The sequence below is a fragment of the Erpetoichthys calabaricus genome, chromosome 2 (assembly GCF_900747795.2).
Source record: "Erpetoichthys calabaricus chromosome 2, fErpCal1.3, whole genome shotgun sequence".
NCBI lineage: Eukaryota > Metazoa > Chordata > Cladistia > Polypteriformes > Polypteridae > Erpetoichthys > Erpetoichthys calabaricus.
Window position 1 is genome coordinate 25,887,310 of NC_041395.2, and position 144,179 is coordinate 26,031,488.

The 144,179-nt window shown below is 41.4% G+C and overlaps 2 long non-coding RNA genes across 2 annotated transcripts; one reads left to right on the top strand and one right to left on the bottom strand.

Annotated features, from left to right (window-relative positions):
- Window positions 1–48,849: 48,849 nt before the first annotated feature.
- Window positions 48,850–90,845, top strand: LOC127526814 (uncharacterized). The gene is made up of 3 exons (XR_007934252.1): window positions 48,850–48,939; window positions 48,974–49,184; window positions 90,666–90,845. It is a non-coding gene; the product is annotated as an uncharacterized LOC127526814 (long non-coding RNA).
- Window positions 90,260–114,276, bottom strand: LOC114645700 (uncharacterized). The gene is made up of 3 exons (XR_003715171.2): window positions 114,109–114,276; window positions 106,589–106,784; window positions 90,260–90,407 (listed from the first exon to the last, which is right to left on the bottom strand). It is a non-coding gene; the product is annotated as an uncharacterized LOC114645700 (long non-coding RNA).
- Window positions 114,277–144,179: the final 29,903 nt, after the last annotated feature.

A 144,179-nucleotide genomic window follows, 5' to 3' on the forward strand; every position in this document is an offset into this window, starting at 1 on the left:
GATTGGGGGCAAGGCAAAAACCTATGAAATCTAAACACAAGGGTTCAAATCTTATTTTAACATCGGGACCCTGAGGTGAAATTACAGCTTAACTTCAGGGCACAGTTCCATGAACATTAAGATTAGGGTTTGAAATGGGGTCAAGGCCTATAAAATTAAAAAATAAGAGGGTTTCAAATCTTAACATCAGGGCCCCGAGGTGAGATTACAGTTTAACTTCAGGGCCCAGTTCTACAAATATTAAGATTAAGGGTAGGGGTTGAGGGCAGGACCTATTAAATTCTAAAAAAGGGAGATCAAATTTTAACATGGGAATTGATTAAGTGTATCAAGCTGAATTTTTTTGACTAACTGGTGAATCGCCAAGCAGAAGATACCAGTGGAAATTTTAGGACTGAAGCCAGGAAGCACTTCTTTACTCAAAGAGTTGTGGGAATCTGGAACAAACTACTGAGACACGTACTGGAAGCAGAAATCATGACAATGTTTATAACGTTATCTGGAAGAGATATTGGGACAGCTTAGCTATTAGCTAAACAACTGAGTCTGGAGGAATGAATGGTCTTCTCACATTTTCTGAATTTCTTATGCTCTTATATTCTTATCTATAGTTCCACCTTACAGCTAGTTGACTCCTACTTTAGGCCAGGTATCTAAAGCTATTTATACGTCAGCTGTCTATTTGCAGGGTGGCACGGCGGTGCTGTGTTCTTAGCGCTGCTGCCACGCAGTAAGGAGACCTGAGTTCGCTTCTCGGGTCCTCCCTGTGTGGAGTTTGCATGTTCTCCCCGTGTCTGCGTGGGTTTCCTCCCACAGTCCAAAAACATGCAGTTTAGGTGCATTGATGACCCTAAATTGTCCCTAGTGTGTGCTTGGTGTGTGTGTGCCCTGCCCGGGGATTTGTTCCTGCCTTATGCCCTGTGTTGGCTGGGATTGGCTCCCGTGACCCTGTGTTAGGATATAGCGAGTTGGATAACGACTGACTGAAATTTTAACATCAGGGCCCTGAGGTGAGATTACAGCTTAACCTCAGGGTTAGGGTTACCCTAATTTTATTAAAAAACAAATAACATTCCATACAAGCAAGTTTAACAAAACTAGGCTCGAAACAAATCAATCACAAATGTAACCACTGTGAAAATACTATCATTTCATATTGTTATATTTTCTCCATTCTACCTCTACCACAAATCATTTTTTCTTGTCTACACAATGCTTAAAAGTCTTTTTCCTCTTCTTCTGTCGACTACTCCCATCTAGGGGTTGCCACAGCGGATCATCCGTCTCCATCTATCCCTGTCTTTTAAAAGCTTAAAGTCACCATTTTTAAATGTTTAAGTCTTCACAGCACTCCCCGTGACAAATAAAGATACCTTTCAGTACTGAAGGCAGAGCTCAGAAGTCACCCTCATCTTAACATGCCGCCTATTGACCCTGAAGGAATTCTTGAAGGCAGTTGCAAGTGGCCTGTTGTTTTTGGGTATTTGTTGTCACTAAAAGAACTCGAGCTCCTTTACAAGGTCAAACTGTTTGAAAAGGCCTGGCTTTCTGAATACACTGGCACAGCCTGCAGCTCCTTTGTTTTCCAGAGTCTCCAACTGATAACCTTTGTTTACAAGATCTTCAGTGTAGGTCCTAATCGTTAGTTTTAATCCTTTAAAATCTGATTGACCCTCACCACCACCCCCCTAGTCTATTGTGCTTTATCCTGCTTTGTAAGAAATCAAACATGGGAAAGTAGGCCAGTACTTGTTCTTCCATGGTGTTCTACACCAAACAAATTAAGGATGATTGGGAGAGGGGAGTGAAGGCCACGGCTTATCTAGTGAGGGTTCAGCAGTCAGAAACTCTAAGAAAATGTTGATAACAAGGCACTGGCCAAATAATCACCAATGGATTATTTGAGCACAAGTGTGTGTAAACTTTAAAAATAGCATGTGTGTTAGCCATGCTGATACCGTGAGGGATTCTGTACTCTTTATGAGAATAAATGGAATTAAAAATGAAAAAACACCTTATGCAGGTGCCTACTGTATAACCTCCTTGGAAGTTTTCACATTTTATAATAATAATTCATTACATTTATATAGCGCTTTTCTCAGTACTCAAAGCGCTATCCACACAGGGAGGAACCAGGAAGCGAACCCACAATCTTCCACAGTCTCCTTATTGTTAAACGACAATGAATCAAGGTGGGCTTAATATTTATTTATTGATTTTTTTATACTGATCCAAAGGGAAAAAAACTCTTTAATGGAAAAGTGATTAAACAAATATCTAAAATATTTATAAATTTTAAAATACAAAATAAATCAAGTCAATATTTAGTAGACGGCAGCCATGACTGCCTTGAGTCTGTGTGCTCAGGTCTCCCTCAATATCAGCTTTGTACATCTCCATGCTTCCATTCAACCTCTTAATCATAGCAGAGGAGTGTAACGTTATGTTCAAAATACAATAAAGTATATCTCAAACTCTACAGCCAGTAATATAAACAGTATTACAACAATCAAAACTCCACAATAAAGAGAAAGAAATGCTATAATCGATATCAATATCATCAAAACATATAACCAGACACTAATATCAGAACTGCACCTCAACAAAATCCAGGGCCCTCCATAATGTTGGGGACAGAGAGACATGTAACCTTGATGTACCCCTCTGCTACACAGTTTCAAATTACAAATCAAACAATTCAGACATTGTGATTACAGTGCACATGGCAGGCTTTCATTTAAGGGCATTCGTTGACTTAACCAGCAAGCAAAAACATGATTGTAAATTGCATAAAGAGGAGAGAACACATATATTTTTTTTCTTTAATATGTATCATCCCAATGCAATTTGTCTTGTCAGCCTTCATTTTAGATACTACTTTAGAGTATGTATACTCTAGTAAGCAGAAAGAGAAATGATGAATGGGGTTATATAATAGACAGATATGAAAAGCACTATATAACAGATAGATAGATAGATAGATAGATAGATAGATAGATAGATAGATAGATAGATAGATAGATAGATAGATAGATAGATAGATAGATAGATAGATAGATAGATAGATAGATAGATAGATAGATGTGTAGGCACTATATAATAGATAGATAGATAGATAGATAGATAGATAGATAGATAGATAGATAGATAGATAGATAGATAGATAGATAGATAGATAGATAGATAGATAATTTTTTAATTTTTAAAATGACCTTTATTTTAAACAGTAACAAAAACATTAACAAAACAATATACACATTCAATTAACATAAAAAACCAAGCGTCATAATAAACAAGAGAGCCATACATCCGACCCCAACTACTCCCCCTTTACACTCCTCCTACTCTGCACATTAATAATAACTTTAACAGTTAATAATTCATTATAACACAAAGGCCACCTTTACTCCCCCTTTACACTCCTCCTACTCCGCACATTAATAATAACTTCAACAGTTAATAATTCATTATGACACAAAGACCACCTGTACTCCCCTTTACACTCCTCCTACTCCGCACAATAATAACTACATGATGTTGATGCCCACCATTACTGTCTTGTTATTCCCAGTTGAACACCAGTTCACCCCCCTCCACAGCACACAGTACCTGTCGTGTCCCCCACATGTCGCTAAACATTTCTAAATTGTTTGTTAGTTTATGATACATGAAATCAAGTTTCAGTCTACTTTTAATTAAAATTTTAAAGAGCAGCAGAGCGTCAGTCCCCATGAGGTTCTTCTCTTTGTTTCTCCTTGTTTTTAAAATTGCTAACTTGACTTGTCCTAAGAGGAAATTTCCAATAACACATTTATTCTTATTGTTTTGGTAATAATTAATACCAAAGACAAAGCAAATAGTAGAGAACTTAAAACCAAATCCACCAAGAAGAGAGTCCAAGAACCTGAACAACGGCTTCAGCCGTTCACAGTGAATAAACAGATGAAAAATGGTTTCTCTCACAGTACAGAACGGACACTGGTCAGTCTCTGAAACATTAATTGTAAACAGAAACGAGTTTGTGGCTAAGGCCGAGTGTGTTATCCTCCACTGCAGATCTCCAAGTCTTTTCTGCAATGGCAGTTTATAATAAGCTCTCCATGAAGGTGAGATGTTCTCAGAGACCTGCAGTTCCTTCCTCCATAGTGTGTCTGGTAACTCCTTCATTAGATTATAAAATGTCACTTTGACACACAGTTTATATAGTTCTTTTTTGGTAAACAGTTCAAAGTCTTTCTCAACTAGAGTACCAAAACGGAGAAGGTGCCCAGGCCTGTCAGTGTGATCAGAAACATTTGGCCTTACGATAATGGCAGGCGATGCCATCTCTATCTCTAGTGTGTCTTCACCTTTGAAATATTCGGCACACACAGAACTCGCTCCTGACCTCCTCAGTGCTGTTTTTACCTGGCTGAGAAAAAGTTCAACCAGGCGTATTGATCTGATGCCCAGGACTGTCGCTAGGTGGGCTGGGGTGTGCCAGCACCTCATATCTGTGTTAATCAGGTCAATTATTTTTAAAAGTCTATTGTTCAACAGAATAGATACAAAAAATTCTGAAAGCAATAATGGGCATTCTATCAGAGGATTCCACACTAAAGGTTCTTCCATGAACCAATAAGTACTCTCCAGATTTAGCTTGGTCCTCCTGAGTTTTCCGTGCCAGATTTGAAGTGCGGAATGATAAAATTTTTGCAACTCAGACCGAACAAAAACTGCATTGTTTAAGAAGAAAAAATGTTCAGCAAAATTGAAGCCTCTTACTCTATGAAATAAAGCAAAGGCCAGCTGTCTCCACGGCAGGTGCTCGGGTCCGTATAAGAGCCGATGTAACATTTGGAGTCGAAATGCCTCCATCTTGCTTAACAAGTCAATAAGTCCCTGACCGCCTTCTTCCACAGGTAGATACAGGACACTACGCTTCACCCAATGTATACCATCCCAAAAGAACTCTAAAATAATGCTCTGGATGGTCTTGATGATAGATAATGGGGGGTCAACACACTGCAACTTATGCCAGAACATGGAGGCTATTAAATTATTAATAATGAGGACCCTGCCACGACAGGAGATCTCCTTATGAAGGTATTTCCATTTGTTCAGCCTGGCTTGAACTTTTTCTACCCAGTCTGCCCAGTTTTCTTCAGCGAAACCTCCCTTTCCCAAAAACACCCCCAGGTATCTGAAGACTCTTCTATTCCACTGAAGACCACCAGGCAGGTCTGGCGGGTCCCCATTCCTCCAGTTGCCAATCGAAAAAGCATTGCTTTTGTCTCAATTAATCTTTGCAGACGACAGTTGCTCAAATTTATCCAGGCAATATTTCAGTGCCGTGATGTCTCCAGGATGACAGATAAACACTGACAAATCATCTGCATACGCGACCACCTTAAGGTTTAAGTTCGGGCACTGAGGGATGTTCAGACCTTGAAGGTGGATGCGAAGCTGCTGCAGTAGTGGCTCGATGGACAGCGAGAAGAGCATACCGGACAGAGAGCAGCCCTGACGTATCCCTCTGGTTACTTGGAGAGGGGCTGTTAATGCTCCATTCAATTTCACGACACTAAAGACGTTATGATATAAAAGTCCAATGTGTCTAATGAACGAAGGTCCAAAGCCAAAAGCCTTCAGAACTGCTAAGAGATACTTGTGGTCCACCCTGTCAAATGCTTTCTCTTGATCCAGCGATAAAAGTCCAGCGTCAAAACCAAAGAGTCTGGCCGCATCAATCACGTCTCGAACCAAGAAGATGTTGTCCAGAATACACCTGTTGGGTACATAGTATGTCTGCTCTGGGTTCACGATACTCGCCATGACTCTTCTTAACCGATTAGCCAGGGCTTTGGAGAAGATTTTATAATCCGCACATAGCAGGCTGACTGGACGCCAGTTCTTTAACTCTGTGAGGTCTCCTTTTTTTGGGAGTAGTGTGATCACCGCTCTGCGACAGGTGAGGGGCATTTCACCCACTCGCAGACTTTCACTGAAAACCTCTGCCAGATCAGCGCCAAGGTGAGAACAAAAGGCTTTAAAAAATTCAACAGGCAACCCATCGATACCTGGGGATTTACCAATGTTCAGTTCATTCAAGGCTGTAGTCAAGTCCTCCAGAGAAATCGTAGTTTCCAAGAAGTCCTTCTCTCTATCTGGAACCTGAGGCAAGTCTTGGAGAAAAATAGACGTCTCTAAAGGAACCTCTGCAATGTCCGCAGAAAACAGTCGCTGATAAAACTGATGCGCCCAGGCTCGAAGGGCTTCAGGCTCCAGCAGTTCCTGACCTTTGTCATTCTTTAAACAGTTAATAATCCTACTTTGGCCAATGGTTTTTTCCAAACTAAAAAAGAATTGTGTGGAAGCGTCCATCTGGGTGAGCGACTGCATTCTCGAGCGGACGAGTGCGCCGTTGACTTTCTTGTCCATGAGGTCTAACAATAATTTTTCTTAGTTTTCAGGGACTCAAAGGTGTGGCCGTCAAAGTTAGAACATAAACCTGAATGAAGGTCTTCAATTTCCTTCTCCAGCTCCAAAATGGCCGCATTCACATCTCTGGTGGTCTGCTCTGTGTATTGTTGGCACAATACGCGTATCTCAGTTTTAGTACAATCCCACCATTGCCTCAGTGAGCTGAAATTCTTCTTTTTGCATCTCCATTGAGTCCAGAAATACACGAAACAGTTGATAAAGTGGGGGTCTTTCAGTAGATTACTATTAAAGTGCCAGTAGGACTTGACAGAATGTTTAGAGAGAAAAGAAATTTGAAGGAAAACTAGAGAGTGGTCAGATAAGGCAGTTGGAAGAATGGAGCAGTTAGTAATAAGATTCCTATGATTTTTTTGGATGTAAAATCTGTCAAGTCTGGCCATAGAAAGCAGCCCTGCTGAGCACTTCACCCACGTATATTGTCGGACCCCCGGATGAAAATCTCTACAAATATCAATGAGATTATTTTTGGTGACCACAGAACCCAGTGCTATGACGGACCCCGGATGAGGTTCTAGCCCATTCCTGTCCAACTGTGCATTATCTGTGCAATTAAAATCACCCCACACAAACACCAGCTCATCATCCTCACACGTCTTCAGCACATCATTTAATACAGAGAAGCAGTGAGTTCTCTCAGTCCCTGAGTTTGGGGCGTACACATTAATAAACACCCACTTCTTGTCCCCCATAAGTGCTTCTACCTTCAGCAGCCTCCCCTGGATTAACTCCGAACAAACCGCCCTGTCTGGTACAAAACTTTTTGAAAACAGGATTGCGACACCTGCACTGATATTGGAGCCATGACTTAAATGTGCCACCCCCTGCCACTCTCTGTGCCAGTCAGATTGATTTGCCACGTCAGTGTGTGTTTCCTGAAGGAAGGTCACGTTCATCTTCTTTTGCGCTAAGTGCTCAAATAGCGCCGTTCGTTTCACCAAATCTCTGCAGCCGTTTATATTTAAAGAGAACAGGGAATAGACAGGCATTATACAGGAGAGTAAAGTAGCAGTCAACAACACTGAGTTAACCCAAAAAACGGGGAATTGCATTAAAACTGCCATCATGATTGCTCTTCAAGGGAACGTTTCACTTTACTGATAATATTTTTTAAGCGGACTCTCTCTTTGGAGGTCAGTCCTAGTTCAGCAGCCCGACGACGCACTTGTTTCGCTGAGCTCAGAAATTGGTGAAGATCAGGAAAGTGTTCAACAATTCTGACCCCTCGCTTCCCTTCTAAAAATTCTAAAAACTGCAAAATATTTTCTGTGCTGTAGGCCTCGCTTAAGCTCGAGTGAGATGACAGATCCACCCTGATTGACGGGTCTGATTCATTGCCGTCCTCCCCTCCATCTCCTGTCACTGTGCTGTCAGTCTGCTGCAGAGCACTAGCGGCGGCCTCTACACCTTCATTTTTCGTGCTCTTCTTAGCACGTCCACCACTGGTTGTTTGCTCTTTTCTCTTTATGGTTACCGGCTTAACCACACTGTGTTCACCGTCACCGTCTTCACAGAGCATTTCTCCATCGGCCCCCGTCACTTGTGTTTCTTCAGCAGGCAATGATTGCACAGTCAGCTCGCTCTTCTCCGCCCCCCCTTGAGAAGGCGCAGCGCTTGGGTCCGTCTCTGCAGTGGCAACACTCTCAGTGGGTGTCTTCTGTAAAAGCGCTGCAGAGTCATCTGTATAACATTCGACCTCTGGTACAACCGTAGACACCACCTCCTCCTCTTCATGGCCGACTTCAGCATTCTTATTCCCACTACTTTCACTAATTTGCCCGTCATCGGCCGCTGCGCCCGTAACTATTTCAGTCCTCGGGTAGTTTTCCATCGCAGGCTCTCTGCTTGACACTTCCGGCTCCCTTGCTTCATGTCCCGGGCCTACAGTGATACTTTGTATGGTAGTTATCTCACCCTGATCTTCAGCCACTTCATCAGAATCGTAACTTTGATCTTCCATTTCTGAATCACTAAACACCGACTCATTCTCTTCATTGTCCGAAGTGTTATTACGTGGCTCTCTGTGCTCGCCAGACGGCCCCGGCTTATCCGGGTTGACGGTTATCTCTCCTCGCTTGCACAGACTCGCTTTGTGCCCAGTCTGACCACACTTAAAACATTTCATTAGTTCTGTAGTGATAAAAACTATATACTCATAACCCTCTACTTTAAATTTCAAGGCCACATCAAGCTCCTCACGCGAATTATTTAGCAGCATGTACACCTGTCTCCTAAAAGACACGACGTGCTTCAAATCAGGAGAACGGCAGCCAAGCGGAATCATAACTAAGTCAGATAGGACTTCACCATATCGACGAAGTTCATTTAATAAAGCTTCATTTTTCAAAAATGGTGGAACATTTGAAATAATAACCCTTTTAGCAGGAGTCGATAAAGGCAGCACTGGGACTAGTGAGCCGTTTATTACCAGGCCCTCCTGCACCAGAGTATGCACCATTGCTTCATCGTTTAAAAAGATCACAACCGTTTTATTCATGCGAGAGGCAGACTTTACATTTTTACTACCCACTCTTTTCGCCACCTCAACAACACACGCCTCAACAGAGACCATTGGGTCCACAACCACCTTAATTCCGTGTTTTCGGGAAAGGTGTTCAAAATGTCGCGGGTTAAGCCCTGGAGGCTTTGCTCGGGACGCGGCCATGGCGGCAAGCCGCAGCCGCGTCCGACTAGTACAACACTCACTAACAATAAACAATAGACTTTTAAATAAATGGCAAATCAGTAAAAAAATCTGTATATATTAAATTGATAGTAAAAAAAAGATAGAAAAAGAAAAACGAGAAAATACTCACAGAGACCCGCCAAGAAAGAAACCGCCAACAACCACGCCCACCCCAGACCAGAGTAATCGACAGACAGAGGTTCAACAGATAGATAGATAGATAGATAGATAGATATGAAATATGAAAGACGCTATATAATAGATAGATAGATTTTGCTGAGCAGAACTCGGCCTTCTGTCGAGATGACGCCATCTTTCCACATTATGATTGTTTTTGACCAGTTTCCTTTCCTCTGGTCTGGCTTTGAGGTTGTATGGTTTCCTGTTGTTTTGTTATTTTATTCTAAAGATTTGGTGGTCTACCACTGTGCACTGACTGTCTTTCTGTCGACCGCAGATGTGAATTCCCTCTTTCTCCATAGATGTTGATTTCTTGCTTTAACCAACGAAGACTCAGCAGACAAAGCTTTATATTTCCAACTTTCTTTTTTCATTTTTCAGCCTGATTATTGCCTTCTATTTTTCTTTCTGCAGATGTTTGTTGCTACGGCCCTCCCCTGTCTTATACATAATATAGAAGAGTATGCACTTCAGCATAATGTATTATTTAACTGTTGCTGGTCAGCACGTTAAACAGGACATGCTGCTCAAATGATTTCATTTTTGGCAAGCACTGAATGAGTCTGCCATTACTGTCAAATGTTCCTGTAATATGAGTAATATGGTCAGTTTCCAGAACACTCTAAGTGCCCTTTTAAGAAGTATCTCCATTGGAATGTTTTCCTTTTACATTACTGAAATAAAATTTATATTTTATTAGATAAACTCTTGAGTATGAAGGAAGATCTTTGTTCCCAGCTACGGTAACTTTGGCTTCCTTATATTTTGAACTTCAATAACTTATTTTGCCTAAATTTAATATTTCAAACAAATGTCCTATTTTTCATTGCCTGGCCTTACAGTCAGATGTCAATTCATATATGTCATTAAATGCTATGTACAGTATATAATGTATATGTTTGGTGACATTTGGTGCTCATATTAGAAAAATTCCTAGCAGTGCTAGAGAAAGTGCAGATGAGAGTGCTTAGGCTGAGAGGTATGAGCCATGAGGAGCGATTGGGCCTTATCACTTTAAGGAAATGGAAATTAAGAGGAGTACATGACTCAAGATTTTTTTAAATTATGAATGGAATTAGTACAGTAGGACAAGACTGTCACTTCAAACTCATCAAGAACACGGGGTGGAGTTGTCAAGGGAAGATTTTACACAAAGGTTACCTTTTATTGGCTAACTAAAAAGATTACAATATCTTTCGAGGCAACTCAGGCCCCTTCTTCAGAAAAGACATTCATAATGACTAACACGGTACAACATACAACACTCTAGTACTACACACAAATGTTAGAAAGTTTCTCTTCAAGTAAAGAACCAAAGACACATGGAGTAAATTACTAAGTAGTGTGGTGGGCACTGGGACTTTAGGAAACTTCAGAACTCAACCTCATGTTAGTGAGGGCAAAACTTACCAAAAAGAGATGGCAACTGAAGCTCCAAGAAGTCTTAATAGAAAAGGGACCCGAGCTATCCAGTCAAGTGATGCCTGGAGTATATAAACATCCATCCATTTCCCAACCCGCTGAATCTGAACACAGGGTCACGGGGGTCTGCTGGAGCCAATCCCAGCCAACACAGGGCACAATCCCAGGCAGGGTGCCAACCCACCGCAGGATATACACAAACACACCCACACACCAAACATACACTAGGGCCAATTTAGAATCGCCAATCCACCTAACCAGCATGTCTTTGGACTGTGGGAGGAAATCAGAGCACCCGAAGGAAACCCACACAGACACGGGGAGAACATGCAAACTCCACGCAGGGAGGGCCCGGGAAGCAAACCCAGGTCCCCAAACTGCGAGGCACCAGCACTACCTACTGCGACACCGTGCCCCCCGAGTTTATAAACAAGTTAGACAAATGTACGCTTCGTGTAACATTCAAGTGTGTTCGGAGACTAACTTAATGGAGATAAAAGTTGCAGCATTTCGTGTTTTTTATTTAATTCATCCAAGATTCAGTTCAGTATTTTTGCTTATTAGTTTTGTAGCAATGAGTTCTATTCAAAAGTAACAGTGATGATAGAATGCAATTCCATGTGTTAGAAGACACGATTAGATATACGCTTTTTAACAGTACTTTACAAAGGAGTTAAAAACGAAGCACAAAGAGGCTTGTGGTGGCTCAGTGGCTTTCATACACAGCAGACAGCAATTCAAGTGACGTGAAAATGACATCGGCTGATGTGTGTTAGTGGAGGAGGATCAGGGACTAACTGTTGTTCAATTTTCTTCAACATAACATTTTTGAAAGTGTACCCAATAGAGTCGGATCCAATAAATAGCAAATAAAAAATGTCCATTAAAGAAAATGACCAGTGCTAGTATAAAATCGATGTCACTATTACCCTATGAAAGGAGAACAGGAGTGTCACTAAGTTCGCCATCTAGCTAGTAATATTAATAAAAACATGGTAATTCATTACAATTTTATGCATTAAATAAGTAGGAGTTTTCGAAATGAATAGATTTATTGTATAACAGGAATACGAAAGGTGACAGTAATCTAAAGTTTTCAATTCTTTGGGTCTGGATAAACCGTAGGGCATGTTCAGTCTGTTGTGTGTTACGCCGCTCAGTAATCAGCACCTATTAAATGGTTAGCCTGCCTTGTTCTTGTTGCAAGTATTAGCAGGCAGCATGGTCTTCTGCCCACGGATCAACTACAGTTCCATTTCTAGGCGCTACTGTAGGATTTGAAGGAATTGGGGTCTTACATACAGTGCATCCGGAAAGTATTCACAGCGCATCATTTTTTCCACGAAGAAGGCACACAAGGAGGAGGAGATCATTCAACCAAGGTCTGTGTGTGTGGGGTTTTTTTTTTTGTTTGATTAATTTGTTATTTGGCTTGAGGTGAAACTCAAATGAAGGGGCTAGTGCTGTTTTATTTGTTGGCCACTACACATTCGAGATACGTTTAGGGCTCCCAACGGAATGACTAATTACTCTGAATGGTATAGGTGCTAAGGGTGAGCTCACCAGTAGTCTCGGGAGGATGATACAGTGCATCCGGAAAGTATTCACAGCACATCACTTTTTCCACATTTTGTTATGTTACAGCCTTATTTCAAAATAGATTAAATTCATTTTTTTCCTCAGAATTCCACACACAACACCCCATAATGACAGCGTGAAAAAAGTTTACTTGAGATTTTTGCAAATTTATTAAAAATAAAAAAATTGAGAAAGCACATGTACATAAGTATTCACAGCCTTTGCCATGAAGCTCAAAATTGAGCTCAGGTGTATCCTGATTCCCCTGATCATCCTTGAGATGTTTCTGCAGCTTCATTGGAGTCCACCTGTGGTAAATTCAGTTGATTGGACATGATTTGGAAAGGCACATACCTGTCTATATAAGGTCCCACAGTTGACAGTTTATGTCAGAGCACAAACCAAGCATGAAGTTAAAGGAATTGTCTGTAGACCTCCGAGACAGGATTGTCTCGAGGCACAAATCTGGGGAAGGTTACAGAAAAATTTCTGCTGCTTTGAAGGTCCCAATGAGCACAGTGGCCTCCATCATCCGTAAGTGGAAGAAGTTCGAAACCACCAGGACTCTTCCTAGAGCTGGCCGGCCATCTAAACTGAGTGATCGGGAGAGAAGGGCCTTAGTCAGAGAGGTGACCAAGAACCTGATGGTCACTCTGTCAGAGCTCCAGAGGTCCTCTATGGAGAGAGGAGAACCTTCCAGAAGGACAATCATCTCTGTAGCAATCCACCAATCAGGCCTGTATGGTAGAGTGGCCAGACGGAAGCCACTCCTTAGTAAAAGGCACATGGTAGCCCGCCTGGAGTTTGCCAAAAGGCACCTGAAGGACTCTCAGACCATGAGAAAGAAAATTATCTGGTCTGATGAGACAAAGATTGAACTCTTTGGTGTGAATGTCTGGCGTCACGTTTGGAGTAAACCTGGCACCATCCCTACAGTGAAGCATGGTGGTGGCAGCATCATGCTGTGGGGATTTTCTTCAGCGGCAGGAACTGGGAGACTAGTCAGGATAAAGGGAAAGATGACTGCAGCAATGTACAGAGACATCCTGGATGAAAACCTGCTCCAGAGCACTCTTGACCTCAGACTGGGGCGACGGTTCATCTTTCAGCAGGACAACGACCCTAAGCACACAGCCAAGATATCAAAGGAGTGGCTTCAGGACAACTCTGTGAATGTCCTTGAGTGGTCCAGCCAGAGCCCAGACTTGAATCCGATTGAACATATCTGGAGAGATCTTAAAATGGCTGTGCACCGACGCTTCCCATCCAACCTGATGGAGCTTGAGAGGTGCTGCAAAGAGAAATGGGCAAAACTGGCCAAGGATAGGTGTGCCAAGCTTGTGGCATCATATTCAACAAGACTTGAGGCTGGAATTGCTGCCAAAGGTGCATCGACAAAGTACTGAGCAAAGGCTGTGAATACTTATGTACATGGGATTTCTCAGTTTTTTTATTTTTAATAAATTTGCAAAAACCTCAAGTAAACTTTTTTCACGTTGTCATTATGGGGTGTTGCGTGTAGAATTCTGAGGAAAAAATTAATTTAATCCATTTTGGAATAAGGCTGTAACATAACAAAATGTGGAAAAAGTGATACGCTGTGAATACTTTCCGGATGCACTGTATGTCATTGATTATTGCTCTCTGTTACACTGAAGGGATCAAAAAGGGATAATTCCATGCTGGACCAGGGGGTGGCAGAGTGCACTGATCTGCAGACCAACCATGGGAAATTTTGCCTGGACTCGATGACGTCACTTTCCGGCCCTGATGACATCACTTCAGCTTCCACAGCCCAGGAGACATTACTTCCGGTTCCTGCCAGAATGACGTCATTTCCCCTGCCCGACTTTAAAACCACCATGTTTGTCTGACTGAACTCTTCTGTTTTTGGACCTTTTCATTGTGAACCAAAGCGCCTGTTTCAAATATGTGGGCGGCTGCCCTCAAACATTTTCCCATGTTGCTTGAATCATTTCACAACATGAAAAAACTATGAAGAGTGGGGTTTCACGCAACTCGTACTTTTTGTTAAAGGGAAGAGCTGAGCTCCGTCCTCCGTAGAATTTTACGCGACTGCTATGTGTATCTTAAATAAAACATTTAATGTACCATTGATCATTGGCTATGTTGCATGTGATGGGCGAGAAGATCAGGGGCTTGCTGTTAATTTTTTATGCATGTCTGGGACTGAAAGGTCAGCGGCTGGGTACCAGAGATCAGAGGCTTACCCCCCCACCTCCAGACCCCCCTGTCCATTTTTAAACCTGTCCTTTGTTTATATCAGTTAGGGCAGCTTCACCTTTTTGTGTTATTACTTAGTTCAAACTCCGCTTAGTTGCAGGTTGATAACATTTGTTCTTTACAATAATAATATTAATTCAATCAATTCAGTCGAATATACGCTTACATAAATGCTTTCCTCTTCCTTTTATTCCTAGAGAAGTGACTCTTTGTTTGTACTCTGTAAGTTAACTTACAGAGCCAGCAGGAGAAGGTGCCGCCATGTGAGCTGTTTGCCCGTCTGCTCTGCCCACCATTTGACTCACTTGCACTGAGCATCTGAGCAGCTGCCCGACGAGTAAAAGAGGGAAATCTACAAAGAAACCATTCTCAAGGGAAAACTGAAGCAGTAAACTCATTCCTAGTTGAAGTCGCGCCGAACGTTTCTCCATTTTAATATGGACATGGACTTTCTAGAATTCATGCTTCACACATTATATGCAAGCGCACTTTTAAAGGGAAAGGCCAGTTTGCATACAGCTTCCATAAAAAAAGTAAGGAATTCCGACTGGGAAAGACCCCAATTGTTCCTTATAATTAATTACATTTACATACCGCTTTTCTAACATGTGCGAGTAGGAGGAAGCTGAGTGGACCAAGTGGAGGTAATTACCCGCCAGGCCAGTGGGTGGCAGGGTGCACTTAACCTTACTTCTGTTATCTCTGCAGGCCAGATACGGGAAAACCTACCAGACGCACCATCAATGACGTCACTTCCAGTTCCTGCGCCAAGGAACAGCGTCACTTCTGGTTCCGGCACCATGGACGACGTCACTTCCAGTTTTGGCCTTTAAAGCCCCCATCATTTCACTATCCAGACAGTTCAGTTCAGAAGTCAAACAATGCACATGGGTGCTTCAAAAAAAACCCCATTGCAGCCCAGGGACAATATATAGGTGGCTGCCCCAAACCTTTTTTGTGTGTGTCGAGGCTGTTCATTTCACAATAGACAGTGGGGAACCACTTCAACCACCACCAATGTGCACAGTCCATCTGGATGATGCGGCGGCAGACATTCTTGCACCAATCCGCTCAGCACATATTTGCTATTAGGTGGTGAAGGGTGAAAGAGATAGCCAGCCAACTAGGGACAGGGGATGATTAGGGGGCGAGAATGGACAAGGCTACAGTGGGTAGTTTAGCCATGGCATTGGGAAACCCCCTACTAATTTTGAGAGATGCCCAGGGATCTTTTGTGACCATGGAGAGTCAGGATCTCGATTTTATATCTCATCTGAAAGACGAGCACAGCACAGTGGGGCATTTAGATGATCTCCCAATCAAGTACTGGCCTGGCCCAAGCTGGCTTAGCTTCAGGTGCAGGTGGCATGGCTGCAGTCTACAAAAGAGGGACTTTACACTGCTACAGGGATGGCAACTTCAAAAACCCAGTATGAAGGAAGTATTGGAACAGATAGAGAGACAGAGGTTAGGAGTACGCTGATACACCACATGACAAACCAACTCAGGATCCCAGATCAGGACCCGAGTGCAGCCATGCAATGGGTGACCCCTCAGCACCACAATAGTTCAGTGCCAATTCTACCACCAAACCCCAAGTTTTTCCCTGCAGGTTGGAGGCCCTACATGCAGGGATGGATACAGATTAACGTTATACCCAGGACGGACCAATTGCAGCTTGAGGGTCTTGCTCAAGGGCCCAACAGAGCAGAGTCCCTTTTAGCATTTATGGGATTTGAACTGGCAACCTTCCAATTGCCAGTGCAGATCTCTAGTCTATGAACCACCACACCGCCCGCAATACTTGGATAACTATTTGTATTTTTGTTTTACTCCATTATAAAGAACCTTGGGTAAAATATTGTCTTATGGCTGGAGTTCGCAGCATTATTATAGTGTCTTGGATTTGCTAAGAAGCTAAAACTGGTTCAGTTGACAAAATCCCCTGTAGCCCGACTTCAGCTCTTAGCAGATCTGCAATTTTCCCAATAACATAAACACAACCCACTTGTTTTCTCACGTTTGCCATACGGTGGAACACATCCATTTAAACTCTTAGCAAGTGTCCTAATGTAAAGGGTTGCCAACTCTGAAAGGGAGACAGTTCATGGAAGACAAGAGAATGAGGAAGAGGAGGAGAAAGGGGTGACAGACCTTTTATAATCAGATTAGCTATGCTATCCAGATCTATATACAGTAATTAATGTAGACCTCTGTGTCCAATGCACATGTCTCTGTTATATGCTGTTTGGTATGGGATTTGTAATAGCAGTCTTAATGTTTGTGATGTGCCATCTATTGGAATGAAAAATGCAATGCATTTTATTGCTTAAGATGTTTGTGATGCATCATCTTTTGGAGTGACAGAGACACAACAACCAGACGAACATACAGACAGACACAGAGACAGACACGCAGACACTTATCCTTTTATTACAGTTTTTCTCCATTGCTAACACATGTTGAGTGAAAGAATTAACCGAGTAAGCTGTTGCTCCTGCTAACATTTCAGAACCATATACAGTGCCCTCCATGATGTCTGGGACAAAGACACATTTTTCCTGAATTTACTCCTCTGCGCCACAGTTTAAAATAACAAATCAAACCATTCAGATGTGACTAAAGTGCAAATTGAAGACTTTTATTTAAGGCAGGAGTGTCCAACTGCGGTCCTGGTGGGCTGCAGTGGCTGCAGGTTTTCATTCTAATCCTTTTCCTAATCAGTGACCAGTTTTCAACTGCTAATTAACTCCTTTTCCCTTCATTTTGATAGCCCTGTTTTTAAGGATCCAGTCCTCTGAATTGATTCGTTTCTTCATTAAATGGCAGCCAAACAGAAATGAGGCGTAAAACGAGCCAACAGATGACCAGCTAAATTGGAGCGTCAAACTCCAGCCAATTTCATTCCAACCAGTTTCTTAATGAGAAGCCGATTGTTGCTGCTCTCATTCTGCCACAGCAGACTGTTGATTTTCTGTTTTTTTCTAAGACCACCATCAGATGGTCTGGTGACCTGAGCAGAACGACATGACTGAGACCTTCACCTTTCTTTATTTTCAGGGTAGCTGGTCATGTGGTGGCTTGTTTTGTGTCTCATTATTGTTTGGCTACTCATTAAGGTAAAAGAAACAACTAAGGGGTCTGAGTCACGTCAGTTAGAACTAAGGCAAAACAAATTAATCAGCAGCAAAAATGGCTCACTAATTAAGAAGTTGGTTAGAATGAAAACTTGCAGCCACTGCGGCCCACCAGGACCGGAGTTGGACACCCCTGATTTAAGGGGATTTGCATACATTTCCGTCACACTGTGTACAATTGACAACACTTTTTCTGCTATGGATAGAATGTCCCCAACCATATACTTAGTGGCAGTATCCTGTCTGGCAAGCCCCAGTGTAGACATCTGCAGGGCAGCATGAGAGTTGTGGTCCCAAGGGCCTGCTCTGTCGGGTACTGTGAGGGCCGCCAGGGGGAGCTCTTACAAGGACCATGGTGGTCCTACCTGACCTGGAACTGTTTTCCTGGGGCAATAAATTAAGTATCAGAAGTACTCCCTGGTCTGGAGTGAGAAGAGAGCCCTCCACTCAACTCAGGATGTGAAGGAGAACATGCAGGTGGAGGAAAAGAAAAGAACGAGAAAGGAGAGAGAGACTTGTGCTGTATTGCTGAAGGTACTGTTTAAATTGAAAGCACTTTAACTGGGACCTTTGTGGTGCAATTGTGTCTGGGGGTTTGGGGTGCTGGTATGACCCCTAGAGGCCACAGTATGCATGATTTGTCTTTGTTTTGTTTTTTTTTTTACATAGTGTGAGAAAATGTATTTTTCTTCCACTAAAAGTTTATTTATGGTGACCCTTTGCAAAACAAAACTCCTTTGTACATAAATGGCATGACGTATCTTTTCTTGTGGCTCTCATTATTTTCTGTAACAAATTTGTATCTGATACTAAAGTTTTCTTTTTTGGTACAGAATGTGTTTTATGTGCTCATTGTGGCTTACATTTTTGCTGTGTGAATGTGTGATTTTGACTGGAATGTTTCCTTTTGGCTGCAGTGTGTTTTCAATGTAAGGAGGGATTTCCTCGTGATTTTGGAAACATGTCTTTTTTCTTTTTGGGCTTTGGGTAATTTTGTTTTGTTTGTAAATTGTAAAGTATTGCAGAAAATGTGTGTTAGGAATTGGGAAAAACTGTAATGTGGATAAAATACACATTCTAGATAGTACACACTATTCTGATCAATTGGATGACCATCACAGAGGCTGGAAGGCATGTCCGGCCAAATGAGAACCGCTACACGGTGACAGCTATCGTCTGCACTTTCAGACAGGAAAACAGGCCAATTGCTGTACAGTTGATTCCGCTTAATTGGGCCACCGGTTAATTGGGGCAGCCACTTATTTGGGCCAAATCTCAAGGAATGAAAACCAAAAGAATAAACTAATACATAATTTAAACGCTGGGACAACATTCCGCTTAATTGTGGACGGTTGTGGCGAGCGCCCTCTTCTACGCGGTGGTGTGCTGGGGAGGCAGCATTAAGAAGAAAGACGCCTCACGCCTGGACAAACTGGTGAGGAAGGCAGGCTCTATTGTTGGCATGGAGCTGGACAGTTTGACATCTGTGGCAGAGCGAAGGGCACTCAGCAGGCTCCTGTCAATCATGGAGAATCCACTGCATCTACTAAATAGTATCATCTCCAGACAGAGGAGCAGCTTCAGCGACAGACTGAGGAGATCGTTCCTCCCACAAACTATGAGACTCTTGAATTCCACCCGGGGGGGTAAACATATCTATCTATCTATCTATCTATCTATCTATCTATCTATCTATCTATCTATCTATCTATCTATCTATCTATCTATCTATCTATCTATCTATCTATCTATCTATCTATCTATCTATCTATCTATCTATCTATCTATCTATCTATCTATCTATCATGTAGTACCTTTCACTCTATTATATAGTGTCTTTCACATCTATCTATCTATCTATCTATCTATCTATCTATCTATCTATCTATCTATCTATCTATCTATCTATCTATCTATCTATCTATCTATCTATCTATCTATCTATCTATCTATCTATCTATCTATCTATCTATCATGTAGTACCTTTCACTCTATTATATAGTGTCTTTCACATCTATCTATCTATCTATCTATCTATCTATCTATCTATCTATCTATCTATCTATCTATCTATCTATCTATCTATCTATCTATCTATCTATCTATCTATCTATCTATCTATCTATCTATCTATCTATCTATCATGTAGTACCTTTCACTCTATTATATAGTGCCTTTCACATCTATCTATCTATCTATCTATCTATCTATCTATCTATCTATCTATCTATCTATCTATCTATCTATCTATCTATCTATCTATCTATCTATCTATCTATCTATCTATCTATCTATCATATAGTACCTTTCACTCTATTATATAGTGCCTTTCACATCTATCTATCTATCTATCTATCTATCTATCTATCTATCTATCTATCTATCTATCTATCTATCTATCTATCTATCTATCTATCTATCTATCTATCTATCTATCTTAATTGGGACAGTAGCAGACGCGTGCTGCAAGTCAGTCATCTATCGTCGCCCGTCAAAGAAGCACTAGTACGTTTAGATAGTACAATCTTAGAGTGAAGTAGCACATGTCTGCTTAATAGTCTACCGTCACCACTACCAAACCGTATTCAGTTACCCCTACACCACCTCGCGTGTACATATAACGTATAAGTAAACTTTTTTTTTGTCAATTTTATTTATAAAATTATAAACCTTGTCAAGATGCCAAGAAAGTATTTTACACTTACGAGTAAAATTGCTTTGCTGGATAAAATTAAAAGCCAGCCATTTAATACAAGCCATCGTAAGCTCGCTGAGATAACTGGTGTACTAAAATATTCCATAGTACGTCACTTACAACTAGAAAATCAACTGTGTGAGGAATGGGCATTACAGAAAAGACGAACTGCAAAGGACAAAGAACAAACTTACAAAAACAAAAGACAGACTACACTTGATGCATTTTTGCAGCATTAAATTGTATGCACATACCTAATTATTTTACTTTAGAATTTATTATTATTTTTTCTTCACAGCTTATATTATTTTCTTATAATTTATATTTGGGTTCAATAATTTTATTAAAATATTGAAAGAAAATTATTTATTGTTTAATTTTATGTGGAATTCGCTTAATTGGGGCAGCTGCTTAATTGGGACAAGATGTCCTAGTTCTAATGTGTCCCAATTAAGAGGAATCGACTGTACTTGTGTATTTTGCATCTCTAGTGCTGATTTTCAGATGACTTTTCCATCATAGGCTGCATTAATAATGGAGATGAGTCAGAGAACAGGAATGCTGTGGAGAACTTTGTCTTGTGGAGCAGGGAGAACCACCTGCAGCTCAACATCAGCAACACAAAAGAGGAGGTGGTGCACTTCTAGGGTACCAAGGAGCCCCTCTGAGACCAGTCATCATTCAGAGGAGGATGTGAATGTGGTGCAAGTACCTGAGGATCCACATAAACAACAAAATGGACTGGTCTGACAACACAGTGGCACTGAACGAGAAGGGCCATAGCAGACTGGACTTGCTAAGCAGACTCAGGTATTTGGATGTGTGCAGCAAGCTGCTGGAAATGTTCTACCAGTCCATAGTAGGCAGTGTGGTGTTCTACACTGCAGTCTCTTGGGAAAGCAACCTGAGCTCAAAAGAAACACAAACTTATCAAGGAAGTCTGCACCATCACTGGGCCAACCCTGGACCATCAGGAAGCTGTTGTGAAAAAGAGGATGGTGGCAAAATTGGATACCATTATGAAGAAAATCCCCTCCATCCCCTCCAGTAAGTGCTCTCTTTGGAGTACTTTAAGCCATTCCACCATATTGTGCAAAGAAGCAACTCTGGGAGTTTTTTCTGTGTGCTGCTATCAGGTACTTCAATGCTTTCACGTGATGAAATCGTTGAGCACGGATTGTCCATAACGAACACCATGTTCAAGCATAGGGGTGTTCATATGTGCACTTGGCACCAGGACACCCTAGGCCTCAGTTCGATGATCGACTTTGTGGTCGTGTCGTCGGACTTGCGGCCACATGTCTTGGACACTCGGGTGAAGAGAGGGGCGGAGCTGTCAACTGATCACCACCTGGTGGTGAGTTGGCTTCGATGGTGGGGGAGGATGCCGGTCAGGCGTGGTAGGCCCAAACGTGTTGTGAGGGTCTGCTGGGAACGTCTGGCAGAGCCCCCTGTCAGAAGTAGCTTCAACTCCCACCTCCGGCAGAACTTCGACCACATCCCGAGGGAGGTGGAGGACATTGAGTCCGAATGGGCCATGTTCCGTGCCTCTATTGTTGAGGCAGCTGACCGGAGCTGTGGCCATAAGGTGGTCGGTGCCTGTCGTGGCGGCAATCCCCGAACCCGCTGGTGGACACCGGCGGTGAAGGATGCCGTCAAGCTGAAGAAGGAGTCCTACAGGACCCTTTTGTCCTGTGGGACCCCGGAGGCAGCTGATAGGTACCGGCAAGCCAAGCGGAATGCGGCTTTGGTGGTTGCTGAGGCAAAAACTCGGGCGTGGGAGGAGTTTGGGGAGGCCATGGAGAACGACTTTCGGACGGCTTCGAGGAGATTCTGGTCCACCATCCGGCGTCTCAGGAAGGGGTTGCAGTGCAGTGTCAACACTGTATATGGTGGGGATGGTGCGCTGCTGACCTCGACTCGGGACGTTGTGGGTCGGTGGGGGGAATACTTCGAAGACCTCCTCAATCCCATTAACATGCCTTCCAATGAGGAAGCAGAGCCTGGGGACTCAGAGGTGGGCTCCCCCATCTCTGGGACTGAGGTCACCAAGGTGGTCAAAAAACTCCTTGGTGGCAGGGCCCCGGGGGTGGATGAGATACGACCGGAGTTCCTCAAGGCTCTGGATGTTGTAGGACTGTCTTGGCTGACACGCCTCTGCAACATCGCATGGACATCAGGGACAGTGCCTCTGGATTGGCAGACCGGGGTGGTGGTCCCCCTCTTTAAGAAGGGGGATCGGAGGGTGTGTTCCAACTACAGAGGGATCACACTCCTCAGCCTCCCTGGAAAAGTCTATTCAGGGGTCCTGGAGAGGAGGGTCTGTCGGAAAGTCGAGCCTCGGATTCAGAAGGAACAGTGTGGTTTTCGTCCTGGTCGCGGAACAGTGGACCAGCTCTATACCCTTAGCAGGGTCTTGGAGGGTGCATGGGAGTTTGCCCAACCAGTCTACATGTGTTTTGTGGACTTGGAAAAGGCATTCGACCGTGTCCCTCGGGGAATCCTGTGAGGGGTACTCCAAGAGTATGGGGTACCGGCCCCCCTGATAAGGGCTGTTCGGTCCCTGTACGATCGGTGCCAGAGCTTGGTCCGCATTGCCGGCAGTAAGTCGAACCCGTTTCCAGTGAGAGTTGGACTCCGCCGGGGCTGCCCTTTGTCACCGATTCTGTTCATAACTTTTATGGACAGAATTTCTAGGCGCAGCCAGGGCGTTGAGGGGGTCCGGTTTGGTGGGCTCAGGATTGGGTCACTGCTTTTTGCAGATAATGTTGTCCTGTTTGCTTCATCAGGCAGTGATCTTCAGCTCTCTCTGGATCGGTTCGCAGCCGAGTGTGAAGCGGCTGGGATGAGAATCAGCACCTCCAAATCTGAGACCATGGTCCTCAGCCGGAAAAGGGTGGAGTGCCCTCTCAGGGTTGGTGGCGAGATCCTGCCCCAAGTGGAGGCGTTCAAGTATCTCGGGGTCTTGTTCACGAGTGAGGGAAGAATGGAGCGTGAGATCGACAGGCGGATCGGTGCGGCATCCGCAGTAATGCGGGCGTTGCATCGGTCTGTCGTGGTGAAAAAGGAGCTGAGCCGCAAGGCGAAGCTCCCAATTTACCAGTCGATCTATGTTCCTACCCTCACCTATGGTCATGAGCTATGGCTAGAGACCAAAAGAACGAGATCGCGAATACAAGCGGCTGAAATGAGTTTCCTCCGCAGGGTGTCTGGGCTCTCCCTTAAAGATAGGGTGAGAAGCTCAGTCATCCGGGAGGGGCTCAGAGTAGAGCTGCTGCTCCTCCGCATCGAGAGGAGTCAGATGAGGTGGCTCGGGCATCTGATCAGGATGCCTCCTGGACGCCTCCCTGGTGAGGTGTTCCGGGCACGTCCAACCGGGAGGAGGCCCCGGGGAAGACCCAGGACACGCTGGAGGGACTATGTCTCTCGACTGGCCTGGGAACGCCTTGGGATTCTCCCGGAAGAGCTAGAAGAAGTGGCCGGGGAGAGGTAAGTCTGGGCATCTCTGCTCAAGCTGCTGCCCCCGCGACCCGACCTCGGATAAGCGGGAGACAATGGATGGATGGATGGATGGATGGATGGATGGATGGATGGATGGATGGATGGATGGATGGATAGAAATCGTTGAGTTTATTTTTGATTGATTGATTGATTTGCTGTATTATCTGTCCTGTATGTCTGTGTTCTTGTTTTTTATGTTTCTGCTGATATGCATCTGAATTTCCCCTTAGGATTAAGTAGTACTAGGGTGTTGTACTGTGTTAGCCATTATGAATGTAGAGAAAAACCAAGCAAAATGACCCCTTTTATTGGCTAACTAAAAAGATTACAATATGCAAAGCTTTCGAGGCAACTCAGGCCCCTTCTTCAGGCAAGATGTAGTCATGTGTGTCAGTTTCTTCCACTGGGTCTTCAATTCCATGTAGTAGCGGGTACATTCCAGTGTCTTGTATATCTGTAGTACTAGGGTGTTGTACCGTGTTAGCCATTATGAGTGTAGTGAGAAGTCAAGCAAAATGACACCTTTTATTGGCTAACTGAAAAGATTACAATATGCAAGCTTTTGAGGTACATCTTGCCTGAAGAAGACTTCTGGCTCTGATGCTAGGGATCTGCATTGGCAATCGGAAGGTTGCCAGTTCGAATCCCGTAAAATGCCAAAAGGGACTCTGCTCTGTTGGGCCCTTGAGCAAGGCCCTTAACCTGTAAGTGTTTTGAGTAGTGAGAAAAGCGCTATATAAATGCAAAGAATTATTATTATCTTTGTAGTTAGCCAATTAAAGGTGTCATTTCCCTTGGGATTAATAAAGTGTAACTAATCTAATCTAATTTCATTTGAAAGGTTATACTTTGAATCATTTCAAGGGTGGATCTGACATACACAGTCTTATTTTCCTTGCTGTTAGAAAACAGATAACATTCAGCGTAATGCGGATGAGCCTTTGTGGCCTGACTGTACAAAGAAGAGACAGAGAAGAAGCTGACTTTGATGATTGCATCTTTGCAGTTTTGTATTTTTGAAATATTATAATGTAATGTGCTTTGCATTCTGCTTACTGTGAGGCTTAGAACGCTGGCATGCTCAGCTGTATAATATTTTTCTTTTCACGCTGGGTGTCATGTATTTATTATATACAGTGCAGTAAGTCCATTTGTAGGTTTTTTTTTTCATTTCTGACTCAGTAGAGCAAATAAAAAATTTGCCTCAAAAGACGATTTGTTGTTTTTTTGGTCATACTTACCATTTTTTGTCCGCTAGAAATAAAATAACATCATTTTTCAAATAAGTATTCATTCCTGAACGTGAACGGATTTTGTTGCAGTGTTGTGAATTTTTCTCTTTAGTCTGTTGTGGTCATCACCAGTGTCTGTGTATTTGACTTCTGGTGTGTGTCACATGATGGCAAAGTTTATTTTGATGGTTACATGAATGTTTTTCTTGGTTATGTTTCATTTTGACCTGGACATTTAAAGTTTGCCCAGACAAATGTGTGGTTTTAAAATTGTATAATAGTTTTGGGGAAACAAAACAGTGTCTTAGTTATTCAAAACAAACCTATAAAGAGTCTGTATTTGGACTGCTAGAGTGCCCCCCAGTGGTTAGATAAGTGCTTTCCCTTCATTTAATGTGTTTACTCATTTTATTTTGGGCTGCACGTATTGATATTGGTCTTCTGTGAAAGTTCATGGTCCCTGATTGCACTGGAGTTTAAAGAGCGCAATTATTGACCATAATGTTGGCACAGATCGACAAAGAAGAAAGAGCCAGGCCAACATCATAATAACAGAAATGGCTTCTGTTAAGGAGTTCAGTGGGAATTGCAAGAGACATTAGTAATCACTGGATTTTCACTTCCTAGCATTAGTACTAGGGTGTTGTACCGTGTTAGCCATTATGAATGTAGAGAAAAGCCAAGCAAAATGACACCTTTTATTGGCTAACTAGAAAGATTACAATATGCAAGCTTTCGAGGCAACTCAGGCCCCTTCTTCAGGTAAGATGTAATCATTGCATCTTGCCTGAAGAAGGGGCCTGAGTTGCCTAGAAAGCTTGCATATTGTAATCTTTCTAGTTAGCCAATAAAAGGTGTCATTTTGCTTGGCTTTTCTCTACTTCCTAGCATTGACATTTATTTTGGACCAGGGCTGTGCTTCCAAAGACACTAAAAGAATGAAAGCGGTATTAGTAAAGAGTTTATATTCTTGAAAAAGAACATTATAGTCCATTGAACATGCAAAGTATGGAGGGTTTAGCTAATGCATATGTATGACCCACAGGAAGACCAGGGCCAATCCACTTGAAGCCTGCTCTGTCCAATCAATATGCACAGTTTCACAAACAACACATTTAACTTCCTGAACGGTGTGGTAGTCAGCTGGGGGTTGTGCCCAGTCCAGTGGCATAGCTAGGGGCAGGCGGAGGGGGCGGTCCGCCCCGGGCGGCACATTTTTGGGGGCGGCATTATTTTCCAAAAGGCTCAGAACACTTCACGTGTAAGCAGCAGGGTTCGAAAAAATATCACTCATGAATGAAATAAAGTCAAATTCTCTGATTTTCATCCACAAATGCTTCAAAAATCATTTTCAGACTGTCCTTCTGTGACGGCATCAGACACGGCAGTTGAAATTTATGAGGCAATAACAAAAATAAACAGAAACATTACACCGATAATAATTTCTGGGGGGCGGCACGGTGGCGCTGTGGGTAGCGCTGCTGCCTCGCAGTTGAGAGATCTGGGGACCCGGGTTCACTTCCCGGGTCCTCCCTGCGTGGAGTTTGCATGTTCTCCCCGTGTCTGCGTGGGTTTCCTCCGGGCGCTCCGGTTTCCTCCCACAGTCCAAAGACATGCAGGTTAGGTGGATTGGCGATTCTAAATTGGCCCTAGTGTGTGCTTGGTGTGTGGGTGTGTTTGTGTGTGTCCTGCGGTGGTTTGGCACCCTGCCCGGGATTGGTTCCCTGCCTTGTGCCCTGTGTTGGCTGGGATTGGCTCCAGCAGACCCCCGTGACCCTGTGTTCGGATTCAGCGGGTTAGAAAATGGATGGATGGATGGATAATTTCTGGGAAGATAAACAACTAATTCACAATGTATAATTTCATTTCGTTATCAATCCGAATGCATTCTTGCTCATCCCCACCTATCACTTGTACACCACACCGGTTCTGGTTTTCGCAGCATAATTATATTAAACCAATAATCAGAACACGGCTTATCAGTGCATCTGTACTATATTCTTGTCTAGTTGATGCTTATAAATAATTTTATGTGAAAAAAAATTGCTGTTTCTCTATATACAGTGGAACCTCGGTTCACGACCATAATTCGTTCCAAACCTCTGGTCCTAAACCGATTTGGTCGTGAACCGAAGCAATTTCCCCCATAGGATTGTATGTAAATACAATTAATCCATTCCAGACCGTACGAACTGTATGTAAATATATTTTTTTTAAAGATTTTTTAAGCACAAATATAGTTAATTACACCATAGAATGCACAGTGTAATGGTAAACTAATGTAAAAACATTGAATAACACTGACAAACACCCAGGCTCCCTGCTCAGCTGCACGCGCAGGCTCTCTCTCTCTCTCTCTCAGTAGCACGTGAGCCTCCCCAGCCCCCCCCCCCCCCTCTTTTCAGCAGCACGCGAGCCCCCTCCCCCTCTGTCTCTCAGAAGCACACGAGCCCTCTCTCTCTCTGTAACATTACAGCAGTTCGCGTCGTAGCCTTACAATCCGATCGTTGTATAAACACTTTTTTTTTTTAAATGAGTTTTAAGCACAGGGGTAAAAAAAGGAACATTTGAACAAATCCAAACTTTATTTAAAAGCCAACCAAGACAGTAACATTGCAGGACTTCACGCTAATAGCATTACAACCCAATTGCTGTAAACACTCTTTTTAAATGAGTTTTAAGCACATGGAAAAAAATAAAGATTTGAAAAAAAGAGAAAAGTAACATTGCAACACTTTCTTCTCACCACTCTTCACTTGCTTAGAAGCCATGGTTAACTGCAAAAACACACGAAATACTGTAGAGCGCAAAGAATTCACAGGTAAAGCACGCACGTCTGACTGAGAACAATCAACAGGGAGAGGCTGAACACGTGCTTAAATACACTAATCGGCGCACACAAACCGGAAGAGAAATTAAATATAGCACAAAGAGTTCACAGCGAAAGCACGCACCTCTGACCGAGAACAATGCAACAGGTGGTGGAAATCATCGCCGTGCACAAACCGAAAGGGAAACTGGCTTGTTCGTATACCGAGTGTGTGGTCGTGAACCGAGGCAAAAGTTTGGCGAACATTTTGGTCGTAAACCGAGTTGTACGTGTACCGAGACGTTCGTGAACCGAGGTTCCACGGTATAAATAAATCTATGCAAAATGTATCTTCATTTTTCTCAATACGTCATTTTAATTTTCTGTTTAAATAAGTTAACATATTCAGATACGTTGGAGGGCAGTAAATTGAAGCCCGAGTGGCACGAACTCGAGCTACGCCACTGGCCCAGTCGCCATGCCTGGGCGGACCAGTAGAGGGACTGTGCCTTGCCAGGACCACGAGAAGGCAGCCACCCCATCTAGTATGGGGGCCATGGGGTTCGAGCATAGAAGCTCAACCCTATCAGAGCCCGTGTCCACCGCCAGCGATTGTGCGGCCTTGGAGGTCAGCACTTCCGCCACACTCAGAGGTGCTGGCAGAAGGAATACAGAGGACACCCGGAGTGCTTCTGGGTGCTCAGCTGGCACTTCCGCCACACAAGGAAGTGCCGCAGGAAGTCAATCAGGGAGCACGTCAGGGTGGTCATAAAAGGGGCCGCCTCCCTCCAGTCAAGAGCTGCAGTCAGGAGGAAGAAGGCAGAGCTCGGTGGAGAGGAGTGGAGGTGTTGAAGGACCGAAGAAGGGCCCTTGAAGAGGGTGTATGGTGCAGGGACACCATGTGCTGTTTATGTAAATAAACGTGTGCTTTTTGTAAACGTTCAGGTGTCTGTCTGTCTGCGTCCGGGGCTGGCTTTCACAATGGGAACGGGCTCATGTAGTGTATCATAAAATATCCATCCAAATATCTCTCAGATGGTAAGGTGGCCACTGGAAAATATGTCTTAAAGCGCACCTAATGGTGTTGTGATCAGTGACGTGCGGGGAGGTTCATGGCTGGTGAGGCACTGACTCCTTCAGAGTCAGATTTACAAATATATCAACCCCAAAGAGTCGCTCATTCACTATTCAGTTGGCAGCATGCACATTGACTGCTGGTTATGTTCCATATCTCATCAGCATTCTTTACACACACATAGGTAAGGTTCATATCTGGCTAAGAAAGAACGTTACATTTAAAGAGGAGAGAGAGAGAGAGAGAGAGAGAGAGACCCTCTGTGTGTTCTAAATTTGCTGTTACAATTCCACAGTTCATACTCATTCAATACAAATGAAATTTTGACTTTAATTGAAATATTTAGTTGTTTTTAAAAGCCTTTAATTCTGATGCTTCAATCAATTTTAATACAGACTGTTCAACAAAAGGATAGCAAGAAAAACAAAAGAATATTTTATTTAAGGTCAAAATTTAGTTTTTAAATATTGGATTGTTTTTTTCTTAGTCTGATCCCATTTTTTTATAAAATTGAAAACCATTTATGGTCTTACCTTATTTGTAAATGAAGTTCATGTGCCTATGCTTCTCCATGAAAATCTCCGTCACTTTCTTGTAAAGGTCCTCCTTATTTTCCTTTAGTTTTAAAAGTGTTAATCTTCCACTTTGGCAGTCAGTCAAAACAAAAAATTAAAATAAATGAACTGCTGCAGTTCACTTGACTTTCTGCTATCGCTAACTTATTGGCGCCTCTGTGTAGAAGAACAGCAGCAATGAGCACCTGCTGGGCTCACATGCAGGGCATCACGGTACTGTCTGCCTCACTGACCTTGTGCCTTTTCACTGCGGTTTTATGTCTGATCAACAAGACTAAATATGTCACACAAATTCATTAGAGATATCAGCCAGACTGTGGAAAGTCAGAGTGTATAATAAACGTGTCTGCAAACATTATATTGGAGACATACAGAGTGACGGTGACAGGCAGGCGCCAATCGCAGGCATAAACCCCGTGTGTGAGGGAGAGCGCAGTCTGAGGTGAGGTGAGGCTTGTCGCTGCCGCACCTCGCGTTTCTCCCCTGTATTTGAACCAGAAATGCACAAATTCAGCTATTTTGAATGTAAATATGTTCAAAGTTATTGGAATCATACAGAAAACAAATTTATAGAACAGACCAGTGGACACATTTATTTCATGTAATCATTATTAGTTTTTTTACTTTTCTTGTTGACTCCCCTGACCGCACGTCCCTGGTTGTGACATGACAATGGAATCTGTTTGTTTAGTACAATGAAAGTGGCAATGTGTAGCCCTAGGGATGGAGAAGCAACATTTTCTGTTTCATTGTGGGAAATTTTTTAAAATATCTCAGCCCTTTATCTTTTATTGACTAACTAGAAAGATTACAATATGCAAGCTTTTGAGGCAACTCAGGCCCCTTCTTCAGGTAAGACGTAATCATTACATCTTCCCTGAAGAAGGGGCCTGAGTTGCCTCGAAAGCTTGCATTTTGTAATCTTTCAAGTTCGCCAATAAAAGGTGTCATTTTGCTTAACTTCTCACTACATCAATAATGGCTAACACGTCAGCCCTTTATCCAAAGGTTTTAGAGTCTAGTACTGGGCTCCCCAACTCCGGTCCTGGAGGGCCCCATTGGCTGCAGGTTTTCATTCTAACCCTTTTCTTAATTAGTGACCTGTTTTTGCTGCTAATTAACTTCTTTTGAAATAATTTTAATTGTCTTGCTCTTGAAGACTCAGACCCCTTAATTGTTTCTTTTTCCTTAATTAGCAGTCAAACAATAACGAGATACAAAATGAATATTTGAACAATATTTGAAGGTGAAGGTATCAGGAATGTTAATCAGCTCAGGTCCCCAAAACATCTGACCAGTGCTCTTAGAAAAGAGAAAATCAACAATTTCAGAAATGTCTGCCATGGGAGTTTAATTAACGACAAGACTCAGCGCCTCATTAAGCAACTGGTTGGAGTCAAATTGGTTGGAGTTTGAGGCCCTGACGTAGGTGGTCTTCCATTGGCTCACTCACTTCACATTTCATTTCTGTTTAAGGAACGAAATGAAGCAATTCAGCGGAACAATGAAGATATTCTGGGGAACAAATCTTAAAAAACAAGTCAATTAAAATGAATTCAAAAGAAGTTAATTAGCACCAAAAGCAGTTCTCTAGTTAAGAAAAGGGTTAGAATGAAAACTTGCAGCCACTAGAGCCCTCCAGGAGCTCTAGAGTTGGGGACCCCCTGGTCTAATAGAACCTCCTAACTTCAGCAAGGGCACCAGATCAAAAAGGAAAAGAAAAATGAACCATTTCTTACGTGTATCTTTAGTGGGCTCATATCGCTTCCTTAGTTTCTAATCACTTGATTTAATGTCTGTAAGATGTCAGTTTTGGTATGGAATTTCAGGATATGTTATATATGTAAAAAAAACTTTGACAACCAATTATTTGCTGTTTTAAGTGACATTTGCCTCACATACTCCATATCTTGTCCAACCACTTTGTCTGACAGCAAATGTCCCTGGCCAAAAGATAACCGTAATAACTACAGACCAACGACATGAACGTCCTTTGTTGTGAAATGCTTTGATGTTGGGACATATAAAATTTAGTATTCCAGATCATCTGGGCCATCTCCAGTTTGTGCAGTATATTGTCTCCACTGGGTCACAGAGAATACCATAATCATTCAACTTCATAACATTTTAGTAGACCTGGATAAAAAAATAGGGCAGCACGGTGGTGCAGTGGCAGCACTGCTGGGTTCGCTTCCTGGGTCCTCCCTGTGTGGAGTTTCTCAGTGTCTGCATGGGTTTCATCTGAGTGCTCCTGTTTCCTCCCACATTCCAAAGACATGCAGGTTAAGTGTATTGGCAATCCTAAATTGTGCTTGGTGTGAGCCCTGCGGTGGGCTGACGCCCTGCCCGTGATTTATTTCCTGCCTTGCACCCTGTGCTGGTTGGGATTGGCTCCAGCAGACCTTCGTGACCGTGTAGTTAGGATATAGCAGACTGGATAATGGATGGATAAAATATCTGCTATCTCAGAATTCTCTTTACAGACTACAGCTCAGCAATTAACATTGTTGTACCAGCAAAGTTGATCACCAAGTTTGTGGACTTGGGAATTAGTGGCACCCAATACAACCAGATTTTACACTTTAACTGGCAGACCCCAATGTGTGGAGGGCATCATTTCCACCATACTGATCTTCAGCACAGGCACCTGTGTTGACCTACTTGTCCACCTATGACTGTGTAGCCAAACACAGGTCCATCTCCATCATTAAATCTGGTGATACCACCACCATCACAGGCCTGAACACCAACAATAATAATAATAATTCATTACATTTATATAGCGCTTTTCTCAGTACTCAAAGCGCTATCCACACAGGGAGGAACCGGGAAGTGAACCCACAATCTCCTTACTGCAAAGCAGCAGCACTATCACTGCGCCACAATGACAAGACACCTTTTATAGAAGATGTTTGCCACAATGGCACCAGGACAATAATTTCACCATAAATGTCAGCATGAGACTACGTCCACTCTGGTGCTGTACTCAGTTAGGCAAGAAATTGTAATTTTATTTATGGAAACAAAATAAATATTATAAGACATTACCAAAAACCAGCATACAAGTTAATGTGCTGTGTCACACATGTACACATGGGAGGCAGCTAAAGGGCTCGAATGAGGGTAATTCCATGCCAGAGCAGGGGGTGGCAAAGTGCACTAATCCTTTCTCTCTTTCCACTGCAGACCAATTATGGGAAAATCTGCCTGGCCTTGACGACGTCACTTCCGGTCCCCGAAGATGCCACTTACGGTTTATGTCTCAATTACCTCACTTTCTCCGCCTCACTTTAAAACCGTTATCTTAACCTCACCAAGTCAGTTCTGTTTTGGACTCCAATCTGTACACAACTGTACATCATATTTAATGTTTTGCAGCCGGGTTCAGGTATACCAAACCTTTTTGTGTCTCTTTGTCTTTTCTTTGACAGCTCTAATCTATTTCTTTTCTAAACAGTGGATTCAAAAATTATTCTGACCCCTTCATTTTCTGCAGACGTCATTGTGTTGTAGATATACGAGGTGTGATCAAAAAGTAAGGTGAATGTTGATGCAGGGCACCATCCAAGAACAACGCAAAACAATTCAGTGCAGTTTCTGACATGTCCATCCTAGAGCCGAGTTTGTGATGAGTAATTAAGACTGTTTACAAGTAGTTTGATCGATTTCGTAATCGATCCGACTCAGTTGAAGACAAGAAAAGATCAGGACGTCCTTCAACATCAATACCACTGCACAACAATTTTTTTGAAAAGTCTTGCTTCCTGAAAAGTTTTTGCTGATTGTGACAGGTACCTACTAGGTATACACACATATGGTTTTACTAAATCACGTAGGAACTCTGAGAAATAGACATTTATATGTTTACTGACAATAATGTATTTAGTCACGTTTATGTTTTGCATAAGCTATTAAATTCAACAGAATTAAAAGTGTTTTGCTCCTGATTTTCTTTTGTATTCAATGTCTGGTGCATCACGTTGCAGTGTTCAACAGTAGTCAGCAAGCATTGACGGATTCCAGTTGCCCTGGTATCGTTTCTCCATCGTAGCAATGTCCTGGTGAAACTTTTCACCGTGTTCGTCACTGACAGCATTGAGATTTGTGGTGAAGAAGTCCAAGTGTGAGTGGCGGAAATGAATCTTGAGTGACATGTTGCACTTCATTGTCTTGTATGCTTTGAGAAGTTTGTCTACCAGCTGAATGGAGTTTGGGGCTCTGTAATTGCCCAGAAAATTGTCAACAACGTCTTTCCAGGCAAATTTTTCTGGCCCAACTAACAGATCTTCAAACCGCTTGTCACTCATAACATGTCTGACCTGGGGGCCAACAAAAATGCCCTCTTTGAACTTGGCGTCAGTTATTCTTGGAACTTCTGTCTTAAATAACAAAAACCTTTGCCTTCCTTGTTCAGTGCTTTCACAAAATTCTTCATGAGTCCCAGTTTTATGTGAAGAGGAGGCAAAAATATCTTTGCCGGGTTGACAAGCGATTCATGTGCCACATTTTTCTGTCCTGGAACTAACTTTTTACAGAGTGGCCAGTTCGGTCGAGAATAGTGCGACTGTTTGGCATGGCCGTCCCATTCATGGCTCTGAGGCTAGGGATCTGCACTGGCAATCGGAAGGTTGCTGGTTCGAATCCCGTAAATGCCAATAGGGACTCTGCTCTGTTGGGCAAGGCCCTTAACCTGCAATTGCTGAACACTTTGAGTAGTGATAAAAGCGCTATATAAATGGAAAGAATTATTATAAAGAATTATTCACAGATGAAACACCAGTACTTTGTATAGCCGAGCTGCAGTCCTAGTAAAAGAACAACGACTTTAACATCTCCACAGATATTCCAGTTGTACCTGCTATACTGGACGTGCTTTAGCAACAGTTTCATATTCTCTTACGTTTCTTTCATGTGTGCTGCATAGCCAACAGGTACTGAAGGATAAATGTTGCCGTTGTGGTGCAGAACAGCTTTCAGGCTTAACATTGACGAATCAATGAAGAGACACCACTCTTCCGGGTTGTGATCACAACCCAAGGCCGAGAACAATCCTTCAATGTCACAACAGAAACAGAGACTGTCAACTTGTGCAAAAAATTTGGTTATATCATGATGTCAGCCTCAAAACACAGACATTTTCTTATCTGGTGATAGCAAACACCATTCCTGCAGTCTCGAACATAGCAGCTCAGCTTTTGCTTTTGACAGACCCAAATCTCTGACCAAATCGTTCAATTTGGACTGTGTTATCAGATGTGGATCGCCTGATGAGCACGGTTCAAAATCCGGGTCAATGTCACTGTCAGTACCCTGCATTGCAGTTTCTTCATCTGGTTCGTCTAAGGTCCAATCCTCTGGTGGTTTCGGAATTGGAAGACTGTCATCATGTGGCACGGGTCTCATTGCTGAATGCAGATTAGGATATTCAATTGACTTCTTGTTTTTGGCAAAGAAACCAGACACATTAGTCAAACAGAAGTAACAGTCCGTCACATGATCTTTCTGTTCTCGCCATATCATCAGAACAGCAAACGGCATCATCTTTGAGTGCCTCTGAGCCAGACTCTCAGACTGACAGCACATGTCGCACAGCAAATGTGAGGCGCCCATTCCTTGTCTTGATCACCAATTTTGCAGCCGAAATACAGATGATAAGCTTTCTTCACAAGAGCAGTCATCCAACGTCTCTGAGGCGCAAGTGCATATTCGCCACAGATATAGCAGAATGTATGGCGGCTGTTACGACATTGACAAGACATATTGCCTGACACCAAAACGTCTATAGCATCAAGCTTACTTACTGTTAAATTGCTACAGATACTATACTTTACTATACTGATATAATACATACACACTGACTATCTATATTAACCAAATGAGCAGGATCGGTGTATGTAAGCCACCTTTATAGCACACTGAGACAGCGTCAAGCTCGTTCAGACCTGCCCAGGATGTCAACTTCCACAGAACAGCTTCCAACCTGGTCTGATTCCATTCCTGGACATGCCCAGGCTGCACAAACAGTTGTTGATAAGTCACTTACGGGAGCGAAAATGTTTGGACACAAATATAAGAAAAAATCATGACAAAACTGAAATGGTACGTGATGGGTAAATTTTGATGTGATATTTGTGATCAGCACCCAAAAATCTATAAGAAACACCCAACAGTGTTCAAGAAGCAAAAACTTTATTGTGCATTGTAACCGAGGAAAATGTTGAAACAGTTTCATTCTTCATCATGAGAACGCTCCTTGTCACACAATTTCTGTTGAATAAAAACATTACGCTGCGTCCGCATCCACCTTATTCGCCAGATCTGGCACTGTGCAACGTTCTGGCTGTTCCCTAAATTGAAAATGACCATGAAAGGCAAACAATTTCAATCCATTGAGGACATCCAGGCAGCCACGACAGCCCAACTAAAGACACTCTCGAAAGAAAGCTTCGAGAACTGCTCTGTAAAGTGGTAGGAGCATTGGAATAAGTGGAGGAGAGTATTTTTAAGGGTGACTACTAGTTGTAAATCTTTTACTGCAATAAACATTTCTTTTTTTTAACACATTCACCCTATTTTTTGATCACACCTCGTAATTCTAAATGGTTAATTTGATATTTTTACCCAACTACCTACACTCAAAAACCTACAGTGCCAAAGTGAAAACACATCTTCAGATAAATTTGAAAATTTATTGAAAATCAAAAACTGGAATCTCTTATCTGTAAGTATTCAGACACTCCAAACTGTGCTCAGGTGCATCCACGTTTGCATTTATTCTTCTTGAGATGTGTCCAGAACTTGATTGGAGTCCAACCGTGCCAAACCAAATTGACTGGACATCATTAAGAAAGGCACACGAGTAATGGTGTATAGAAGATCCCTGTGACACCCTGTGTAGTGGGAATTGGGGACACCAGCCTACACTCTAGGTGACTAGTATACGTGACCGACCGGGACCAGAATGATTGTGTAAAACAGGGAGACACGGACACAAAATGGTTGGGTTTTTGCAAAAAGAAAGTGAAATTTTATTTACAGGTACAACTGAAGAAAAACAAAAATAATGTCCTGCGGAAAATATATGTCAATACATAGTCCAATACCACAAAGGACACACAAAACAGTTATAAAATGATGTTTATTTACAGTATTTACAGTGCTGACTGAAAGTCCCAAAGAAAAATGCACACAAATTAATGAAAACCCATATATACACCAAAATCAGAACTAAAGCTGTCTTCCTCTGCAGTAAGTCCTCTAAACAGTGTATAATACAGGGTTTACCAAAAACAACAATATTCAAAATACAGAAAAAGAAAAAAGTGTATATACAAAAATAAACAGTGCACCGTTAACCACAAACCAACAAATACCTCCACCAAGTTAATCCAGAGATATCTTTCAAAATATGTACAAGAAAAAAATATTCACACCTATCAAGACACAAGCCACAGTGTTTGGTAGACTGACGAGAATGTTCTACCAAGTACCGCTCTCTCAGCAAGATCTAGCCAGAAGACCCCTCACGAGGCCGGAAATTGCCTTTTGTATTCGGCACCCTTACACCCACCAATTAAGAGGTCGAACGTCATCGGCATGCGATAACGTGAACACATCTGCGAAAAGTGGCATCTCCGCACAATTACAGCTGTGCCGGCCTTTGAGATGCGACTGCACTTCTCTCCTAAAACTGAAAGTAAGCCCTTACTTTTTCTTCCCGTCCCAGAGCTACTGCCCAGACAACTGCCGATACGGGATCCCTCTTCTAAGCCGTGGCAAAGGCACTTCACATTTTCTCTCACTCTTCTGGTGTTATGAGGTCATGGGAGGCACACACATGAGTGGAAAACCGACAACGCCATCCCGGCCGGTCAATGGCAAAGCAGCCTTATCACTCTACATGAGATCCGCCGCGACGCTCCCCAGAAGGCGCTCATATCATCAGTGAAGATGTCCCTCTGCACTTTGTAAATGGACAAAAAGGCAAGTTTTTATTCTTTATACTTTTTGTCCTTTTTTCCTAAAACTACTGCCACTCTTCACACTGCAGAGGACACAAAACTGAATTTATTTAATGGCTGGTAACGCAAGTGAGGCCCATTACCACAACCCCACAATTCATGCTACATGTCAGTACAAAAACCAAGGCATGAAGTCAAAGCAACTCCCAGTAGACCTCCACGCTCGTAAATAGTGGTGAGGCAAAGATCAGGGCAAGGGGATAAAAGCACCTCTAAAGCTCAGTGCATTCCCAGGAGCACAATGGCCTCAACATTTGTGAAGGAGAAGAACAACAACAACATTTATTTCTACAGCACATTTTCATACAAATGGTGTAGCTCAAAGTGCTTTACTAGATTATAAAAAACAAAAATAAGATTAGGCAATACTAAATAAAAGAGAATAAAGTAAGGTCTGATGGCTGGAAGGACAGAGAAAACGAAAAAAAGAAACTCCAGAGGGCTGGTGAAAAAAAAAAAAAAACAAAATCTGCAGGGGTTCCGAGGCCACAAGACCACCGAGCCCCCACTTTGCATTTCTACCTCACATCAATAATCTCAATCAGTCCTCATGGCTTTCAGGCTTCACATTAAAGAATTAGATAATGCAACTTGGAAGCACCTTCTTCTTTGCCGAATGGTAATTAAAGGGCTCTGGATAAGTCTGATGCAATGCTTGTCATGGCCAAGACGAGATGGCGAAGTAAAGGAGCTGGGCAGAGAATTCATTCTGAGATCCTGAGCTTGAACTGACTGAGTTCTTCACAATCTCACCTTTCAAAATGAGTTTATATGATTTTGTATTACTATACAGCAAGAAGTCAAGCAAAATGACCCCTTTCATTGGCTGACTAAAAAGATTACAATATGCAAACTTTTGAGGCAACTCAGCCCCTTCCTCAGGCCAGACGTAATGAGATAAAACTAAAAAGGTTCCATTATGCAAGCTTTCGAGGCAACTCAGGCGCCTTCTTCAGGCGAGATGTAATTTCTCTTATGTCATCTTATCTCATTACGTCTGGCCTGAGGAAGGGGCTGAGTTGCCTCAAAAGTTTGCATATTGTAATCTTTTTAGTTAGCCAATGAAAGGGGTCATTTTGCTTGACTTCTTACTACATTCATAATGGCTGACATGGTACAACACCCTAGTACTTCGAAGCTATACTTCTCTAGTACTTCTCTAGCGCCTTCAGCACAATCCAACCTCTGCTCCTTAGGGACAAGCTGATAGAGATGGGATTAGATTCATACCTAGTGGCATGGATCGTGGACTATCTTAAAGACAGACCTCAGTATGTGCATCTTGGGAACTGCACGTCTGACATTGTGGTCAGCAACACAGGAGCGCCACAAGGGACTGTACTTTCTCCGGTCCTGTTCAGCCTATATACATCGGACTTCCAATACAACTCGGAGTCCTGCCATGTGCAAAAGTTCGCTGATGACACTGCTATCGTGGGCTGCATCAGGAATGGGCTGGAGGAGGAGTATAGGGACCTAATCAATGACTTTGTTAAATGGTGCGACTCAAACCACCTACAGAACACCAGCAAAACCAAGGAGCTGGTGGTGGATTTTAGGAGGCCCAGACCCCTCATAGACCCCGTGATCATCAAAGGTGACTGTGTGCAGATGGTGCAGACCTATAAATATCTGGGAGTGCAGCTGGATGATAAATTAGACTGGACTGCCAATACTGATGCGCTGTGCAAGAAAGGACAGAGCCGACAATACTTCCTTAGAAGGCTCGCGTCCTTCAACATCTGCAATAAGATGCTGCAGACGCCTCACACCTGGACAAACTGGTGAGGAAGGCAGGCTCTATTGTTGGCATGGAGCTGGACAGTTTAACATCTGTGGCAGAGCGAAGGGTGCTCAGCAGGCTCCTGTCAATTATGGAGAATCTACTGCATCCACTAAATAGTATCATCTCCAGACAGAAGAGCAGCTTCAGTGACAGACTGCTGTCACTGTCCTGCTCCACTGACAGATTGAGGAGATCGTTCCTCCCCCAAACTATGCGACTCTTCAATTCCACCCGGGGAGGTAAACGTTAACATTTAACATTATACAAAGTTATTGTCTGTTTTTCACCTGCATTATTATCATTCTTTAATTTAATATTATTTATTGTATCAGTATGCTGCTGCTGGAGAATGTGAATTTCCCATTGGGATTAATAAAGTATCTATCTATCTATCTATCTATCTATCTATCTATCTATCTATCTATCTATCTATCTATCTATCTATCTATCTATCTATCTATCTATCTATCTATCTATCTATCTATCTATCTATCTATACATAAAAGAATGCAGTCTTAGCAGGTTAAAATTCATTTCTGTTAAAAATAAAACGCCCAATGGCATTTTCACATTCCTAGGCCATTTGCTTTGTTCCAAATTAGGGGATGGCTCTTTACTTTGTGTCCAGTTTTCAGAAGGTTTGGTTGGGTTTAGCACAACAAACAGTTGAGCAAATGAATCATATCAATAATCATCTCGCCATCGTGTTGTAGACTTCTTTCACTGGGCAGAAACATTATCTTTTGAGAAAAAGTACTATGGAGGGTCGACAACAGTTGTGTTTGCACACCGCCACATTTTCCAGAATTATTATGTCAATCATATTAAATGATAACATCTACTGTTAAATTCTGCTCTGTACTTGTGATATTTCTATTGCACTATTATATTGTATTGAGGATTACTTGTGTCCTGTTCTGTGTAATATATTGTATTGACCCCCTTTTTATTTGACACCCACTGCACGCCTAACCTACCTGGAAAGGGGTCTCTCTTTGAACTGCCTTTTTCCGAGGTTTCTTCTATTTTTTCCCTGCAAGGGTTTTTTTTTGGGGATTTTTTCTTTGTCTTCTTAGAGATTCAAGGCTGGGGGGCTGTCAAGAGGCAGGGCCTGTTAAAGCCCATTGTGGCACTTCTTGTGTGATTTTGGGCTATACAAAAAAAAATTGTATTGTATTATATTGTATTGTATTCTCCAGTAGCCACCATATCAACATAACCTTAATTTAATTCATGTCAAATACATGTGGAGATGATGTAGAGATAGTGAATCAGGAAATGCTAAGATGCTAAGATGTGCATTGGGTGTGACGAGGATGGACAGGATTAGAAATGAGTACATTAGAGGGTCAGCTCAAGTTGGACGGTTGGGAGACAAAGTCAGAGAGGCAAGATTGCGTTGGTTTGGACATGTGCAGAGGAGAGATGCTGGGTATATTGAGAGAAGGATTTTAAGGGTATCTCTGCCAGGGAAAAGGAAAAGAGGAAGGCCTAAGTGAAGGTTTATGGATGTGGTGGGAGAGGACATGCAGGTGATGGGTGTGACAGAGCAAGATGCAGAGGACAGAAAGATATGGAAGAAGATGATCCACTGTGGCAACCCCTAATGGGAGCAACCGAAAGAAGAAGAAATATTATATTGTATTGTATTTGGTTAATTTACCAAACACAAATCTATGAGCAAAGCACCTATAATTATTAAACAACTGGAAGCGTGGTGTGAAAAGGACACAATTGAAATAAGTGAGTGTATAACAAAAGGGCAGCTCAGCTTGAGGTGTACCCTGATGTGCTTCAATCTAATGATAGTAGATGGGTGACTTTCATTTAACTGTATGATGTTGCGTATTTATTCTCCAGTAGCCACCATATCAACATAACCTTAATTTAGTTTATGTCAAATCACATGTCAGCTCTCTTGTTAATAATGTTCATTTCGCTATCTTTGATTAACATTTTCTACATATGTCAAATTTAGTCTGCATTTTATTTCTTTTTTTTCTTTTATTTTTAAAAATGTGTCATGCTACTAAATCAAAAAAAATAATAACAGTGTGAGGGCTATGATGATGGTAATTACCTGTCAAGCCAGGGGTTGGCACTGTGTTCTAATACCTTCTCTCTTCCTCCCTCTGCAGAGCGGAAGATTGACAGCCATTCCACCACTGAGGTCACTTCCATGGTCCAACCTCCTGGATCCGCCCCTTCCTGCCTGGAATCCATATGACTAGACGTTCAGCCATTTTATATCAGTTCTGTATTGGACTCCTATCTGAAAAGACTTCATTTTCACCTTTGTAAAACGGGTCATTTTGTTAATTTCCATTATACGGGGTCACAGACCCCAAACCTTTTCCTGTGTTTGCTTCTTTTCTTTCAACAGATGCAACCATTTACTTTGCAATGAATTCAAAGGACAAAAAAAAACAAAGTCTGATCCTCACCCAAGAGTTTCCTGCCTTTAAAGCGCTCGCCCCACCTGCATGCATCACTTTCATAGTGTATATTAGAGGGTTTGGACGTTAGTCTAACAAGGCTCTGCTATTCATTTCTTGCCTCCTCTATATGTATTTTGATTGACTCTGGAGCCAGGCCTGGAGGTGGGGCTCGATGGCGAGCGCCTGGTGGCCGGGCCTGCACCCATGGGGCTCGGCCGGGCACAGCCCGAAGAGGCAACGTGGGTCCCCCTTCCCATGGGCTCACTACCTATGGGAGGGGCCAAGGAGGTCGGGTGCAGTGTGAGTTGGGTGGTGGCCGAAGGCGGGGACCTTGGTGGTCCGATCCTCGGCTACAGAAACTGGCTCTTGGGACGTGGAATGTCACCTCTCTGAAGGGGAAGGAGCCTGAGCTTGTGCGCGAAGTTGAGAGGTTCCGGCTAGATATAGTTGGACTCACCTCGACGCACAGCTTGGACTCTGGAACCAATCTCCTTGAGAGGGGCTGGACTCTCTACCACTCTGGAGTTGCCCCCGGTGAGAGGCGCCGAGCAGGTGTGGGTATACTTATTGCCCCCCAACTTGGAGCCTGTACATTGGGGTTTACCCCGGTGGACGAGAGGGTAGCCTCCCTTCGCCTTCGGGTGGGGGGACGGGTCCTAACTGTTGTTTGTGCGTATGCACCCAACAGCAGTTCGGAGTACCCACCCTTTTTGGAGTCCCTGGAGGGGGTGCTAGAGGGCATACCTTCTGGGGACTCCCTCGTTCTGCTGGGAGACTTCAATGCTCACGTGGGCAATGACAGTGAGACCTGGAAGGGCGTGATTGGGAGGAATGGCCCCCCTGATCTGAACCCGAGCGGTGTTTTGTTATTGGACTTCTGTGCTCGTCACGGATTGTCCATAACGAACACCATGTTCAAGCATAGGGGTGTTCATATGTGCACTTGGCACCAGGACACCCTAGGCCTCAGTTCGATTATCGACTTTGTGGTCGTGTCGTCGGACTTGCGGCCACATGTCTTGGACACTCGGGTGAAGAGAGGGGCGGAGCTGTCAACTGATCACCACCTGGTGGTGAGTTGGCTTCGATGGTGGGGGAGGATGCCGGTCAGGCGTGGTAGGCCCAAACGTGTTGTGAGGGTCTGCTGGGAACGTCTGGCAGAGCCCCCTGTCAGAAGTAGCTTCAAATCCCACCTCCGGCAGAACTTCGACCACATCCCGAGGGAGGTGGGGGACATTGAGTCCGAATGGGCCATGTTCCGTGCCTCTTTGTTGAGGCAGCTGACCGGAGCTGTGGCCGTAAGGTGGTCGGTGCCTGTCGTGGCGGCAATCCCCGAACCCGCTGGTGGACACCGGCAGTGAAGGATGCCGTCAAGCTGAAGAAGGAGTCCTACAGGACCCTTTTGTCCTGTGGGACCCCGGAGGCAGCTGATAGGTACCGGCAGGCCAAGCGGAATGCGGCTTTGGTGGTTGCTGAGGCAAAAACTCGGGCGTGGGAGGAGTTTGGGGGAGGCCATGGAGAATGACTTTCGAATGGCTTCGAGGAGATTCTGGTCCACCATCCGGCGTCTCAGGAAGGGGAAGCAGTGCAGTGTCAACACTGTATATGGTGGGGATGGTGCACTGCTGACCTCGACTCGGGATGTTGTGGGTCGGTGGGGGGAATACTTCGAAGACCTCCTCAATCCCATTAACATGCCTTCCAATGAGGAAGCAGAGCCTGGGGACTCAGAGGTGGGCTCCCCATCTCTGGGACTGAGGTCACCGAGGTGGTCAAAAAACTCCTTGGTGGTAGGGCCCTGGGGGTGGATGAGATACGCCCGGAGTTCCTCAAGGCTCTGGATGTTGTAGGACTGTCTTGGCTGACACGCCTCTGCAACATCGCATGGACATCAGGGACAGTGCCTCTGGATTGGCAGACCGGGGTGGTGGTCCCCCTCTTTAAGAAGGGGGATCGGAGGGTGTGTTCCAACTACAGAGGGATCACACTCCTCAGCCTCCCTGGAAAAGTCTATTCAGGGGGTCCTGGAGAGGAGGGTCCGTCGGATAGTCGAGCCTCGGATTCAGGAGGAACAGTGTGGTTTTCGTCCTGGTCGCGGAACAGTGGACCAGCTCTATACCCTTAGCAGGGTCCTGGAGGGTGCATGGGAGTTTGCCCAACCAGTCTACATGTGTTTTGTGGACTTAGAAAAGGCATTCAACCGTGTCCCTCGGGGAATCCTGCGGGGGGTACTCCAAGAGTATGGGGTACCGGCCCCCCTGATAAGGGCTGTTCAGTCCCTGTACGATCGGTGCCAGAGCTTGGTCCGCATTGCCGGCAGTAAGTCGAACCCGTTTCCAGTGAGAGTTGGACTCCGCCAGGGCTGCCCTTTGTCACCGATTCTGTTCATATCTTTTATGGACAGAATTTCTAGGCGCAGCCAGGGTGTTGAGAGGGTCCAGTTTGGTGGGCTCAGGATTGGGTCACTGCTTTTTGCAGATGATGTTGTCCTGTTTGCTTCATCAGGCCGTGATCTTCAGCTCTCTCTGGATCGGTTCGCAGCCGAGTGTGAAGCGGCTGGGATGAGAATCAGCACCTCCAAATCCGAGACCATGGTCCTCAGCCGGAAAAGGGTGGAGTGCCCTCTCAGGGTTGGTAGCGAGATCCTGCCCCAAGTGGAGGAGTTCAAGTATCTCGGGGTCTTGTTCACGAGTGAGGGAAGAATGGAGCGTGAGATCGACAGGCGGATCGGTGCGGCATCCGCAGTAATGCGGGCATTGCATCGGTCTGTCGTGGTGAAAAAAGAGCTGAGCCGCAAGGCGAAGCTCTCAATTTACCATTCGATATATGTTCCTACCCTCACCTATGGTCATGAGCTATGGGTAGTGACCAAAAGAACGAGATCGCGAATACAAGCGGCTGAAATGAGTTTCCTCCGCAGGGTGTCTGGGCTTTCCCTTAAAGATAGGGTGAGAAGCTCAGTCATCCGGGAGGGGCTCAGAGTAGAGCCGCTGCTCCTCTGCATCGAGAGGAGTCAGATGAGGTGGCTCAGGCATCTGATCAGGATGCCTCCTGGACGCCTCCCTGGTGAGGTGTTCCGGGCACGTCCAACCGGGAGGAGGCCCCGGGGAAGACCCAGGACACGCTGGAGGGACTATGTCTCTCGACTGGCCTGGGAACGCCTTGGGATTCTCCCGGAAGAGCTAGAAGAAGTGGCCGGGGAGAGGGAAGTCTGGGCATCTCTGCTCAAGCTGCTGCCCCCGCGACCCGACCTCGGATAAGCGGGAGACAATGGATGGATGGATGGAGCTCAGGTCAGGTTGGGAAGCATACGCTGGCACAGCGTGTTGCCGCACCTACCTAGAGACGAAATAGCTCGGGATCCCAGTTGGCTAACCCCTAGGCAGACAACTGGTCAAATCCCACCCTTCGGGAAATGAGCCTCTATCTGCCGCAGCCAACTGTTATGTGGGCATCCCCTTGGCCTGGTCCAGCCACTCGGGTCCTCAAAAATAAAGATCCTGAAAGCTGGATAACCCTCGGGAAATTGTGCCACATCGCCGTAGTGCTGTAACTGACGCTCCCTTATAATGCAGGTGATGTGCCTCATTCAGGACTCTGTGAGCAACCTGCTCATTCGATTTGATTGACCATTTTAACCCTTGACACATGATTCGATTCCCTAATCACTGACAGCAGACACTTAGCATGACTACCACAGCATGCACAATTTCACCCATTGTGCACAGCGTTTCCTGTGATTCGATCAGTTCCTTGTCAGATCACTTTCATACCTTATACAAACTGCTCCAGGGTTTGCTTGGTACCTCACAGAGACCACTCTTTTCCAAAGGGTCTCAGTCCAGTTGTTTTGGTTCGCACCATAGTGTGATTGCCATGTTCACAACTACTTAATGCTCTGAACCTGAGGTTAAGTCGAGGTAAGTCGTATCTCATTGAGCCTGTCAAAATGTGGCATATGATATAATTTGTATGTCAGTACTCAGACACGATAGACGCAGCCAGGTAGCTGGTGAGCTTTCCTGCCGAGTGTCTCACTTACCTACTACAGTGCTGCCATCTTGTGGATAGCCGTAGAATTTTTTTTTTAACAATTTGCAGAAAATAGTGCTATAATTAGCTAGTTCATAGTTTTGTCATTGTAAAAAAGGTATAAAGCTGCTGATGTTTTGAAACAACTAGATTTATTGTGTAACAACAAGGGGGCAACAGAGTCCCAAACCTCACACACAATAATGCCCAGACACACTTCCAACTCAAATACGAGGTGAGACATAAAAATAACCGGACTGGGCTTGGGGCTTTCCTGGAAAACCGTCTAGAGGTTGGCCGAATGTGAATCATAGAACTATATCCCCTCCTGCACGCCCTCTCAAACCGCTGACCGGCTAGGTATATCCTGCGAGTAGCCCAGTCAGTATTTGCACAACAATTGCTACCCGAGTTACAAATCCCAAAAATCAATGCAGTGAAGACAGAAACGGCAAGCCTGTTGAAGAGCCTCAAGCAAGAATACTTCCAGCACTGTTTCAATCAATGGAAGATACGTATGGAGCGGTGTAGAGATCAGACGGGGGAGTATATAGAAGGTGACAATGTTTAGAATGCTGTAATTCATCAAAAAATATTATTTTTACCAATCCGGTTATTTTTGTGTCTCACCTCATAAAGGTTTTTTTTGAGCCCCAAAGCCTTCTTCACAAGAATAATAACTAAATAAATAAAGAACTAACACAAAGCACAATCCTCCTTCCTCTTCCAAGAGTGTAGCCCACTGCCTCGTGACTCTGACATTATGCTCAGGCAGCGAGCTTTCTTTTAAGGTCAACCCGGGAACTGCTTCCGGTCTCCTTTCCAAGTACTTCCAGGTAGTGTGGGAACCAGGGAAGTCCTCCCCTAGCTGCACCTTCTGGTGTTCCAAAGACTCCAAAAGCGTTGCCTTTCTAAACTCAATTTCCCATGCAACCCTGTGGGTGTCCTAATCGTGTTTAGTCCTGAGGAACACGGCCACCTGCCATGCAAGGGACTGACCTGTTCCTGGTGTGCTCATTCTTTCAGTCATTCCATTATGGCTTCCTGGCCGGGTATGAAATCTTCTGTTGTCTATCCCCCTGGGTGCAAACCATTGAAAGAGAAATATTCTGATGATAATGACAGTGATCGAGATGGATGATGTGGAACCTGTAGGCTCTGGCAGCGATGCGGATAGCTACCCTGAAGCCGTTTCTTCATCACAAGGCATCCGACTTGTCACGACTGTCAGGACAGCAGTACCTGGACATTATGACACTTACTGTGGACAAACAGATACCAATTACCAAATTACCTTGTGTGCAACAAGCGTGGAGAGTGCAAAGGAACACATTATAACAGTGCGGCACCCATGTGTTACCATACTTCTAGAACTCTCTGTGGTATAGCAGGTCCACAGCTATACCACAAATAAATAATCACAGCGCTCGTGGCTTAGCGAGGGGGCGTGGTGGTTGTGTGGCTGAAGCGTTTCTCTGGGCGATTCGTGATGTAGGCATTTCTTACCAAAGATGCACAGGTGGGAGACCGCCCACATCCGTGATTGTTCCTGGGGCTGCTAATTTGCCACAGCTGCCATGCCCTCTTAATAAAATAGAAGCGCGACTCGGCTAGGGGGAAAGAAAAAAAGAGACTGAATGAAACGCAGGTTGCAGGAGAATTCAGGAAGCAGGAGGAGAAAGTCGGTGTGGGAGAGCGAGCGAGTGCAGGCTCGCGTGCAGCTGTAAAGGTAGCTTGGGTGTTAGGCTGACATCCGAGGAGTAGCAGTAGTGGTTGCTCCCGCAGAGTTGATTCTGAAGGGCGGAAGTGACTGGAAGGCGGATGACTCTCCGCGTAAGGCCGTGAAAGGCAGCTTGAGTCGGGACTTGGTTGTGTGTATTCCCCAGCATGGGCGCCCTGGTCGCTGAGGAACCCAAGTCGCTGTCTGGAGGATCCTACCGGAGCCAGAGGTTGGTGAGGCGATCTGAAGCAGCAGAAGTAGACAAGAAGGTCAGCTGCATGTAGGGCAACTCCCCTGTTGAGAAGTCCAGATGGAGGAAGTAGGGGAACCGCCAAATAAAGGCACCAGGCTTTGTGTTGTGTTGTTAAAATACTGCTTCCTATAGTATTTTAAGTTTGTTGTTTTTAGAAGACTTTATGAGTTTAACCTCCACAATTTCACCTCTGCTTTTATGGATAATTAATTTGAAGACTTTGAAGCACTGCACTTTATTTAATTTGAACACTGTTTTGTTCTGTTGTTTTAATAAAAGCACTTGGCACTTTTGTACACCATCCCCTTGCTCCATCATTGTGCCTCACTGCGAGCTCATTGGTAACATTACCGACGGTGCAGGGTTCAAGGGCTCCCGGACAGCAGATGGGAGCGTGCAGCAAACTCGCATCGTCACACTCTCATTCCAATACAGACTTTGAGCTGTATTGCTAGTCAAAATAATGTAATGAACAGTTTCTTTACATTTTTGACAGAGTTACTGTTGATAATAAAACCATTGCTTTCTAATACATTTCTTTACATTTTTTGATAGAGTTCATTATTTATCATATATGCATAGACCAATACTGCAGCATCCTGGTAATAACTGGTCCAGTATTCAGTGTGTTTTTGGGGAAGTCACACCAGAGTTTAAAAGAAAACAAAAACACCCAATGAAGTAGGTGTATAAAAAATTAAAGTGTTAAGTCAAATGTTCAGGATACAACAAGTGCAATGACTTAAAATTATATTATGAGGGAGGTTCAAAAAGTTTCCGCACTTTATTATTTTCATTGGAAATGGTGAAGGCAGGAGAGAGGAGTAGTAATTTGGCGTGCCTGAGAGTGTCATGTGATTAGTTCTGTCTGGCAAGCCGGCTGCCCTTGCAGCTTAGTATAATTTGTTTTTGAAATTCTTAATAAATAAAGTTAAAAAAAAGTGTGGAATCTATTTGAACATCCCTCATATACACGGTATAGCCAACATGAAGCAAACGCCACAGATGACGTTGTTGAATAGTATTATTTATATTTTAACATTTCAGTTTAACATTAAAGACAATCAGTCACATGGTTACCTTGCAGTACTTTTCCAAATCAGACAGAGAACAAGGATTTATACAACAGTCATTGTTGAGGTTGAAACTTTTGTAAAGCCTACCTAGAAACAAAAGATAAAATGTTATAATTAGTACAGGAGGATGAACATACATAGTATATAGCGACATGTAGGATAAGTGGCAAGCTTCTCACATTCTCTCTTAGCTGGTAATCAAGGATTTATTGACCCCTCTTTTTTTAAGCCAACTGTAATGCCAGTTCTGATCCCTCACACACTCATTTTTTCAGCCATCAGTTACTTAACCAGCCTTTGATAAGCTGTAGAAGCATGTAAGTAATTGTTCACATGCAGTTTAGATTAGTAAAACATGTAATATGGATGCATGAGGTAGCACATATACAGTACTGGGCAACCCAAAAGTATTTTCAAGACTATCCTTTATATTGTAATCATGCCATCTTATATATAAACGTCTACGTGTGGAAGTGTGTGTGTCTGTCTGTCCAGCCCAGAAATAAGAGCTCCACCTCCGAAGAAAGACAAAATCACTTAGCTGCTAATGCACAAATGATGCAAGCACATCAGCAAAACGAAACCTCTGAAGTAAGACAAAGTCGCTTAGCCGCTAATACATAAACGACGCAAGCACATCAGCAAAACAATATTCCTTTTACTTTTCTACCATGTGCTAATACACAAGCGAGGTGAGCATGTCAGCAAAACGAAACCTTCGAAGAAAGACAAAGTCGCTTAGATGCTAATGCACAAGCGATGCGAGCACATCATCAAAATGGTATCCCTTTTACTTTTCCACCTGCTGCTAATACACAAGTGAGGCGAACATGTCGGCAAAACGAAACCTCTGAAGAAGAACAAAGTCGCTTAGCTGCTACTACACAAGCGATGTGAGCACATCGGCAAAATGAAACCTCTGAAGAAAGACAAAGTCGCTTAGCCGCTAATGCACAAACGATGCAAGCACATCAGCAAAACAGTATCCCTTTCACTTTTCCACCCGGTGCTAATACACAAGCGAGCCGAGCATGTTGTCAAAACGAAACCTCCGAAGAAAGACAAAGTCGCTTAGACGCTAATGCACAAGCGATGCGAGCACATCGTCAAAATGGTATCCCTTTTACTTTTCCACCCGGTGCTAATACACAAGTGAGGCGAGCACGTCGGCAAAACGAAACCTCCGAAGAAAGACAAAGTCACTTAGCCGCTAATACACAAGCGATGTGAGCACGTCGGCAAAACGAATCCTCCTAGGAGAGAGATGCCCAGAGTTGTTTCTTTCAATTACCTGACATCTCTACGTTTCAATTTTTTTTCTGAAACTTTCAATAGTTTCTAGGACCCCGGGTTTTTTACACCACGGGCTTACACAGCTTGTAGTACATAAACTTCTATAAAAAAAAAATTAACAGAATTCTTGACATTAACTAATTTCTCTTTGTTATTTCTGAACTCATTGTTAAGTAACAGCCCAGATCCACTGTAGCAATTCCTTTCATAATATCATAATATTAATTATGTCGCCTCTTCATCTTTCCTCATAACCCACACCCTACAGTCATCGTCACTCTTCTCTGGACTTTTTCTTTCACTGCCTTGTTTTGTTTGTAGCAGGGAGACCAAAACTAAACACGATACTCAAGATGAGGAGTCAGAAGTGTGTTATAAAGCCCAATAATAACCTCCATTCACAGTGCTTTATAACATAACCGTCCACTAAGACTCCCTGGTTCTTCTCATAAGGTGTAGTTTAAATTATCAGACCTCCCGTTGTGTGTGTTTAAACTTAATATTTTTACTTCCTACGTGTAATACTTGACATTTACTTACATTATATTTCATCTCCCACAAATCTGCCCAAGCCTGCATGCTGTCCACGTCCATCTATAATGATCTGACTGCTTCTAGATCATCTGCATATCTAGATATCTACATTATTTACATTGCATGTATTAAAAGCAAAATCACAGATCTAAGCAGTAAAATTTATGTGATTATGAGAAATGTTCAGCTGGATTGAACTGAAATCCTTAAAAGGGCTCTTCCTGTCATTATGTATGGGGTGGCTCATGAAAGAGTTGTCCAGCACAAGTTAGGGATTTCCTCCTTTGTTTTAGCAGTAGCACACAAGGTCAGGATAAGCTGGTGGTACTTAATGCTAGTGTTTCATTTAGTTAGTTCTGTCACAGAATCTATGCAGTTATGAGCGAGAGAAAGAGACGTGCCTTACTCATAAGTGTATGCCATTTATGGAGCTGTATGCTCAGACGGTCTCTTTCGAGTTGACGGGTGATGGTTTCATGGAACACATTCCTGTTGCAAGTGCTCACAATTGAGTTATTGGTGGAAAATTGTGATGCTACTGGTGTCGAGAGTAAAGCGCTGAAAACAAGATACCCTTCCTCCTGTACCTCACATTGTTCTCTTTGTGGAGTAAATGGAAAGAAGTTCTCAAAGGGGGTTATTCCGATTACCAAAACAGATGGGCTGAGATCTCTTTTCCTGAAATTATGGCACACAGCTCTTTGCATGACTGGGGATTGAAATCATTTTCAGCACAGCCTTCTAGTGATAATTAAAAAAACACACTTTTGAATGTAATGTAATATTTTTTGTGTTTTAGTAACTGAATTCTTAATGACATAACTGCTAAGATGGTAACCTTTTCATGTGTCAACGTGTACATGTGTATGTATTATTTCTTTTTTTAATAATTTGATACACAACTTTATGCAAGCCGACTTAAAAGGTCACAATACAGTGATCCCCTGCCTATCGCGGAAGTTACATTCCAGACCGACCAGCAAAAGATGAAAATCCACAATATAGAAAGACCATATTAATAAACATTTTTTTAAAATACCCCTCCCACATGCTTATATGTAACATATGTAAACTTATTAAAACATAGTTTTTAAACACATACGATATGTGGATGTCAGGCTAAGGATATGAGTAACATAATAATAATAATAATAATAATAATAATAATAATAATGTAGTGTACCGTCGATTCATTCAAGCCGTAATGGCGAGCAATACCCACATAACGTTTTCTTTCCCTTAGAAGATGCAGGACACTTGGGAGCCACCGTAGGGAAAAAGTTCACAAAAAGTTTGTTCACAACAATCAGACCACAAGCAAGAGAATTGAGACGCTTTGGGGACTCACACTCGCTGTTCTTGTGAGATTACACCATGTTAGCAGCAGCCAATCAGAGCCCAAGAGAATGAAAATCCCGCTCTGATTGGTTGAGTCTCCTCTTTCAGCCAATAACGGGCCTTGTAAGAAATCATCTGGGTACTGTAACGTGAAACTCTTTGTCTACCGTAGTGACTGCTGAAAACCATATGCTTTGTTATGAATTGGCTGCAAAGTACACTAAAGGTAGGTAGCTGAATCGCGATACAGCGGGGGATCACTGTATATTGGAACACAGTACTCAAGATGAGGAGTCACAAGTGTGTTATAAAGCCCAAGCATAACCTCTATTGACTTGCACTCTACACATTGTGCTTTATAACATAACCAGTAACGGCGCACTGCATGAATACACTTGACTTGAGTATTCCTAGTTTTCCTCCTCTTTCTCTGTACGTTTAGCATTCATTTGCTCAGAGGTTGATGCGCTTGCTGCTTCCTGAGTAACGCTTCTTTTCTCCACCATGGTGGTCCACTTCTTCTCTTCTTTCGTCGGCATCTTTTCGCATTAAAACTGATTAAGTCGGTGTTTGTGTTGCAATTACATTTTCCTTAATTTTTTTTCACTTAAGCTGGCACTTAAGTCTTTAATCTACCTCAAGAATGATTTAAGATATGAATAAGTAGGGGAAGTGATGGCGAAGGTGGTAGGGATGAGAACGGGGACCCATACATATGCGCCACACGGCTGCCCTTCTGGCGGCTGCCGAGAGTTGATTCTACAATAAAATAAAATAAAAATAAAAAAAGGAATTAAAATCATCACCCCGAAAGCGGACATTAGAGGTCACGTAGTATATGTGTACCAAATTTCAGGTCAATAGGTCAAACGGTTTGCTAGCTACAGGTGATTTAAAATCCTGGACAGACAAATGGACCACCACAGTAAGATACTATTTATAAAGACAGTCCACTAGTACTCCTGGTTCTTCTCATAAGGTGTACTTTTAATTATCAGACCTCCCGTGGTGTGTGTTTAAACTTAAAATTTGTACTTCCTATGTGTAATACTTTACATTTGCTTATATTAAATTTCATCTCCGGCAAATGTGCTTAAGCCAGTATGCTGTCCATGTCCCTTTGTAATGATTCAACTGCTTCTAGATCATCTTCGTATCTAGATATTGTGGGAAACAGCCCGGACACAGACAGGCAGACACCGTAGGTTCGAACACCAACACACATTTATTCATTATTTACAGTGAAAACACAGCACACAACCCAATACTCCCCCAAAGACCAGGGGCCTCATGTATAAAGGGTGCGTACGCACAGAAATGTTGCGTACGAACCTTTCCACGCTCAAATCGCGATGTATAAAACCTAAACTTGGCGTAAAGCCACGCACATTTCCACGGTACCGCATACCTTGGCGTACGGAATTTCTCCAATCGGTTTTGCAGACTGGCGGCACCCAGTGTCAAAGCAGTGCTACTGTTCCATGTGGTCACCCTTTCTTAGACTCACGTTCCTGACGCGGCTTTATAAATACACTGAAACTAACTGCATATTGTTTATTAGTGTAATGCATCTGATTGTAATTAACCTGTAACAATATAATGGTCCAGGGAATAGCCATAGTATTCCAAACACCATAACTGCTTTAGCATTGTTACTCTCACTTCATCTTCTTCTTCTTTCAGCTGCTCCCGTTAAGGGTTGCCACTGCGGATCATCTTTTTCCATATTACTCTCACTGCATCACTCGTAGTATTTATATCACTGCATCTGAGAGGGGAATCACAGCAGCAATTGATCGGAAAGAGAATTATCGGTATACAGTTTCAAGTAGGCTACACACTACCTCAACCATGGCAAAAAAAGTCAAAGCCTTTCCTGTATGGACCTCGCGTTTCAGAAACAGTTTCATCCCAAGAACTATAAACGCACTCAATCAGTCCATCAAGTGCTCCTTGTAGAACTGTTTGTACTTATAAGTACAATCACCTCACTGTAAACTTACACTACAGTTATAATATTGCACAACCTGCGCCACTTTATAAAGAGCGTATGATGACAATATCATTTTTAAGATGAAATGCAGCAAAATATGTTGCTTATAGTATACAGATAAAACTTTAACTTCATTTAAATAATCTGTATTGTTAATAATTAAACATGTGAGGACATGCTGCCGCAGCGCTAGCTAGTTCACGGATAGCTCCTGCCTTGCGCTGTATTCTTGCTGGTGCTGACACGACACTGGAAGGATAGACGGATAGAATAATTAAACATGTACTACAAAGGTATTTCAATGTTCCTTAAAAGTTTTGAAGAATCGGCGTTCTAAGCTTACAGATGGCTTAACGTCTATTACAGAGCTGATTGTGTGGCGATTGGGTATTTGGAGAAAGCAAAGTAAGGACAGGAATTGGAAGTTAGTACGTTTGAAAGAGACAGTACTTCTGTAATAAATTATTTCATCGAAGGTCGCGCATGGCGCAGCAAGCCTCTTGCGTGAGATATGAACAATCACTGCGCCACCGTGTTCCCATTTTTAATAACATGCTTTCATTCCTATCATCATGAAAATGATATCACGTATACATCTCAGTATTTTAATTATTCAGAGAGGTGTAATATCTCGAATGTAATGGATTCTGTGTCCTGTCGGAGAAAGAGAAAGAACGGAAGCACGTAGTGATTCACACACATAGAGGACATAGAAGATCAAATACAGCACAAAGCATTTAACATGCTACTTGAGAAACTAGTAAAATAAACAGTTTTAAGATGAAGTTTATGATGTTCTACTTTAATGGCAAAATAAACTACGTGATTAAAGTGGAAATTTCGAGATTAAAGTTGACATTTCGTGCTTTTTTCCCACTGTGTGCCTATTTTTTTTCTCTGGACCCTAATAAGCTTTCATATGACACTCAGATGGTGGGTTACGACTTGCCTTTTCACGGCGACTTTGATATGTGATTTCTTTTTTATTTCGGGCACTGTGCAACTTTGTGAAGTTGAGCCTTCGAGTTTTTCCGACACTCTGTCACTCGATCAACTTTCTTTTGTTGATTATATCACTGTTTAAACCAACAAATAGTACGTTTTTCCTTTGCCTCCACTTGGTATTCGCTGAAATTCTTATATTTTCCCCTGTGCTTTTCCCATTGTCTTTTCACAGAAGGCTATTTATATTGATTTGCATATTCAAAGAGGCGTAATTCTGGGAGGAGTTAGGGCGGGACAGAAGGCGCGTGCACGTGCGTTACTTTTCACGCTGATCGGGATTTATGTAGTGGAAGAATGTGAAAGTTTGTGTGCGCACAGATTCCTGCATCTGGATTTTTTTGTGCGTACACACAATCCCGCTTTTGTGCTTATGCCATGTTATAGTGTGAGTTCTACGCACGGCGTTATACATGAGGCCCCAGGCCTTCTTCCTCAATGCCTTTCCTCAGGTCCGCCTCCACTCCTCTCCTCCGAGCTCTGTCCTTCTTCCACCTGACTCCAGCCATCGAATAGAGGAAGGCGGCCCCTTTTATACCAGATGTGTTCCAGGTGCCTCCCAATGAGTGCCTGCCGGCTCTCCCTGGTGTGGCGGAAGTGCCGGCTGTGCACCCAGAAGCATTCCAGGTGTCCCTGGTCTTCTCAGACATCAGGGCGCCCCCTGGAAGTGACCATGGGCCCCTATAGGGTTGAGCTTCCAAGCTCCTTTCCCGTGGTCCCCATAGTCACCAGGGTGGTCACCCCATTGTGGTCTGAAGAGAGGCGTAATCCCTCCTCCGGTCCTTCCAGGCATCCCAGCTGGGTAACACCCACAGCCGCTTGCCACAATATCTACATTTTCTATGTTTCATGTTTTAAAAACAAAATAACATATCTAAGAAGCAAAATCTATGTGATTATGAGAAACGGCTGAAATGAGTTTCCTCCGCAGGGTGTCTGGGCTTTCCTTTAAAGATAAGTTGAGAAGCTCAGTCATCTGGGAGGAGCTCAGAGTAAAGCCACTGCTCCTCCGCATCGAGAGGAGTCAGATGAGGTGGCTCGAGCATCTGATTAGGATGTCTCCTGTTCCCAGCACGTCTAAGCGGGAGGAGGCCCCGAGGAAGACCCAGGACACGCTGGAGGGACTATGTCTCTTGGCTGACCTGGGAACGCCTCGGGATTCCCCCAGAAGAGCTAGTAGATGTGGCCAGGGAGAGGGAAGTCTGGGCATCTCTGCTCAAGCTGCTGCCCCCATGACCTGATCTCAGATAAGCAGAAGAGGATGGATGGATGGATGATTATGAGAAATAGCTGACCTAAACGGAACTCCAGTATGGACTCTTCCTGTCACTATGTACAGGGTGGTGCATGAAACATTCACCAAACACACATTAAGTAGCCCCTCCTTTGTATTAGCAGTAGCACACAAGGTCAGGGTAAGTTGGTGGGTCTTCCTGCTATTGTTTCATTTAGTTAATTCTGTCAAAACCTCTATGCCGTTATTAGAGAGAGAGAGAGACATGCCATACTGATAACAGTGGATTTCATTTATAGAGCTGTATTCTCAGACAGACTCTTTCAAGTCGACAAGTGAGAGTTTAATGGAACACATTCCTGTTGCAAGTGCTCACAACTGAGTTATTGGTGACTGCTGGTGTATAAGTAACTGAATTCTTAATGACATAACCACTAAGATGGTAACTTTTTCATGTGTCAACGTGTACATCTGTATGTTGTCACAATAACGAGTCACAGACTTCGTAAGGTTTCGGGCAGCCACCCGTATTTTGATTCCTGGCTGCAAAACTGATTTAAATTTGAACAGAGTTCTTCGTAGAGCAGAGTCCAAAACAGAACTGGTTTGTATTCAGGTAAGATGGCAGTTTAAAGGGCAGTACAAGAAATTATGTCATTGGCGTCAGAACCGGAATTGATGCCGTCGTGACCGGAAGTGGTGTCTACGTGGCCAGAAGTGACATCATCATCGACACAAGAAAAACGGAAGTGACGTCTTCGGGACCAGACGTAACGTCATCAGTGGCGCCGGAACCATGTGGGATTTTACGTGGATGGTCTGCAAGAGACTGAGAGAGACAGTTAGCACACTCCGCCGCCCCCTGGTCTGGCGTAGAATTACTATCATTTAGGCCCTTCAGCTGTTTCCCAATCGCACGTGTGTGACAATGTATTATTTCTTTTTTTAATTATTTGATACACAGCTTTATGCAAGTTGACTTGAAAGGTCATGATATATTGGAATTTGTTTGCATATATATGGGTACAGAATATGGTTTAAATATTATTTTTACGTTTTTCTGAGCTTCCTGTTATGTTTTTCTTGATGTTAATTCTTCTTGTTTGAGTTTTCACCTCACAAGTGAAGTCTTCACACATGGGGAAGTAGATAATCTCTCAACATTAAAAGGGACTACTAAGGATTGATTTGGAAATTGTAGAGGGAGAAGTGCTGCTCTGATTAAACAGGCTGAAATGAAAGAGTTTGTAAGGAGGTTAGCAAATACATTGAGAAGCCCTTCATACATACAGTGCATCTGGAAAGTATTCACAGCGCATCACTTTTTCCACATTTTGTTATGTTACAGCCTTATTCCAAAATGGATTAAATTCATTTTTTTCCTCAGAATTCTACACACAACACCCCATAATGACAACGTGAAAAAAGTTTACTTGAGATTTTTGCAAATTTATTAAAAATAAAAAGATTGAGAAAGCACATGTACATAAGTAATCGCAGCCTTTGCCATGAAGCTCAAAATTGAGCTCAGGTGCATCCTGTTTTCCCTGATCATCCTTGAGATGTTTCTGCAGCTTAATTGGAGTCCACTTATGGTAAATTCAGTTGACTGGACATGATTTGGAAAGGCACACACCTGTCTATATAAGGTCCCACAGTTGACAGTTCATGTCAGAGCTCAAACCAAGCATGAAGTCAAAGGAATTGTCTGTAGACCTCCGAGACAGGATTGTCTTGAGGCACAAATCTGGGGAAGGTTACAGAAAAATGTCTGCTGCTTTGAAGGAGCAATGAGCACAGTGGTCTCCATCATCCGTAAGTGGAAGAAGTTCGAAACCACCAGGACTCTTCCTAGAGCTGGCCGGCCATCTAAACTGAGCGATCGGGGGAGAAAGGCCTTAGTCAGGGAGGTGACCAAGAACCCGATGGTCACGCTGTCAGTGCTCCAGAGGTCCTCTGTGGAGAGAGGAGAACCTTCCAGAAGGACAACCATCTCTGCAGCAATCCACCAATCAGGCCTGTATGGGAGAGTGGCCAGACAGAAGCCACTCCTTAGTAAAAGGCACATGGCAGCCCACCTGGAGTTTACCAAAAGGCAATGAGAAAGGAAATTCTCTGGTCTGATGAGACAAAGATTGAACTCTTTGGTGTGAATGCCAGGCGTCATGTTTGGAGGAAACCAGGCACCACTCATCACCAGGCCAATACCATCCCTACAGTGAAGCATGGTGGTGGCAGCATCATGCTGTGGGGATGTTTTTCAGCGGCAGGAACTGGGAGACTAGTCAGGATAAAGGGAAAGATGACTGCAGCAATGTACAGAGACATCCTGGATGAAAACCTGCTCCAGAGCGCTCTTGACCTCAGACTGGGGCCATGGTTCATCTTTCAGCAGGACAACGACCCTAAGCACACGGCCAAGATATCAAAGGAGTGGCTTCAGAACAACTCTGTGAATGTCCTTGAGTGGTCCAGCCAGAGCCCAGACTTGAATCCGATTGAACATCTCTGGATAGATCTTAAAATGGCTGTGCACCGACGCTTCTCATTCAACCTGATGGAGCTTGAGAGGTGCTGCAAAGAGGAATGGGCGAAACTGGCCAAGGATAGGTGTGCCAAGCTTGTGGCATCATATTCAACAAGACTTGAGGCTGGAATTGCTGCCAAAGGTGCATCGACAAAGTATTGAGCAAAGGCTGTGAATACTTATGTACATGGGATTTCTCAGTTTTTTCATTTTTCATAAATTTGCAAAAACCTCAAGTGAACTTTTTTCACGTTGTCATTAAGGGGTGTTGTGTGTAGAATTCTGAGGAAAAAAATGAATTTAATCCATTTTGGAATAAGGCTGTAATATAACAAAATGTGGAAAAAGTGATGCGCTGTGAATACTTTCCGGATGCACTGTATTTTTAGGGTGTCACTGCGCATGATAATACTGACATAATATAGTTTGTTCAGTCTCCTCCTGACAGATAGACCATGACTATTTATTTGGAAACGTAAACATTCAGCTGCTGTCCACACATGGGCTAAATTTAGAAGGGTGACCAACTCCTGTTAGTTTGTCAGTAATCTTTATATGTATTTGAAGTTACTTTATAATGCTTTTCAAACACAGTTATCAACAATCTGATTTATGAAGGCTGGCGTCCTTCAACATCTGCAATAAGATGCTGCAGATGTTCTATCAGACAGTTGTGGCGAGCGCCCTCTTCTACGCAGTGGTGTGCTGGGGAGGCAGCATTAAGAGGAAAGACGCCTCACGCCTGGACAAACTGGTGAGGAAGGCAAGCTCTATTGTTGGCATGGAGCTGGACAGTTTAACATCTGTGGCAGAGTGAAGGGCGCTCAGCAGGCTCCTATCAATTATGGAGAATCCACTGCATCCACTAAACAATGTCATCTCCAGACAGAAGAGCAGCTTCAGCGACAGACTGCTGTCACTGTCCTGCTCCACTGACAGATTGAGGAGATCATTCGTCCCCCAAACTATGCGACTCTTTAATTCCACCCTGGGGGGTGGGGGGGGGGGGGGGGGGTAAACGTTAACATTTAACATTATACATAGTTATTGTCTGTTTTTCACCTGCATTATTATCATTCTTTAATTTAATATTATTTATTGTATCAGTATGCTGCTGCTGAAGAATGTGAATTTCCCATTGGGATTAATAAAGTATCTATCTATCTATCTATCTATCTATCTATCTATCTATCTATCTATCTATCTATCTATCTATCTATCTATCTATCTATCTATCTATCTATCTATCTATCTATCTATCTATCTATCTATCTATCTATCTATCTATCTATCTATCTATCTATCTATCTATCTATCTATCTATCTATCTATCTATCTATCTATGAGGTCTTCTGGAACCATTATCAGTTCCAGTCTTGGAAAGAAGTGTTGTCACTCATCAATTTTCATCTTTATGAGAAACTGTTTCTGACTAAATACTGTACACTCTGAAGAATTCAAATTAACACCACTAGGTGTTTTTTATAAATGAAAAAAGGCAGAATGTATTTTTACATTACTGTTCAAAGACTAGCGATTGTGGCCTTGGGCACGTCATGCAAGAAAAGCATTGCTTCTCAAAAAAGCTAAACCTCCTCCTGCCTTACATAATTTTTGTCCTTGCATACTTTTTACCGCACCCCTATCCCTATGCTTCCTGCATCAGCTTGCAAATAAATTACATTTTCTCAGACTTACCCCAAGCCATTTGCTCCAGACAACTTTATAGGGCATGATTTATTTATCACTTCTGCCTGGTGCACTACACCTGAAGCAAATTGCAATTAGTTTAGTGCAGGATTAAACAAGGAGTGTACTATGAACACCAGAAGAGTGGAAGAACACTGTGACAGTACCCACTTATAAGGAGAAGGGAGATATTCAGCATTATGGATACTATACAGGGATAAAGCTGATGTTACACACAATAAGATTTTAGGAAAGGCTTAACAATGGAAGGTTTTGGGAGGAGCCCACCATAGGGGCTGAGTAGTTTAGTTTTGTACCAAGGAAAAGAACAAGTGGTGCAGACTTTCAAATAAACCGTATGGTATCAAGGAGTTCAGCCCCACAAAAGTGTTAGGTAAGAGCAGAATGGGCCATTGAAAAGGTTAAGAGAAGAAGAAAAGCCAGCAGATAGGAGACTGAAGTATTGGGCCATGCTGGCTGAAGGTGTCAAAATGCTCTGCAAAATAAAAAGGAAAAATAATGAGGTTCAAAAATGATATCGCCCACTGCTTTGTCGTGATCTCCATCTATAAAGAATCACTGTAATTGAATTTCATAGCATTCAAAAAATGGAATTGAAATTTCCATGCACAATTTTTATACACAGATCTCTTTCCTTTGTACTTTATTTTACAGAAATCATGGTATGGTTAACAAAGGTAAAAAGGCTAACGCATGTATAATCAGATTCTGCCACAGTCGTTGGACAAACGACTTTTTCAAAAGTTTTGCATCATGAAAAATTTTCGGGTTTTATGACAGACAGCTTCAGCTTGATATATTACATTGGCTGTATTATGAATGAAATTGGGGAAACATGACATAAACTGTTATTGCATTTAGTGTGTTTAATCACTTAAAGATGCTGACACATTGCATTCTTTCAGCCAAACTAAAAATGTTTTCCAACTGATTTTTGTTTGTACTCCACATCCAATGATTCTTGTGTCAGTGTCCTACAATAGTCAACAACAACAAAAACATTTATTTCTATAGCACATTTTCATACAAACAATGTAGCTCAAAGTGCTTTACATGATGAAGAAAGAGAAAAAAGACAAAATAAATAAGAATTAAAATTAGGGAACACTAATTAACATAGAATAAAGTAAGGTGCAATGGCTAGGGAGGACAGAAAAAACAAAAAAACTCCAGATGGCTGGAGAAAAAAAAAAAATCCAGAGGCCACGAGACCACCGAGCCCCCTCTAGGCATTCTAACTAACATCAATGACCTCAATCAGTCCTCATTGTATTCAGGGTCCACGTGGAAGAATGTGATGATGATGGTCATGTGGACTTCTGGCTTTTAATCCATCAATGTAAGGACATCATGGTGCTTTGATTAGGTGGTGATGGTACAGATTGTCATCACAGAAAACCAGAAAAAGAACAGAAGAGAAAGTATAAGAATAATAATGATAATTAATTGAATATATAGAGCATCAGGATTAAACTAAAATGAAGTTATGAGAAAGCCATGTTAAAGTAATGAGTTTTCAGCAGTGTTTTAAAGTGCTCCACTGTATTAGCCTGGCGAATTCCTATTGGCAAGCTATTCCAGATTTTAGGTGCATAACAGCAGAAGGCCGCCTCACCACTTCTTTTAAGTTTAGCTCTTGGAATTCTAAGCAGACTCTCATTTTGAAGATCTAAGTTTACGATTTGGAGTGTAAGGTGACAGACATTCCAAAATATAGGATGGAGCGAGATTATTTATGGCTTTGTAAACCATAAGCAGTATTTTAAAGTCAATTCTAAATGGCACAGGTAACCAATATAGTGACATCAAAACTGGTGTGATGTGCTCGGATTTTCTTTTCCTAGTTAAGATTCTGGCAGCTGCATTCTGCACTAGTTGCAATCGATTGATGTCTCTTTTGGGAGATCCTGAGAGGAGTGCGTTACAGTAATCTAGTCGACTGAAAACAAATGCGTGAACTAATTTTTCAGCATCTTGCAATGTTATAAGAGGTTTAACTTTTGCTATATTTGTTAAGTGAAAAAATGCTGCCCTAGTGATGTGACTAATATGTGATTTAAAATGCAGGTCAGAGGCAATAGTTACCCCTAAATTCTTTACCTCCATCTTGACTTTTAATCCTAATGCATCAAGTTTATTTCTAATAACCTCATTATATCCATTATTGCCAATCACTAAAATTTCTGTTTAGTTTGAGAAAATTACTGCTCATCCACTCAGAAACACAAGTAAGACATGTCAGTGAATCAAGAGAGTCGGGGTCATCGGGTGCTATTGATAAATACAGTTGTGTGATGTCAGCATAGCTGTGGTAGCTCACGTTATGCCCCCAGATAATCTGACCTAACAGAAGCATGTAAATCGAAAAGAGCAGCGGACCCAGGAGAGAACACCATATAGAATATCATGTGTCTTTGAAGTATAATTACCACAACATACAAAGAATTTTCTCCCTGCCAGGTAGGATTCAAACCAATTTAAGACACTGCCAGAGAGGCCCACCCATTGACTAAGGCGATTTCTAAGAATATTGTGATCAATGGTATCAAATGCAGTATGAGAACAGATAAACGGCCTCTGTCTGCATTTACCCACAAGTCATTTACTACTTTAATGAGTGCAGTTTCTGTACTGTGATTTGTTCTGAAACCCGACTGAAACTTATCAAGAATAGCAGGTTTATTCAAGTGATCATTAAGCTGTATAATGACTGCCTTCTGTAGAATTCTCTAGTCAACCAGTATTGCAGAATTCCACTTGCACTGATTCCGCTTTTCCATCTTGCTTTTCACCATTTTTGTCATTGATTGCACCATGATAAGAAAGAATCCAGAAAATGAATAAACTGGATGCATTAGGATTAAAAGTCAAAACGGAGGTAAAAAGCTTAGGGTAACCGTTGACTGTAATCTGAGTTTTAAATCGCATATTAATCAGATCACTAGGACAGCATTTTTTCACTTAAGAAACATAGCAAAAGTTAGACCTCTTATATCATTGAAAGATACTGAGAAATTAGTTCACGTGTTTGTTTTCAGTCGACTAGATTACTGTAACACACTCCTGTCAGGACTACCCAAAAAAGACATAAATCGTTTGCAACGAGTGCAGAATGCAGCTGCTAGAATCCATACCAGGAAAAGAAAATCCGAGCACATCTCTCCAGTTTTGATGTCACTACACTGGTTACCTGTGTTATTCAGGATTGACTTTAAAATTCTGCTTATGGTTTATAAAGCCTTAAATAATTTACATTTACATTTACATTTACATCATTTAGCAGACGCTCTTATCCAGAGCGACTTACAACAGTGCTTAGTAGTCTACGACTGTTCTTCAGTCTTTAAGGCTAGGATTAAATCTGCTGTCATTAAACAAGTTACCGCTGACCAAGTTGTATACAAAACCCAAAGCCCCATCTTATATATCGGAATGTTTGACATCTTATATTCCAAATCGTAACCTCAGATCCTCAACTGAGTGTCTCCTTAGAATTGCAAGAGCAAAACTTAAAAGAAGTGGTGAGGCGGCCTTCTGCTGTTATGCACCTAAAATCTGGAATAATCTGCCAGTAGAAATTTGCCAGGCTAATACAGTGGAGCACTTTAAAAAACTGCTGAAAACACATTATTTTAACATGGCCTTTTCATAACTTTACTGTAATTTAAATCCTGATACTCTGTATATCCAATTCATTATAATAACTATTCATGGTTGCTCTAAAATCTGTACTAACCCCTATTCTCTCTTCTGTGTCCTTTTCCAGTCCAGTGTCCTTTTGGTGGTGGTGCAATGATGATGACCATGATGTTCCAACAATGATGGATGGATTAAAAGCCAGAAGTCTGTATGACCATCACCATCAAGTGACTCCGTGAGAACCCTAACTACAAAGAGGACTATTTCATTTATGTTAGGTAGAATGCCCAGAGGGGACTGGGTGGTCTCGTGGCCTGGAACCCCTACAGATTTTATTTTTTTCTCCAGCTTTCTGGAGTTTTTTTTTTTTTTTTTTTCTGTCTACCCTGGCCATCGGACCTTACTCCTTTTCTATGTTAACTAATGTTGTCTTATTTTAATTTCTTATTTTGTCTTTTATTTTTCTTTTCTTCATTATGCAAAGCACTTTGAGCTACTTTTTGTATGAAAATGTGCTATATAAGTAAATGTTGTTGTTGTTGTTGTCAATGGACGACCATTGTTTTCAAAGGTTTTGCATCCTGAAAAACAGCTTCACCTTGAACAAAAATATATTTCAGATTGGATGCATTATGTATGAATTTGGGGGAAACATGACAGAACTGTTATTGTGTTTAGTGTGTTTAATCACTTAATGATGCTGATATTCTTCCAATCGAACAAAAATGTTTTCCTGCTGATTTTTGTTTGTACTCCACATGTAATGATTCTTGTGTCGGTGTCCTACAATAGTCAACCAGTAGTGATGAATTCCACTTGCACTGATTCCGCTTTTCCATCTTGCTTTTCACCATTTTTGTCACTGATTGCACCATGATAAGAAAGAATGCAGAAACTGAATCTTTAGCAATAAGTTCTACTTCATGGTTTTGTATGCTTGAAGCATGTTTTCAACCTGTTGGACATAATTTCGTGCTCTATAGTTGCCAAGAAAATTCTCTACATTATGCTTGAGTGCCTGTCATGGCAAGGTTTACAAAGGTATAAAGACTAACACATGCATAAACAGATGCTGCTGCAGTCAATGGACGACCAACGTTTTCAAAAGTTTTGCATCCTGAAAATTTTTTGGTGATTATCACAAACAGCTTCAGCTTGAACAAAAATATATTTCAGGTTGGCTGTATTATGTATGAATTTGGGGGAAACATGACAAACTGTTATTGCATTTATTGTGTTTAATCATTTAATGATGCCGACACATTGCAATGGTTTGATTTAACTAAAAATGATTTACTGCTGAATGTTGTTTGCACTCCACATCTAATGCTTCTTGTTTCATTGTCCTACAACACTCAGCCAGTTGTGATGGATTTCACTTCTGTTGATACCGCTTTTCCATCTTGCTTTTCACCATTTTTGCCACTGATTGCACTGTGATAAGGAACAATGCACAAAATTAATATTTGGCATCATGTTCTACTTCATGGTTTGGTATACTTGAAGCATGTCTTCAACCAGTTGGACATAATTTGGCGCTCTGCGGTTGCCAAGAAAATTCTCAACATTATCCTTGAATTTCTTCCATGTGCTTTCCTCCAGCCCGACTCACAGATCTTCAGACTTCTCAACACTGAAAATGTGGAACAACAAAAATGCCTTCCTTAATCTTGGCATCACTTTTTCGCAGAAACATCTTCCTCAGATATCAAAATCCTTCACCTACCTTATTCATCGCTTTTCCAGAATTGTTCATCAATCCAAGTTTTGAAGAGGAGGAAAAAAAAATCTTTGTTGGGTAGGTTTATGTGACACACTTTTCTGCCTTTACAGGGCAGACGGCTCTTTTAAATGTAATGAGACTCTTTTGCACGACTGTTACATTCGTAGTAATTTGTACATCTGAGCTGCATTCCTAGTAGCACTGCCACTACTTTAAGATCACCACAGATGTTCAAGTTGTAGTTGTTGCTCTGCATATTTATACTTATAACATGAGAGGGAATCACTAAGATAAGCAACTGCAATAAAGTGAAAATTTAAAGGTGATTTTTGTGATCAATAGGAAAAATCAATAAGATACACCCAAATATGTTCAGGAAGCAAAATCTTTGAAAAGAGAACTGGTGGGTGAATCAGGAACACTTCTTACCTCGACACCAGATGGCAGGCAACCTAGCATTGTCGTCTTTGGGACCATGTCAGTCGCCAAGCAGCCTGGGGTTTTCCTGTCCCTGCTGGCCCTTTTGGCTGCTTGGAGAGCACAGAGGTTCAGGAACACCACGGGCCACAACAAGGTACACCAATCTGATGTGCCCATCTATATATATATATATATATATATCTTATATATAAACCTACACATGGAAGTGTGTGTGTCTGTTCGGCCCAAAGTCGGAGTTCCACCTCCGAGGAAACAGACAACTCGCTTAGCCGCTAATAACACAAGCAAGGCCAGCACGTCAGGAAAACGAAACCTCAGAAGAAAGACAAAGTCACTTAGCCGCTAACATCAGCGAAACGGTATCCCTTTTACTTTTCCTCCCACCGCTAATGCACAAGCAATGCAAGCACGTCGGCAGAATGAAACCTCCTAGGAGAGAGATTCCCAGAGTACTTCCTATCAATTACCTGACATCTCTACATTTCAATTTTTTTTCCTGACGATTTCAATATTTTCTAGGACCCCAAGCTTTCTACAGCACGGGCTTACACAGTCTGTCTGTATGTCTGTCTGCTTTTCACAAGAGAACTACTTAATGGATTTAGATTGGGTTTTTTTGTTATAATTTGCTTGAACATTCTGGTTAATTTTGCGACTTCTCTCATCGCACTAAGTATCATAGTTTGCTTGCGGTACCGATTTAGAGACGCTGCGGACCAAGGGGAAGGGGGCGGGCCCTCCTCACTCACGCACCAGCCTCCATTCGAGTCGCTCTACCTCTCGCCACGTGTTGGAGCGTACCTTGCAACTGCTTAGCTAGAGATACCTGTTTCTTCAGCAGACATTATCATCTACAGATTGTTAAGGAGTAACGTTTGACGCTTTTGAGAAAGAGATCAGAGCTCCGTGCGTTTTAGAGGGTAGCTGCTGATTGCCAGAGATATCAAGGCCACATGCTTTTCTCACCATTTGGGGGATGCTCACCCATCAGACCTGAACACGATCAGATACAGTGGCAACGTTTGACGTTGAAGCGTACCTACCTTCCGCTTGACCAGAATTAAATTTTTTTTTATTGGTTTTTAAAGTTTGTCCTGTTTTAGTTTGTCCGTGGGGGACAGCTAGTTAAAAATATGGCACTTCTCTAAACCTGGAAGGCGTTTCTGGTTGAACAGGAAGTAACCCCAAAAATAGCTTTATTGGTATAGTGCAGGGGTGTCGAACTCCAGTCCTGGAGGGTCGCAATGACTGCAGGTTTTCATTCTAACCACCTTCTTAATTAGTGACCTGTTTTTCTTGCTAATTAACTTCTTTTGCCTTAGATTTAATTAACTCGACTCAGACCCCTTAGTTCTTTCTATTTCCTTAATTAGCAGCCAAACAATAATGCGACACAAAATGAGAAAACAGGTGACCAGCTAACCACATTATCTGAACATAAAGAAAGGTGAAGGTCTCAGTAAGGTTGATTTCTCAGGTCAATAATCAGAAACAGAAAATCAACACTTTGGGAAATGTCTTCTGTAGCAGAATGAGAGCAGCAGCAAGCTATGGAATTAAGTAATGGGTTTAATTAACAGCAAGAATTGGCTTCTCATTAAAAAACTGGTTGGAGTTTGATGTTCAGGTTTAGCTGGTCAGCTGTCGACTCGTTTCACATCTCATTTCTGTTTGGCTGCCATTTAATGAAGAAACGAATCAATTCAGAGGACGGAATCCTTAAAAACAGGGCTACTAAAAGGAAGGGAAAAGGAGTTAATTAGCAGTGAAAACTGATTAGGAAAAGGGTTAGAATGAAAACCTGCAGCCACTGCGGCCCTCCAGGCCTGGAGTTCGACACCTGTGGTATAGTGGATTACTGACTGTAGTATGACCAAGCACTTGACTGCAGGAAGACACCTACAGTCTAATGATAGAGAGAGGAAACTAGGAGGTGACAAACAGAAGGGCACAGACCTTGTGTGGAGTAAGAACTAAGAAAGGTGAAGGAGTGTGGAAACTGCCTAAGGAAGACTATAGACTTGTTTGCCTGTTACCATACTGAGAATGTTCATTTTTTTGGAGCACTTTGTCATAATAAAAGTTTCCTTACTTTATTCATCAGATCATGATCATTTATATTTTTATTACATTTTAAACTAAAGAAATCACTGTGATTTTCATGAAATGGCATCATTTTATATGTAATGACCTGCTTATTAGGCTTGTCAAGTAGCATAAAGGGGACTGCAGAGGGAATAACTCCCCACATGAGAGTAATACGTTATTTGCTCTATGGATGAATTTCTGATTTATGTCTGGTCTCACAAAATGACAGCTAGGAATCTTTAATGTATATCTAATTAAAATAGGGAAATCATGATAAAAATGGATTATACAACTCATGCTTCTGGTTTCACTTTCCCTACCCAGTATATTACTATACATCTAGACTAACATATACACATTTTAAGAATGGAACTTGTTTAAAGGAAATAATAAAATTGAAATATCCAAAATACTTTCTAGAAGAGTGTTGATGCAGTGGTAGCGCTGCTGCTTTGCAGTAAGGAGACCAGGGTTCACATCCCGGGTCCTCCCTGTGTGGAATTTATATGTTCTCCCCATGTCTGCTTGGTTTTCTTAGGGTTTCCTTCCGCTGTCCAAAGACATACAGGTTAGGGAAATTGGTGACACTGAATTGGCCCTCGTGTGTGTGTGTGTGGTTGCCCTGTGATGGACCGGTGCCTTGTCCGGGGATTTATCCTAACTTGTGCCCAATGCTTGCTGGGATAGGCTTAATGCTGTCACGACCCTGGTCTGGATTAGGCAGACTAGAAAGTTACATGACTTTCTAGAAGAAAACAGATTCCATCCATCCATCCATCCATCCATCCATATGATGTCCTGAGACATCATATTCATTGAAAAACACAACTTTGGGGGAAAAAAATCTTGATTTTTTTAAAACATAAATTCCATCCATCCATCCATCCATTGTCTCCCGCTTATCTGAGGTGTGGAAACAAAAAAAGATGTAATTGAACAAAATGTATGTGTGTATAGAAAATAGGACAGAGTGATGAAACTTGTTTGTGTTTGGCGTGCGTGACAAAAAGCATGTATACTTTCTGGAAGTTTCTTTTGATGATGTGTGTGACAAGAAAATATACCTTTAGGGTAATGACTTTACAAAAACTGGAAAAGTACAATGAGTCAGGATGCTATTTTTTGCTTACATGGTCAACGATCAGGAGATTAGAAAGGTATAAAAGAACAAGGACATCTGCGCTCGAGGCAGATGAAGTGCGGTGTCCTAGGACTGTGTTTCTCTGACATTTTACCCTTGCCTGGTATGTATTAATAAAAGGTTTTGACTAATTTTAATTTTCTTCTCTGTCTTCAGTCACAAAAAGTGTCCACAGTTTTGGCGCCCGGACGTGGGACAAGAGACGGCCGGTCGACTCCTCCAGCGAGACCATTTCAGTGATCCGTCTTACCAGCGGACTGCCGTTAACTTGAGATATCCGGCAGCAGAGCATGCAGCTCCGGCAAAAGTTAGGACTGCCCTGTCCTGAAACAGTTCTTGCGTGAGGAGCCCCTGGTCTCCTCTTTGCTACATCCACGGTGACTGAACGGATTTCCAGACAGAGCTTGCACATTTCCAGGCTGGGGTAAGCACCGGGGGATTTCCGAATATTTTTTATTTTCTAAATAACGGGAGGGCGAGTTTCCTGTTGACCGTCTAGTCATACGCATACGAAAGGTCTGACGAAAGGATACTGGCCTCACCCATATCCTAGACTCGGCTGGACGTATTGATGTAGTATTCTGCTGAACCGAATCGGACACGAAGTCACCTGAGCTGGAACCCGGGGATGTGAGCGGACAGGCTAACGGGACGAGTAACGGGGTGGTATGGAAATATAAACCGAAAAGAGCACAGATTACAGGATTGCTGTTAGGACGAAATAAATAAATCTACATACAGAATAAGCAACAAAACCGTGTTCTCCTGGGAACTGGGACAGGACCGATAGTTAGGTGTCTCCCCTTGGGACTAAGAAGGGAACAGTTTAGGTTTAGTGAGTGGCACACTTAATGCCTTGCTGATTCATACGTACAAGGGATTAGACAAATCAGTATATAGTTGGAAAATTAAATACAGAACCCGGGAGAGCAAGGGGACATAATGGGAATTTATAACAGTAAGCCTGTTAATCGCCGCACAGGGGGATCAAAATCATTAGTGCTGGAAGGATTATTTTCGGAGGATCAACAGACGCCCCGTAAAAATGGGTCTCCTAGAAAATTTATAGAAAAGAAAACAGGTTTAGATTTATCCTATTATTTTTTTCCCCTCCTCAGAACCGACCTCAGACCCCTCTATTATCCCCTCCTCTATTCCCCATTCCGACTGTCCCCCCCTGCACTACAACTAGCAGAAGTTTCCCCTGATGATTCCCCAGGCACAGACTCACCCTGTACTAGACAAACCCCCGTCTCCAAATGCACTCGAAGTCAAACCTCCACTCACAAACCTGCTCCAACTTTTTTCTCCTCTAATCCTTCACTTACTTGCCCTTTAATAGAAGTTCCCAATCCCCATTATAACCCTGCCCATCCAGCTGGACCCCAAAATCCCACAACAGTTATGATAAATCGGAATTGGGACATCCAAGAACTAAAAGATGTCGTGAATGCACTTCCAGATCCAAAGGAAGTAGGAGGACTAAAATTTGTTGAACAACTTGATCAATTAGATAGCATGTATAAGCCTAATGCTGCTGAATGGACCCAGGTACTTCGTCGAAAGTTTGGGACCACATGGGCCCACTGTTAGCAGGGGTGTCCGCAATGACATTCCATGGGTATGGAACCCAGCTTTAACTCGAGGACAGGGGATAGGTGGAGAAGGCGAATTTAACTCACAATGGGAGGCGTTGAGACAAAATATTGCAGAAACATATAAAAAAGGAACGGACTGGTCCCTTATTTCTGCTGCAAAACAAAAGAGAGACGAAACAGTTGATGAATGGGCACATAGGATTCAAGACCTTATGGCTAATCACTCGGGCTTGGGAAATGCTGATGACCGCACCCGAGCTGCAGTTCCACCTTTTGTTTCCGGCTTGCGCCTTGATATACAAAACAAAGTCCGCACTTCCTGTATTGAGTGGGAAAGTGCCACGTTTGATGAAGTCAAACGACATGCTGAACAGGCCGAATCGGACTCTCATGCCAAATTATTGGTAGCACAGATGAACTATTATACCAGGAATGCTCCTGACCAAGGTCGAGGATATGGCTTTAGAGGAAGGGGACGAGGACGAGAAAGAGGACGAGGTGGTTTTAGAGCTCCTCCTGTTGACCACACTAAGAATCCTTTTATTCCCTCTCCCTTTAATCCCAATGTTTAATTCCTACTCTTGTTACGCCTGTGGTGAAACTGGACATTTTCGTCGGGAGTGCCCTCACAGACAGCAACAGCCCCCACCTCCCCTTATTCCACCTGTTTCCTCTGACACCCCTGACTAACAATACTGGCCATAGGAAAACACTGGGACCTCCAGCCACTCTTTTCAACTACCTTTGCTCACCCATAATTCAGAGACTGATCCTTTACTGACATTGTTCGTTGATGGCACTAAGACTGTTTTCTTAATCGATACTGGTGCCACTCGCTTGCTGGCAAAGGTCCCTACCTCGAACAAAACTGTTACTGTGCTTACTGCTTCTGGACAACCTCATCTTCTTCAAGTATCAAAACCTCTTCAAGTCCAGTCACGTCCTGGCGGACATACCTTACTGCATCGTTTTCTTTTGAATCAGCTTTGTTTTTTCTGTTCAACCCCCAAGTTGTTGTGTCAAATTACCCCTTATCCCAAACCCTCTTTTGCAGCATGGACTTTAGATATTTCCCCACACACCATTCTCCTCAAAGCCCTACACTTTTTTTCCCCTTGTCTTTTTCCCAATTTACAGGCCCCTGACATTTTACACTGTACTGCCCAATACTTCCCTATAGAAGTAGACACCACCTGGCTAGAATCTTTCCTTACTTCTGGTACTTGCCCCGAAACCCTTCACATCTACTGTGTTTTTATTTCATCCACAAAGGCAGCTGCTTCTGTTCATCTTACATGCTCACAGCACATATATTATCTTGGCGGCATAGTGCCTCATTTTTCCTTAGCTAAATCACACACTGTTAATGGGAGAAAATAGGCCCATGGGTGGAAAAATGCCTTGAAAGAACAGACTGGTTACAACTTACTCCAGGTATTTTTGATACTCCTGACCATTTAATAACTAAAGTAGTGTTTCAAAGGATAGCCCACTGTGAGCCTCTGGTGATCCACCCGAAGTCCTCCTTCCGCCCACACCGTGCCCAATATCCTTTGTCTCCCGAAGCAGAGGCTGGCATCTCCGCCGTACATCCCGATCTCGTCAAACGCGGTACCGCCGATGGACATGGACCGTCATGCCTCAGGGATACAGAGAAGCCCTTTTGTGTTTATGGTTAAGCTCTTGCCCAAAAAAAATTTAGAAGGCTTTTGGCCGGACGGGATACAGTATGTAGATAGAAGGCTTTTGGCCGGACGGGATACAGTAGCGCTACAGAAGAAAAAAAAAAAAAAAATTGTACAAAAGATACCCAGAAATTGTTGCTGTTTTTTGGGGGACAATAGATACCCAGAATGTTTTTGGGGGACAATGGCCATAAAGTTTCTAAAAGTTAAGCTGCAGCTAATCAAAACAACTGTAAAATCGCATTACAGCCACTGCAGACAGTGGGTTCTAAATTTTACTGAAAGAGCACAGCCGTTGCAACAACTGGCTGAGAAGGCTCTGTAACCTCAAAGCTACTCTTTTATCTGCGCCCGCGCTAGGTTTGCCTGATCATTTCTCGTCCATTCACTTTGTTCGTGGACGAAAAGCAGGGATTTATGAATGCAGTACTGACGCAACAACATGGAGATAAACAAAGACCGGTGACTTATTTTTTTCTAAAAAAAAAAAAAACTGGATCCAGTGGCTGCAGCATTTCCTCCGTGTCTTCGTGCTGTGGCTGCAACAACAGAAGCTGTATTAGCAAGCACGGATGTAGTTCTCATGAAATTTCTTCTGTCCTTTTCTTTTTTCTTGTGAGTTAATATTCTCTGTGACTGTAGCCTTTTTTCTGGGAATGCGGTTTTGCTGTGGTATCGTACCGTGTGGTTTCTCGATAGTTGGATTTGTCCTTGTTGTCGTAATTGGATCGCCACGGAAGTTTTTCTTCCTTGATTGTCGCTGACTCAGTTCGCCAACGAAGTCTCCTTGATCTGGAAACCGGCGCCGTTTAGCTGAGCAGGATTGTGTTAACACCAGCTAACATCATGAGAGGCTGTTTTATGTTTGTTTGTCCTGAAGAGTTGAACTTGCTTTTCTTCAGAGTCCATTCGTTTCTGTTTCCTTTGCTGCATTGTTTCCAAATATAGTGTAAATATAGAATAATACTGGGGTGAAGTGTGTTGAAAATGCTTTGGGTGATTTTGTATGTTATAGAGTGTATTAAAAGGGATCCCTATGAGTATCAGAATGTACTCTGTACTTTGTCAAATGCTACAATTGAAAAATGGAGCGCCCTCAACCAGTTACGCAGTGGTCCAAGGGGACCGCCTGCTGGAAGCAAATCAAATTTCATAAAGCTAAGTGCACAAAACAGCTGAACTCGTAGCACTCACTTAAGCATGTCAGCTGTCCGAAGGGAAGATCGTAACAATTTATACAGATTCCAGGTATGCTTTTGGAGTCTGCCATGATCATGGAACACTATGGAAACTAAGGGAATTTAAGACCAGTCCTGGAGAGCTCTAACTAAAAAACTGAAAAAGATAATTATCGATTTGTGTAATTGGTTTAGCGCAAATGAATTGTCTCCACTTTTGTTTAAGGCTTGTAAATATACAAAAGTATTTTTCCTTTTAAACCCTGATCAAGTTTGAAGGGAAAATGCTCTTTTAATAATATTACATGAGAAGGGAGACAAGTTTTTTGGCGATAAGCGGAATGTGTCTAATTGTGATATGAATGTGTGTGTCTAATTGTGATATGAATGGAAGTTGTGTATTTTAGGTACTATAAAGGAAGAGCATGGTGACGCAGTGGTCAGCACACTTGATACGAATAAAGGTTCAAGCACGTATGTTTTCCTTGTTAATAATAAGCATGAAGGAAAAGACGCGTTTAAATATATTGCATAGATAACCTTTAAGCACAAATTAAGACCAGTACTGGCAAACCCATCCAACATCAGAAATTGATCGAATCCCTTTAGAAGTTATAACCAAACCATCGGAGCTAGCGATTGTTGGGTGTCAAGCTCACACGGGAAAACAGGATCCTGCTAGCAAAGGGAATGATTTAGCTGACCACTTTGCTAAAGAGGCTGCATATAATAACACACCAATTTCTTTATTCCAACAGAGAAATGACCAGGACCCTGATAATTAAATTATTTCTTTACAGAATGCAGCCACGGATATCGAAAGGAGAAAATGGTCCAAAGAAGGGTCCCTCTCTGATGGAGTCTGGACTCATAAACACACTAACAAACCTTTTCTCCCAATGATTTTCTCTCTAGTCTTGCAGGTTTGCGAACCTCGTTGAAGGAAATCCACCAGCAGGTTGATCAAGCCTGGAGGACCAGCCCCCTTTCCAAGGATTTACCAATTCGTTTGGGCACCTGGATCCTGGTTCGAGATACTCGGAGGAAACACTGGCATCAGCCTAGGTGGAGAGGACCATTCCAAATTCTTCTATCCACACCACACGCCGTGAAAGTTGAGGGACTGCCTGCCTGGATTCACGCCTCACATTGCAAGAGATGGCACCCTTGATTGCTGTGCTACTATGTTTTTCTTTTCCCTTGTCTACTGCCCTGGTCACCTTGACTTTCCCGTTAGGAATCACCACATCAGTGCAGTTTGATTTCTGCTCTATTATCAACTGTGGGACTGGTCAACAAACCCAGTGGACCGGATCTGACAAATACGTGTGTATGAGGGGAAGTGACTGCGACAACTGGCAATGGGTTTTTGCTAACACTGGAACTGAGGACTGGGGTTATCAACCTTTTGAGGCCCAAAAATACGGTTTGAAAAATCGGTTTTCTATCATAAAAGGACATGCCTCTCATTGTATGTGCTGACAACCATTGTAACTCAGGTATTTATGTATTAGGGGTATATGTATCTGGAACAGACCCTTTAGGGAGATTTCTAATTAAGATTGACGATCCTGTTACTAACACCCCTCATTCTCTGGCACACACACCCATCTCCCCAACTTTTGGTTCAGATTTTTCTCCTGTTAAGATTATGAATATTTCCACCCTTTCATCCACTTTTTCAATAGAAACTGGTTATGGAGATCAGAATACATGGTTGCAGTGGGTTCTCTATTCAGCTAAGCAAGTTAATCGTTCTCATTGTTATGCGTGCGCTGCAGCCCGTCCCCATTTAGCTACAGTCCCTTTCCCATTATCTAACATTTCTGACCCCGTGGGGTTGCCCTGCCTTCTGTATTTATCTATTCTTTTTTCCCCCACCCGTCACATGGATACCCCTATGTTTCTAACTCACGAAGGAAATTATACATGTTTCAAATCTAATGGAGCGACATGGGTAGGAGATTTACCATTTTCTTTCTGTTCTTAAACTTTTCAGGTTACCTTTTCTCTGAACACCGTTCTGTCTTCCTTTCTTCTCTCCCAAACCACTCCTAGATCAGATATTTGGTGGATGTGTCGTAGGTCCAAATTATTTGCCACCTTTCCCCCTAATTGGTCTGGTACCTGTGCTCCAATCCAATTAGTTATGCCTTTTACTTCTATCCTTACCTCCCTCTCCTTACATGGCCCTGGAGTATACATAGATGCTATTGGAGTCCCTAGGGGTGTCCCAGACAGATTTAAAGCTAGGAATCAAGTCGCAGCCGGTTTTGAATCTATCATACCCCAAATTACTATTAATAAGAATGTAGACTGGATTAATTATAACCAACAACGTTTCCTTAACTTCACCAAAGACGCTATTGAAGGTATACATGAACAGCTTGATCGTACTTCTCTGATGACTTGGCAAAATCGTCTAGCCTTGGACATGTTACTTGCCGAAAAGGGAGGTGTTTGTGCTATGTTTGGTGATGCTTGTTGTACATATATTCCAAATAATACCGCGCCAGATGGATCAATAACTCGTGCATTGGCAGGCCTCACTGCTCTCTCTAAAGAACTTTCCACTAATTCTGGCATTACAAATCCCTGGGATCAGTGGTTTGCATCCTCCTTTGGGTCCTGGGGACAATGGATAAGATCTGTTTTTCATTTCTTTGGTTGTGACATTTTGTCTCCTCCTCCTGGTTGGTTGTTGTATTATCCTTTTGTTTCGCTATATAATATCTAAGTACTTTACTGCCTCTATAGAAAGGGCATATATGCTACATGAGGAGCGCATGTCTCGTATAGCTTCTTCCATTTTCTCTCCCCTTTCCCTTTCATCAACCATTTCAAAATAGAATTTATAGGCCCACATCATTTTTGTTCAAAAAGGGAGGAGTGTGGAAACAAAAAAAGATGTAATTGAACAAAATGTATGTGTGTATAGAAAATAGGACAGAGTGATGAAACTTGTTTGTGTTTGGCGTGCGTGACAAAAAGCATGTATACTTTCTGGAAGTTTCTTTTGATGATGTGTGTGACAAGAAAATATACCTTTAGGGTAATGACTTTACAAAAACTGGAAAAGTACAATGAGTCAGGATGCTATTTTTTGCTTACATGGTCAACGATCAGGAGATTAGAAAGGTATAAAAGAACAAGGACATCTGCGCTCGAGGCAGATGAAGTGCGGTGTCCTAGGACTGTGTTTCTCTGACATTTTACCCTTGCCTGGTATGTATTAATAAAAGGTTTTGACTAATTTTAATTTTCTTCTCTGTCTTCAGTCACAAAAAGTGTCCACAGAGGTCGGGTCGCGGGGGCAGCAGCTTGAGCAGAGATGCCCAGACTTCCCTCTCCCCGGCCACTTCTTCTAGCTTTTCCGGGAGAATCCCAAAGCGTTCCCAGGCCAGTCGAGAGACATAGTCCCTCCAGCGTGTCCTGGGTCTTCCCCGGGGCCTCCTCCTGGTTAGACATGCCCAGAACACCTCACCAGGGAGGCGTCCAGGAGGCATCCTGAGCAGATGCCCGAGCCACCTCATCTGACTCCTCTCGATGTGGAGGAGCAGCGGCTCTACTCTGAGCCCCTCCTGGATGACTGAGCTTCTCACCCTATCTTTAAGGGAAAGCCCAGACACCCTGTGGAGAAAACTCATTTCAGCCACTTGTATTCGCGATCTCGTTCTTTCGGTCACTACCCATAGCTCATGACCATAGGTGAGGGTAGGAACATAGATCGACTGGTAAATTGAGAGCTTCGCCTTGCGGCTCAGCTCCTTTTTCACCACGACAGACCGATGCAGCGGCCACATTACTGCAGATGCCGCACTGATCCGCCTGTCGATCTCACGCTCCATTCTTCCCTCACTCGTGAACAAGACCCCGAGATACTTGAACTCCTCCACTTGGGGCAGGATCTCGCTACCAACCCTGAGAGTTATGTATCTTTAATAGCATTTTTCATGCTTTGAATATCATTTGAACTATATTTGCAGCAGAAAAATGGCAATCTTCCTCATTCCTAACTCTAGCTGACATAAAAACAATCCAATATCCTCTATTTGCTATATATTTTTTGCTCCCAATCTGAATTTGTATTTCTCGCTCTTCTTATTCCTTCAAAATAGCCACAAATGTTTATAGAGAAAGTTAGAAAAATACCTTTTAAATTGATCAGAACAGAGGAAGTTGTTGTTAAAATGGTTTTTACATGCATATCCAAGGTCAGGTTGATCCATCTGTTGTCTTGACCAGGTAATCCATTGGATAAAGTGTACACTTTATTCCTTTGTTGAAATAAAAAACTGTGTGTCACAATGTTAAATTTAGATACAGTATATAAAGGTGAAAAATTACAAGGAACTAGTGGAGGAGCTTCTCACTCTTCCTAGCTAGCAACGTAGTACTAGGGTGTTGTACCGTGTTAGCCATTATGAATGTAGAGAAAAGCCAAGCAAAATGACACCTTTTATTGGCTAACTAAAAAGATTACAATATGCAAACTTTCGAGGCAACTCAGGCCTCAGGATTACATCTTGCCTGAAGAAGGGGCCTGAGTTGCCTCGAAAGCTTGCATATTGTAATCTTTTTAGTTAGCCAATAAAAGGTGTCATTTTGCTTGGCTTTTCTCTAGCTAGCACTGGAATGACATTTTCTAATCCGCTTAATGCAGGGTGTGGCTGGAGCTAACAAGGGGCACAAGTCAGAAACAAATCGTTGACGGAGTGCCAGTTCATGGCAGACCAAACACACACACACACACATTCACCAAACACACACTAGGGCCAACTTATCACTGCCGATACAGCAGACCTGCATGTCTTTGGACAGCAGGAGGAAACTGGAGCACCAGGAGGAAACCCATGCAGACCTGAGAAGAACATGCAAACTCCACACAGGGAGAGTAAACTCCTCCGGTCTCTTTACTACAAGGCAGCAGCGCTACCACTGTGTTACCGTGCCGCCCCAGTTGAGCGCAAAATTAGAATAATAGAACAATCTAGATGAGAACAGGCCATTCAGCCCAACAAAGTTCGATAGTCCTATCCACTTAATTATTCCAAAAGCACAATATAGTCAATAATAATAAATAACAGTAACAATAATAAATATATCTTTACAAATTCTAAATTTGAATTTTCTCTCCAAGAACATGGGGAGAGATTTAACCAGGACATCATTCAAACTGGGAGACGTTATAACGGAAAGTGGAGTGAGTCTACGTTAGCAGACGTCTGACAGTCATTCCAGCAAGAAACACCTTAGAGGATTAAAACAGAGAAAAAAAAAAAAACTACCAAGTGACAACCTTATATAAATGATAATTATATTTAAAACAATTATATTTGCAACTAGCCATCCCCTCCGGCTTTGCCTGCGTGGAAGTGAAACAGGACAGAGAGGAGGGCCCTGTCTGACTCACCATTCCTGATATCACGCTTCCGGATTAACATGAATATATTGCTCCTGCAAGCGAACTATGATTCTTAGCGCAATGAGAGAAGCCTCAAAATCAACCGGAATGTTCAAGCAAATTATAGAAAAAAGCCCGATCTAAATCTGTTAAGTAGTTCTCTCATTCACTATCTAAACAGATGTAAGATACGCCCCGAGGCTGGTGTGTGAGTGTGAAGGGTGGCGCTCCCCTCCCCTCGGCCCGCAGCGTCTCTCTAGGATTCGCGCAAATACTGTAAATTGGTACTGCAAGTGAACTATGATACTTAGCGCAATGAGAGTGGTCACAAATTCTAGAAAAAAATCCGATCTAAATCCGTTAAGTAGTTCTCTCGTGAAAAGCGGACAGACATACAGCCAGATGTTGGATTTTATATATAGAGAGATGAGAAATCAAGCAAAATGACACCTTTTATTGGCTAACTGAAAAGATTACAATATACAAACTTTTGTGGTAACTCAGGCCCCTTCTTCAGGCAGGTCACTTTGCTTGACTTCTTATTACATCCATAATGGCTACCACGGTATATCAACCTACTAACCTACTAATTATATGCGTACTTTATCATTTTTTTCCATGTTTAAAAATTATTTCTAAACATATTTTTTTCTTGTATTGCCAGATATGGATTTAACACCCTCAGAGCAATAAAATAAAAAAAAAAAATTGATAGGAGCTGAGTTTCTTTTCTTTAAAGACTTTCTAAATAAGAAACTTCAGCTGAAACAAAACCCTACAGCCTATGAGACCCTCAGGACTGAACTTGAAAGCCACTGCTCTGAAGACTTTTTAGGTATTTATATTGACCTGCTATGTCCAAACACCCACTGGTGCAGGGGGATTTACCAGGAAAGTTTTAGTCAGCCGGCACCACTCATCGACAACCACCATATGTCAGAATATGATTAGAGACGGAAAGAATGAGAGATTCACATTACACCTTTTGTTTAAGTTTACAAGATTCTACTTTGCTCAAGACATCTGGTAGTATATCCTTGAAAAGTTGTAGCTCATCTCCATAAATAAATTTACAAATATTAATAATCCCAGTCTGGCAGGGTTTGTAACATGTTAACATGTCACAAACTTAGTAACATTGTGTAAGAAGGATAAAGAGCTGTCTTTGTTTGGGAAAACTTTCATTCATTAACCCTAACTCTAACCCTAACTAAAATTGGAATTTTCATTCTGCAAAATAACATTTTAGATTTTCATAATTATGTATTACATTCATTAATATTCCCTATGTTGCATTTTGACTTTGTTTTCCAACCTTCCAAGTCTAGGCTGAAGAATTACTATTTATCTTAATGAGACAAAATTAATAAAATAAAGGTTAAGCAAGAGAACAGCTGTGGTGTTACCATTTTAGCACTACAACATTTCTTAACATCATAATAATGTTAAAGATGATTTAAAATAAAGCTGATTAATTATTACCCTCTGAAAGAATTCAAGCAGCAGGTTCCTCTCGTTATTTCAGTGCGTCTCTGGTATTTTGCACTGACCACCCCTTGTTATGTTAAAAGGCTTTTCAGGTCATCAGCCCTGTGTTTACAGTTCACTTTGCCTGCAGGAGGCACGTTCTTTTCACACACAGACGTTCCAGTAGTTGTTGTTTTCTCCCGAGAAGTGGGTTCATCAGCTAGTACTGCACTTTGTAATGTAACAACTTGCATCCTGACCCAGCTTGGTAACTTGTGTTGCTCTGAACTTGTTAACAGTAATTTATAAATAAATATTCATAATTCTTTGGTCCGTGATGTTGTTGTTAGTGATTATAGTAATTAAAAAATGGAGGATTATTTGTCAGTGTCAATGTCAATTTATTTATATAGCACATTTAAAACAACATAGGAATGCTGTGGCCAAAGTGCTTTACAATAAAAGAAGAAAAAAGAAACATACAATTAACATAAATAACATAAATAGAAATAAAATAAATGAACATATATAAAATAAAAAAATAAATAGAAGTATTGATTTTAAAATCAATTTGAAAACTGACAGGCAGCCAGTGAAAAGAAGCTAATATTGGAGAAACAGAATCCGACTTTCTTGCCCCAACCAGAAAGCAAGCGGCAGCATTCTGGACCAACTGTAACCTGCGTATCAGGGATTTGCTAATCCCAGAATACAGCGAGTTGCAGTAATCGAGGTGAGAAAAGATAAAAGCATGAGTAGCTTTCTCAAGATCCCTAGAAGATAAAAAAGGCTTGATCTCACCTAATAGACGAAGCTGGAAAAAGCAACTCTTTACTACAGAATGAATCTGTTTCTCAATATAGAGGTTACTGTCAAAGATAACACCAAGATTGCGGACTTGAGGTTTGCAAAAGACAGAGAAAGAGCCGAGAAGTCCAAGACCAATTTGGGCTTTAGCTGATGGACCCACTATAAGCACCTCCATTTTATTTTGATTCAGATCAAGAAAATTATTAGCCATACAGGATCTTAGTTCAGAAAGACAGTTGTGGAGTTGATTCACTGCAGAGTTGCAGACGGGAATATAAACCTGTGTATCATCAGCATAGCAATGTTAAATTTCTTAAAAATAGCTACAGTATCCATTACTGTTCTTACAGTAAGGTTCCACCACAGACAAATAGTTCCAGTCAGTAATGTGATGTTCGTCAGGTCATTTAAGGTTTTACCCAAGTGATTAAGACCTGACTTTTGTAGAGGTTGTGCTCTCCCCCTTGGCTCTTGTCTCCAGATCCACAGCCACAGTCACCTATACACAACTTCTGTGACCTACTTGGCTATCTTGCTAACTAACTATTATAAATACTTGTCAATAATGTTCAAAGTTAGTGAGCCTCCACATCTGCATGGCATTTTAATTTTTTTTCTTAAGGTCGATTGTGAAAGTGAGGTGAAAAAGAGACCACAGGCAGGGTGAAATGGGTGGAGAAGAGTGTCAGGAGTAATTTCTGACAGACGGGTATCAGCAAGAGTGAAAGGGAAGGTCTACAGGATGGTAGTGAGACCAGCTATGCTATATGGGTTGGAGATGGTGGCACTGACCAGAAAGCAGGAGACAGAGCTGGAGGTGGCAGAGTTAAAGATGTTAAGATTTGCATTTGGTGTGATGAGGATGGATAGAATTAGAAATAAGGACATTAGAGGGTCAGCTCAAGTTGGACAGTTTGGAGACAAAGTCAGAGAGACGAGATTGCGTTGGTTTGGACATGTGCAGAGGAGAGATGCTGGGTATATTGTTTTGTATCAGTATGCTGCTGCTGGAGTATGTGAATTTCCTCTTGGGATTAATAAAGTATCTATCTATCTATCTATCTATCTATCTATCTATCTATCTATCTATCTATCTATCTATCTATCTATCTATCTATCTATCTATCTATCTATCTATCTATCTATCTATCTATCTATCTATCTATCTATCTATCTATCTATCTATCTATCTTTCTTGCGAGAAGGATGTTAAGGATAGAGGTGTAACTGAGCAAGATGGAGAGGACAGAAAGATATGGCAACTGCTAATAGGAGCAGCCAAAAGAAGAAGATTTTATTTTTAAAAACAAGAACCTAACAATGTCATGCTGCTTGATCAGAAAAATAATAATTAACACTGTTACATGCACACGCTAGGGTGGTAGCTTAAAGGTTCTGATGATGGTAGTTATCCACCGAACCAGGGGGTGGTGTTGTATTCTGATGCTTTCTCTCTTCCTCCATTTGCAGATTGGAAGATTGATGGCCATTCCACCACCGACGTCACTTCCATTGTCCGCCCCCTCCTGCCTGGAATCCATATGACCAGAAGTTTAGCCATTGTAAGTCACTTCTGCATTGGACTTCCATCTAAAAAGATGTCATTTTTCACCTTTGTTATTAAAGGGCCATTTTGGTTTTGTTTATTTCCATTATATGGGGTTATGGACATGCCCCCAAATTTCTTCCTGTATTTACGTATTTTATTTCAATAGATACAACCATTTACTTTGCAATGAATTCAATGGAGAAAAAACAAAAAAATGAAAAAAAAAAGCAAAGTTTGATCCCCACACAAGTGTTTCCTGTCTGTAAGTCGCACCTTAGAAGTAAGGACAGCTTTATAACACTCACCCCACCAGAGCACATCACTTTCACAATGTAGATTAGGGGTTTGGTCATTGGTCTCGCACAATACTGCTATTCGTTCCTTGCCATGTATATATATGTATTTTGATTGGCCCGATCACTAGTGAATTTATACTTTTTATTCTTTTTTTTAAATTGCTCCCGCACTGCAAATGTGAGAAGCTATGAACCTAAATCAAAAGCTGATAACTGTGTGAGTTGTTTTATGCAAACTGTGTACGTATGTGTTTTAATGCACCATGTTAATGTTCGACTCATGAGGTAATTCTGTAATTATCGACAGCAGACGCTTAGCATGATTAGCACAGCATGCACGATTTCACCATTGTGCATAGTGTTTCATGTCGTTAGATTAGTTCCACCCTTTCCAAATGGTCTAAGTCCAGTTGTTTTGGGTCATGCCAGAGTGAGATTGAAAATGATCACATCTACTTAATACTTTGAATGTGAGGTTAAGTCGAGGTAAGTTGTATCTCCCTGAGCCTGTCAAAACACATACATACTGTACAATATAATTTATCAGTACACAACCATAATAGACACAGCCAGGTTGCTTGCAAGCTTTGCTACTCTGTCTCAGTTACCTACTACAGTGCTGCCATCTAATGGATGGCAAAATAATTTTTTCGTTTTTTTAACAATTTGTGGTGAGAAGTAAAGCAAAATGACACCTTTTATTGGCTAACTAAAAAGATCACAATATTGAAAGCTTGCATATTGTAATCTTTTCAGTTATCCAATAAAAGGTGTAATTTTGCTTGACTTCTCACTAACAATTTGTGGAAATTAATACTATAAATAGACAGTTCGTAGGTATGTCATTGCGATAATGGTATAAAAATGGTAATGTTTTGAAACAACTAGATTTATTAAAAGATTAATATTTTGATGTCTCGCAACCATATAATAAAACAGGACTCAAAAGACTGGATGAAGAGTGGACTCCTTTGGTACTGTGTCTCTTCGGAGAATCCTTGGGTATCGCTAGTTTGACTTTGTGTTGCTCATGGAGTCCCACGTGTCACACATTACCTGCATTGTGAATGGAGCGTCAGTTACGGCACTACGGACACATGAAGTGATTTCCCGTGTTGTGATCTGGCTCACAGGATCCTTATTGCAGCTGGGCCAGGCCAAGGGGACGCCCACGTAACACCTGACTGTGACAGATAGATTGGTGGGACTGGACCCTAAGGGGTTGACAACCGGGATCACAAGATGTTTCATCATGTGGTTGGTGCAGCAACACGCTTTACCAGTGCATGCTCCCTAACCTGACCAATCGTGAATGTTTTTATGATAATGACAGTGATCAAGATAGTGACAATCAGCTGGATGATGTGGAACCTGTCAGCTCTGAGAGTAATGCAGATAGCTGTCCTGAAGGCCTTTCTTCATTAGGTGTCTGACTCGTCATGACTATCAGGACAGCACTACATGGACATTCTGACACCCACTGTGTACAAACAGTCACCCACTACCAAATGTGGACAGAGCAAAGAAACACGTTATACGAGTGTGGGACATGTGCTTCTTAGCTCAGACTCTGTATACTGTCATAATTCTAGGAATCTCATTCAAATGCAGACTTTGATTTGTGTTGCTGGTCAAAACAAAGTAATTAGCAGTTTCTTTACATTTTTGACAGATTTCTACAGATCAGGGGTCCTCAACCACAGTCCTGGAGGGCCGCAGTGGCTGCAGGTTTTTGTTCCAACCTGGTTGCTTAATTAGAAAGCAATTCTTGCCAATAATTTAATTTCATGGCTTGTTAGTGCTTTAACTCTGCTATGTCAGGCCATTCTCATATCCTTGATTTTCTTCCCCTTTCTAAGGATGTCATCCAAATGAGTTGAAGGCTAAAATGGAGGAGTAATTCTCAGTCCTTCACTTTCCTTCCAAGTATTTAATTAAACCCAATAGTGCATGATAAATACACACCGGTGTAAATGGTAACAAGCTAAATGGAGAAATGCTGGTCTCTTTTGTCATTTGCATTTTATTGCTAATTAGGAGCTTTTAAAAACCAAGAGTATAGCTGTTTAAGGTTAAAATGAGCAATAAGGGTTCAAAATGTTAACGAACGAGTCAGGTAAAGTGAAGCAGAAGTGTTACTTGAGCAATATGTGCGTCTCATTAAGCAACTGGGTTGGAGCAAAAACCTGCAGCCACTGCGGCCCTCCAGGACTGTGATTGAGGACCCCGATCTATAGATAACAAAACCATTGCTTTCTAATAGATTTCTTTACATTTTTTATGTGTTTTGATTGAGTTCATTATTATCATACATGCATAGACCAATTCCGCTGCGTCATGGTGATGAATGGTCCAGCAGTCAATGTGCTAAATCAGTGGACCCCTGTGGCTGCAGGTTTTTGTTCCAACCAACTTCTGTTTTTCATTGGACTTCTCTTAGCCTAATTAAGTGAGTCCTTATTTCCCAGTTTCTGTGTTTTAGAGTCAATGTAGCAATTACAAATTAAGTTTGGCAGATATTTATTAAAATGTAATAAGCAGTTAGGACCTATATGGGGAATATATTGTTTTTTTAAGTCATTAACAGCATTTTCGACCTAATTTTCTTTCTGCTTTTCCAGGTGTTCTGGTTATTTAATTGATTATTTACTAATCGGCAGGTCTGACACTGAAGTCGTTGCTGCTTTCATCATCCCGGGTGTCTGCTCTGTTGTTAATTTTCACTTCTTCTTCTTCTTCTTCTTCTTTTTCTTTTGGCTGCTCCCGTTAAGCGTTGCTACAGCGGCTTTCTGTCCTCTCCATCTTGCTCTGTCACACCCATCACTTGCATGTCCTCTCTCAGCACATCCATAAACCTTCTCTTAGGCCTTCCTCTTTTCCTCTTCCCTGGCAGCTCTATCCTTAGCATCCTTCTCCCAATATACCCAGCATCTCTCCTCTGCACATGTCCAAACCAACGCAATCTCGCCTCTCTGACTTTGTCTCCCAACCGTCCAGCTTGAGCTGACCTTCTAATGTCCTCATTTCTAATCCTATCCATCCTCGTCACACCCAGTGCAAATCTTAGCATCTTTAAGTCTGCTACCTTCAGCTCTGTCTACTGCTTTCTGGTCAGTGCCACCGTCTTCAACCCATATAACATAGCTGGTCTCACTAGACCTGTAGACCTTCCCTTTCACTTTTGCTGATACCCGTCTGTTACAAATCACTCCTGACACTCTTCTCCACCCACTCCACCCTGCCTGCACTCTCTTTTTCACCTCTCTTCCACAATCCCCATTACTCTGTACTGTTCATCAAAAGTATTTAAACTCATCCACCTTCGCCAATTCTACTCCCTGCATCCTCACCATTCCACTGACCTCCCTCTCATTTACACACATGTATTCTGTCTTGTTCCTATTGACTTTCATTCCTCTCCTCTCTAGAGCATATCTCCACCTCTCCAGGGTCTCCTCAACCTGCTCCCTACTATCACTACAGATCACAATGTCATCAGCAAACATCATAGTCCAGGGGGACTCCTGTCTAATCTTGTCTGGCAACCTGTCCTTCACCATTGCAAATAAAAAAGAGCTCAGTGCCGATCCCTGATGTAATCCCACCTCCACCCTGAATGCATCCGTCACTCCTACCGCAGACCTCACAACTGTCACATTTTCCTCTTACATATCCTGTAGAACTTTTACATACATCTCTGCCACTCCCGACTTCCTCAAAACAATACCACAGCTCCTCTCGAGGCACCCTGTCATATGCTTTCTCCAGGTCCACAAAGACGCAATGCAACTCCTTCTGGCCTTCTCTAAGCTTCTCCATCAACACCCTCAGAGCAAACATTGCATCTGTGGTGCTCTTTCTTGACATGAAACCATACTGCTGCTCACTAATCATCACCTCACTTCTTAGCCGAGCTTCCACTACTCTTTCCCATAACGTCATGCTGTGGTTCATCATTTTTTTTCCCCTGTAGTTACTGCAGTCCCTTATTCTTAAATATTGGCACCAGTACACTTCTTCTCCACTCCTCAGATATCCTCTCACTTTCCAAGATTCCATTAAACAATTTGGTTAAAAACTCCACTGCCATTTCTCCTAAACACCTCCATGCTTCCATAGGTATGTCATCTGGACCAACGGCCTTTCCATTTTTCATCCTCTTCATAGCTGTCCTTACTTCCTCCTTGCTAATCCATTGCACTTTCCTGATTCACTATCTCCACATCATCCAACCTCTTCTCTCTCTTGTTCTCTTCATTCATCAGCCTCTCAAAGTACTCTTTCCATCTGCTCAACACACTCTCCTCGCTTGTGAGTACGTTTCCATCTTTATCCTTTATCACTCTAACCTGCTGCACATCTTTCCCAGCTCAGTCCCTCTGTCTAGCTAATCCGTACAGGTCTTTTTCTCCCTCCTTAGTGTCCAACCTCTCATACAACTCATTATATGCCTTTTCTTTTGCCTTCACCACCTCTCTCTTCACCTTGCGCCTTATCTCCTTGTACTCTTGTCTACTTTCTGCATCTCTCTGACTATCCCACTTCTTTGCCATCCTCTTCCTCTGTATACTCTCCTGTATTTCCTCATTCCACCACCAGGTTTCCTTTTCCTCCTTCCTCTTTCCAGATGTCATGCCAAGCACCCTTCTTGCTGTCACCCTTACTACATGCTGTAGTTTCCCAGCTGTCTGGTAACTCTTCACTGCCACCCAGTGCCTGTCTCACCTCCTCCCTAAACTCAGCCTTGCAGTCTTCCTTTTTCAACTTCTACCATTTGATCCTTGGCTCTGCCCTCATTCTCTTCTTCTTCTTGATCTCCAACGTCATCCTACAGACCACCATCCTATGCTGCTTAACTACACTTTCCCCTGCCACCACTTTGCAGTCTTCAATATCCTTCAGATCAACTCTTCTGCATAGGATATAATCTACCTGTGTGCATCTATTGTACGTAACCCTGTGTTCCTCCCTCTTCTTAAAATACGCATTCACCACAGCCATGTCCATCCTTTTGGCAAAACCCACTATCCTCTGACCTTCTTCATTCCTCTCCTTGACACCATACCTACCCATCACCTCCTTGTCTCCTCTGTTCCCTTCACCAACATGCCCATTGAAATCCACTCCAATCACCACTTTCTGTCCCTTGGGTACACTGTTCATCACTTCATCCAACTTACTCCAAAATCTTCTTTCTTACCCATTGCACACCCAACTTGCAGTGCATATGCATTAACAACATTCATCATCACATCTCCAATTTCCAGCTTCATAATCATTACTCTGTCTGACACTCTTTTCACCTCCAAAACACCCTTGACATTCTGTTCCTTCAGAATAACTCCTACCCCATTTCTCTTCCCATCCACACCATGATAGAACAATTTGAATCCACCTCCGATCCACCTGGCCTTACTCCCCTTCCATTTAGTCTCTTGTACGCACAATCTATCAGCTTTCCTTCTCTCCATCATATCTGCTAACTCTCTCCCCTTACCAGTCATACTGCCAAAATTCAAAGTCCCTACCCTCAATTCCACTCTCTTTACTTTCCTCCTCTTCTCCTGCCTCCGGACATGTCTCCCTTCTTCTTCTTCGGCCAACAGTAGCCCAATTTCTGCCAGCATCCTGTTGGCTAACAGTACAGGTGGTGGTCGTTGTTAACCTGGGCCTCGACCGATCCTGTATGGAAATTTGTTTTGTTGTTCGCATATTGATCTGGCAAAATTTTACACCGGATGCCCTTCCTGACGTAACCCTCTCCATTTATCCGGGCTTGGGACTGGCACGAAGAAACACACTGGTTTGTGCATCCCCTGTGGCTGGTTTATCCCCTGTGGCTGGGTTCATCCCTTTTCTTTCTTTCTGTTTGGTTTTACTTTAGATTAAATGAAGGGCGGCATGGTGACGCAGTTAGGAGACCCGGGTTCGCTTTTCGGGTCCTCCCTGCTTGGAGTTTGCATGTTCTCCCTGTGTCTGCATGGGTTTCCTCCGGGTGCTCTGGTTTCCTCCCACAATCCAAAGACATTCAGGTTAGGTGCATTGGCGATCCTAAATTGTGCTTGGTGCGTGTGTGTGTGTGTGTATGTGCCCTGCGGTGGGTTGGCACCCTGCCCTGGATTTGTTCCTGCCTTGCACCCTGTGCTGGCTGGGATTGGCTCCAGCAGACCCCCATGACCCTGTGTTAGGATATAGCAGGTTGGAAAATGGATAGATGGATGGATGGATGGGTTAAATGAAGGGAGCAAACTACACAGGAAAAGGGGAAAATAATAGGAAAGCAACAGAAGAGAGTTAAGCATTTATAACTTTAGAAAAAAACAGACATATTTCTAAATATCTTATAAATGTAAAAAACATGCAGTTGTTTTTTTTCTGAATGAAGAATAAGAGAAGACTAAAAAAGACCATCTAATTAAATGAGACGACTTGTTATTGATTAATATCATTGATTGTGAATCTGGTTGGAACAAAACTCTGCAGCCACAGGGGGTCCCCAGGACTGAGTTTGGGAACCACTGTGCTAATTAAACTGGACTTTTGGGGAAATCACACCTGATGAACTAGGTCTTTAAATGCCTTAAGGTGTAAAATCTACAACAAGTGCAATGACTTGCAAATTATATTACATATGGCATAGCCAACACGAAGCAAACACCAGAGACTGTGTTGTTGAATAGTATTATTTATGTTTTAACATTATAGTTTAACATAAAAGACAATCACATTTATTGATGGCAGTATTCTTCCAAATATGACAGAGAACAAGGATTAAGGCAACAGTCATTGTAGATGTTGAACTTGTTGTAACGTGCACCTAGAAATAAATTAGAAAATGCCACAATTAGTATGCAAGGATCATCGTACACAGTATATAGCAACATGTAGGATAAGTGACAAGCTTCTCACACTCTCTTAGCTAGTAATCAAGGATTTATTGACCCTTCTTTTTTTAAGCTGAAGCCCTGCAATGCCAGTTCTGATCCATCCATCCATTTTCTAACCTGCTGAATGCGAACACAGGGTCACGGGGGTCTGTTGGAGCCAATCCCAGCCAACACAGGGCACAAGGTAGGACAGTTCTGAGCCCTCACTCGCTAATTTTGTGTGCCCTCAGTTACTTAACCAGTCTCTGCTAAGCTGTCGAAGCATGTAAGCATTAGTGGGCAGAATACAGTCTTGTAATATGGATGTATGAGGTAGCACACATGGAGCACTGGACCGCCTCATGGCATCTCAAAGATTATATTGTTACTTTTCTCCTTGCTTCAATCAACACAACCCAAAATGGGCTAGAAAACCTAAGGAGGTGCTTGTTCAATAATCTGAGCCCCATGCATTTGTTTTCTGTATCCTTCAAAAACGTCTTTCACATTTTTGAAAACCGAAGGTTCCGTAGCGCTAACTTAAAGATGTATCCCAGGATGGTTATTGGGCCAAAGAAAAAAGTAAGATGGAACTCCTTCCTATCACCATTAACAAAAGTTGAACAATAGAGAAAATTTTGACAAGAACAGACCATTCATTTCAACAATGCTCATGATTCTTATTCACGTAATTTTTCCAAAGCAACACCAACAGGTTCTGAAGTTCCCTAAAGCCCTACTAATAATTCTTTGCATTTATATAGTGCTTTTCGCACTACTCAAAGTGCTTAGCAATTGCAGGTTAAGGGCCTTGCTCAAGGGCCCAACAGAGCAGAGTCCCTATTCGCATTTACGGGATTCGAACCGGCAACCTTCCGATTGCCAGTGCAGATCCCTAGCCTCAGAGCCACTGGAATTCTTATTAAAGTATTCCTTTTGTCTACAGTTCTCTGTGTAAACAAAACTTTGTAAAATTCCAGTGAAATTATCATTAACTGTTAGGCAAGTAAGAACTAGTAAAAGTATTTTTTGAGTAGGGCCAGGAGATTAGACATAGGCAGAAGGCAAAAATGGGGTCGAAACCGAGAGGTCGAAAAATCGTGCATAGTAACAAAAGTATAAAAAAAATAAATCAGGAGTGGTCTCCCCTAGACTTTATAATTTACTCAGATATGGGATGGATATTTGAGGAGTAAACCGCAATACAATAATTATATTATGTACATTAAAGAACCATCAACAACAAATCAAATCAAATTTATAATATATTGAGCAATTATTATAAAAGTAAAATTGAATCAATTAGACTCTGTAGCTGCATGAATAAAAGGTAAAGTACCACTTCTGGTTAGTGGAAATAGCCAAAAAGTTGATAGAAATCTGCGTTTTCTACCTAATACTTGTATGCAAAATTTGGTTGACCTAACTGAAAGCGTACTGAAGTTATCGTGTTTATACACATACACACAGACAGACAGACACAGAGACATAATTCCAAAAATGGTATTTTTGGACTCAGGGAGTTCTAAAACATCGAAATTCATCAAAATCTCAAAATGGAATTTTTGGAGGATTCCAAGTACTTTCCCTATACTTCGTATACAAGAAAGTCAGGGTGGTCTAAAACGTTGACATTCATCAAAATCTCAACACTGAATCTTTGGACAATTACAATACTTTCTTTATACTACATACAAGAGAAAGTAAAAATGAAGCGAAAGATCCGCACTAAAAAAGAATGTTGAGTAATTAGGTTTGAGAACAAATTCGTTTGACAAAAATCAGTTACATTGTAATCTAGTGGTCATAACCTTCAGGAACACACAGGTCTCTGACCTAATGACGGGAGAAACAAATTAAGGCATCTAAAATATATATATATATATATATATATATATATATATATATATATATATATATATATATATATTTGCCCTTTCATCAGGCAAGATGTAATGAGTTGCCTCAAAAGCTTGCATATTGTAATCTTTTTAGTTAGCCAATAAAAGGTGTCATTTTGCTTGGCTTTTCTCTACTTTAATGACAAAATAAACTACGAGATTAAAGTGGAAAGTTTGAGATTAAAGTTTGACATTTCAAGGTTTTTTTTTGCCACTGCATGCCTATTTTTTGTCTTTTCTCTGTACCCTAATAGGCTTCAATATGACTCAGATGGTGGGCTACAACTTGCCTTTTCACGACAACTTTGATATCTGACAACTTCTTTTTTTAGTTCGGGCACTGTGCGACTTTGTGAACTTGAGCTTTTGAGTTTCTCCGACACTCTATGTCACTCGATCAACTTCCTTTTGTTATTTATACCACTGTTTAAACCAAAAAAAATTTGGTTTTCCTTGCCTCCACTTGGTATTCACTGAACTTCTTCTATTTTCCCCTGTGCTTTTGCCAATATCTTTTCACAGAACGCTGAGATTAAGGGCTATTTTATTGATTTGCATATTCAAAGAGGCATAATTCTGGGAGAGTGGGGAGTGGCAGCAGGCACGTACACGTGCATTAGTTTTTACGCTGACCAGGATTTATGTAGCCGAAGAATGTGGAAGTTGGCGTATGCATAGATTCATGCATCTGGATTTTTTTGTGTATACAAACATTTCCGCTTTTGTCCATACGCCATGTTTTAGTGTGAATTCTACGCCGCCGTTATGCATGAGGCCCCAGGACCAGAGTTCCTAAGGAGGTTAGTGAAAATATATACTATATATGCTCAAATATAAGTCGAGTCTTGAAACCCGAAAAAGTGATCATAAAATCAGACCCGACTTATATACCCGTTCAAAAATGGCACACTTATTTTTTTTTTTTTTAAATCTTCTTGCCTCCTCGAATCTTGCACCAGTTTCTCAGACGCATCAAATTTTGTTGCAGCAGCGCAGTTACCAATTTCTTTCGCTACTTCAACGACGTTTAATTTAAAACCAGCTACATATTTTCTTCTGATTGAATGCTCCATCGTAGATAAGGGATGCTCTTACGATAAAGGTGTATGAGGGTGTAAGATGCAAAAAACACAAATCAGTGCAAACGTTGCTTCGGAATAGTTTGGGTATTACCTTGTGGTCACATAGGCACAATAGAGAGAGAGAGGTTAGAAAAAAAGGCAGTGTGCTCCGTGATTACTCTCTCGGGTGGGCGTTAGCATATCATAATCTCCTGGACCAATAGCGTGAGTTTTCCACAGTCAAGTCCTGACTTATCCACGGAAGAATTTAGTATATACGGTAAACCCTTGACATGTATTTTTAGAACATCACTGTGCACAATAATATTGACATAATATAGTTTGTTCAATCACCTTCTGACAGATAGACCACGACCATTACTGCAATTTCTTTGGAAATGTAAACATTCAGCTGCAGTTCTGAAACATTCTTTCAGTGCATACATGGGCTGAATTTAGAAGGGTGACCAGCTCCTGTAAGTTTGTCAGTAATCTTTCAATGTATTTGAAGTTACCATATAATGCTTTTCAAACACATAGTCATCAAATATTTAGATTATGAATGTTTCTGAATCCATGATTGGTATTGGAAAGCTGTTTCATGAGAAGCTGTTTCTGACTAGATACTGTACACTCTTAAGAATTCAAATAGACATTAGTAGGAATTTTATAATTGGTAACTGGTAGGATGTATTTTTATATTATTGTTCATAGACTGGTGATTGTGGCCATGGGCACACCACATAAGAAAAGCATTGCTTCTGAAATAGTTAAATCTCCACCTACCATTTCATAGCTTTTGCCCTTACATAATTTTTACCACACCCACTCCCTTAATCTTCCTGCATACATTTGCCAATTAATTACATTTTTACAGACTTACTCCAAGCCTTCTGTTCACAACAGCTTTATATGGCATGATTTATTAAATATTTCTGCCTGGTGTGCTACACCTGAAGCAAACTGCAATTAGTTTAGTACAGGATTAAACAAAGAATGTACTGTGAAGAGGAGAGAATACCAGATGAGTAGAAGAACAGAGTGTCTGTACCCATTTAAAAGAAGGAGAAGGGAGTTAGTCAGGATTATGGAAACTATATGGATAAATTTCACATCTAAGGAAAATTCGTGAGAAGGGTTAAGTTTGGAAGAAGACCACCATAGGGAAGGAGCAGTTTGGTTTTATGCCAGGGAGAAGAACAATTGATGCAGTCTTTGCATTGATACAGCTCATAGAGAAGTATCGAGAAAAACAGAAAGCTTTGCATATGGTGTTTACTGTTTTGGAGAGGGCTTATGATAGAGTGTCACATCAAGAGAAGTATGTGAGGATTGTCCAGAATATGTACAGTATGAGGGAATGAGGACTCGGGTGAGGAGCAGTGTTGTGGTAACAGACAGGTTGCCAGTCAGCCTGCACCACGGATCTTCTTTAAGTCCGGACCTCTTTGATCTGGTTATGGATCTGTTGAGTCATGGAATTAAAGACCATTCCCCCTTGGTGCAGGTGTTTTGTTGATGACTGTAGGTTGTGTAGCACCTGAAAGAGGAAGTGGGAAGGAAGTTGGAAGAATGGAGAAGGGCTTTGGAAGATGAGAACTGAAGATAAAGAGGAAGAAGACAGAATATCTGAGGTTTAATGATGATCAGGTTTCAGAAGTTAGCCTGTAGGGGAAAGAATGGATAAATTTAAATATCTAGGATTGGTAGACGAGACAGGGAGTTAGATTCAGAGGTAACCCACAAAGGGTTGTGTTGATGGAACAATTGGAAGAAGGTATCAGGAGTATTGTGTGATTTAAGAATTAAGGCACAGGTTAAAGTTCAGGTTTTAAAGACAGTGGCAGGTCAGCAGTGATATATGTAGCTAACTGTAGGGATAGTAAAGGAGCGTAGGAAAAGAAGACTGTTTGTGTGGAGTTACAAAAAAGAACAGAATAAGCAGTGAGACAAGTGGAAGGTACAACAAAAGTGTTAGAAATTTCTAAGATAGTACAGGAAAGTAGGTCAAAGTGGAATAGACATGCGATGAGGAGAGACAATGAATATGTAGGCAAAAGAGTGATGAGAATAGAAGTACAGGGGAAGAGAAAACAAGGGAGGCCAAAGTTGGCTTCGCTCGCCAACCCCTGTGTTTGGTTTTCCGGATACACACTTTTAAGATTGTTTTTTTCTTTGAATTGTTGCTATTTCATTAGTTTCACTTTTATTTCAGAACTTCTGTAAAAACAATATTTGTAATCTTGCGAGTCCCAATATGCTGAATCTTTTTAATGAGGTCAGGACAGGTTTCCCTGTTTGGAATTTCAGCACAGACAAAACGATCTACATCATCAGCATTTAACAATTTTTTTTACAAAGTAAAAAAGTAAGTAGAGTTCTGCATTGGACTCCTGTCTGTAAAGTCGTGCTATTTTCCTCTCACAGTTCCAAAAGTACATGGGGTTACCAAGGTGATACCCCAGCTTTTGTCTAGGTTTTTGTACAAGGGCTAGACAGAGCATTTTTGACTCCTGGGGTAAATGTAGCTTTTTAAATAAGCAGACAGATAAATATACAGTATATACCTGATCAAAGTAACTAATAAATGCATGTGCGGTAAACTCCGTTTTTGAAATTCTCAAGATTCTTTATTTGTCACATGCATAGTTATACAGGACAACACGCAGTGAAATGCATCCTGATCCGCTTATCAAAAACTGTGCAAAGTTAGAAGAATATCAGTTAGATTAACAAAAAGTCATAGATCGAAAGATAACAGTATAGTAGAACATAATAAATAAGTAAAATTATGTGCATAAAGTAGAATTAAGTGTTAAGGTGCAATAGTGTAGTAATTATTATGCAAAACCAAAGTTAGACTGGTGCATAGTTAAATGAGGCAGTTTGTTTGTTTGTGCTACTGCGATCTTTACTTTCTTTTTTTATATTTTCTAATTTTCCTACTTTCATATCCTTTAACTTTCTCCACATGTGTATAGCCCTGTTTTTTTTTTTTTTTTTAGCCTTTTTAATTTCCCTGGTTTCATAGTCTCTAACCTGCTCTGCATGTGTTTAACGCCAACGTTTGTAAACGTCTTTATGAAGTTCTACTTTGTCATTTTACTCATTGTCTTTAAATTCTGAGCCATACAGTACAATATATAGAACAGAATAAATCCTCAATACAGTATAAAAATAAAAATTCTAGAATTACGGAGTAGAATTTCACGTTAGATGATATCACATAATATGATTTGGATTTGTTTTAAGTCCTGGAGACCTCAGTCATCGAGCTGCCTCCCTCATTTTGCCATTCCACATCTGAAATAGCGCTAATCCGATGAAAGGACCCCTCATTCCCACGTCCCCATTCATCAGGGATGACTTTACCTTTGGCAGGCAATCTACAATTTAAAGAGATTGTTATTTTCTTGTGAATTGTTACATATGCATTATTTTCACTTTTACTTTAAAAACTTTTGTAAAAACAATACTTGTTTCTTTATTTCCTGCCCCGCGCGTGTTTACATCTCTTTCTTCCCAGACTTATAATACTGCTCGTGTTGTGAAGGATGTTGCAGCTGAATGTACGCTAAGGATATGCCTTTGGATCATTTTCTGTCTTTTTCCTGCTTGCTGGCTGCCTCTTCTGCCTGTCGCATGTCGTTGTTTTAAGAGCTCAGAGCACACGATGCTTGCCTGCCAAAAGCAATCCAACAACTGCTAGCTTAGAGGTCTGTTGACTTGTTTTAAATGATGGCTCACTGCCTGGTCTCGCGTGACGTTGTAAAAGCAATGCCTGTCTTTTATTTCTGGCCGCAGGCGTGATTGAATTCTTTCTTGCAGGATGTATAACGCTGCTCGCGTTCGGTTGAGGTAGCTTCTGTTGCGCTTTTTTCATGCCTGTACAGCCGCTGTCCTTTTTGCTACGGCCCTGGGACAATCTCTTGGCACCAAGTCTCATGTTTACGGTCCCAGCGAGACGCACCGTGGCAAGTCTCCTTGGTCTCGCGGGTCTTTAAAATGTCTTTCAAGATTATCGCGTATTGTAGACTTGCATTTTGCTTTTCAGGACAGGAGATTTCTTTTTATAATAGACTAGCAAAATACCCGCGCTTCGCAGCGGAGAAGTAGTGTGTTAAAGAGGTTATGAAAAAGTAAAGGAAACATTTTAAAAATAACGTAACATGATTGTCAATGTAATTGTGTTGTCATTGTTATGAGTGTTGCTGTCATATATATATACATATACACATATACACACACATAGAGATATATTATATATACATATACACATATATTTTTTATATATATATTTTATATATATATATTTTATATACATACATACATATACACACATAGATGCACTTACAATAACATAGAAATCAATATAAACAACATTAACATCATTATCATATGAGAATATGAAGTAATATATAAGAAGCACATTTCATATAAATATAAATTATTAAACAGTAAAATCTTCTTCTATAATTTGCTACCGTGGCTTTTCGTTGGTCTGTCCAGGATTTTAAATCACCTGTAGCTTGCAAACCGTTTCACCTATTGACTTGAAATGTGGTACACATATAATACGTCACGTCCGCTATCCGCTTTATGGGTGATGATTGTATTACTCTTTTTATGTTTATTTTATTTTAGAATCAACTCCTATCTGCGCACACCAGGGCGGCCGTGGGCAGATGCGTATGGTGTATTCACTCCATGTTATCGTGCATTGCGCTGTCACTGGTATTTTGATAAAAGAATTTGAACAATATATAAGAAGCGTATAAATTATTAAACAGTAAAACATTAACATTTAAGAAGTAAAGTTACATTGAGTACTACTGCAGTGCCTTCGGGTATACCTAATTTTTTCTTTGCCCATTACATGCTTAAATGTATACATTTTTTGGTGTACCTACCCGAGAACACGCGACATATAACCCACCGTGGGAGAAGCATGGATTTTAAACACGCGTTGAGTTCGTCTGCTGGTCTCCCTCGTGGAATAACTGGTAATGTTTGACTAAAATCTACAGCGAGTAAAACGACATTACCTCCTTTTTTTTTTTTACGATCTCTGAGATCTTGCTTTTTTCGGATCAAGGCTTCATAAGCTCTTTTATGTTCCATGGTGTACTTAATAAGTACTAATTATCCCAAACCATCATCTTTGAATGTTGCAAGACTTTCGCCTTGTATGTAGATCGGGGTAATTACATTCAATGCATTCCTAGTCTGAATCACAATCTGATTGTATGGGTGGTTACCTGGCACTGTAGGGTTGCCACCCGTCCTTTAAAATACGGAATCGTGCCGCGTTTGAGAATGAAATTGCGCGTCCCGTTTTGAATCAATACTGGATGGGATTTATCCCGTATTTTTTTTAATCATTTTTTTTTTTAAAGCAGCGTCTCATGCAAATCATCCCACACGCATTTTATGAAGATGCCTCCTTTCCTACTTTTGATTGGGTAATACTTGATGTCATCGTTAGTTTGATTGGTGTTTTTAACTGTCCAGTGAGGAGGGCGTGTCTTTTAAGTACAGTCTGCAAAGTGTTGGCACTGAGATGTGGCGTCAGCGCCATAGGTGAAGCCCCTAACGTTGCGGTCAGCAAGTCGGCTAACATCCGCCATGTGCCGTCTTTCAGTTGCGAGAAGCAGATCATAGAATGGTTGAAACTGTTGCCCCTAACGTTGCGCCACGGCGTGTGGTTCGTTTATACCTCGTGTGTTCTCATTAAACTTTTATCTCGCGAATATGTTATTGCAATCCGCAGCGGGAGCGTTTCTATAAACTTAATTTAAACTTACGTTTTACACCGTGCTTTCTTTCCCTTATGAACATGCTTGTATGCTTAACTCGCTCCGTTCTCAATTGTTTAATTAATTTTTTGCTCTTAGCTGTTTGCGGCTCTTCCTCCATTTCCCCCTACTTCGTTCTTTTATCTCGCGAATATGTTATTGCAATCCTTAACGGGAGCGTTTCAATAAAGTGATTGAAAATAGTTTTGCATTTACCTTTTTAGTAAAAGGCGAGCTTTTAAGCCTGAGAAATCAGCCCGTAAATGCACACGTTTAATTGCACATGTGTTAATATGTATGGTTACACAGTATTAAAAGACAGTGAACAACGTCAGTTACCTTTGTTCCCGCGTTTGATAAAAGGTGAGCTTTTAAGCCTGAGAAATCACCCCGTAAATGCACACGTTTAATTGCACATGTGTTAATATGTATGCTTACACAGTATTAAAAGACAGTCAAAAATTAACGTCATTTACCTTCGTTCCCGCGTGTGACTCGTGCTGTAAATCTCTTCCTTGTTTTTAGTTCACGTGATTACGTAGGAGGCGTGATGACGCGATACGTGACTCCGCCTCCTCCATTACAGTGTATGGACAAAAAATATGTTCCAGTTATGACCATTACGCTTTGAATTTCGAAATGAAACCTGCCTAACTTTTGTAAGTAAGCTGTAAGGAATGAGCCTGCCAAATTTCAGCCTTCCACCTACACGGGAAGTTGGAGAATTAGTGATGAGTGAGTCAGTGAGTCAGTCAGTGAGGGCTTTGCCTTTTATTATTATAGATAGATAGAAAGGATTTGATAGAGAAGTAGGTGCAGGGCCGAGCTTAATGGAGAAGATTGATTAAGCACATTGACCCCACATAGGAGTAGAAAAAGATGAAGAGGAAACGAGGAATTTGTGAGATGCTCTTCATTAAAAAAACTGCAATTCTTAGTTATTTGATAGTTTTTAATGTATTTATACCTTTTCAGTGGGTGTGGTTGAACTTTCTGTAAACTATGTAACATTTTGTAAATAGTAATACTGAGTGGCACATTTAAATTTGCCTGGTGTCTTTTTTTTACCATTCCTGGTTCATCTGTATTGTGCATCTAATCGATGCTGTTGGAATATGCCCAGGATACACTTGTGTATCTCTGCCTGTCTCTCTTTAAATACCACACTGTATATTCAGGGCCTTTAGAATGTATTCCAGCCCATTCACTATTTACACATTTTCTTATTTTGCAGCCTTGTGTGAAAATCATTTCAATGAATTCTTAGTCTCATCAAACAGCACTCAAAACCATAGAATGACAGAGCAAAAACAGGATTTTAGACATTTTTTGCAAAATGTATTTAAAAAAACATTGAAATATCACATTTATAAAAGTATTCAGACTCAACTGAAGGACCTTGGCAGCGATTCGAGCTTGGTGTCTCCTTTGGTTTAAAGTGACAAGCTTTACAAGTCTGGAATTGGGGGTTTCCTGTCATTCGTTTCTGCAGATTCTTTCAAATACTGTCATGTTGGATGGAGACCATTGGTGGATTGTGATTTTCAGGTAACTTTACAGATCTTTGATTGGGTTAAAGTCCAGGCTCTGGCTGGGCAACTCAAAGACATTTCTAGAGTTGACCGTAACCCACTCCTGTGTTGTCTTTGCTTTGTGTTTAGGGTCATTGTTCTGTTGGAAGGTGAGCCTTCATCCCAGTCTGATGTCCAGAGTGCTCTGGAACAGGTTTTCATTGAGGATATCTCTTTACGGATTTTCCTCCACCCTGACAAGTCTCCCAGTTCCTGCACTGAAAATCAACACCACAGCATGATGCTGTCATCACCATGCTTCGACACTGTAATATTATTGCACAGGTGATAAGCAATGCCTGGTTTCCTCCAGACCTGATGCTTAGAATTGAGCCCAAACAGTTAAAGATTAATTTATCAGAGTATAGAATCTTGTTTCTCATAGTATGACAGTCATTTACATGTCTTATTGCTCTAAATGGGTTTCCATGTGACTTTCACTGAGAAAAGGCATCTGGCCATTCTGTCAAAAAGACAAGATTAGCGGACTGTTGTAGTGCTGGTTGTTTTTCTAGAAGTTTCTTCCATCTCCACACAGGTTCTCTGGAGCTTAGCCAGAGTGACCGTTACCTCCCTTTTACCCTGATTGCCTAATTTAGTCGGACAGCCAGAGTTAGAAGGAGTTGAAGTTTTTCCAAACTTTTTCAATTTAAAAATTAAGGAGGCCACTGTGGGAATCTTCAATGCTGCATTTTTTGAAGCCTTTCCCCTGATCTTATTTCAATCTTTTTTCAAAGCTCTGCAGGCAATTTCTTCAACCTCATGTTTTTATTTATTTTTTATTTTTTTCTGTAATACACATTTTCAACAGTGGACCTTCTAGAGAGTTATAGACAGGTGTGTGTATTTCCTGCTCCCTCCAATCAATTGAATTGACCACAGGTGGACTCCATATTTTGTCAACGTGATATTTCTGTTATTTATATTTAACAGATTTGCAAAAATTCCTAAAATACTGGTTTTGCTTTGTCATACTGAGGTAATGAGTGATATGTGGAACACAATGAATTTAAATGATTTTAGCTTTTAAGTTTTCAACATATCGAAAATTTATATATATACAGTATATATATATATATATATACAGTATATATATATATATATATATATATATATATATATGTATATATCCAAAATCCAGTGTTGTCTGTCTGTATGTCTGTCTGCTTCTCACGAGAAAACTTCTTAAGAGATTTACATTGTGTTTCTTTCTATAATTTGCTTAAACATTTCGGTTGATTTTGCGACTTCTCTCATCGCACTAAATATCATAGTTCTCTTGCAGGAGCGATTTGTTTGCGTTTTGGAGTGTACCTCATGGTTATAGTTAACAAAAAAACTAAAATCAAAACTGAGACTATTGTTAAAAAAACATTTTTGTAAACTGAAATAAAATAATTAACAAAGCCGAAATGAAAACTAAAACTAAACGAAACTGTTAAAGTAGCTGGAAAGACTAACTGAAATAAAATAATAATATACTAAAATATTTTTAGTTTTCATTTTTGAATGAATATTCTTGCCGTTAGTCTTTAACCCTTGTAACCTTTAACTCTTAAACAGAAAGTCATCCACCATGAGCCGCCGCATATATCCATCCAGTGAACGGCGGCTGGTGATGGAGGGCGGGTGTTCACAAAGCATTTGCAGTGACAGAGCAAGATGAATACAGGCTTGTCAAGTGTGTGAAATAGAAAGCGATTTACTGTGCCACCTTTCTTTGTGTTTGATGTAATTCAAATGCCTGAAATCGGAATGTGCTGATCAACTGAACCTTTACTGTATGGACATAAAAAATCACAAGAGAGTAACGTTTCAGTTTATTTCTCAGGTGCCTGCTTTTTGTTGACTATAATTCACCTGCCACAGGAGAAATCCTTTCTAAATATAAAATGGCACTGATCGAGAGACTGACGGTCATCATACGAGATCAGCATATTGATACTGACCAATCACTTTTGTGTTAAAATAGTTGCATTGCAAACCTTGTAAAATTCCTGAGTTAGCAATCTCTCTACTGAACTACAGGTAGGTAGGCGAAGAGAGTCAGCCAACTGGTGAAAAACTAAACCTACTAATGTGTTTTTGTATTTATTCTAAATGTATTAATTTATTTTTTTTAGTTTATATTCACAGCTCAAAATATCTGATATTGTGAAAATAATCCAGTAGCAGAATTATGTTTTAAAACATTTGTCCCCTTTTTTTCAATTTTTCTCTCTCTCTCAAAATAGATAATTGAAATATCATATTCTTCTTATTCTTAACATCAGCCATATCATACATACAGTATTGCATAACAGGGATTTTCCCTGCCTTACATCTAAACCTGCTAGGGTAGGCTCCAGGTTCCTGCGATCCTGCCCTGGATAAACAGGTTTAGATAATGTATATATTGGTCCTAATCTCAGATGCTGTGTTTGTCATTTTGTGCCCATCCATACACCAATTACCTGCTTTTGCTCTGTTCATTAAGGATTTACTGTTCTTATGTGGGGCGGCACGGTGGTGCAGTGGTAACGCTGCTGCCTCACAGTTAGGAGACCTGGGTTCACTTCCCGGGTCCTCCCTGCGTGGAGTTTGCATGTTCTCCCCGTGTCTGCGTGGGTTTCCTCCGGGCGCTCCGGTTTCCTCCCACAGTCCAAAGACATGCAGGTTAGGTGCCTTGGCGATCCTGAATTGTTCCTAGTATGTGCTTTGTGTGTGTGTGTGTGTGCTCTGCCCAGGGTTTGTTTCCTGCCCTGTGTTGGCTGGGATTGGCTCCAGCAGACCCCAGTGACCCTGTAGTTAGGATATAGCGGGTTGGATAATGGATGGATGTTCATATGCGTGGGCTATTCAAGTCTCACTACTCCTAACCTTGACACTAAATGGACCTGCCTCTTACTGCCCAGCACCTCATCTTACAAGTCAGTCCCGTTTTGGACTCCACACAAGCCATTTTTTTTTTGAGACAGATAATTGTTGCGGCTGTCGACAATATATGGGGTGGATCCCCAAACCTTTTTTCTTGTTTGCCTATTTTCTTACTATATATATATAGTGAAACAGGACAGTGAAGAGGAACCTGTCTGGCTCCCTAGTCCTGACGTCATGCTTCCCCCTCCCTTCGGCCCACAGCCTCTGTCTCAGATTAGCGTAAATATATCGCTCCTGCAAGCGAACTATGATTCTTAGTGCGATGAGAGAAGTCGCAAAATGTTCAAGCAAATTCTAGAGAAAAAAAACCATCTAAATCCATTAAGTAGTTCTCTCCTAAAAAGCGGAGAGAACTACTTAACAGATTTAGATCCGGTCTCTCCTGAAAAGCAGACAGACAGACAGACTAATGTTGGATTTTTTGTATAGAGAGATGAATATATATATAAAATACTTAGGCATTATACAGAATCTGCGGTGGGTTGGCACCCTGCCTGGGATTGGTTCCTGCCCTGTGCCCTGTGTTGGTTGGGATTGGCTCCAGCAGACCCCCGTGACCCTGTGTTCGGATTCAGCGGGTTGGAAAATGGATGGATGGATGGATTATACAGAATGATAAATACTATTTAGGCAAAGCATAGATTTCCTAGGCATCCTAAACCATGCCTAATTTCACACATTGATGGTAACATATGTTTTTTTTTTATATATAACCATATGTATAGTCATGCATTTGAGTCTGAAGATCACCTTATCGATTCTGACCAAGTATGCAGTACCACCCCAATACAGGAGGAGGCACTGTAGCTGTCTGTCTTGACCCAAGAAGCTGGCTGACCACACTCTCATCACTTCCTCAAGCCTTCCGGTCTGAAACATGTAAAAAGAACCAGTCCCCAGACTCCCAGCAGGGTGGTGCTCCCAGTTAGATGGAAGTAGAAGAAGATTTTATATACTAGTGCCCCTGTGTGTCTGTTTATTTAATTGCAGTTTTTGATTTAGGAAGAAATATTCAATGGGGTGGCCTGGTTGGCACTTCAACTGTTGTTGGGACTCTGGAATTTCAAGTTGTTCATAGATAGATAGATAGATAGATAGATAGATAGATAGATAGATAGATAGATAGATAGATAGATAGATAGATAGATAGATAGATAGATAGATAGATAGATAGATAAAGAAGGCACTATACAATAGATAGATAGATAGATAGATAGATAGATAGATAGATAGATAGATAGATAGATAGATAGATAGATAGATAGATAGATAGATAGATAGATAGATAGATAGATAGATAGATAGATAGATAGATAGATAGATAGATAGATAGATAGATATAAAAGGCACTATACAATAGATAGATAGATAGATAGATAGATAGATAGATAGATAGATAGATAGATAGATAGATAGATAGATAGATAGATAGATAGATAGATAGATAGATAGATAGATAAAGAAGGCACTATACAATAGATAGATAGATAGATAGATAGATAGATAGATAGATAGATAGATAGATAGATAGATAGATAGATAGATAGATAGATAGATAGATAGATAGATAGATAGATATAAAAGGCACTATACAATAGATAGATAGATAGATAGATAGATAGATAGATAGATAGATAGATAGATAGATAGATAGATAGATAGATAGATAGATAGATAGATAGATAGATAGATAGATAGATAGATAGATAGATAGACACAAACACACATGCACATTGTTCTGAACACACACCAGAATGACTATATAGCAAGAAAATTAAAAACAAAGAAAACTTCTGACTTGTCTGTCCCAGTCACTGTGAGGTATTATGCAGATGTATGGCTGTTGGTATAAAGGAGTCCCCATAGTGTTTCTTGACACACTTCTGCAGAACAATTCATTAGTGTACTTTCAAATATCATTTATTTCTTTTAGAAGTATTGGTAAAATCATATCATGCCATGAAGTGGTGTTCATATTCCATGCACGTACAATCTAAAAATGCTGATCTTTAATGGCACTTTATGGTTTTTTACAGAGTTTTGTGGTTCCTAGTAAAAGTATTGCTTGTCAAAGCACTATTTTATTCTGGGATGGGTTCTTTGTATATGAAGTTGATTCTTTATGCTTTGAAAAACTTCCTAATATGTAGAAAAAAACTGAAATATTTAACATATGGTAGTCTACAAGACACTAAGAGATTAAGAAAACCTGGACTTAGTTTTATTTTTTAACAGTCTATAGCACTAAGCACCTGTAAGTCTTCAGTTGTAATGTTTAAATGCAGCTTCTGTTCACATCTACCTGAAGCTTTCAATATATTTTTTTCTTATTTGAAATGTACTTATTCTTACATTTCTTACTGATTTTATTTACTAATTTTACCTGATTTTTCTGTTGTGCCTTAGGGGACTTTATTAGTCCCCAACAAGATTGTGGGGGTTGCTGGAGCTTATCCTGGATAGCATAGGGCCTAGGCAGAACCAAGTCCTGGACAGTGTGCCAGTTCATTACAGGGTGAACACAGACACACACACACCTTAAGCACAAACTATGGCCAATTTCACCTAACCTGCATATCTTTAGACTGTGGGAGGAACACCCCCCCCCCCCCCCCCCCCCCCAGATACGGGGAGAACGTGCAAACTCCATGCAGGGAGGTCCTGAAATGCCATCCCTGGTTTTCATACTTTGAGGCAGGAACACTACTACTGTGCAACCCTTCTTAATTATTCATTCCAATGTAAAGTGCAGAACTGAAATGAAATGTAGGTGCAAAGTTTTTGACCCAATAACCCAAATTTAAAATGCTTTAGTAAATTTTTCAGAATCCTAACTGTACATTAAGCTACAAATGAACACAAAAACATTTAGTATTTGTTCTTACGGTTGGGCTTCTTGCCTGGATTGCACCTAAAGCTAAAATCTCCACAAACAAATTGTAAGGCATCAACAAGGTCACCCCCACAAAGGCGTTTGGTAGGAGTAGAATGGACAACTGGAAAGGTTAAGAGAAGAAGAAAAGCCACCAGGCAGGAGACTCTGTAGTACAGGACCATTCTGGCTGAAGGTTTTAGAAAGCACTGCAAAATAAAAAGGAAGAATAAAACCAATGAGGTTCAACAGTGATATCAGCCATTGCAATCATCTTCTTTGTCAGGAACTTTGTCACATCTGTAAAGAACTGTTGTGTCTGAATTTCAGAGAAATCAAAAAATAAATTTAAATGCAGATGATTTTTAAACACAGACCTCTTTCCTTTGTACTTTAAACTTCTGAAATCACGGAAGGGTTTATAAAAGTAAAAAAGCTAACGCATGCATAAACAGATGCTCCTGCAGTCAATGGACCGACTTTTTCAAAAGTTTTGCAATGTCACACACATGCGCAAGGAAGGCAGGTAAAGGGCTCAAAATAAGGTAATTCCTGATAAGACCATGGGGTGGCAGAGTACATTGATCCTTTTTCTTATCTCCTCGCAGACCAAATGCGGGAAATTCCACCTGGCTCCACCCTAGAAGATGTCACTTCTGGTTCCACCTTCCAAGAAGTTGCAACTCGATGACCTAATTTCCGGTTCAGGTCTAGATCCTTCCTCTTCCTACCGTTCTACTATAGAGCCGCCATGTTTACTAACCTGGGCAGTTCTGTTTTGGACTCTTGTGTGTAAAAACCATTTTTCTCAGATTTTGCAGCCAATTGTCAAGTATACGGGAGGCTGCCCCAAACCTCTTTGTGTGTCAAGGCTTGATTATTTAGCATAGAATCCTGAAAAAAATTTTCATGATTATGAAAGACAGCTTCAACATGAACAAAAATATGTTTCTGATTGGCTGTATCATGTAGGAATTTAGGGAAAACATGACATAATCATTTTTTTTGAATTTAGAGTGTTTAGTCACTTAATGATAGTGAAATTGCATTGGTTCAATTGAGCTAAAAATGTATCTTTAGCAATATGATGTACTTCGTGGCTTTGCATGATGCCTTCCAAATGCAATGCTTGAGACAGATTCTCCGTGTCTCACTCCGCGACCGCCTCCGAAACGAGACAATCAGAGAAAGGTGTGATCAACAGGCATTGATCGCGGAGGAAATTCAAAAACGTCGATTAAGATGGATCGGCCACATCTGTAGGATGGATGGAAATTGACTACCGCACAAACTCCTATGGAGAAAACGTCCTCCCGATTGGAGGATACAACAACAAGCACCAAAGATGACATGGTTGAAACACGTAGAGAACGATCTAAAGAACCAGCGACTGACAACAATCGAAGCAAGAACCGTCGCAACCGATCGACTAGCATGGAAGAGTGTGGTGAACAGAGCACAGAATCCAGCGGCACCAACAGCAGCGTATTGGCTAAGAGGTCGACCTCCTTTCCAAACACCAGCTATGGAATAAAGAAGAGAAGAAGAAGAAGAAGCATGATGTCAGCCACTTGGACAATAGTTGGGTGTTCTGCAGATGCCAAGAAAACTCTCAACATTATTCCTGAGTATCTTTCATGTGCTTTCCTCCAGCCTGGCTAACAGTTCTTCAAAAATCTTGTCATTGAAAATGTGGACCAACAAAAATGTCTTCCTTAATAATTTTTTTACATTTATATAGCACTTTTCTTACTACTCAAAGCGCTCTCCACGCAGGGAGGACCCGGGAAGCGAACCCGGGTCGCCTAACTGCGAGGCAGCAGCACTACCACTGTGCCAATGGGCCGCCTTAATCTTGGTGTCACTTATTCATGGAAGCATTTTCCCTCAAATGTCAGATTCCTTCACCCACCTATCCCGACCGGGATAAAACAAAGATCATGAACCGGTTGGGAGGCCAATTAAAAGGAAGGACTAAGGGAGATGGGCACTGATGAATATTTTCTCTGGTGCCTTGCAGTATGCAGGATTCCACACAGCTCATGCTGGGACCTGTAGTCCTGTGAGGCAGCCCTGTTGGGTCTCTTGGGAGCCACCGGAGATTCATAATCCCTACTTTTCCAAATCCAAATCATATTATGTGATATCATATACTGGTAAATTCTGCTAACTCCCACAGTCCAAAGACATGCAGGTTAGGTGCATTGTGTGTGTGTGTGTGTGTGTGCCCTGCGGTGGGATGACACCCTGCCTGGGGTTTTTATTTATTTATTTTTTTTTGTTCTTTATTTTGCCTTATACAATTTCTTGTATTAGGAATTTGTTAGTTTTCGCATACCCCTTGGGGTCAGAGCACAGGTCCAGCGCCCCTGGAGCAATTACAGGTTAAGGGTCTTGCCAAAGGGCCCAGCAGAGTAGGATCTCTTTTGGCAGTGACAGGGATTCGAACCGGCAACCTTCGGGATACCAGCGCAGATCCTTAGCCTCAGAGCCACCACTCCGCCAGGTTTGTTCCTTCCTTGCACCCTGTGTTGGCTGGGATTGGCTCCAGCAGACCCCCGTGACCCTGTGTTAGGATATAGTGGGTTGGATAATGACTGACTGACTGACTGTATTGAGGATTACTTGTGTTCTGTTCTGTGTATTGTATTGTATTGTATTGACCTCCCTTCTTTTTGACACCCACTGCACGCCCAACCTACCTGGACAGGGGTCTATTTTTAAATTGCCTTTCCCAAGGATTCTTCCATTTTTTCCCAACAAGGGTTTTTTTGGGGAGTTCTTCCTTGTCTTCTTAGAGAGTCAAGGCTGGGGAGCTGTCAAGAGGCAGGGCCTGTTAAAGCCCATTGTGGCACTCTTTGTGTGATTTTGGGCTATACAAAAATAAATTGTATTGTATTGTACTTTAGTAGAAATTCCAGTTGACCCGAAAGTATTTTTTGTTGGGCTATACCCTAGCACTGAAAGTACACCCAGGTCCAAAATAAAAGAGACCATTCTACCTCATCCCAGTCGAGTTGGAGTCAGGTATGGAGGACAAACAAAGCTCGCCTGAGAGGTGTGGAGGAGAAGACAGAGAAAGAAAGAGAGAAGAATTATGTAGTTTATGTCACATTTGGTGCATTTCTTTAAGGTATTCTTGTGAATAAACCATTTATTTGTACTGGGACTTGCGCCTGTCTAGGGTTTGGTGCGCTGCAATGTTCCCTAGGGGTCACAGAGAAAATCACAGAAATAAGAAACTGCAATAAATGGTACATGATGGCAAAAGTTAAAGGTGATTCACAGGCCAAAATCTATAAGATACTCCCAAAAGCTTGTCTAGTGTACTGAAAAGAGAACTGGTAGGTGAATCAGGAACAGTCATTACCTCGATATCACACACAGGCAACTAATCATTGCAAAGTATCTGATCCTCATGCCGGCCAAAGAGCCTTGGGTTTGTTTGTTTATCCCACCATGGGCCACAACAGGGTACACCAGTCTGCTATGCTACTTATAAATATGGTGCTTCTCGAAACCTGGAAGACGTTTCAGATTGAACAGCTTTATTGGCATAGTGTGACCAAGCACTTGACTACAGGAAGACAGCTACAACCTAATGACAGACAGGGGGAACTAGGATGTGACAAATAGAGAGACATGGACCTTGTGTGGAGTAAGACCTATAAATATCTGGGAGTGCAGTTGGATGATAAATTAGACTGGACTGCCAATACTGATGCTCTGTGCAAGAAAGGACAGAGCCGGTTATACTACCTTAGAAGGCTGGCGTCCTTCAACATCTGCAATAAGATGCTGCAGATGTTCTATCAGACAGTTGTGGCGAGCGCCCTCTTCTACGCAGTGGTGTGCTGGGGAGGCAGCATAAAGAGGAAAGACGCCTCACGCCTGGACAAACTGGTGAGGAAGGCAGGCTCTATTGTTGGCATGGAGCTAGACAGTTTAACATCTGTGGCAGAGCGAAGGGCGCTCAGCAGGCTCCTATCAATTATGGAGAATCCACTGCATCCACTTAATAGTATCATCTCCAGACAGAGGAGCAGCTTCAGCGACAGACTGCTGTCACCGTCCTGCTCCACTGACAGATTGAGGAGATCGTTCCTCCCCCAAACTATGCGACTCTTTAATTTCACCGGAGGGGGTAAACGTTAACATTTAACATTATACATAGTTATTGTCTGTTTTTCACCTGCATTATTATCATTCTTTAATTTAATATTATTTATTGTATCAGTATGCTGCAGCTGAAGAATGTGAATTTCCCATTGGGATTAATAAAGTATCTATCTATCTATCTATCTATCTATCTATCTATCTATCTATCTATCTATCTATCTATCTATCTATCTATCTGTCTGTCTGTCTGTCTGTCTGTCTGTCTGTCTGTCTGTCTGTCTGTCTATCTATCTATCTATCTATCTATTTATCTATCTATCTATCTATCTGTCTGTCTGTCTGTCTGTCTGTCTGTCTGTCTGTCTATCTATCTATCTATCTATCTATCTATCTATCTATCTATCTATCTGTCATTGTGTAACACAACAAAATCACTTTTTGTGACAGCCCCAAGGTGCATTTAAAGAAAAGTCAGATAATTCCAAATATGTCGTATACAGTGTTAAGTGATCGAGTAACCAGAGCAAATTATTATTGCTCAAAGTACAGCAGCATAAATTGTTATTGCACCTGTTAATGAATAGTACATTACATATTCTATATTGTATTACATTAGTATATAGTACATTACCATCCATCCATCCATTTTCCAACCCACTGAATCCGAACACAGGGTCACGTGGGTCTGCTGGAGCCAATCCCAGCCAACACAGGGCACAAGGCAGGAACCAATCCTGGGCAGGGTGCCAACCCACCGCAGGACACACACACAAACACACCCACACACCAAGCACACACTAGGGCCAATTTAGAATCACCAATCCACCTAACCTGCATGTCTTTGGACTGTGGGAGGAAACCGGAGCGCCCGGAGGAAACCCACGCAGACACGGGGAGAACATGCAAACTCCACGCAGGGTGGACCCGGGAAGCGAACCCAGGTCTCCTAACTGCGAGGCAGCAGCGCTACCACTGTGCCACCATGCCGCCCAATTGTACCCATATAGCTTATTCGCACATGTTCAATTAAAAATGATCTCAGAGTGAGGAGATTCAGACTTCAGAAAGTTTATGGCAGATGGGAAAAAGCTATTTTTTAGCTTAACTTATCACTGCCAATATAGCAGACCTGCATGTCTTTGGACAGTGGGAGGAAACCCATGCAGACCTGAGAAGAATATGCAAACTCCACAAAGGGAGCATGAACTCATCTGGTCTCTTTACTGCAAGGCAGCAGAGCTACCACTGTGTCACCGTGAGCGCAAAATTAGAACAATAGAACAATCTAGATGAGAACAGACCATTCAGCCCAACAAAGTTTGACAGTCCTATCCAATTAATTCTTCCAAAAACACAATATGGTTAGTAATAATAAATAACAGTAACAATGATAAATATATCTTTCCAAATCATAAACTTTGATTTGGATTTTTCTCTCGGACATCATTCAAATTGGGAGATGTTATAACGGAAAGTGGAGTGAATCTATGTTAGAAGATGTCTGACGGTCATTACAGCATGAAACACCTAAGTGGATTTAAAAAGCAAAAAACAAATATCATGTGACTACCTTATGCAGCTGATAATTATATTTGAAACAGTTATATGTGCAATGAGAAATCAAGCAAAATAACACCTTTTATTGGATAACTAAACAGATTAAAATATACAAGCTTTCGAGGAAACTCAGGCCCCTTCTTCGGACTTCTCATTGCATCCGTAATGGCTAACACGGTTCAACAACCTACTAATACAGGTGACAGTGGTGGCTCTGAGGCTAGAGATCTACACTGGCAATCGGAAGGTGTAAATGCCAATAGGAACTCTGCTCTGTTGGGCACTTGAGCAAGGCCCTTAATCTGCAATTGCTGAGCGCTTTGAGTAGTGAGAAAAGCGCTATATAAATGCAATGAATTATTATTATTATAACACAAACAATTATATTTGTAATTTATCAGTATTTTTCAAGTCAGTCACTCAGTCATCATCCAACCCGCTATAACCTAACACAGGGTCACGGGGGGTCTGCTGGAGCCAATCCCAGCCAGCACAGGATGCAAGGCAGGAACAAACCACGGGCAGGGCGCCAACCCACCACAGGACACAAACACACACACCAAACACACACTAGGGACAATTTAGAATCGCCAATGCATCTAACCTGCATGTCTTTGGACTGTGGGAAGAAACTAAAATCTTAATATAAAAATATATTTTTTTTCTCCAAATACTGTTTTTGTTTTCCATTTTAAACCTTCATATCTGATAAACTGGGTGAGACAGAGTAATTCTGTTGCCAGATCTGGTTTTAGCACCTTCACGTGTATAAAGTAAAAAAAAAATTTGACGGGAGCTGATTCTTTTTTTTGGGCGGCACGGTGGCGCAGTGGGTAGCGCTGCTGCCTCGCAGTTGGGAGACCTGGAGACCTGGGTTCGCTTCCCGGGTCCTCCCTGCGTGGAGGTTGCATGTTCTCCCCGTGTCTGCGTGGGTTTCCTCCGGGCTATCCGGTTTCCTCCCACAGTCCAAAGACATGCAGGTTAGGTCGATTGGCGATTCTAAATTGGCCCTAGTGTGTGCTTGGTGTGTGGGTGTGTTTGTGTGTGTCCTGCGGTGGGTTGGTACCCTGCCCAGGATTGGTTCCTGCCTTGTGCCCTGTGTTGGCTGGGATTGGCTCCAGCAGACCCCCGTGACCCTGTGTTCGGATTCAGCGGGGTGGAAAATGGATGGATGGATGATTCTTTTTTCTTTCCAGACCTTCTAAATAAGAAACTCCAGTTGAAACAAAACCCTGTTTCAGGATTGAACTTGAGGACCACTGCTCTGAAGACTTTTTAGGTATTTATATCGACCTGCTATGTCCAAACACCCACTGGTGCGGGGGGATTTACGACGGAAGTTTTATTCAGCCGGCACCACTCGTCGACAGCCACATATGTTAGAATATGATTAGAGTTGCAAAGATGAACAAATTAGATGCATTACACCTGTTCTTTAAGATTACAAGATTCTACCTTGCTTGAAACATCTGGTAGTAAATTCTGGAAAAGTCGTGTCCCATCTCCATAAACGGATTTACAAATATTAATAATCCAAGTCTGGCAGGGTTTGTAACACATAACTCAGTAACATTTGTCTAAGAAGGAAAAAGTTCTGTCATATTTTGTAAGAACTTCATTTCATATGTTTAACTGAAATTTGAATTCTGTACAATAACATTTTAGATTTTCATAATTATCGCATATTGACTTTTCCACCTTTCCAAGTCTAGGATGAGAAATTACATTTAATTTTAATGAGACAATTTAATAAACTAAATGTTATGTAAGAGAAAAGCTATCATTTTAGCACTATAGCATTACTTAACATTGTAATAATGTTAAACATGATTTAAAATGAACTTGATTAATTATTACCCTTTGAAAGAATAGAAGCAGCAGGTTCCTCTTGTTATTGCTGCAAGTCTCTGGTGTGTTTTGCACTAACCACCCTGTGTTATATTTAAAGGCTTTTCATATCATCAGCCGAATATTTACAGTTGACTTTGCCTGGAGGCGGTACGTCCTTTTCACACAGACGTTCCAATAGTTGTTTTTTTGAGAGGTGAAGTGGTGTCACGCGGTGGTCAGTGCTGGGTCTGCTGTTATTTGTAATATATATATAAATGATTTGGATAGGAACATAAATAACATGCTGCTTAAGTTTGCAGATCATACCAAACTTGGTGGATTGGCAGATAATTTGGAATCCATTGAATCACCGCAAAGGGACTCTGGACAGCTTGGGCAGATTTGGGGAAGATGACATTTAATTAAGTTCATGTAAAGTATTAGGGACACATTCATTAAAACATGAAATTAAATTTTATCTCAGTCATCCGAGCAACCAAAAAGAATCATTTTTGGGTGGCGCATTCCTTTAAGAACACTTTCCTTGACACAGCATGCGATGCAAACCTGGACACAACTTTAGTGATGTGATATTTGTTGGGTCATTTAGAATTTTCAGGTCTTCCCTCACCCAAGTTATTAAGACATGACTTTTTCTTCCAAGTTGTGCTCCCCACTATGGTTCTCCTCTCCTAATCCACAGCCACCTAGAGGCAACCTCAGTGGCCTCCTTGGCTATCTTTCTGGCCGTTCTCTTGTTGGCACCAGAAGTACTAAGGATGGTAAGTATCTTGCAGAAGGACTGGCCAGCGAATCCGCTGCACGGTCTCGCACCTCACCCATCACCCATTATTCCTGCACTGATCCTCCCGCTGTTTATATCTTCCTTTCGTTGGCCTCTTGGATCCAAACCTCCCATGGAACAGTAAAGTCCATAAGTATAACCTGGTTGGAGGATTTATAGAGCAGGACAATGTCTGGTCTCAATGATGCTGCTGTGACCTCTTCTGGGAACTTAAATGGTCTATCTAGGTCAACTCTCAGTTTTCAGTCAAGTGCTGTGGCCAGGCACTGCATAAAGCTGAGTTTCGGGTCTCAGTTGCAGTTAGTGGCTTCTCCCCTACCCCAATTATGGTGACAAACTTCTCTGATATTGGCTGGTGGCAATCATTTTCATTGACTTTGACTTTAAAATACTGCTTATGGTTTACAAAGCCTTAAATAATCTACTCCATCTTATATTTCAGAATGTCTTACACCTTACACTCCAAATCGTAACCTTAGATCTTCAAATGAGTGTCTGCTTAGAATTCCAAGAGGTAAACTTAAAAGAAGTGGTGAGGCGGCCTTCTGCTGTTATACGCCTAAAATCTGGAATAGCTTACCGAAAGAACGGTCGACTGGACGACTGCTCCTTGTGGTGCTGAGATCTCGGCAGAAGTCAAGGGGAGACAGAGCTTTTTCAGTTGTTGCTCCTTGGCTTTGGAATGACTTGCCTCTGCACATCAGGTCTTCATCCTCTATCGAGGTTTTTAAAAGTCATCTTAAGACCTACTTGTTTTCGTCTGTCTTTCACTGTGTATGATGGAATTATGGCAAATGTTATAATTGGTTGTTTTATTAATCTGCTTTTACATGATTGTTTGCACTGTGTTTATTTTAATGCTTTTTTGTACAGCACTTTGGTGAAACTTGTATTGTTTTAAATATGCTTTTATAAATAAATAATCTAATCTAATCTAGAAATTCACCAGGATAATATGGTGGAGCATTTTAAAAAACTGCTAAAAACTCATTACTTTAACATGGCTTTCTCATAGCTTCATTTTAGGGTAACCCTGAAATTCTGTATATGCATTTAATTATCGTTTTCATCATGGCTCCACAATCCATACTAACTCTTATTTTCTCTGTTGTTCTTTTGCGCCACCACCACCTGATCCAAACACCATGCAGTCTCTACATTGATGGGTTGAAGGCCAGAGGTCCATATGACCATCATCATTAAATTCTTCCACGCAAAGCCTGAAAACCATGAGGACTGATTGAGATCATTTATGTTAGGTAGACTGACCAGTGGGAGCTGGGTGGTCTCATGGCCTCAGAACCCCTGTAGATTTTGTTTTTCCAGCCCTCTGGAGTCTTTTTTTTATTTGATTTTTTTTGTTCTCCTGGTCATCTGACCTTACTTTATTCTTTGTTACTTAGTATTGCCTAATCTTATTTTTGTTCCATATAAATGTTTCTTTCTTCATCCTGTAAAGCACTTTGGGCTACATCATTTGTATGAAAATATGCTAAAGAAATAAATGTTGTTGTTGACAGCAGTGAGGATGGTGACCATTATGGCTCTCAAAACCTGATTATGCCACCACTGATATCTCCCTTTCCTCAAAGCTGTCTCAAGATTTGCTCCAGGGTGCCTTTTTCTGGGCACAACAGGCATGGTAGCATGTCTAACATCTCCGGAAAGACATGGTAAACAAGATTCTCTGGTTTTGATGAAACCGACCATGTTTGCAGAACTCTAGACACTAATGCAATTGAATTCCACCAGTGAAGCATGGAGGTGGCAGCAGCATCATGCTGTGGGGCTGGGAGAATAGACAAGGTTGAGGGAAAGCTAAACAGAGCAAAGAACAGAGATATCCTTAATGAAAAACTTCTCCAGTGTGCTCAGGACCTCTGACTTGGCAGAAGGTTTGTTTTCTAAACAGAACAAGGAACTTAAGCACAAAGCAAAGACAGGATAGGCCCGGCCAAAGCCGTGACCCAATTGAACATCCCTGGAAAAACCTGAAATAGCTTTCCACCAACTGTCTCCATTAAATTGGACAGAGCTTGAGAGGATCTACAGAGAAGAATGGCAGAAGATGCCCAAATCCAGCCTTGTCACATCATACCCAAGAAGACTCCGGGCTGGAGTCAATGAAATACTGAGGAAAGGGTATGAACACCTGTGTCAGTGTGATAATTTCAGTTTTGTATTTTTAATAAATTTACAGAAATGTCGAAAATCCTGTTTTCACTTCCTCATTCTGGAGTATTGAGTGCTGCATGATGTGGGGAAAAACTCATTTAGATGGTTTTAGCACAAGGCTAACTAATTGTGAAAAAAGTGAAAGGGTCTGAATACTTGAATTCCTGTAATGAAGACAAAAAATGTTTGAGCTTTGTAATTAGTTTGACAGATAACAGGATGAACAAGCAGAGAGACAAAGATATGTGTGAATTCATCATTTTTTACAAGTATGAATTAAATAAATAAATTTTTCAAAGAGAGAGCAAGGTCTAAATAATGAGCCTGCTGCAGACTTTCTGACTTTTTTTTAAACATTGTGAAACATTCAAGGTTAGCAACAAAAAAAGAAAAACAAACATTAGTCGTGTTTGTTCATGCTGTTTATTTAATCGGCACACCATATAACTGGCAATGTTAATCAAAAGTAAAGTTCACTTAAAAATAAATAATACAAAAGGAACAGACCCTGTAAGCCTGTAAGCTGGAACTAAAAGCTCCGCACCCTGCTTGGAAAATGTCTGAATAGAGGAATATCAAAATAAAAGATTTTATCATAACTCATATTTTAAGAATAAAGTCCATATTGGCATCGGTCTCATGTTTATTTAGTTACAGGAAAATGCTTCATCCGTATTTTTTCATTTTATCTTACATTAGAATTCCTAAGTTCAAGTATTTCTTATTTTTAAAGCTTCCATGTTTAAAATAAATAAAGATCACATAAAAGAAATCACAGATCTGTGTATTTTCGTTAAGCTCAATGGGCTTCTTTGTGTTAAAAAGTCGGGTCAGATGAGCTCAAGTTGTGTCTGACTGTGTTTTGTTGCATTAATAGCATGTGACTTACTGAATCTCTTCTGAGGGACCCTGAGTTAGAGACAATAGTAATTTTGGGACAATATCTGAACATATGACATAGAAAACCAAGATTGGATTTAATTAACATACAGTCATATAAAAAAGTTTGGGAACCCCTCTCAGCCTGCATAATAATTGACTCTCCTTTCAACAATAAAGATAACAGTGGTATGTCTTTCATTTCCTAGGAACATCTGAGTACTGCGGTGTTTTCCAAACAAAGATTTTTAGTATCGCAGTATTTAGTTGTATAAAATTAAATCAAATGTGAATAACTGGCAGTGCACAAATGTGGGTCCCCTTGTCATTTTGCTGATTTGAATGCCAGTCACTGCTCAATGCTGATTACTTACAACACCAAATTGGTTGGATGAGCTCGTGAAGCCTTGAACTTCATAGACAGGTGTGTCCAATCATGAGATATAAAGGGATTTAAGGTGCTCAATTGCAAGTTGTGCTTCCTTCCCTTTGACTCTCCTCTGAAGAGTGACAGCATGTGATCCTCAAAGCAACTCTCAAAAGATCTGAAAACAAACATTGTCCAGTCTCATGGTTTAGGGGAAGGCTACAAAAAGCTATCTCAGAGGTTTAAATTGTCAGTTTCAACTGTATGGAATGGAATCAAGAAATGGAAGGCCACAGGCACAGTTGCTGTTAAACCCAGCAGGTCTGGCAGCCCAAGAAAAATACAGGAGGGGAATATGCGCAGGATTGTGAGAATGGTTACCGACAACCCACAGATCACCTCCAAAGACCTGCAAGAACATCTTGCTGCAGATGGTGTATCTGTACATCGTTCTACAATTCAGCGCAATTTGCACAAAGAACATCTGTATGACAGGGTGATGAGAAAGAAGCCCTTTCTGCACTCACGCCACAAACAGAGTCGCTTGTTGTATACAAATGCTCATTTAGACAAGCCAGATTCATTTTGGAACAAAGTGCTTTGGTCTGATGAGACCTAAATTGAGTTAATTGGTCATAACAAAAAGCGCTTTGCATGGCAGAAGAAGAACACCGCAATCCAAGAAAAACACCTGCTACCTACTGTCAAATATGGTGGAGGTTCCATCATGCTGTGGGGCTGTGTGGCTAGTTCAGGGACTGGGGCCCTTGTTAAAGTCGAGGGTCAGATGAATTCAACCCAATATCAACAAATTATTCAGGATAATGTTCAAGCATCAGTCACAAAGCTGAAGTTACGCAGGGGTTGGATATTCCAACAAGACAATGACACAAAACACAGTTCGAAATCTACAAAGGCATTCATGCAGAGGGAGAAGTACAATGTTCTGGAATGGCCGTCACAGTCCCCTGACTTGAATATCATTGAAAATCTATGGGATGATTTGAAGAAGGCTGTCCATGCTCGGCAGCCATCAAATGTAACTGAACTGGAGAGATTTTGTATGGAGGAATGGTCAGAAATACCTCCATCCAGAATCCAGACACTCCTCAAAGGCTATTGGAGGACAGCGTCTAGAGGCTGTTAGATTTACAAAAGGAGGCTCAGCTAAGTATTGATGTCATATCTCTGTTGGGTTGCCCAAATTTATGCACCTGTCTAATTTTGTTATGATGCATATTGCATATTTTCTGTTAATCCAATAAACTTAATGTCACTGCTGAAATACTACTGTTTCCATAAGGCATGTCATATATTAAAAGGAAGTTGCTACTTCTTTTTGACACCTACTGCATGCCCAACCTACCTGGAAAGGGGTCTCTCTTCGAACTGCCTTCCCCAAGGTTTCTTCCATTTTTTTTTAGGAGTTTTTCTTTGCCTTCTTAGAGAGTCAAGGCTGGAGGACTGTCAAGAGGCAGGCCCATTGCGGCACTTCTTGTGTGATTTTGGGCTATACAAAAAATAAATTGTATTGTATTGTATTGTACTTTGAAACTCAGCCAATGATAACAAAAATCCAAAGAATTAAGAGGGGTTCCCAAACTTTTTCATATGACTGTATTTCATAAAGAATATGATATTTTTGCTCTAGTTTGTAAAAACAATGAGGAGCATGAAAACTAAGGGCAAATAATGTACATGCTATACTGCCAGCCAGCCATTATCCAACCCACTGAATCCGAACATAGGGTCATGGGGGTCTGCTGGAGCCAATCCCAGCCAACATAGGGCACAAGGCAGGAACCAATCCTGGGCAGGGTGCCAACCTACCTCAGGACACACACAAACACACCAAGCACACACTAGGGACAATTTGGAATCGCCAATCTACCTAACCTGCATGTCTTTGGACTATGGAAGGAAACCGAAGTGCCCCGAGGAAACCCACGCAGACACGGGGAGAACATGCAAACTCCACGCAGGGAGGACCCGGGAAGCAAACCCGGGTCTCCTAACTGCGAGGCAACAGCGTTACCACTGTGCCACCGTGCCGCCCATTACATGCTATACTGGAGAAATGTAAATTCCATTAACTCTCACTTCTATTTTTAGTAATAGAAGATTTAGTAATGGAATGGTAATGACTAGGAATCCCAAGCACTAAAGATTTCCAAAGCACTTCCAATAATACAATATAATACAATACAATTTATTTTTTTATATAGCCCAGAATCAAACAAGAAGTGCTGCAATGGGCTTTAACTGGCCCTGCCTTTTGACAGCCCCCCAGCCTTGACTCTCTAAGAAAACAAGGAAAAACTCTCAAAACAATAATGGAAGAAACTTTGGGAAAGGAAGTTCAAACAGAGACCCCTTTCCAGGTAGATTGGGCATGCAGTGGGTGTCAAAAAAAAGGGGGTCAATACAATACACCAAACAGAACAGAAGTAATCCTCAATAAAATATAACAGTGCAATAGAAATATTACAAGTACAGAGCAGAATTCAACAGTAGATGGTATCCCATAATACGATTTGGATTTCTTCAGAGTCCTGGAGACCTCGGCTATCAAGCTGACTCCCCCATTTGGCCATTCTACAGCTGAGTCAGTGATGGGCCAGCCAATCTGATGAAAGGACCCCTCTACCCGATGATTCCTGTGGTCCTCCATCAGGGATGACTTTACCTTAGGCATGCAAAACAACTTGGCAGGTGGGCAGTGGCACCAAGTGCCACATTTGAGTACCGTGAAGAGACACAGAATAGGTGAGGGTTAGTAACAAATTATTTTTATATAATTTTATTACTTATGTTTTAGTGCTGATGACTAACAACAGAGATTCAGTCTGTATAGTTAATCAGCAGCTCTAGTCAGGGTGTGCTAAACTGAAGTAGTGAGTCTTCAGCCGGGATTTGAAAGCTGAGACAGAAGGGGCATCTCTTATAGTAGCAGGCAGACCATTCCACAGTTTAGGGGTCCTGTAACTAAAAGCTTGACCTCCCATTGTTATTTTATTAATCCTTGGAATCATAAGCAGACCGGTATCTTGAGATCTTAATGTGTGCTCTGGTTTATAAGTCATGATAAGTTCAGACAAGTAAGCCACACCTTGGCCATTTAAGGCTTTATATGTTAAAAGGAGGATTTTGAAATCTGCCCTAAACTTAACTGGGAGCCAGTGTAAGGATTTAAGAACTGCAGTGATATGTTCGTATTTTCTTGATCTTGTGATAATTCTTGCAGCAGCATTTTGGATTAACTGGAAGCTGTATAAAGAACAATTTGAACATTCAGTGAACAACAAATTGAAGTAGTCAATCCTACTAGAGATAAATGTATGAATTAATTTCTCAGAATCCTGCTTATTTAAAAAAAAACCTTCATTTCCCAACATTTTTAAGATGGAAGAAACATGATTAGAAACAACTTTGTAATCTGCGCTTTAAATGACATGCCAGAATCAAAGATAACTCCTAGATTGCGGGCTGATTCAGTAAAATTAATGGTGATTTCAACTGAGTTAAATGATGACAAAATATTCTTGTGATCAGCGTCATTCCCTCCAATAGTTAACATCTCTATTTTATTGTTGTTTAAAGACAAGTAGTTCTCATCCATCCACTCCTTCAATTCACTAATGCAACTAATTAAAGACAACATTGGAGAAACTTCATTTGATCTAAATGAAAGATATAACTGGGTGTCATCTGCATATGAGTGAAAATTAACATTATGTATGCCCACTAGTGGTTGATTTCACCATCAACCCTAGCTAGTAATAAGGGGAACCCCTGCATCTTGATAAAATAAAAGATTAAGGCCCTGTCCGTATGGGCGTTCAAATCTTGAATGCGCTCTGAGCGACCTAGGTGCTTAAGTTGCAATGCCGTTTAATTCATCATAATTCAATATGTTGTTACATTTGCATTCATTTGCCTCAGGTCAATGTCTACCTGCAGCCCAGATTGTAGTTTTACCTGTGGGGAGCAGTTGTCAGGCAGTCCATAGTGTTTTTAACCTGTAGGGTTTAAGGATCATCCTTCATTAGATTCATGAATAATGGATCAGTTGGCTTTATTAGACCTGAACCTTGACTCCCTTGTGTTAAAAATCCTCCTGATATGGCAATGTAGGCATTGAAAATATTGCGAGTGAAAAAGAGAAGCTTTTGTGTCATCTATGAAGAAATGTGACGATTTCCACATAAGTTCTTCAAATAGTGTCAGATGTCAGTTACGAGTTTTGATTGCTAGCGCAGCTGGTACAGCACCATATTATATGCCAGTCAACCAATATGTGAGTCAGCGTTATCCCTGAAGAGAGGCTACTTGTCACCTTTAGATTAGCAATATATAAGCAGTACTCATGCATAAACTCACACATCGGCATTAATAATCCATAGTAGTTAAAGTTACGTCATTAGCACAAACCTAGAAACTGTTTCAAATTCTCCATTATTATCATTATTTTGTTGATAATGTGTGTGTGTGGGTGTGTGCACGTATATATACATGTAATCATGGGACATATCCACTTCTCCATAACATTAAATGAACAACATGTAGTCACATTACAGACATTTTCTTTGTGCTCATCAGGATTTTGGCAGAAATTGACTCCAAGAAAAAGCTGCATGTGACGTTTTTTGAATGCGCATCCAGCTGAACACAAGTATGGCCCATTTGGATGGTCTGATTTGCTGTAATGAGCAGAAAAACGCTCAGCATTTGATCCACGCTCACCTGATGCTACAGATGGCAGAAAAATGCTCAATTCAGACCTTCGTGTGGACAGGGCCTCATTCTTCACAAAAAAGCATTTCAATCATAATGAATCTCTGTGGAGTAGAAAGGCATGAAAGTAATCCAAATCAAATCACTATGTAACACAATTTTTGTTCCTGGCTTCCAAGAGTTATATTTCAACTGCTTATGTCTAAAGCCTATGGAAAAACGACTACATTCAGCACAAACTTTGATTTTATGACCACAGCCCAGAAAATTTCGTATTTATAGTGACAAAACAAGGGAATTTTTATCTTTTCGTTCATGCGGTCTGATAAAGAAACAACACTTGCATGGTAAATAGACAAAGACAGTCAAAACCACTCAAAAAGGTTCAGAAATGAGTAGGTGTTCTAGATTTGCGACTGTACTGCAAATCACTTTCTCGAAGAAGCCCCCAAATGTAGTCCCCCATCATGTTTTCGTTATACTGTCCTTGGTAACGACGTTCAAAGTCCAGTATATCCTGATGAAAGCGCTCGCCTTGCTCCTCTGAGTAAGCTCCCATGTTCTCCTTGAATTTGTCAAGATGAGCATCAAGGATATGGACTTTGAGAGACATTCTGCATGCCATTTTGGCGTAATTCTTTATGAGAGTCCGAACCAACTGCACATTGTTTTCAGCCTTGTGATTACCCAGGAAGCCGTGAACCACTGCAATGAAACTGTTCCAAGCCATTTTCTCCATCCTGTTCAGCAGCTTGGTGAATTCGTCACATTCTATGATCTTCTTGATCTGCGGTCCGACGAAGATACCTGCCTTGACCTTTGCCTCGGACAGCTTTGGAAAGAGATCTTGGAGGTACTTGAAAGCTGCTGACTCCTTGTCAAGAGCCGTGACAAATTGCTTGATGAGGCCTAACTTGATGTGCAGTGGTGGTATCAGCACCTTCTGAGGTTCTATCAGTGGCTCCCACTTGACGTTGCTCTTCCCCACAGAGAACTCGGTCCGCTGTGGCCAGTCCTTTCTGTGATAGTGCGCCTTAGTGTCACGGCTGTCCCAGAGGCAAAGGAAACAAGGAAATTTTGTGAAACCGCCTTGAAGGCCCATCAGAAATGACACCAATTTGAAGTCTCCAAATGACCTCCCATCCATAGTCGTCATACTTCAAGGCACTCAGCAACATCTTGACACTGATGTAGTCCTCTTTGAGATGCACAGTGTGAGCCATAGGGAGAGTCGGGTAGTTGTTTCCGTTGTGAAGCAGCACGGCTTTGAGGCTCCGGGATGAACTGTCTATGAATAGGCGCCATTCACTTGGGTTACAGGTGATACCTATAGCCTTGAATAGACCGGCCACATTGTTGCAGAAGCACAGCCCATCTTGCCGACTGAAGAAGTTGGAAAATGTTTGGTGACGCTTTCTCTGATTTGTGACTTGCACGCTTTCATCCAACAAGTTCCACTGCATGAGCCTGGATGTCAAAAGCTCAGCATTGGACTTGGTAAGACCAAGGTCTCTGATCAGATCGTGGACGTCTTTCTGGTTAGGGAAGTATGGCCTTCTCTCCTCAGCCGCATCTGTGAAACCGCAATCTGGATCTGCAATATCTTCCTCGCTGTCTGACTTGCTGCTGTCTCCTGAAGATGGCTGATCCCTCTTTGGAGGAGTGGGAATGGGCAGCTCGGGGCAGTGTGGTACTGGGGCAATGGAAGAAGGAATGTCTGGATAAACGATTTGAGGCGCATTCTTGCCAGTGCAACGTTTGGTAGGATCCACCATGCAGAAGTAGCAGTTGCTTGAGTGGTCAGTCGGTTGCCGCCAAATTCGCGGGATAGCAAACTTCATGGGTCTCTTTTCTCCCCTGTACCAACCTTCAAGAGTTTTCTTGCAATATTCGCATGTGAAATGAGGTGCCCAGGGCTTGTCTTGATCCCCGACAGGCATGTCGAAGTATGCCTTGTAGGCTTCGCACATCTTACGACATGCTTTCACGGAATACTTTCTCGCTCTTGTCTTTATAAATTGTCCACAGACGTAGCAAAATGCATCTGCTGGGTGCAAGCAACCTCTTGATGCCATCTAAATCAAATCAAAAAAATAACATAAACCGAATTGTTGGTTCGAGTCACCTGTGCTTCTATACTTGCATGACTGCTATTGGACAGTCCGAGAACGTTCTAGAAAGCTCTAAAAGTTTCTTGAAAGTTCTAAATAATTCCGGAAAATTCTAGAAACTTTTGGACAATTCTAACAGTTCAAGAATATTCTAGAAGACTACTCAGTATTGAATGCGAATCGAGAATTTTCTCGAAAACAGACAAATTGAAAAATATCATTGTCCTGATCACAAAAGCAAAGTTTTTGTGGAACAACAGCTATTTTCTATTATTTTTAGGCATAATGGGTTAGGAAAACACACTTTGTACCCAGGAACAAAATAAAAATAAATATTTGTTACATAGTGATATGTTCCGATACAGATTGCCAGGTCAAAATACAAAGAAGAAAATCAAACAAATTACAGATCCAATAATTCACAGAAATCACAACGAACACAAGTACAATCATCAACTCCCTAAAGTATTCACAATGAACTGCCAGGAACTCTGGAACACCCCCCTGATTTATATTGTGTTCCTGGCGATGACTGACAGGTGGCCCCGCCTCTTTGGGAACCCGCCACAAAACACATGGAACATAACAAAGGCACCTCATATACATTCACAAAACTGAAAATAAAAAATGTGTTCTGCCGAAACAGAATGAATTTTACTTCTGAGTCAGAAGAGGAAGCAAAAAACAAAACAGACAAAGCACCAGCATAACAACCAAAGAGTCAAGCAGATCTTTCACCAAGCCTGAAACGTGAGCCAAGATTCAGATTCATAAACTAGAAAGAAAGTCAGAAAATTTAGAATGAGAATTATGAGCAGTGTACGTTAATTCTTTTTAGATTTACCCAAACACAGATTCCCAAACGACACATAAATGACCTTTTTATCGGGTTCTTCAAGTAACATCACATAAGCACATTTCCTGGGATTTCTGGCAACAGACAATGTGAAAATAACAGCAATGGTGCCGCCAGTAAATATTCAAAATGATGCTACAAAATTATAACTTAATTGGGAGCCAAGATAGGATGAAATAACTGTTGGAATCACATCCCTTGACTTCAAAACCTCCAGAACAGCCGCCAAGAAGTCCTGGAAACTTCTCAGGAAAGCACAAAAACATTTATAAACAACACCGTTTATTATTATAGAAAGATGCATATAATAAATATAAAATCAACGCTTGCAACATAGATGAATCAAAAACTGAACCAATGAGACACAAAACGTAAATTTGGAACAAATTCAAGGAATAACCCTGGCTTAGACATGACAAGAACAAGCTAAAGTACATCCTGCTTCTGTAGTACAGCTTCAAAGATTTATAGATTTACAACTGACAAAGAACATGTGTTTAACACAAAAAACATCCTTGTTGTCAGTACTATACCCCAAAATGTTAAATGCTTGGAAGCAATAAATACTAAAAGTTAATTAACACCTTTCTCTCAAGCTTGGTCATAAAGTGACTAAAGGAGTTCAAAATGTTTATACATCATAAATCAGATCTCTGTTTTGAAGTAGATGCTGAGGTTTCTCTTATTGGAGTTGAAGCTCTACCTTCTCAGCCTTTTTCTCAAAAATCGCATTCTAAAACATTTGCAGTAGCCATAAGGTACTCAGATTCACACTATCTTAAAATGATGATTTGTTTATTTTATTTAGGGGGTCCCATGAACATGCACAGCCTCAACTCAGCTCTCACATTCACACAAAGATACGTAATACAGCGAGTAAAAGAGACAAACAAAATAGAAAGGTTTGGGGGAATCCACCCTGTGTAGTGTAGGCAAAACAGCAAAATTAAGAACGTAATATTGAGTAATCCCAATGGACTGAGTCAAACAGTGACTGAAGTGGAGGGTGGAATGATCGGTCTTATAGGAGCTAAGCAGGAAGAGGTGGGTTCTAGTCAGAAGTGAGGTCTGTAGGAGGACGTTGTCGGGCAACGGAAGTGGGTGGCGCTCTAGCTTGGCTTCCCTTCTGGTGATCTGTGGAAGAGAGAGAAAATTCATCAACCCTTAACTCTGCATCTTATCCCCAGTTAAGCCCTTAGACTGCCTCCCATGCATGTGTGTGTGACAAGCAGCTCAAATAAATCAATGATTAAGAATGTATTGGATAAATAATGAAAATAATCAAAAATAATGTATACACAAAATCCCAGTCTAATAACTCCAATATAATGGTAAGAACAAAGACAGAAAATAAACTCTATAATACAATGAACACTCATGGCAAAGGTTCACAGTCTGGTACAACAAGTGTACATGATGGAGAATAATGAAAGAGAAGTGAACAGCTTCCTTGATGTTATTTAAATTTTGTCTAACCATGATGTCAATGCTGCGGTGGGTTGGCACCCTGCCCGGGATTGGTTCCTGCCTTGTGCCCTGTGTTGGCTGGGATTGGCTCCAGCAGAACCCCGTGACCCTGTGTTCGGATTCAACGGGTTGTACAATGGATGGATGGATGGATGGATGATGTCAATGTAAATGGAGATTTGTAGAAGTTGGGAACACTCCCCAAAGGAAGACATTTCCCAGCCAAAATGAAATCACATGAACAAGAAGACCCAGGACAAGAATATAAATCTAGAGGAAATACTAAAATACAATGGATGGTAGTATCTGTAATCCATTTGTGGGGTGAAGCATTGCAAGAAAAAGAGAATTCCAACATAATCTTATGGGTCACTTTAAAATTCTACACCATACCTTTTTTTCCCAGTAAACCATGCAGCATCACCTGGAGCTACCCAATGTAGTAGTACTCCTGGGCCTGCTGGGATTTGCAGTCCATACAAGTAATGCTGCTACATTCCATGTTCCCAGACCTTTGTATACGGCCAAACCAAGGCTTCGGGTTGGCAATGTTGATAATGTCTACTTTTCTAATTCCCGGCAATCCCAAATAAAAAGGAATAGGTCATCTGACTTTTCTTTCGCAAAATGGTGGCTAGGCTAAAGCATTTAAGAATCAGTTTATCAGTAAATTTATCTGAGGCCTTGGTGAGGGGTTGCATTCTGACCCAGACATCCCCACCAGCTGAACAGGCTTGTGTCTCCAGTTATATGACTGAGATTATCTGGAATAGGCTACCATCAGCCTCTCATACTCCTTGCTGTATGATATTATGGGTGGTTTGCAGTTGCATATGTAAAGGGTTGGTTGACTGGAGCCAACGATAAAGTCTTCTTCGGAGTGTCAAAAAAGTCTTGGGCCACCTGCATCCACTTCCAAGGGAACCCCATTCCTCAGCAGCAGAAGAAACAAAGCTGTGATGTCAGCAAACCTCTGAATGAACTTGTGGACCCACCCTTCCATCCCCAAGATGTGTTGGAGACTTTTTTCCTCCTGGAGAACGATAGGGCCTAATGGACCTGATTTTCTTTGGGTCCACGTGGACTCCATCTGTTGACAAGCTACGTCAGATGGTCTTGGAACAATTTACACTTCATTAAACTGAAAGTGAGATGAACTTTGTGAATTCATTGGAAGACATTTCCTGGATCCTTCACATGTTGTTGCACAGATGGTGAGAACATGAGGATGTCATCTATGTACACAAAGTAGGTCTTCCCAATGAGCCCTTGGAAAATCTGTTCCATCAGCTTTTGAAGTGATGCCCTGACATTTTTTAGGTGAAAAGGCATCACTTACGCTGGAAAAGTCCTTTTAGGATGATAATGGCCGACTTCTTTTTATTGTCCCTCCAACCTTCCAATACCCAGACTTTAGATCCAGGTAGCTGAACACCGTTGCCTCATGCAGAGACTCTAGGATGTCATGAACGAGTAGCATGGGGTGGGTGTCAAAGTAAGTCCTCTTGTTCAGCTCTCCATAATTGAGGCAAAATCTGGCTTTTATACAAGCACCATGGGACTAGCCCATGGCAAAGTAGAAGGCTTGATCACCCCTTCCACCAACACCTAGTCAACCACTCCTTCATTACCCTTCTTTTAGGAGGTAACACTCTATAGGCTCTGTGGTGACACAACACATTTGGTCGACTTAGTTTGTCCATCTACGCCAAGGGCCACCTCCTAATCAAGGGCTAAACGAGCTCCGGCTCTTCAAGAATTGTCTTCTTTACTGAGCTTAACTCGTCAGCCACTTGCGCGAATTAGTAATGCAAGTTAGGCCAAACCAGATCGCTCTGAGCCTTCCTCCCAAACCAATGCACATCACAACCCTCCACCCCTCAGCCCCCTGTACTTTCTCTTTTTATTTCTACTCCTGTTTTCCTAAAACAGATCACTATGAATAACAACAACAACAACAACAAAAAAAACATTTTATTAAATTCAAGTACCAGAAATGGATACACAAAGGAAAAAACATCCATGCATCTGCTCATTTTCTGAATCAGCTTTATCCATTACAGTTGCAAGCCTGGAATCAACCCTGATCAGGATTTCAGTCTGTCACAAGACCTACGTATGTTCTTAATTTAACTGAAAACAGACAATTTTAGAGTAAAATAGTAAGTTGCTTTAACTTGCAACATATGAGTTAACTGGAGCACCTGGAAAACGTACATGGACACCACAAGAGGATTTAAACTATTATGACCATTCCAGCTGACTTTTTCTCAGCTCTCATTTTCTTTCTCTTTCTCTCCGTCTTTCTTTAGCTTTGAAGTTCTCTACCTCTCTGGTAATGAGCCTTTCTTCCAATTTGTATAATATACAGTATTTGCTCATTTATTCTGGTTCATTTCTTTCATTATTAAAATTATTTTTGTTATTGTTCTAAAATTTCATTGTAAGAGCCATTTGTTAGTTAGTAAGGTTATGATAAAATCAATGTGATTTTCTTAGTTATGTTTGCCTAAATATATTAGAGCAAAGACAATGGGAGGTTCTGTTATAACCTACACAAGCTAAACTATAAAAGGAATGTTCTAATTATTTCTTGTACGTCTTACTACAGATTAGACCCAGTTTGTGGTGTGCCTTGCAATTGGTAAGGCATGGAGGGCAAACAGTTTCAAACGTACTGAAGGTATTAAGTGAAACCTACAGTATGTATGCCATAGAGAAATAACACAACTAATTCTTGAAGGTAACTGAAGTTTAATAAGAAAAAGTTAGGACTGTAGAAGAAACCTTTTTTCTCTTTTTTCCTTTTCCTCTATGTGTGTAATAACATTGTGATTTCTTTGTAATTTGTTCCTTTTTTAAATTTTCACTAAACTTTTGAAATTAACTTTATTGGACTGATGAGTTTCTTTTATTACGTGCTAGACTCATGCTGTATCCTACCTTGTCAACTCAGTAACTGCTCGATTTTGGGAACCTGGAAAAGATGCAGCTACATGATACTTTAGTATCACCATCACAGTGACATTTTGTGTTTGTCTTTTTTTGTGATCAAATGTTTACTGAAGTTAAAGAAGAAAAAAGCAAACATGAAAATTGATATGTTAAAAATTAACAATCGAGATAATTAGTAAAATGACCTGCCATACCTAATCCCACCCAAAACATCCTGGTAAAAAGGTCCTCAGAGGATCAAAAGTCACTGATGTCTGTGAAGACAAGGGAGAATAAAAGACTCAGTGAAAAAGACAAACTAAAAAAAGGTAACAACTAGTTTCCAACCAAATGCACAGGACATTGCCAGTCATCGGTATTACACCCAAATGAGCCATTGATCGACACCTCTGAAAATTCATGCGAAACAAAAGAAAAACAATTTCCAGAAATTTACAAGTGAGTAAAAATCCCCCGAAAAAGTCTCTGCTGAATAAAAGGGAGGGTAAGAGCAGAATCTTTTCAAATTCTGACCGGTACTTCACAGTGTTGAGAGGGTGAACACTTAAGTAAGGGATGTTCTACTGAGGATATACGATTAAGACTCGCCTAAGACACAACTCAAGATTGGCAGCCTCAGTAGGAATCCTGAAAAATGAGTGAGAAACACAGGCAGTACTAGAAGAAAGCAATGTAATTATACCAAGAAAATCATGAATCAATGGTGCAAATGATGTTAAAGGAGACCAATACACAATAGGTCTCTCACCTGGTATGAATTGCCATGAGTGACTTGAATGAAGTTATTGTTCTCAACACTGATACCATCCAAGTAACAACATGGAGTGTTCAAACCTTATATAAAGCTGGTAAACTAAAAAAGGTGAAGAAATGAGTAACAAGATTAAACATTGACATACTGGGTATGAGAGAAACAAGATGGCCTAGAGGAGGAAAGATAATCATAGACAACATGACTTTCAAATATGTAGATGACAACAAGTATGAAAAGGGAGTGGGAATCCCATTGGATGACAGATTACCAAAATGTTCAGAACAATATTGGCCAGTATCTCACAGAATGATGCTTGTGAAATTAGGTGGACCGATTAATATGGCAACAACCCAAGTTGTATGCACCGACCACAGATTGTAACGAGAGGACATTTTACGCAGATTTAGACCAATGTAAATCTCATAAATATGCATAGTCATGGGAGACTTGAATGGGAAAATTGCAAAATGGTAGAAAAGGAGAAATACTAGGACCATATGGTCTAGGGTTGAGGAATGAAAGAGGTGATCGAGTGATGTGAAGCAAAAGAACAAGTGGCAATGAATACATGGTTCCTTGATGTATTGTGGACATGGAAGAGCCCAGGAGATCAAGCATGGAACCAGATGGACTATCTTTTTAAAACTAAATCAAGAATTTTGATTGTCTCAGTTGTTGGACTTCACACCTTCTCTTATGCTTGGCAGAATTGCCAGCATCACTACTTTTGAATTTTGGGGCCATGTTAAGCTAACGCAAAAATTATATTTTTAATGGTACAGCGAGCATGGATAAAGTTTACACCACGGCTGCTGTAGCGTGACTAACAGTGAGAGGGAGGCTGGCTGGGTGGCTGGAGCGGATGATGGATAAAGCAGCGGACAACGCAATCCTTCATGCCAGATCCAGTTTGACAATGTTCAGGCAAAGCAAGCACGTGGTTAACTCAATATTATGAATTTTTAGTTTTTGCATTTATTTTAAATTACAATTTTCAAAGCACAGTTAATTGAAACTGTGGTTGGAGAATCAGTGGTTGAGGGGGGAACACTATATATGAATGCTACTGGGAGTTTGTCTTTTTAACCAGCATCACCATTTTGTGACTTTATTTTCCTGCCAATAGCCATATTATGAGGGGTGTTCAAAAGGTTTCCACACTATTTTTTAACTCTATTTAATAAGAATTTAAGAATGGACAGGTTGACAGATGAGATTAGACAGGAGTCCCCGTGGACTATGATGTTTGCTGATGACATTGTGATCTGTAGCGAGAGTAGGGAACAGGTTGAGAAGGCCCTGGAGAGGTGAAGATATGCTCTAGAGAGGAGAGGAATGAAGGTCAGTAGGAACAAGACAGAATACATGTGTGTGAATGAGATGAAGGTCAGTGGAATGGTGAGGATGATGAAGGGATTAGAGTTGGCGAAAGTGGATGAGTTTAAATACTTGGGATGAACAGTACAGACTAATGGGGATTGTGGAAGAGAGGTGAAAAAGAGATTGCAGGCAGGGTGGAGTGGGTGGAGAAGAGTGTCAGGAGTAATTTGTGACAGACGGGTATCAGCAAGAGTGGATGGGAAGGTCTACAGGAGGGTAGTGAGACCAGCTATGTTATATGGTCTAGAGACGGTGGCACTGATCAGAAAGCAGGAGACCGAGCTGGAGGTGGCAGAGTTAAAGATGTTAAGATTTGCATTGGGCGTGACAAGGATGGACAGGACTAGAAATGAGGACATTAGAGGGTCGGCTCAAATTGGACAGTTGGAAAACAAAGTCAGAGAGGCGAGATTGCGTTGGTTTGGAAATGTGCAAAGGAGAGATGCTGGGTATATTGGGAGAAGTATGTTAAGGATTGAGCTGCCAGGCAAGAGGAAAATAAGAAGGCCTAAGAGAAAGTTTATGGATGTGGTGAGAGAAGACATGCAGGTCATGAGTGTGACAGAACAAGATGCAGAGGACAGAAAGATATGGAAGAAGATGATCCGCTGTGGCAACCCCTAACGGGAGCAGCCGAAAGTAAGAAGAAGATTTATTAAGAATTTCAAAAACAAATTACATCACTTTTCCACATAGTCACCTTCATTTGCGATGCAATTTTCCCAGCGTCGTATCAACTTTTTAATGCCCAATTACCATATATACTTGCATTTAAGTTCTCCCGCAGATAAGTAAGGACTTGATTTTACCATTTAATTTCCAGTATTTTATAATGTTAGTCGTATAAGTTGAATGCGGAAAACTCATGCTATTGGTCCATGAGATTATCATATTGTATCGGCCGACCACTTTACCCAGACCGGCAACTACACTACTAAGACTATTCTATTGCCTTGGCAAACCTGCCAATATCAAGCTGTACTCCTTACAAACAGTCCTTTTTCCCCCAAACGACGAAATAACAGACACTACAAGTCAGAAATGTAAAATCAAGAGCAGATATATTGACAGTGGATAAATCTATATATACAGACACAAAGGCCGACAAATACTCAATACTATATATGTGCACACAATTCATCACTATCCCAAAGACACCAGTGAATGATTTTATATATATATATATATATATATATATATATATATATATATATATATATATATATATATATATATATATATATATTATTTATATGAACACACGAATATACAATAATAATATTTACAAAAACTTAAGCAATAAATGAATAAACATGGAACACAAACACAGATTAATGATAAACGGCAGTTAACCTAATAAAGTTGAATATTGGCTGAAGTGACATTTTGCTTCTTCCCGAAAATAAAAAACGACCTCACGGTGTAAGTCCTCTGCAACGGCTGATAGGAATTCAAGCCCCGGGTTTTTTTTTTCTGCACTGGTTGTTGTGATGATCATCCGGATACTGAAAAAGCAAGCAGTGGAATTGCACAATGAACGGAAGTGATGAGTTGGAAAATTAATGCGTGAAATGGCTCCTTTCTTCTCTCGATCTCCTTCCCCTCTCCTCACCTCCCTCTTCTTTTCCGCTCCTCTTGTTTAAAAACTGAATGTCCCGGATGTAATTGGTTGAGTAAATAGGAAATTCCTGTCTTGGGGTTGCGGTCTCCCATCATTGTTTTTCCAAGTTTGACTTACAGGGACAACATTTACTTACATGCACAAACGGGACGATGAAAACAAAACGCAACTCAGCACAGACACAAAAAAATACTGATTATTATGTAGCCCCGCTACAGTATGCTAATGCCCACCTGAGAGAGTAACCACGGAGCACACTGCGTTTCTTTTCCATGTATTGTGCCTACGTGACCACACAGTAATACCCGAACTATTCTGAAGCAACGTTTGCACTGATTTGTATCTCACACCCTCGTACAGCTTTATCATAAGAGCATCCCTTATCTACGATGGAGCGTTCGATCAGAAGAAAATATGAAGCTGGTTTTAAATTAAACGTCGTTGAAGTAGCGAAAGAAATTGGTAACTGCGGTGCTGCAACAAAATTCAATGTGTCTGAGAAACTGATGTGAGATTGGAGGAAGCAAGAAGATGTAAAAAAAAATGTAACGTACAAGTCGGGGTCTGATGTTATGATCAATTTTTCAGGTTTCAAGACCCGACTTATACACGAGTATGTACGGTACTACTCCTCCCGCCTTCACCATTTCCAATGAAAATGTAAAAGTGTGGAAACTTTTTGAACGTCCCTCATATTGGTGGTCATGATGCCTGTTGCCAGTTACGTGCTTGTGGTGTGCCTGTTGAATTTTGGTTGTGGCTTTGGCTTCTGGTATTAGGCAGATTAGGAATCATGGTTTTCACCTTTGCTTTGTCTATTGATGCCTCATTATAAAATTTGCAAATCCTTCTGAAAACATGTTTTTACATTATTACTGTAGGTTATTGAGGGTAGATTGATGGGTAAAAATGACAACTGTATCTATTAAAAATTCAATTTTCAACACAGTGAAGTGTGCAGAAAGTGAAGCGGTCTAAATACTTTCTGAATTCACTGTATATCTCTTCCATATAGCAGAGTGAAACATGAAAGTTCCATGACTTCATCGGGAAAGGGCATAAATATAGCTGTCCTCTTATTGTAACTTAGGTCAGCCTAAAGACGAACTAAAATATGAATTGTTTCTTCTTCAAGAGGCTGCCTTCTTTCCCAGGAGTATGGAGGCCATTTATTCTACTTGGAAAACTGAACTAAATAAACATTAATTTAATCTGAGTTCAAGAGGTCGCCAAATATTTATACTGACATAATAATGAAATTGGTGTTAAAAGAATGTTTCTTTTCTTTCTGTCTTTTTAAAATTTTGTCTGTAGGGAGCATATATAGGCCTACTGACCTTCTTTTCCTACCGAACCACCATACATTGGCTTTCAACATTATCCAAGCCATTTTAAGTTCATCTTTTTCCCTTCATGTTTTCCAAATAGTTTCCATGTTGGTCATTTTTTCTTTATCCTACTCCATTTTTCTGTCTTTTTTGTTTTTTCCGTTTAATAATGTTCAATTCTTATACTTTCCCAAACACACTATATTTGTGGGGATGCATGAGTCACATGTTTTGAATTCACTTCTCTTCACAAATTTGTTCTTAAAGATGTCTGAATGTCAAGCAACAACAACATTGCAACCTGATGAATAAACACAGGCGATACAAATTAAACTTTCAATGACAAAATATGGGGCAGCATGGTGGCATAGTGGTAGAGCTGCTCCCTCCTAGTAAGGAGACCAGAGTTTGTGTCCCAGGTTTCCTCTGCATGGATTTTGAATGTTCTCCCTGTGTCTGCATGGGTTTGCTTCATTTGCTCTGCCTTCCTCCCACTGTCCAAAGAGTTGCAGGTTGGATGAATTAGCAACACTAAATCGGCCCTCGTGTGAGTGTGTGTGGTCACCCTGCTATCAACTGGCACCCTGCCGGGGGTTGCTCCTGCCTTGTGCCCTGTACTAAATAGTGCAATCCCCCACTGCGACTCTGGTCTTGATTAAATGGAGTACAACATAACATAACAAAATATAAACCTACTTTATACTCTTTCATATGATGGGGAGAAAGTGAAGTAAAAATAAGTCTTACATATGAGTTCACACTTCTCTGACCTCTCACAGGAGCTCTCAGCCATGTGTCGCTCCAGGCCTAACCAGTCTCTCCTTGCTTGTGCCCTGCTCCTCTCTCACTAGGCATCTCAGTTTTAATCCCATACTACTCCACACTATCACAGGGACAATTTAGGTTGTTTGGGCCGAGGCTCCCTTCTCTCACTGAGCCACTCAGGCAGTGTTACTCGTCTACTGCTCCCTTCTTTCACCGTGATACTCAGGCTTGGTCATACATGGCTCCTCTGTTTCTAAAAGATTCTTAGTGCCATGCTAGCTCCATCTGCTAAGGGTGGCATTTGTACTGCAGGAATAAAAATAAAGAGATAAAGAGTCTAACTCATTACTGTAACTTACTGCATGGTATGTAAGCTGCAGAGGATTCACTTTATACACACTTTATTGTGCTGTAGATTTAATTTAAATGAGTAAATTGGCCAACCATTGATGTAAGATTTCATGTGTAGATAGATAGATAGATAGATAGATAGATAGATAGATAGATAGATAGATAGATAGAGAGAGAGAGAGAGAGAGAGAGAGAGAGAGAGAGAGAGAGAGAGATAGTGTGATGGACAGCCGGCGTTTCAGTCTGGCCGGGACGTCCCTAAACAGAACGAAGGAGGAAGAGCAGGCTTTTTAGGGCACTGCATCTCCCGGGACGCTAGGTGGCAGCTCCCCGGACGGCAACAGTTCCCTGGATTCCCTCAAAGCATCCTGGCACATGGAGTCCATTTCCTCAACCCTGTTGGGTGCCATGGGTGCTGCCAGGGGGAGCTCACAAAGAACCTGGGGACTCCTACTATTACGACAACCCAGAAGTACTTTGGAGTCACGAGAACGGAAGCCCGCAGTACTTCCGGGCTACTTGAAGGATGATGTGGCGTTTGACCCGGAGAAGGAAAACTTCCGGGTCATGGACTGTTTAAAGGACTGGTCAAAACCCAGCAAAGAGAGATGGGTGGTAGAGTGATGGAGCTGCTGGGAAGAGTGGAGGATTAATTATTGTATTGATTATTGTTTATTATTATAAGTATTGGAGACTTTTGGAGTGTGTGGTGCTTTGTGCACTGTATTGAAGAATTTATTAAAGAAATCTTCCTGGTGCTTTTAAACGTGTGTCTTGGACATGCGTCTGGTGGGGTTAGCAGAGTAACAGTGCCTCTAGCGTCCTAGATAGATAGATAGATAGATAGATAGATAGATAGATAGATAGATAGATAGATAGATAGATAGATAGATAGATAGATAGATAGATAGATAGATAGATAGATAGATAGATAGATAATGAAGAGAACAGCAGACAGGCCTGTTCCCTGTGGTGCTCCAGTGTCACTCACATCCTTATCAGAGACACAGTCCTTCCTGCAGTCTGCCCCACAGATACTCCATCATCAAGTCACCACAGGCTCATCCACCTTCATGTCTCTGAGTTTACCTCTTAACAGGAATGGCTGGATGGTACTGAAGACACTGGAGAAATCAAACAACATTATCCTCAAGGTGCTGTCAGCTTTGTCCAGGTGAGAATAAGTCTTGTGGCACAGAGTGATAATTGCATTCTCCACTGCACTCTTTGTCCGATAGGCACACTGCAGATATTTTAAAAAATCTAAAAAGCAGATCAGATACAGTGGTAGCAGTGAGGTAAATAAAGGGAAATACACGAAAGGAGCAAATATTCAGACTTCAAGGAAAGAGCAGTTGTCGTAAAGTAGTGGAAGAATTGACACTTTAAAGTGAAATGAAAGGTGATCGAAACTAGGAACAGTTTAATGAAAAACATTATTACAAAATATTACTAAAGAAAAGCTACACTTTGGAATGTTTATCATTAAGTATAGCATGAGATGTTTGTTTATCTGAAATTAACCTAACATAGAATAAGATAATGTAAAAAAGACATTCTCAGTCCACTCAGTACATTTCAATGCGAGTTAACTCTTTTAGCACACCACTGCTTCTATGCAGAATGTGGAGCCTTGAGATGTTGGCCAAGTGATTCCCTAGTGTGTGCTAGGGGTTTTACACACTTTGACACACACACAGTTTTTAAAAATACTCAGTGAATGGAAAATATGAGTTATTTACAAAAAGCATTTTGATGTCACTGTTACCTTTTAAGGCATAACAAAACAAACTCTAGCTTAGTCAATGCACTTGCTTCAATTTTCCATGCTATTTTTCTTCTTTTGAGAACTGGTTGGTACATTCTTTTTTATTTTTATATCATTATTATTATTATTACTTTTTTAGCTGTGTGAATTGAGAGGCAGTAAACGGAGGAAAAATAAACAAGCATAGACATATTGCTTTATATAAGCAATGAAGAGGTGACAGAACGCATGACAAAGGAATACAGAAGTATTTTGATGAATTCATAACATATTTATTGGGATAAAAAAATATATACTGTATATATAGAAATTTACAAGGTTCCCCCCTCACGGCCCTCCATTTAGTACACAAGTACCTCTGATTATTCACACAGATTACCCATGGAAAGCAGCTGGAGATTTTGCCAAATCATTTCAGGAGCACAAACCTAGAAAGAATATATATTTAATGTATATACTCATTTACAAAGTCTTATATGCAGCATTTATTTGTCAGTATAGTTCAGTATATTGTGAACACTTTGATCATCACCAATAATTAAAAATTTCCATCTTAGAAATTCTACAAATATATCACATCCTGGTCAGAAGATATTCATGTATCCCTCAGGCTAATAACAGAAGTACAATACGCACCACAGGTAGATAGATAGATAGATAGATAGATAGATAGATAGATAGATAGATAGATAGATAGATAGATAGATAGATTTGAATAGTGAGAAAACAGCTATATAAATGTAAAGAATTATTATTATTATTATTATTATTATGAAAGGCACTATATAATAGAATTTCAAACGTCTTGGGTAACAAACCAGGAACCCTGCCTTTAGACACGGCCATGGCGATTACTGCCAAAGCTGCATCTTAACAGTAAAAAACTATAAAAAAACAAAAAACAATTCTAAGACAAATCTCTAAGAAAAAAAAACAAATAAGAGAAAGCAAACAGAGAAAATTAAGAGACTTACACAGAGACACCCATCGGCTTCCCACGACTTGAACACATCCACCCCAGACAGAACTAATCGAGCAACACACAGACAGCAAGATAGATAGATAGATAGATAGATAGATAGATAGATAGATAGATAGATAGATAGATAGATAGATAGATAGATAGATAGATAGATAGATAGATAGATATTTTTTTTTTTTAAAGTAACCTTTATTGTAAGCAGCAACAAAAACATTAACAAAACAATATACACAGTCAATTTACATAAAAACCAAGCGTCATAATAAACAAAAGAGCCATACATCTGACCCCTGCTACTCCCTCTTTACACTCCTCCTACTCCGCACATTAATAAGAACTTTAACAGTTAATAATTCATTATGACACAAAGACCACCTGTACTCCCCCTTTACACTCCTCCTACTCCGCACAATAATAACTACATGATGTTGATGCCCACCATTACTTTTTGTTAGTCCCAGTTGAACACCAGTTCACCCCCCTCCACAGCACACAGTACCTGTCGTGTCCCCCACATGTCGCTAAACATTTCTAAATTGTTTGTTAATTTATGGTACATGAAATCGAGTTTCAGTCTACTTTTAATTAAAACTTTGAAGAGCAGCAGAGCGTCAGTCCCCATGAGGTTCTTCTCTTTGTTTCTCCTTGTTTTTAAAATTGCTAACTTGGCTTGTCCTAAGAGGAAGTTTCCAATAACACATTTATTCTTATTGTTTTGGTAATAATTAATACCAAAGATAAAACAAATATTTGAGAACTTAAAACCAAATCCACCAAGAAGAAAGTCCAAGAACAGGAACAACGGCTTCAGCCGTTCACAGTGAATGAATAGATGAAAAATGGTTTCTCTCACAGTACAGAACAGGCACTGGTCAGTCTCTGAAACTTTAATCGTAAACAGAAACGAGTTTGTGGCTAAGGCCGAGTGTGTTATCCTCCACTGCAGATCTCCAAGTCTTTTCTGCAATGGCAGTTTATAATAAGCTCTCCATGAAGGGGTGATGTTCTCAGAGACCTGCAGTTCCTTCCTCCATAGTGTGTCTGGTAACTCCTTCATTAGATTATAAAATGTCACTTTGACACACAGTTTATACAGTTCTTTTTTGGTAAACAGTTTAAAGTCTTTCTCGACTAGAGTACCAAAACGGAGAAGGTGCCCAGGCCTGTCAGTGTGGTCAGATACATTTGGCCTCACGATAATGGCAGGCGATGCCATCTCTACCTCTAGTGTGCCCTCACCTTTGAAATATTCGGCACACACAGAACTCATGCCTGACCTCCTCAATGCTGTTTTTACCTGGCTGAGAAAAAGTTCAACCAGGCGTATTGATCTGATGCCCAGGACTGTCGCTAGGTGGGCTGGGGTGTGCCAGCACCTCATATCTGTGTTAATCAGGTTACTTATTTTTAAAATTCTGTTGTTTAAAAGAATAGATACAAAAAAATTGGAAAGCAATAATGGACATTCCAACAGAGGATTCCACACTAAAGGTTCTTCCATGAACCAATAAGTACTCTCCAGATTTAGCCTGGTCCTCCTGAGTTTTCTGTGCCAGATTTGAAGTGCGGATTGATAAAATTTTGGCAAATCAGACCGAACAAACACTGCACTGTTTAAGAAGAAAAAATGTGTGCGCCGTTGACTTTCTTGTCCATGAGGTCTAACAATAATTGTTTCTTAGTTTTAAGGGACTCAAACGTGTTGCCGTCAAAGTTAGAACATAAACCTGAATGAAGGTCTTCAATTTCCTTCTCCAGCTCCGAAATGGCCGCATTCACATCTCTGGTGGTCTGCTCTGTGTATTGTTGGCACAATACGCGTATTTCAGTTTTAGAACAATCCCACCATTGCCTCAGTGAGCTGAAATTCTTCTTTTTGCATCTCCATTGAGTCCAGAAATACACGAAACAGTTGATAAAGTGAGGGTCTTTCAGTAGATTACTATTAAAGTGCCAGTAGGACTTGACAGAGTATTTAGAGAGAACAGAAATTCGAAGGAAAACAAGAGAGTGGTCAGATAAGGCAGTTGGAAGAATGGAGCAGTTAGTAATGAGATTCCTATGATGTTTTTGGATGTAAAATCTGTCAAGTCTGGCCATAGAAAGCAGCCCAGCTGAGCCCTTTACCCACGTATATTGTCGGACCCCCGGATGAAAATCTCTCCAAATATCAATGAGATTATTTTTGGTAACCACAGAACCCAGTGCTATGACAGACCCTGGATGAGGTTCTAGCCCATTCCTGTCCAGCTGTGCATTATCTGTGCAATTAAAATCACCCCCCACAAACACCAGCTCATCATCCTCACACGTCTTCAGCACATCATTTAATACAGAGAAGCAGTGAGTTCTCTCAGTCCCTGAGTTTGGGGCGTACACATTAATAAACACCCACTTCTTGTCCCCCATAAGTGCTTCTACCTTCAGCAGCCTCCCCTGGATTAACTCCGAACAAACCTCCCTGTCCGGTACAAAACTTTTTGAAAACAGGATTGCGACACCTGCACTGATATTGGAGCCATGACTTAAATGTGCCACCCCCTGCCACTCTCTGTGCCATTCAGACTGATTTGCCACGTCAGTGTGCGCTTCTTGAAGGAAGGCCACGTTAATCTTTTTTTGCGCTGTGCTCAAATAGCGCCGTTCGTTTCACCAAATCCCTGCAGCCGTTTATATTTAAGGAGCACAGGGAATTGACAGGCATTATACAGAAGAGTAAAGTAGCAGTCAACAACACTGAGTTAACCCAAAAAACGGGGAATCGCATTAAAATTGCCATCATGATTGCGCTTCTAAAGAACGTTTCACCTTACAGATAATGTTCTTTAAGCGGACTCTCTCTTTGGTGGTCATGCCTAGTTCAGCAGCCCGGCGCCGCACTTGCTTCGCTGAGCTCAGAAATAAATGAAGATTAGGAAAGTGTTCCACAATGTGGACCCCGCGCTTCCCTTCTAAAAACTCTAGGAAACGCAAAATGCTGTCCGTGCTGTAGGCCTCGTGTAAGCTCGAGTGAGATGACATATCCACCCTGATCGACGGGTCAGATTCATTGCCGTCCACCCCTCCTTTCTCTCTCACTGAATTGTCATTGGCGTCTGTCTGCTGCAGATCACTAGCGGCAGCCTCTTCACTGTCAGTTTTCGTGCTCTTCTTGGCGCGTCCACCACTGGTTGTTTGCTCTTTTCTCTTCCTGGTAACCGGCTTCACTAAACCGTGTTCACCGTCACCTTCATCAACGAGCATTTCACCATCGGCCCCCCTCTCGTGTGCTATTTCATCAGTCAATGACTGCACAGCCAGCGCGCTCTCCTCCTCCCCCCCTGAGTTCGTCTCTGGAGCGGAATCACTCTCGGTGGGTGTCTTTTGGTGATGTTCAGTAGAATCTTCTTTACAATATTCGACCTCTAGTGCCACTTTAGATACTTCCTCCACCTCTTCATGGCCGACTTCAGCCTTCTTATTCCCATTAATTTCACCCATCTGATCGGCATTTGCCATTGCGCCCGTAACCATTTCAACCCTCTGGTTTTGTTCAATCGCAGGTTCTCCGCTGGACACTTCCGGCACCCCTGCTTCATGTCCCGGGCCTGTGATGCCTTGTAATACTGTTATTTCACATTGATCATCAGCCGCTTCATCAGAATCATAACTCCGATCTTCCATGTCTGACTCACTAAATATAGAATCGTTCTCTTCATTGTCCGATGTTGTGCTATTGAGCTTTCTGTGTTCACCAGACGGTCCCGGCATATCCGAGTAGACTGTCATCTCACCCCGCTTACACTGACTCGCTTTGTGCCCTGTCTGACCACACTTAAAACATTTCATTAATTCTGTAGAGATAAATACAATATACTCGTACCCCTCTACCTTAAATTTTAAGGCCACATCTAGCTCTTCGCGCGAGTTATTTCGTAGCATGTACACTTGTCTCCTGAAAGATACAACATGCTTCAAATCCGGAGAATGGCAGCCAAGCGGTATCATTACTAAGTCAGAAATGACTTCACCATATCTACGAAGTTCATTTAATAAAACCTCATTCTTCAAAAATGGTGGAACATTTGAAATAATAACTCTTTTAGCAGGAGTCGATAAAGGCAGCACCGGCACTAGCGAGCCATTTATCACCAGGCCCTCCTGCACCAGAGTATGCACCATAGCTTCATCATTTAAAAATACCACAACCGTTTAATTCATGCGAGAGGCAGACTTTACATTCTTACTACCCACTCTCTTCGCCACCTCAACAACACACGCCTCAACAGAGACCATCGGGTCCACAACCACCTTAATTCCGTTTTTACGTGAAAGGTGTTCAAAATTTCGTGGGTTAAGCCCCGGAGGCTTTGCTCGGGACGCGGCCATGGCGGCGAGCCGCAGCCGCGTCCTACAATTACAACACCCACTAACAATAAACAATTGACTTTTAAAGAAATGGCAGATCAGTGAAAAAATCTGTATACATTAAATTGATAGTAAAGAAAGATAGAAAAAGAAAACCGAGAAAATACTCACAGAGACCCTCCACGAACAAAACCAACAACAACCACGCCCACCCCAGACCAGAGTAATCGACAGACAGAAAGGATAGATAGATAGATAGATAGATAGATAGATAGATAGATAGATAGATAGATATGAAAGGCACTATACAATAGATAGATAGATAGATAGATAGATAGATAGATAGATAGATAGATAGATATGAAAGGCACTATACAATAGATAGATAGATAGATAGATAGATAGATAGATAGATAGATAGATATGAAAGGCACTATACAATAGATAGATAGA